Source organism: Cryptomeria japonica, chromosome 2 (genome assembly GCF_030272615.1).
Source record: "Cryptomeria japonica chromosome 2, Sugi_1.0, whole genome shotgun sequence".
NCBI lineage: Eukaryota > Viridiplantae > Streptophyta > Pinopsida > Cupressales > Cupressaceae > Cryptomeria > Cryptomeria japonica.
This window is the reverse complement of record NC_081406.1, coordinates 487742768-487886946: the sequence shown is the minus strand read 5'-3', so window position 1 is coordinate 487886946 and position 144179 is coordinate 487742768. Positions and strand designations below refer to the sequence as shown.

Here is a 144179-nt window from a genome sequence, read left to right as displayed (position 1 = left end):
TTTGGGCATTATCTAGATTTGAGAGAAATTGACCAACAGGATTGATTTGGGAATCTGTCTCATCAACTTGATTAACCATAGTATCATTAAAGACAATCAAGTTAAGCGGATCATAACTTAGAGGAACATTTCCTGACATGAAGGGGTTGATGCTCGAATTGGGATTTGATTGTGAATCAAAAAATCCTACTCCAAATAGAGAAGGTTGTTGTTCCATGGCTTGCTGAGATCAAGATTGAGTGATGATGAGCATCAACCACAAGATGAAATGATGAGGTGATGAAAACACAAATCTGGTCAAGGATTGAATTGATTGTTTGATTTGATCTAGCTAATGAAAAAAAGGAATGGAGATGGAAGCGATGATTTGAAAACCAATTGGTTGGGATAGATTGACACTCAAGTTACAATGGGATGACATCTAAATGAAGCGATGTGACATTGAAGTCACTCAAGCAATGAGGTAAATCAATGTGAATGAAACCTCGGGACCGAGGTGATAAGACCATAGTGAAGTAAACTATTAAACTCCAGACACGATACAGTCGAAGAGTTGGTGATAACTATCGTGTAAAAAAAGTAGACTATATTGCAATTTGAGATAACTGAGACCGAAAGGATCGAAAATATTTGGGTCACTGAATCGAATGATGGAAAGGAGTGAAAGACAGGAAGATCGAACGATTAATGCAATGAAAAGGAATGATGGACTAATGATGCAATTGCCTGGGAAAGAAAGATTGATTTTGATTAGAAAGATTATCCTTAACTTTGGGAAAGAACATGAATTGGTGATGAAATCCAAGCGACACAACACAAATGAGAGCAAAGATGTCGATAATGACATCATAGGATAGGAATGATGATCAAAACAACCACTGGAAAACCCAGGTGAAAAATTGACAAACCAAATGATATCTTGGTATCGAGGACAAAGATGAACTAAACTTATTACAAGGTCAAACTTGCCAAACTAAAGAACAAACTCGATGGAATAAGGTTTGAATCTGCTAGAGATAAATTTTGGCAGCACAATGCGACAAAGAGGAGCAAACCCACTGGAGTATGAGATGAACCCACAAAAGTAAAGGGAAAACTCGCCAGACTTGGGTGCAAATCCGCTAAAATATCCAATGACCAAGATGACTAGAAAAGATAATGGCAAACCCGCTAAAGTTGGGTGCAAACTCACTAGGCTGGGACAACTACAAAGCTTGACAAAAGCACAACCCAAACCCATTGTTTTGGAGAGAAAACCCACAAGAGATGGAATGACAGTGACTATACTAAGTATGTCAATCTAGCTCAAAGTAAAAGGCGTTTCCACTAGACCAGCAAGCAAACTCGCTAAAGAACAAAACTAAACAAAACTCGGTGAAATGAAGTCTTTGATAGTTTGGACTAGTTTTGGCAAAAGATCAAGCACGAAAACAAAACATCTAATACAACTAAGATAAAGAGGGCCTAAATTATCCCAAGATGTTTATGCACATTGGTCAAAACATGAATGCAAATCAGATAAGATAACTCGAGTTTGGAAAGATGGATACTACTTGTTGAATCCCCACTTGGATTTCTTCAAATACTGAAACATAGCGTATAGATAGAGATTTTGGTGGCACGGGCTCCCCCACCATGACACGCACTTCACAAGCACACTAAAATATCATGCCCCAAAGATCTGAAGACCTTATGAACTGAGGGACATCTATCTCAATTATAAACAATACGAATTAGGGCAGCTTCAAAGGTCTAACCTCTTGCACCAACAATCATAAAGGATTTTGGCTACTAAAACATGGTTTGTAGTGAGGGAACTTCAGTGGAACTTGGCGTATATGCATGCGGCGGTGACTCACTTAAGAGCCTATCCCAAAGGAACCGCCAGTGTAGATGCCCATCACCAAGCAGTAATGGTTTTCACTTGACTTTTTAATTTATATAGCGGGTTGAAGAAGTACCGTTTGGTTTGTTCCATCTCACCATCCTTAATGGCTTCTCAGGAGGTAGGCCCTCTAATAAAAAAAAAAAATCAAGTGTCACTAACACTTTTCTCTTGCACCCAGGACCACGAAAGCCAAGGGAGAGGATAGTGTGTGTTAGCAGTAGGTCCACTCTACATGTACAAGCATGCCAAGAACAAAAATCACTTGTTATTTTCCTTTATCAAATTGAAGTGTGCCACTAGATTCAGCAATAAAGCATGATGCAAATTTAAAAATCATTCAAGGAAAAGATGTTTTCAAAAGGCACCCTCTTTGGTGGTCCTACAATAAACCATTAGTGTTTAAAGTGCGAGGTCTTCAATCAAGAAATATAGTTGCACAAATGTTAGTGAAAAGTCATTCAAACAACAAAAGTTAGTGAGTTGGCAATAATTTGATAAAATATAGATTCGAGAAAATGACAGTAAAAACAAAGAGACCATGAACCCCCAAAAGCACAGTGCAAACCTGCTATACTACCTAAACATAGAGCAAACCCAGCTCAGTTGATATCAAACCCGTTGGACTAAGGCTCAAACCTGCTAGACCTGGGTTCAAACCCATTGGACCATGTTACTTTGATTTAAAAACCCGAGAGTAGAAACATAAAACATCACTAATAGGGCAAACCTATTAGAGTTACCCACAAACCCACTATAGAATGCAGCAAAGCCACTAAACTACAAAATGACAAATGTAGTCCTGAGAGTATAACATAGAACAAAATGGACCTAAAACAAACCTGCTATAGCTACCCACGAACCCACTAAACTGCACTAAAATGACAAAACAATAAGTAGATACACCCAAGAGCAAAAAGGCCCAGAGTTAAAAATTACCAATTCAAATCCATGGGAGTTACCCTCAAACCCGCGGGACTACGAAAATCACAAGGAATTTTATACCCCCAGATGAAATGGCGGGAATGCATTCCCATTGGAGTTGGTATTGAACTCACTAGACTTGACCGCGATCCTGCGAGGCTGCAAAAGTTGACCTGGTGATGAAATGACCTCCGCCGAAGTGCAAGTCGACCTTTGAAATCACGTTTTTGCCTCCAAGCACTAACAATCTGCAATTAAAAATCACTAAAACAACAAAAAAACATTAAAATGACTCATGAAGTGGGTCCCACCGGGCATGCCAGAAATGTTTGAGTGAAAATGATGCATGAAATATAATGATTGAAATACTAAGCTAACAATCTAAGTAAATACAAAATTCCATCAAATACTCAAGATGAGAAAGTTGTAGAGGCAAAATTGGAAATAACAAATGAAATAAAACAAATGCAAACCCAAAATTAACTTCGCTTTGATAGTTCTCCGATTTGATGTGTGCTCATGACATTATGGATTGTTGGTGTAATTATTTATTCATCTTGGATATTATTACACCTTACTTAAGTTTACTTAAGATAATGCATTTCATAGTAGTTTGGGTATGAGACACTTGGGTGTTTGTGCCACATTGGGATAGTGTGTTGTAGGAGAATTTCCACCTTTTGTGGTTTTATCTTGTTGTTACATTCCACATTCGGTGGGTGATCCACCTCATGTGGAATATTTTATTGTTTCTCCTACCTACCACACCTATTTCCTACCTACCCTTGTTTCTCATTGAGCCACATGTCATGTTTGTGTGCTCTCTTATCCATATAGCCTTGTCTATATAAGCATGCTCATATTCATTATATGTGATTGATTGATTAATGATTCAGTTGATCATTATTTTCATCTTGATAGAATACAATTTATTCCTATCATCTATATTTTGTCTCTCTATTGTACTTTTCATTGAGCTCTTGATCTTGACAAAATCTCACATGGTATCAGAGCTTAAAGGGCTTCTTTGATTAGCCTTTTGGAGACATTTTGGAGGCTTCTAATTTCAGATTTGGGGAGGTGTTATTTTTGGGTGTGTCTTATAGTGATTTGGACATCACCGTTGAGTCTGGAAGGTCATTTCCATGAAAATTGAGTATAAACGACCTATTTTGGTGAAAATTGCATATTGAGCTTTAGAGGAAATTTTTTAGCCTATACGGCTAGTACGACTTGCAGGCGTTGTACCTACCACCGTCGTAAATGCTCCCACCACTTATTTTGTGCTGCCAACCAGCCCACTGGACCTTCCTCCCATTGGCTGCATACACTTCTGGTTGCCACTACATTTTGCACCACCTACCGCTGCTGACCACCGCCCGTGCCTGCTACTCCCGCCCATGATCGCTACTCCACTGATATTTTCTCCTTGGTCAGCCCCTCTCCACCGGTAGCTACTCTGCAACCTTGGTTGACACCTTACAACCATCGACCATCCAATCCTTCGTCGTTCATCCAGTCTCCCATCGGCTGGTTATTTGCCGCCCCTATGCTCTGGTCCCTCTAGCCCCCGTGCTCCTGGCCAAATCACCACAGCCCTCCACACCAATGCCACCCCTCCAACAGGACCCACATCCACCACTGTCTCATGGGCTAAACACCCTGACATGTCATCTTGCCACCTGCACCGCCACATCAGCGAATTCATACAACACATCATCTTTTTCGTACAGTACGGAACCAACAACAGAGAGCCATGTGGCATTTTTTGTACAACTGGCAAGAAGGGGTGACAACCGTTTTGACATCCAGATGGACTTCAATTTTAAGCTCATTGGTTTCTGACGTTAGCATACATCAGAAATATTTTGAAAATTTATGCACCCCCTCTCATTTGCATTTTTGAAATTGCAGTTTAACTTCAAATGCCTATATCTTGCTCATTTTTGCTCCTTTTTTGGTGCATTTTTTTTTTGAAATGGGCTAGAATTTCACGCTCTTTGCAGTGGTGGAGGAATTTTCTGATTTTGATGGACGGATTTTTTATAATTCTCATATTTTAATGAGTGTACCTATCTAATTCCAGATTTTGCAACTTCAGAGGCTTCGTTTGGGGTCATACATCTTCCTTTTTAGGTGCCATTTTTTTTGAAAGTGCATAATTTTTTGTCTACTTTCATAATCTTCCATTAATTTGCAGTGATTTTGAGTAGAAATTGTACTTTCAGTATTTGGACATTTTTGGCCTATTTGGTACTTGTATTTTGCTTGGATCTCAGTTTAGGTCACTTGTAGTATTTGTTGGAGTCTCTTATAGCCTATTTGAGGCAGTTGTAAAGTTGAAATTAGAAGTCCACCTTGCCTTGTTTTGCAAGTGGCCCATTGTATACACACTAAGTATAAAGTGCCAAAATACCATTTTAGGGGGTTCCTTGATTGAGTAATTTGGGGGGGTGTCTTGTGTGATTGTGCCTCTATCCATCTTCTATTTTTTTTATTTTGGTGCTATGGGTTCTCCTAAATATTCACTTTTAACTCCTCATAATTATGCTTCATGGAAGATTAAGGCTTGGAGTAAACTAATGGAAAAGGGACTCATTCATTATGTAAATGGAACTATAATAGCACCACCTGATCCTAAGGCTGATCCGAATGCTCAAATTGAATGGATCGCTAAGAATGATATGGCACTTGGAACTTTGAGAAAGTATGTATCAGATGACCACATTTTTCACATTGATAAGTGTATTGCAATTAAAAAGGCTAGGGATATTTATGAGAAATTGTATGGCCAAGTTGATGAGATTAAGGGCTAAAAGCTTGATAGTGAACTCACAACATTGGATCCCAAGGATTTTGATACAATCCAAGATTATGTCACAAAAGCCAATAAGCTAAGGGCAAAGCTAAAGGATTGTGGCATTGAAAAAAGGGATGCTCAATTGGTTTACAACTTGTTGGACAAGCTTCCATTAGAGTATGTAGCCTTTGTATCTAGCTTTCACACCCATAGGTTAGCTCAAGGTTCCTCATACACTTCTCCCTCATTTGATGCATTCACGAAGATGTTGATTCTTGAGCAATCTAAGTTGACTAAGATGGGGATTCTCAAATATTCAAAGTCACAAGATTTGGTGGCTAATAAAGGGAATCAAAGAAATCAAGGAAAAGGCAAGAACCAAAAGCAACCTAAGTCTAAACCACAACAAGATGGAGCACAATCCTCCTCTCCACAACAAGGTGATTCTACATCCTCACTTAAGAGGAAATCATATAAGGACAATCTTTTTTGTGCATATTGCAAGAAGTCGGGACATGATGAACATCATTGTTACAAGAAGGATATTGATGAGTTGAAGCATCTTCTTGAGAAGAACAAAATAAACCTACCTTCTAGAATGTCTACTTTGGCTTCCAAAGAAAATTATAAAGGAAAGAAACACTCTTTTGGGACAGATAAAGGAAAGGGACAAGCTCTTTGTGCTACTACAAGTCATGATTCAGGGAGATGGCTTCTAGATTCAGGGGCTTCTCATCATATGGCATCTTTGCAGTCTATGTTCTCTTCATTTGAGCCTTCCCACATGCTGTAGATTTTGATGGGTAATCATACATACATGGATGTGATTGAGAAAGGATCTATTGCCATTAGGGATAACTCCTTCAATGATGTGTTGTGTGTACCCCACTTGACAAACAATCTTCTTTCCATCTATCAAATCACACATGGGGCAACTAGGAAAACTGTGGAGTTCACACCTAATTCAGTTATCATTAGAGACTTTGAGACTAAAGCTATCATTGCGACTAGGGTGGTTGATCATGCATCTCGGTTGTACTCATTTTCACATTTTGGTCCTATTGATGAGGTTGATTCTTCCTATGTTGATGATATAGATTTTGAGGAGAACTTTGGGTACTTGAACTTGGGTGTTCTCACATGTGACCCCATTATTGAGCCTTTCATTTCATCTCCTCCTATTGATATCACATCACCTATTGCACCTGATGATGTAACTAGTGCGACAATTTTTCCTTCTTGTGATTTAGTGCAGCAGGATATTTCATGTCTTCTAGCTTCAGTTGATTGGGATGACTACTTGGCAGGCATTGCAAGTTTGTTTATGGAGTCCTTCATTGCAGATATGGGAGACATTATTGATGACATTCATCTTCTCTTTGATGAATATGATCCTTCTTTGATTGTTGCGAGGGAACACTTTGACCCTCTTGTGCATTCTCTACATGATCATTCTTTCGATGTTGACATGATTGTGGATACTTTTGTACAACAGTTGGAGGAGGTCTCTTTATTCTTTGAGGAGACATGTGAGTCTTTGGATATTGTTCTACATTCTTCTCCACTAGATCTTGGTGTGCCTTTTTCAGTAGTGTGGAGCAATTCACCACCTTTAGAGGGGGTATCTTTAATCATCGACATGGGGACCCTTGAGCAGTTTTTAGAGACTTCATTCATCATGAGTTTTTTTCCTTCATCTTCCCTTCATGATTAGGGAGACTTCATGGATACACCTTTAGTTTTGTTTCTTCCCAAGGGGAGGAACGTTGTTTGATGTTTGTGGAGCAGTTTCTTCATACATCTTCGAGCTTCTACCATTGGTGCAGATTCTATATTGAGGGGGGGCTACCTAGCTTCTCTTCTTCTCTCATATGGGGGGGACTTTTTCCTCACATGGGGTTTTGTCCTTCACATGCTTCTATGAGAGTTCTATGTATATAGTTTTCATCTCTCTTTTGGGGGAGGATTTTTTCCCATTGGGTTTTTCTCTCTTTCCTCGCTTTATGAGAGATTGCATTGGTTTGTGTGCATTTGCATTTTTACATGGGTACCTAGCATGGCCTAGTAGTCAAGACCCATCTTGCATTTCTTAGTTGCATTGTAGACTTAAGTTCATTCCCCTAAGTTGCACTTAAGGGGGGGTGTTGGTGTAATTATTTATTCATCTTGGATATTATTACACCTTACTTAAGTTTACTTAGGATTCATAGTAGTTTGGGTATGAGACACTTGGGTGTTTGTGCCACATTGGGATAGTGTGTTGTAGGAGAATTTCCACCTTTTGTGGTCTTATCTTGTTGTTACATTCCATATTCGATGGGTGATCCACCTCATGTGGAATATTTTATTGTTTCTCCTACCTACCCTTGTTTCTCATTGAGCCACATGTCATGTTTGTGTGCTCTCTTATCCATATAGCCTTGCCTATATAAGCAAGCTCATATTCATTGTATGTGATCTATTGATTGATGATCCATTTGATCATTATTTTCATCTTGATAGAATACAGTTTATTCCTATCATCTATATTTTGTCTCTCTATTGTACTTTTCATTGAGCTCTTGATCTTGGCAAAATCTCACATGGATGTGTGATTTTTCTCCATGATGGTTGATGCAAGGTGTGAATGGTGATATGATTGTGCAAGATGAGTAGTTAATTTGGCATTATGACAGTATGATTGTGAAAAAGTGGATCAAATGCATAGAAAATAAAGGGATTAAATGAGGTTTGGAAGTGAGAGGAAGGGCTTGAGAAATGAGACACTTGTCCTCAAAGAAGAAAAGCGACAATCCTCAAGGTGTCATGTGGAATGGGATTCCAAAAGTGGCTCAACCAAAAATGACAAGTGTCTTTGGAAAAGACAAGTGTCAAAGAGAGGAGTGGCATGTGTCCCTGAGTACACATGTCTATTTGGGAGATAAACACCCAAATAAACAAAATTCTTTTCCAAATATTTAGAATATTAGGAATGTGTACACACATGTGAGGGGGAGGTTAGAAGGGATAAGGTTGGTTAAGTGGATAGAGTTGGTTATAACCCATGGGTTAGGCTAGGACAAGGGTTAGATGGGGGTTTAGGTTAAGAGACATGTGACTCAATTAAATTGTTTGAATTAATTAAATTCAAATAAAAGGAGGAAAAAGGTGACATGAACTAAATAAAATAAATTATTTTATTTAGTAGAAGAAAAGGAAAGAGAGATTAATCAATTAATTGGACATGAAATTATTAATTAGATTAATTTAGCCAAAAGGGATGCCATATTTAATTAAATAATATGAATTATTTAATTAATACAAGCGACCAAGGGACGTCAATTTGATTAAATTAATTAATCAAATTTAAGTGTCTACGCATATGTATAATTCATGCTCTACGTAGCTACTTCATGTCTTACATATATTCATGTGCGTTGCCTTACATGTACACTCCATGCCTCATGTGTATACATGTTTATTACATGTATTTAGGTATATTGCTTCCTGCTTTACAAATGTCTATGATTTTATGGATATGCTTGTATCTCTTATTCTTACTTCATATCCGATGTATTTTCAACATAAATACTCCATGGGTATTTTATGTGTACCTTTCTCATGTGTATGCTTCTTACTTTATGCTTATCTATGTGTTTGACCGATGTCTATCATTTTTTAAGCATGATTATTCCATGTATGTGTCTGTGCCTTCCTTGAATGGCTTAATTTTTCCATGAATATGTTTCATGAGTACTTATAAATGTTTTAAGAGTTATACTCTTACATTCCATCCAAAACGAGGTGCATTATTTTAGATCATCAAGATCCTTATTTCTACAAACATGAGTCCCATACTCATAATAACATGGGAGGGACAACTTGGGATTATTGAACATAATGATACTATGAAAACCTATAGGAAGGAAAAAGGTATGAAAGTACAATTGCTCAAACCACAAAGTGATAGTATAAGATCTTGATGACTATAGTAAGTTTCTTATAAATCATCATAAAAGGAGAAACAAAACATGTCAAGAATGAGGTTAGACAAAGATAACACAAGCCATTTTCAATTTACTCATGAGACATTTAATCTCAACCTACCACCTAAGCTTACCAATTTGTCAATATCCAACCATAACAATTTATATGCATACAAACTAGATGGCAAAAAAAAAGGTGATGTCATATTTCCTTCATTACTCACCTCTATTTGGTAAGTACAATGTCAGTAACATTCATACTACCCACTAAAATTTTTCAGTAACTAATCACTTTTCGATATTGAGGGTTCAAATTGCATACAACCTCTATATGTTTTGAAATTCACATCACTAATTATTTTAACTATTGGCTTATTCATCCAACAACTTATAAAGAAATGAATTTAGACATATCGGTATGTAATGATGGAGTAAATTCATTATTTGAGGTATCCTAAAAATATCTCTTACAATCATAAGTGATACTTCATAACTCTTTGTACCAAAGCTCTTTTATTCTCTAAATAGTACTTATTACTTCAAAAACTGCTTATCACACAGTGTCATATTAAAAATTTGTACAGAGCATGACTAAGAATAGTTGTTTGCACGATATCAAACTTCTTTAAAAATGTTATAGCATTAGGATTCGATGAACTAATTCCTAAAGGTATCCATTATATAAGGCATAGTCAGCATGATCATCTCACAATTAAGGTCATAGATGTGTGACATGCTTCTAATCCTCATCTTGATATACAAGAAGCTCATCCCTTGGTTTTTCTTGAAGGGATATCCATAGGAACAACCAAAGCAATTCCTACGATCACAATTGATGAAAGAAAACTTGTCTTAAATATTCAAGGGCTAACTAGGGACCCTCACATTAAGAATATTTAGTAAAATGATCAATGCTTGAGGACAAGCAATTTGGGGAAGGGTGGAATATCATGTCCCACCTATTAATTACCCTTAATCATCTTGAAACAAGGAGAAAGGAAATAGAAAATCAACTAGAAAAACATCTCATTTATGAGACTTCATGATTTTCTGGTAATTTGAACCTTAGTAATGAGAAGGATCAACTTACTATAAAGGACAACAATGCCCATGGTTGAAGAATATAATACTCTTATGAATCGCTTCACCCTCATTGAATGTCAGCGATGTGATTTAATTCATAATTGGTAATTAGTTAGATTTTGAAGTGATGTGTAGAGATATAATGGTTCAGTAAGGTGAAACAAGGTGTCCCTATGAAGAGGTAGCTGCAAAGAGGTGCCTCTCCTACAATCATCACACTGATGGGGAAAAATCAAGATCTCTCTCCCTCAAAGGAGGAATATAAAAGATCGTTCTAGCATCTGAGAAGAGAAGAATGAGTAAGATCAAATTTGGCAATTATAAGAGATTTAACATACATCAGTTCAAATCTATAGTTTGATTGTGACATGAGTTCTATTAGACTTGTGTGAATAATGTTGTCATTGATGTCAAACCAATCATCTGATTTTGTACCGGACAACGTATGCAAGCCCGGATATGAGTCCAAACATTATGGATATTATGGATGTTATGCAAAGTGTTGTGGCTATGTATGTTGGGTTCAATTGCTGTGATTTTTGGTTAGGAGTTATTATGTAGCATGGACAATTTTGGATGATGACCTTTTGAGGTCCCATTGGGTTCTCATTGAGCCCGATATCCTAGTATTAGTTATGTGTTCTGGTGTTAGCGGTTTGCAACTTTACTATCTATCAAAAGTATATCTTTGAGTTTTGTGATTGTGATATTGTGGAGTCTACATTTTGGAGATGTTGAGCATGATCTTGTGAAGACAGGTCCATTCTCTTGGGTCCGGATGACCCTTTCTCTTTTCTAGTAATCACAGTATATGCCTTGGTAACCAGAAGTATGTAAAGAAATTATGTAGAAGTATTATGGAGGATGACATGAGCTTATTGATAATGTGGTGTGCTTGGCCAACACACTATTTTGTATTTGTTCTCTCTCGTATATATATGTATGTGTGTGTGTTCATGAGTGATGGATGACATAGAGAAGTGAATGAATCAAGATGGAGTGAGTGTGATCTGCGAAAGATAGTTGGTAGCAAAAAAAGTGGTGTATGTGAGAGTTGCAGACAACAAAGGAAATCAATAGTGTAGTAGTCCTTTACTAGACCTGTTGTGGAACAATAGTGCAAAGATCTCTAACTGGATCTTTTGTAAAGTCTGAGATTTTTAATATGAGCTTAACTTGGAACTGATCTGATGCATTTGGAGATACAAACTTTCTCAGTTCAACCCTTTCAATTGTAGTGAGCATTCCGACAGTGAGCCATTTCTTTTGTATCTGCAGTGAGGAATCTGGTAGTGAGCCGTTTTTGTAATCTGGCAGTGAGCCACCCAACAGTGAGCCACTTCTTTGTAAACAAAACTATAACTAGTTACATTTTCCTAAGAGTGAACACTCTCCGTGGTTTTTCCATTTTTGGGTTTTCCACGTACAAATTCCAACGTTCATCTTGTGGTTGTGTTCTTCTTGTTTATTCTGTATTATCTATTTTAATTTTGAGGACAACTTCAATTGGTAAAAATGTTTATTGTTTTAAATAAGTGGGAATACTGATTCACCCCTCCCCCCCCACCTCTCAGTATTCAGGTGCTTTCAATCTGATCCACAATTGGTATTAGAGCCTTAATCCCTTGCTTGAAAAGCCTAACCATTTGAGGGAGATCTGTGTTGGTTGAGACATGACACCTATATACTTGGATGAAGAATTTTAGATGGATAAAGAATTGAAGACAACCCTTGAAGATTTGGAAAGTGTTGAATCAGAGAATGAAGAATTGAAGGAGAATGTGAAGATTTCAAATGAATGTGTACAAAAGTTGAGAGAGTAAATCCATAAATTCAATTTGAGACATAAAGAGGTTAACAATCAGTTGAATCAAGTGAATGAGACCATCAAAGACCTGATGTAGAAGATAGAGGAAAAAGACAAGATAGAGAAGTTCTTGAAAGAGACATTAAAGCTAAAATCTGAGGAGTATGAAAAGCCTGAACAAGAAGTGAGGAATTTGAAGGCAGAGAATAATATCCTTGACAACAGTAGGCTCATGGAAGATTTGATCAGCATGCAAAAAATTAAGTTGGACAAAACCGGACTTGGTTACCAAACCAATGTGTACTTATATCAAAATATTAAAGAAGAAAGTAAGGAAGTCAAAGCAGAGAAGAAGTTAGAAGATGAGAAGGAATCCTGGAATCAGAAATCAAATGCAAGAAGGCCATCACTCTAATAGCTTAGTGCACTGTTATCTAAATTTTGAATCATCAAAATTTGACAGTCCTGTGATCGGCCTTACATGTCAAATGAAAGAAAGGTAGACAAAAAAATTCTTCATACTTCATTATTTATCAGATTTGAATATACAAATGAATAATTCTTTTCAGATGCAATGTATTTCAATAATATACATCCTAAAAGATGCATATGAGAGAAGCTTTTTCATTTGCATAAATGTGTAAGGACCCACACAAGCCATGGGTATGACTAAAAAGTGCAACAAATAGAATGATATGCACATGTATAAATAGAAAAAGAGAGAGAGAAATATTTGTCATTGCCTTTCAATGATGAACCGTTGGTTTGTTGAAGCTGCAGCATTATGTCTTTATGCTCCTAGTGCTCCTAGAGTGCCTGCAAAGGGTGAGGAACATGTGTCTTAGATCTCAAGATATTTGTTCCTTTATAAATCTACTTATACACATACACACCCGACTACAAATGGAGAAAAATCAAATCAGATCAAGCAAGAGAATCAGAGAGATCAAAGTGACAAATCATCAGAAGCTTCGTCAACTTCTTCTTTTTCTAACTTGTTTGTTCACGGTGTAGGTATAAGATAGTTTTCTATTTCATAAATATCAAGTATGTGGGGTAAAATATGCTCTCACAAGGGTTGAGCTCAGCATACTATTCATCACTCATAGGATGATGCTAATCAACTATCAAACATGGAGTACATCAAGTCTATAGTCTTATATAATGTCACTCAATGACAATTTAAGTTGCCATCCAATGGTAGTATATACAACATGTACTTGATTGTACTCAATGATCAAAAAGTGACTATGAGCCATCATGTGAATGAGATCATAAAAAAAATGAACAGGTAAGCATGACTATCACAACAAAGCAAATACATTATCTGTGGAGGTAACAGGTTGCAATTATTATCAAGATTATCCAAAACCAGTTCTATTAAGCAATATCTACAAAGATCCTCAAAAAATCAGATGTGAATGCAATAGTGCTCAACTCAAACATGGTAGTGAAAGTAAAGTAGCCAAATATAGAGATGTTCATTACTCAGAAGTTCTAGTTTTGGATAATCTTGAGAATCCAATGCCCAACTAAAATAAGAAAGAACCTATCAAATAATCAAGGCAATTAATGAATAGAAAGATTTTTGAATGATCAACCTTTAAGGAAGGAGAAATTTTGGTTTTTGCATAAGTAGATATCACAGAGGAATAAATGCCTTCAAAGTCATGACAAGAACAGTGAAATGACAAAGCCTAGATATAGACTACAACAACATCCATGTAATGATCATGACATTATATTTACTATCACAACATGATCAAAATTGCACTGATCAACTACAGGGTCAAACACATAACAATATAAAAGAAAAAGTGTTATCATGACAACGTCATCTCAGGATGAATGAATAATCAATTCATAGAGAAATCATGATCATCACATAAGATATCAAGAGAAGAACAAAGGTATCATGATACAATATTTTGATAGTCTTTCAAAATTACTTCACACTCATATCCAATGACAAATATTGAAGAAGTGCAGTCTTAATGGTATAAGATCCTCATATAAGAGTAACAATGAAGATCAATGGATAGTCATGAGGAATCTCCTTACACAAAGATATAGTCCATGATTTGACAGTAAGTGCAATCAACTTGAAGTTATAGGTGTAACAAAGACAAAGTATGAGACCAATGGATATTAACAGTTTGCAACAATGCCATGCTGCTACAAGATCACAAAGCCTATATTCTTAGAACATCTCATCAATAATGATAGCCATTCACAAAAGATACATCAATAGAAGCATGTTGAGCAAATTCACAGTGGACAGTAATAGCATGCCATCACACACTTTTACCAACAATGTAATAAAGATCTAAGGCTACAGGTCACATACACAATGACCTCTCAAATTCTAAAAGACGGTATAATGTCAAGGACAATGAATATCTATAGTCACAGTCATTAATGGCAATAAAGTACAACCATCAAGCTTAGAAGATAGTGAGTGCAACATATTACCAAGAGCATCACTGTCATTGACAGTTCAATAAATGTGATGAAGGGATCACTATCAAAACATCAATAATTAAATCACAATGTCAATCCTACAAAGAGATTGCTTTTGCCATTTTCCTCAAAAGAAACAATGAAGGTGCCAGAGTTCAGTTAGCATATGCCAGTGTTCAAGTACCATTTGTGCATTCATTTTAATGATAAAGGGTATTCTTTGACTGTGATTAGGTTTTTTACAATAAACAATATTCTTTCAAGTCAGGTTTAGTCATAGTCGATTAGGGTTTCATTATAACCCTAACCTCTTTTCGTTCCTTTTTCGATATGTATGTATTAGAATAGAGAAATGCAAATATAATGGAGGCTGAAACCCTATTCGAGTTTTTGTTTGTCTTTATTGCGGTCGATTGGGTGTGTCCCACTCAAGTAAAAGTTGTAGAGATATCATGAATAAGAGAGGTCGAAACCCATCCCGAGTTCTGTAACCAAAATAAGTCAATGAAATTATATACTTTCAACCCCATATATGTTTCAAAAAAAACAAAACAGAGCAGCAATACAAAATCAAGAAAGGCCGAAAACCATGCTTGGGTTTACAAATAATAATAATTGACTATTTCATACATTTCAGCCTTTATATATCACAAAGAGGAATGGACAGGAAACCAATGAAGTCGAAACCTTGGCTAGGGTTTTATTAATCAAATATCATTGCCTTCATTTCAGCTGACTAGGTAGTCATAGTCAAATTTCAAATGCATAATTTCAACAGGGAAACAAAATAAAACATGAGGTCGAAGCCCTAATTTTTGCAAAATATCTTCATTATTTTCATGCGAATCATTGAAGAAGCAATCCCAGCCAAAGAGAAGAACCAGTCAACTGCGAGATTGTGCCAGAGAGAAGCCTGAGTTTGAGCCACAGGAAGTGACGCAACATGTCCCAGTCAACCCTATAGAGGCGGTCGAAAAAGATCAAAAGAATGTGAATACATTCGCATCTTTTCCTTTTTCTTTGCTTTTCATGCCTTGCCCTAATTCTTAGGGAATTTCGATGGGCATATTTGTTTTAAGTTGTTGTTGAACTAATGTTAATGTGGTTGAGTTGTGGGCTCCCACAGTTAAGTGGTCAAGCCTAGGGCTCCCACTTATATTGTTTTAAGTGCTTTCAAATGTAACGAATACAATCTTTTAAGTTTGTATTAATATTTTAATAAATATTATTATATTTAATATATTAATAATGGTTTAAGAAAAAAGAAATCAAATACCATTATTATTATAGTAAATATAATAATACATGATTAATTATTTATTTATTTAAATAGAAGTAAAATAACAATATAAAGATTTTTAATCTTTATACTTCTATTTAATTAAACAATAATTAACAGTTTTGCACTTATAGATTTTTTGTCATATGCAAGTGGAGGATAGACAGTTTTCAACAATTTGGGTCCTATTTTGGGATTCTTTTGGGTTTTGAATTGACATGAGGACTTATTGGCAGTGATATGGCATCTATTCATACAATTTTGACACCTATTTTTGAGGCTTTTTCTCTGAGCTCATATTTGGCACTTGAGTTCTTTTAGAGAGTGAAGTTTCATTTCTTCTAGGGTTTGCATTCCCTATGATTGTATTTAGAGGGAAGCTTGTTAGTTTTTTCCTTAGTTCTTTCCTTTTTTATTCTCTTGCCTTAAGATAATTTTCAAAGGTTTGTTACTCATTCATTGATATAGAGAGATTTACAGCAGTTTTCATATATTATTGCATAGACTCCTTTTATTTATAGAATTTCATGAGTTTGTCTTTGTGATTGTGTTTGTTCATGATAGATTTGATAGAAGTGATTCTTGTGTTTCATTTTAAGCCTTGAATCTTACATCTCTTTAATGTGCATGCATCATTGCTTTTCATTAAATCACGGCTCTTAGTTTGTGTTGCAGGTGTTCAGTCAATTTGTGTTGTGAAGCTAGTTTTCCTTCCAAGTTTACTGATTTCTTAACCTTTCTAGGAATTACTTATGTGGTTGAAAAGTTAATTACCTTGTGTGAGCAAAGTTCTGATAGATTTTTTGTGAGTTATGGCAAGTTTCATCATCATAGTTTGGTGCATCACCTCCTAGAATAGTTTCAATTTTTAGCTTTTCCAATCATTTCTTACTCTTTTCCACACCCATCATTAGTTTTAGGAGGTATTCAAAGGGAGCCGACTCATAACCCAGAGATTCGTTTCTCATTCTGAGTTCACCCACAACTCAAGAATCATTTGCATGTTGCACAGGATTGCATAAGTACTGGTATTGATTTTCTTAGAAGAAGTGGGTGCATCCTCCGTGACAACATGCATTAAGGTACCCATCTTTTAATGACTATAATTTTTAATGCAATAACTTTGGGCACAAGGCAATGAACTGTAGAAGCATTCAATGTTATAATTGCAAGATATTTGGACATAGGGCAAGTCTTTGTAGGAATCATGTTGTGAGTCAAAGTTATAACCCGGTTGTTGCAAATAAGAAGAGTTATAACTTTCAAGGACATTGTTACAATTACAATATCTATGGAAACAAAGCCAGACAATGCAAATACAGATCTCATCCAGTAAGATTTGAGAAGAAAGTTGTTAGTTGTTTCAAGTGCAATCAACTCGGACATTATGCTAACCTATGCAGGAAAGGAAATGAAGAAAAATCTGTTGAAAAGAGTGCAATGAGGAGTGATGAACCAAAGAAGAAGGAAAAATTGGTCTGGAGAAAGAAGAATGAGAACAAAGGAAGTGATCCTATAGTACCGGAATCCGGTGTAGGCACCTATTCCTCTGGAAACTAAGCTTAGAGCTTCAGGTCAGGGGGAGTTATGATCAGAAAGAAAAATCTTCTAGCCTCCTCGTCTATATGGATCATGTCACTAATTCGACATGATAGTGCTTGTGTGGTGTCCGGTAATCAGAGGAATCATGATGACATCATCAAAAAGATAGTTTTTGGTGGCAAAACCCTAATGAAGCATATTTAGTAAGATAAGTATCAGATCTTGAAGTTCATTTCTTTCATATCAGTTATATTTGCTTGAGATCATTGTGAATAGTAGAGAAATAGTAAAGTGAGCAGTGAAGAGTAATCATGGAAGGAAAAATGATAATCAGAGAATCTAACAATGAAGAATTTTAGATTGTGGACAAAGTGCTCCTGGATGAGTTTAGCCCGGAGAAAATCAGAATTGTTGAAGCGGGTTTGAAGGATGATGAATTGCAGAGGGTCAAAGAGTTAGAAGGCAAAGGCCTAAATCTGTGGACCAAATTCCCTTGGTTTGACAATGCAGATGTAATTAGAATAATCCTTAGTCATGTGTGAGACAACTGCATCGTGTTGGATAAACCCTATCCAATTACGAAGGAAATCATTTCTATGATCACCAACTTGTGTGACAATGGAGAAGTTCCGACAAAGAAAATGGTTCTGAATGGGGAAGTGGAAGCCCTAACTAACGTGAAGGGTGATTAGTGAGATCTTATCATCAACACAATAATCAACCCTGTAATAAGGTATGTTGCCTATGACATCTCTTACAAAGTCTATTTCAGAAATAGGGAAGGAACCACATTGGCAATTGCAGTGTATATGGCATATATGTTTGTGATGAAGAACATATCGTTTGAGTTGTGTGAATTACTGAGAGAATTATTGTTAAAAAAATGTCAAGATGTCAAAAGAGAAGAATTATGCCTTCTGGTATGGATCATTGCTTTTGAGTTTAGTCATGTACTATTTAGAATCCCTTATGGCAAAGGAAAATGTTATTTGGGAATCTGGTGTGTCGATTGCAAGTCAAATCTTTAGATATCTGAACAGTTTGAATAATAGAGAGGATATTTGCAATAATTATTTTAAATCATTTGTGGATATGTGGAGATTTATCCCGATTTCTATTTCTTTCTATTTTGGTTCTAGAGAATATTCTTCGAGAAAGAAGAAAAGGAGACAATATATTCCTGTTGATGTTTCAGAGTCAAAGAAAATCAAGATAGAAGATGTGGTGATAACTGATGATCCAGATACCCCTGCAGCCAAAGGAGTTTCATAAATGAATGAGCAGGAAGCTAGAGACTCAGATGATGAGTCTAATCTGTTAAATCCGATTGATAGTGCAAATGGATTTCAAAAGATTGGTGTGAAATGTTTGACCTCAGTTGAGTCAAACAAAATTGAGAGTATTTTGATGAAATACCTGATCCGGAACAATATTAGTCTAGAAGATGTCAGTAATTTGCTTCCAAAATCATTGACAAAGATCCTGAAAGAGAGAATGTCTGAGCAGTCAACTCAAGAAAAAGTCAGATATGCAAAGTTTGTTGAATGAATGTACTAAAGCCAAAAAGTATTTGTCAAATTGCATAGAGGAATTGAAAGATTCTATTCACAGTGCTACTAGAATCTATAGATATTGTATCTCTTGGCTGACAACAACTGTGAAGCACAAAGGAAGAATTGATGCTATTGAAGCTGAATTGATGAGTCTAGGTAAATCTTTTGATTTTCTGAACAATAAGGATGGTGAGCAGAGGAAAATAATTAATGCTCTTCAGGTTGAGCTTCTTATATTGCAAAGGCAGGATGAAGACTTTTTTAGCATGTTTTGGAAAGTTAAGGAGATTGTGGAAGCTAAGCTAGAAAACTTTACAACATTACTTAAGGATGCAGTAGAGTATGAGCAGAATCTAACTGCTCAAAATAGCTTTTCAAATTCTGATGATTTTCTAGTTGAGTGTAAAAGCCTTTTAGTGAGTATCAAACTGGCTATAAATTCTTGGGAAGTCCTTCTGGAACTAAAGGAAAAGTACAAGCTTATATTTCTGAAGAAGAGCAACTGAAGGTTTCCTTGTGAAAGATTAACATTTTTGGTTGTATATATATGTTCTTTCTCTTCTTTTTCTTTTCTTTTTTCATCAGTGGTATCCATTGTCCTTGATGTCAAAAAGGGGGAGAAAGAAAAGAAGAATATGAGTTCAGGACTTGCTTAAGTAAGGGGGAGTTGGTGCAGTCATGTTTTGAATAGGTTTTGTCATCAATGACAAATGGGGAGATTGTTAGACTTGTGTGAATAATGTTGTCGTTGATGTCAATCCAATCATCTGGTTTTGTACCAGACAGTGTATGCAGACCCATATATCATTCTGAATGTTATGGACATTATGGACGTTATGGATGTTATGCAAAGTGTTGCGGTTATGTGTGTTGGTTCAATTGTTGTGATTTTTGGTCAGGAGTTATTATGCAACAGGGATAGTTTTGGATGATGACCTCTTGAGGTCCCATTGGGTTCTCATTGACCCCAGTATCCCGGTATCAGTTATGTGTCTCGGTGTTAGTAGTTTGCAGCTTTGGTATCTATTAGAAGTATCTCTTCAAGTTTTACGATTGTGGTATGTGTGGAGTCTACATTTTGGAGATGTTGAGCATGATCTTGTGGCTATAGGTCTGTTCTCTTGGGTCTGGATGACCCTTGCTCTTTTTCGGTAATCATGGTATATGCCTTGGTAATCGGAAGTATGTAAAGGAATTATGTAGAAGTATTATGGAGGTTGTCATGAGCTTATTGATAACATGTTGGCTTGTCCGACACACTATTTTGTATTTGTTCTCTCCTGTATGTATATGTGTGTGTGTATGTGTGTTCACGATGGATAGATGACATATCGAAGCAAATGAAGATAGTTGGCAGCAAAAGAAGCAGTGTATGTGAGAGTTGCAGACAACAAAAGAAATTAGTAGTGCAGCAGTCCTTTACCGGACCTGCTGCTGAGATCTCTAACCGGATCTTCTGTAAAGTCTAAGATTTGTAATATGATCTTAACTTGGAATTGATCTCATGCATTTGGAGATGCAAACTTTCTCGGTTCAACCCTTTCAATTGCAGTGAGAATTTTGACAGTTAGTCGTTTCTTTTGTATCTGTAGTGAGCGATCTGACAGAGTCATTTTTGTAATATGGTAGTGAGCCACCTGTTTGTAAACAAAACTATAACTAGTTATATTTTCCTGAGAGTTAACACTCTCTGTGGTTTTTTGCTTTTTGGGTTTTCCACATACAAATTATGGTGTTCATCTTGTTGTTGTGTTCTTCTTGTTTATTCTACATTATCTATTTTACTTTTGTGGACAACTTCAATTGGTAAAAAGGTATATTGTTTTAAATAAGTGGGAATGTTGATGAGAATATATAACATGCATGCATACACATATAGATACATAGATATATATACTTACTTACATGTATGTATGTATGTATGAATGTGTGTGTGTATGTATCTATGTATGTATATATGTATGCATGCATGTATATATTCTCATCTTATGGTGTATTTTCCTTATGTACATGTTATTTTTAATATGTTCATTTTTTTATTCATATTGTTTTATTACTTATGGTTGTTTAATATAGGATATGTGACATAATACAAGACATGGTTTTTTAATATAGGATATGTAACATAAGGAAAATACACCATAAGATGAGAACACACACACACACATGAAAAATATGTACCTACATATGTTCTAAATGTTTACAACCAAGATAATAAGAGAGGGGTTTACAAGTAGAGGAACGGTGTTGGGGTCACCTTCTAGGCATACCACCTCATGGTATAAGATCAAGGAGTCCCATGAGGCCAAAGGGGTACAAAGGGTGTTGCCTTTGGGACTATAAGGATGTAATTCTTGGGCACCTATTTTAAAAAGCCCTCATACTCTCTATCTTGGTAAATAGGTGCATTAATCATTAGGAATAGGATAATGGTGGTAAAGTTGATGAAAACAATGATAAGATACCTCACTAGGTATTCCACCTCATTGGATGGTGCAAAACCTTTTTAAAGTGGTTGGCCTTCTGACCCTTTTGTTTCAAATGGATGGCTCCTTTCCTTATTGTGCAGTGGGCTCCACGAGACATGTTGTGGCTTTGCGTGTCTCTACAAACAAGAACCTTACTTTTTCAGCTTTTCTTCGATAGCCCGCCATGTGTTGGCCTGGAAAAAGAAAGGGGTCATACAATAGGAGGGTCTTCTCAATTTTCCAATAGCATTCTACATGTGGTGGGTGGTCAAGTCCCAACTTTGACATTTCCTAGCAGATGCCTTTAAGTCTTCGGAGGAGGGTTGTGCAGAGGTTGAGGTTGCCAAAATCTGATACAGAAACACGACACGACCTACGTGTCTGGCATGCCAATGATTTTGCGAAGATCAATGGGTCACAAGCTTTCTAGCATGCAAGTGGTCAGATATTATCATTCCAAATCAGATCTTTCTAATGGTGTTAAAAGAAGATCTTATCCTCCCTACAACAGAAGGGGGCTATAAAAGCCAAAAACAGAGGATGAAGCAAAGGGAGATTTTCCTTCAAAAAAGAATGTGATCTAATAGGATCTTATTTTCTTCCAAGATTTTTAGGTTGGATATTGAAAATTTAAATATATTAGCTTCAAAATGAGATGAAACCTCTGTACAAGTGATTGAAATTTTCTGAAATATTCTTTGTGTAAAAAATGATAACTAGATTAGATGATTTGGTTTAGTTTTGTAAAATCACAAAATTGGCAGTTGCGCCTTAAAATTATTTTGAATAGAAAACTATACCATGTTGTCTATTTCAGATGTTCTTAATAATTTTCTTTGTTGATCTTGCTTGTCAGATTCTATTTGCCTTTCTTTGGGATTTTTCTTTATGAATTTGTGAATCACGTGCATTGATCACTCCTTCATTCTCATAAAATAAATTTTAGATTATGCAGTCCTTACAAAACTGAAAAGGGTTGTATCTAGAGTTTTAAGATTGTTTATTGATCTTTTCCTTTATAGCCACCCTCCATTATTGGATTAGAATTGTGTCCTATGTCAGAGTTACTTTGTATGCCCCATTCTTTTCCTGATATTAAAGAGATCGTGATGTATTGTGCCTCCTCCACTCAATAGTCAATCTTAGCATCCATCGTTTGCAAATGTTTTTAAAAATATCCTTGATTTTTTGAGTTTCTTTCTTGTTATCCGATAGGGTTAGGTTTTAGGACACCTTCTTTCCTTTTCCAACCTCTATTTCTAAACAACGAAGAGCCGACTTCTAAAATCCTGGAGATCGTTCCACAAGATGCAACGAGTCCCACCCCTGTGTAAATTCCTGATTGTCCCGCTCTAGGTCTTCAAACTTGATCAAGGATCAACATATGGCATAGGCCACATGAGGCCAAGGGGGACATGGTCTGCCCTTGGGCTTACCCCCTTTGGGCTTAGGGTAGAGGGTCTCTGGGGCACCTCTCTTAGTCATCCTATCCTATGCCCTTCTATGATTGAACTCTCTCAAGCATAATTTAATCTTGTAATTAGGACTATGATTTATAAATGTATGAGTTGTATTATCTAATTAATAGATATATTTAATAAATTATGATTATGTGTATTTCCTAACCTATGTGCAAGGTTTCAATCAAAGTAACAAGTATCTCTAAACCCTACTCTACGTCAATTAGGGCAAAATTTGGGTACTTGTAATTTGGGGAGATTACAACATCCTCCATGTTTTGAAGCGTTAATCCACACATCCCATAGAATGCTTCACATATGCACTCCATGGAAGAAGACTCAATGTGATGCAGAGCCAGGCAACAAACTAGGTGATAACCTTCTCTCACCCACAACTACTATGTCCCAATCAAGTTATTTTGTTTGTTCAGGGTGTCAAACAACATACCTACCAAGTACTCAACTCACATAACAATTTATGTGTCTAGATCCATACCGGATTAGTATCTTTCGGTACCGGTGGGATGAAAATACTCTACCTTTGTGTGAATGGCAGACGATCTTCCGGTACCGGTGGGATGAAAACCTATTGGATATTTTCTATTGGTGGTCCAACCAACACAAAACACCCATAATATCTGACTATCAAATGTGTTAGGGGGTACTCGTCTCACAACTGTCCTATTTGTCTAGTAGCCCTACCGGTAGACTAGTAGCCCTACCGGTTGATTTCTCCACACACAACTTAATAAAATTACAAAGGACAAGACAAACTAAGGGTAGAATCAGATAAAATTTATCAATTTACACAATTACCCAAAGGCTTAGACTCTAACCACAAGTTTGAAAGGTCTATATCCTTACTATCCTTCCAGACCTAATTAAGCCAATTAGGCCTAATTTACAAAGAAAGTACCCCTTGTATTAGTCCCCCGACTAAAAAAACACTTATGAAAGGTGGGGTAAGGTGTCAAACCACTATATCCAAGGTTTTAGGACTCGATCCCATCTCCTTTGTCTACTACAAGTGATTTTCACTTCTACAGTTCAGGCGGTCACATAGAGATGCCCGCCTAGGGTCAATTCAATCTCTTCGGGCTTGGAGCCTCCCTGAAAAACAAAAACAAAATATTATGGTACAATGGCCCCTCTAATATTTTCCCATGGGTTTTTTGGTCCTCTGGTGAAAATGTGAGATTAAGGGCATCTTTACAGTGAAACCCTAGGTGTCGGCAGGGTTTGTGACCAGTCTGATTAGATTTTGATGGATCTCTACAACCCGATTGTTACAATACCTCAAAATTGATTCAAATGAGAGGTAAGAGAATTCCCCAACTCATCCAATTTTTTTTAGGCATCCACCAATCTGTATCGGTCAGAATTGAACATCAAAACATGCAAAATTGCTGGAAACTCCAAATATATTGTATTTCTCCAAATTCCAAAACATTATCAATTTCAACAACTTCAACAACAACACCAATTAAAACCTTGGAACCGATCCAAGTGGGCATAATATATCATCCCTAATAGTTTCCAACCACTTTTCAAGATTTGGAACCGTTGGAGGATTAGTTACCCCTTTTTACAACATTTTTCAATGACAACAAAAGTTGTCAACTTGCACTTTTCAAATTTGGCGACTTCAAGGTGTATTCGGCCTATTCCAAGGATTGGTCTGATGTTTCTAAGATAAATATTTATTTTCATGACTCATGCTTAGACTCATACTGATCCACATGGTCATTTGTCCACGGTGGCTTATAAAATGCAACCATGACAATGCCTTACATCAATTGGGTCTTATTGACTCACAAACCTATCAACCTACTACATATGATCATTTTCACCTCATGGGTGATATTAGACTCTTTTAGGCTTCATTTGTATCTTTGGGTTCTCTTGCACCACAATGTAATGACAACCCACTTACCTTTCCAACCTTAACCACTAAACATTTGCTTGCGTATATAGACCCAAACTCACACAAATACAACCAGGTGGTAAGATAAAACCATATACCTCAAAAAGTTGAGTACACAAAACCATGGACCCTTCTCTTACTTTTTTCACATTATTAATAATTTTTCCCAAATAATAATTAATAAATAAATGTATCTACCAACATAAAATTGATAACTTAATGATGAACGAATAGTACCAAACCGGTACTGAGAGGGGGGGGTGAATTAGTACAGGCAAAAACTTAACCTTAAACCAGTTTGTCAACTAACACTTATGCACTGATAGACAAACAACATCACCGGTCCTTCAACAGAGTTCAACTGGCAAAACCCAGTGTAACTAAGACGAGCAAAGACTGGTTGACACTTATCTTCTCATATAATCTAACTCTTCATTCCCATTTCACTCTAATGCATGAACATGCAATCTACCATCAAAGATGTACATATTACAACAAGATCAACATGCATCACCACTTAATTAGAAAACAATCATAACATCACACATGACACACATATTTTTCACGTGGAAACCCAACTGGGAAAAACCACAGTGGGGATGAATACCCACAAGCTTGTTTTTGAACTCTTTGAAAGTCTGCTCTGTTAGGAGCCTTGTCCGATTAAAGACATATACAATAGGTTCTGTTAGGAACCAATCCTGTTAGGGATCACCCGGTTAAGGGATGGCTACAATACCCGATTAAGGGTTAAACCCTGTTAAGGGTACCTTGTTAGAGGATTTCAAGAACTCAATAGCTAAAGGATATCAATGACTCAGTAGCTTCGAGTTACCCTATTAGAGGATTTTCAACAAGCCGGTTAAGGCTACCCTGTTAGGGGATTTCACAACTGTTAAAGTAGTTAAAGATCAACAGGTATATCAATGACCTGATAATATCACTCAATGCCAATATAGATCCGCTTAAGCTCCTCTTCACCTTCTGCACTTACACTATGTAGATATGACTTCTCTCCTCTGGTATGGCAAGAATCACGTATCTCTTCTCTTAGATACACACACACAACTTTTGCCAACAAACTCTGAAAGAATCACAACATCGACCTTATAGGACAACAGACAGGTCGGTAGTATAAACCCTAAACCCTAGACCTGTTAGGTTAAGGAATTCAAACGGTTCAATCCCGACCGTTGATCATACTGTATTGAATGCAATAGTCTTGATCCAATCTCAAGACATTCTCCATCATTCGTTTTCCACCGATTTCGTGGCGGCTGATAACCCATCACACGTTATCACCGTTTACAGACTTCGCACATTCCTAAGGTAGATGGGAACACTCTTCTTTATGCAAGATCCTTCACACGCACAAGGCTTACGTGGCAACACTATCTATTCTTCATTATCATGCTAACTTTATCACATAAAGACCACCAATTGAGTCACACAGGCTTAAGATACTCCAACCGGAAATCCTGAAGTGGAAACTACCTACCAACCGGTAGTCATATAATGCTTCCATGTGTCGGTTCCCATGACTACATGCTGGTTCACCTTGAACAAATATATCGCTTTACTTTGGCATATATACCGGTTCTCACATATGTCGGTTCTCTCTTTATATCACATATTGACATCAATGACAACATACAATATCATTATGTCCTCGTACTGGTTCACATAATGCCAACAATCTCCCCCTTTGGCATTGATGACAATATACAAAGATATCTTTCTGCAAACTCATCTTCTCCCCAATTTCTGCAGATATCTTCTCCGCTACACTTCTTCTCCCCCTTTGACAACAATGCCAAAGTGGAGGCACAAACATCCGTGTTCCATTATGCTGCTCCCCCTGAGGAGTAGCAACCTTCAACACATCAATCAAAAAAAAAATTGACTATGCAATACCTAACTGATGTGGAACAAATACTTTTAATTTACCTCCTGAAGGGCCAGTACCCCCAATTCACCTCTTAAATACACAAATGTAGTCTTTGGGAGAGGCTTGGTGAATATGTCTGCTAACTGCTCCTTACTGGAAACATGTTCCAGTGCAATCTCTTTATTCTGAACCTTTTCCATCAAGAAATGATACTTAAGCTCAAAATGCTTGGTTCTAGAATGTAAAACTGGATTCTTTGAAATATTGATAGCACTTGTGTTATCACAGAATATACTTACTGGTTCAGATACAGGGATTTTGAAGCCATCTAATACATGCTTCATCCAGATTGTCTGAGTGCATTTCATGAAAGCTGCAACATACTCTGCTTCCGTTGTAGACTGAGAGATACAACTCTGCATCTTACTCATCCATGAGACCAGTCTACCATCGAGAAAGAATGCACCACCAGTCGTTCTTTTCCGATCATCCACATTACCTGCCCAATCAGCATCTGTGAATACTTTCAGGTTGAAATCATTGTTGTATGGGTACCACAATCCATAGTCAACTATTCCCTTCAGATACCTAAGAATCCGCTTGACTGCAACCAAGTGGGATTCTCTTGGATTTTTCTAGAACCTTGCAGTAATGCCAACTGCACGTGCAATATCTGGTCTGCTATGCACTACATAATGCAACTTACCAATCATTGATCGGTATTCCTTCTCATCAACCAATGCAGAATCATCCTCTTTTGATAATTTGCAACCGGTCACCATCGGTGTACCAACCGGTTTGCTATCTTCCATGCCAAAGGTCTTCAACACCTCTTTGACATATTTGGACAGAGTGATAAAGATTCCATCTTTCATCTGCTGGATCTGCAGTCCAATGAAGAACTTAATCTCCCCTATGAGTGACATCTCAAACTCTTCCTTCATCTCATCAGCAAACTCATGACTCATCTTGTCATCTCCACCAAAGATAATGTCATCAACAAAAACTTCATAGATCAGGATCTGATCTCCTTCAGATTTCAAGTAGATATTGCTATCTTCACTTGTTCTCTCAAATCCAATCTTCACAAGATGGGAATGCAGACGTTCATACCATGCTCTAAGTGCCTGCTTTAGACCATATAAGGCTTTATGTAGCCTGCACACCATATCACTATCTTCAGATAGGGAAAACCCATCTGGTTGCTCTATATACACCTCCTCTTCAAGTACACCATTTAGGAATTCAGATTTTACATCCATTTGATATACCTTGAATCCTTTAAAAGCTACATATGCAAGAAGCATACGAACTCCTTCCAATCTGGCTACAGGAGCAAAGGTTTCTCCATAGTCTTCTCCTTCTTCTTGAGCATATCATTTGCACACCAATCTGGCTTTGTTCCTGATCACTGTGCCATCCTCATTCAGCTTGTTTCTGAACACCCATTTGGTGCCAATGACATTTTTATGTTCCGGTCTGGGTACCAAGGACCATGTACCATTTTTCTCTATCTGGTCAAGTTCCTCTTCCATTGCCTTGATCCAGTCTTCATCTTTATGAGCCTCTTTGAATGACTTAGGCTCAAATTCAGAGATCAAACATGAGTTTTCTCTTATCTTTCTTCTTGTAAGGATTCCTGCATCCTTATCTCCTATGATCTGCTTAGGATCATGATTCAGCTTGACATACCGAGGAATAGTCTTGACTGGTTCTTCTTGCTTTTCCTCTTCATCCTCATCTTCAACAGTATCAACATTCATTGGTTCAGGAACACTGTTACTGGTACTTGGTTGACTGACAACCGGTTCCCAGAAGGTTGCAACCAGTTCATTTACATCTTGCTCACTGCCTGTTTCTTCTGGGTTCTCAGAGGTTTCATCAACTCTCACATTGATACTTTCCATAATTCTCTGAGTCCTATTATTGAAACACTTGAGAGCTTTACTCTTGGTGGAATATCCTAGGAATATTCCCTCATCACATTTAGCTTCAAACTTGCCCTGATGTTCACTCCTCTTGATGTAACATTTGCTACCAAATACCGTAAAGTAGCTAACCACAGGTGTTTTACTGGTCCAATACTCATAAGGAGTTTTATCCTTACCTTTCTTGATGAGTACCTGATTCATTGTGTAGACTGCAGTGCTTACCGCTTCTCTCCAAAAGGTGTGAGCCACTTTTCCTTGAATCAACATGGTTCTAGCTGCCTCAACCACAGTCCGGTTATTCCTCTCTGCTAGGCCATTCTGCTGTGGAGTCCGGGGGGTAGACAGTTGCCTCTTAATGCCAAATTCTTCACAATACTTGTTGAATTCAACGGAAGTGAATTCCCCTCCTTGATCAGTTATGAGACACTTGATCCTTTTACCACTTTCCTTCTCCACTAATGCTCTGAAAGCTTTGAACTTCACAAAGGCTTCAGACTTGTCTTTCAAGAATGTGACCCACATCATTCTTGAGCAGTCATCAGTGAGAATCATGAAGTACCTATCACCCTGTACACTTCTAGTTTTCATAGGACCACACAAATCAGTATGCACAAGATCAAGCAAGTTGTCAGCAGTGAAAGATTTACCTTTAAAGGTTGAGGAAGACATTTTCCCCAATTAACACTCTCTGCATGAGGTATTATCTGGTTTGCTTAGCACCGGCAACCCTCTAACTGCCTTGATCTTACTAGCCTTCACAATGTTATCAAAGTTTACATGGCAGAGTCTCCTATGCCATATCCAGCTATCATCAAACTTAGCCATAAGACATGTACTTATATTTGCATTCAGATGAAATAGGTTACCTTTGGTCTGCATGCCGGTGGCCACCAATTCACCATCTTTTCCTTTGATTCTGCAGATTCCATTCTTGAATTCCAGAGTGAGGCCACTGTCATTCAGCTGGGCAACACTCAGAAGGTTGTGTCTGAGACCATCAACCCAATACACATTGTCAGCACTACTCTTTCCATTCAGAGAGATGGACCCTTTTCCTTTAACCATACATGGTGCATCATTGCCAAAACAAACCACACCACCATCATACTCTTCCAAGGATAGAAACTTGCTCCGGTCACCAGTCATATGGTGTGAGCAACCACTGTCAATAATCCACTCATTGGAATTATCAAAGCGGGAGACAAGAGCCTTCTTGTCTGACACATCTTCCTTTACAACAGCAAACACAATGTCTTCATTCTCTTCATCTTCTAACTCCTCATCTGTGACACCTTCATCAACTGCAACAAAACAGTTTCTCTGGTTTCCTCCTTTGAATTTCCTGAATCTTTCCGATTTATCCTTGTTGTCACTATTAGGACAGTTCATAGCAATATGTCCTATCTGGTTACACGAAAAACATTTCAAAGGGATCTTACCTTTGTATTTACCGGTTCCTTTTGGAAATTTCTTGGCAAGAAGAGCTTCAAATTCCATCAGAAACTCCTCATCATCCATTACTCTGCTCTGTCTTGGTTCACCACTAGTGCTTGCCTCTTTTCCTTTCCTGGATGGTACAATAGAAGCTCTAAAAGCTGATTTAGTCTTTTGAACACTGCCATCAAAACTATTTAGCTCATAGGTTGTCAAATTTTCTATGATGGAGTCCAAGGATACCTTAGTCTTGTCTATTAATCTCAGCTCCTGAATAGCAACAACCCTTATTGCATAGACCGGCAATAGGGATCTTAGGACTTTGCTTACCATAGTGGAATCTTCCATTTTACCACCTGCACTCTTGATATCTCCAACAACAGTTTTGATTCTAATACCATACTATTGAATGGTTTCACCTTCAACCATTTGCATGCCTTCAAACTTTCCTCTAAGGCTTTCTTCCTTAGCTTGTTTTACATGCTCATCACCTCCATAGATATTTTCAAGAGCATCCCATACCTCTTTGGGATTTACCTTATCTTGGACATCAATGAACTCAATATCAGATAAACTACTGATTAGGGCTTCCATGACTTGCCCAATCTCCCGTGTCTCTCTCTTTTGATCATCGGTGAGAGTACCGGTAGGGGCAACATAGGGATTCTCAACATAGCTCCAGTGTTGAGCACCCATGCTTCTGATGTATATCTTCATTCTGTCTTTCCATATACTGCAATTTTCTTTGTTAAACTTTGGACCTTCCCTCTTCATCATTACAACATGATCTTTCCCTCAAGCGATTAAGCTTACAGCACAGAGGACCTTGAGGATGCTCTGATACCAATTGATAACTTAATGATGAACGAATAGTACCAAACCGGTACTGAGAGGGGGGGGGGGGTGAATCAGTACAGGCAAAAACTCAACCTTAAACCGGTTTGTCAACTAACACTTATGCACTGACAGACAAACAACAACATCGGTCCTTCAACAGAGTTCAACCAGCAAAACCCACTGTAACTAAGACGAGCAAAGACCAGTTGACACTCATCTTCTCATATAATCTAACTCTTCATTCCCATTTCACTCTAATGCATGAACATGCAATCTACCATCAAAGATGTACATATTACAACAAGATCAACATGCATCACCACTTAATTAGAAAACAATCATAACATCACACATGACACACATATTTTTCACGTGGAAACCCAACTGGGAAAAACCACAGTTGAATACTCACAAGCTTGTTTTTGAACTTTTTGAAAGTCCGCTCTGTTAGGAGCCTTGTCTGGTTAAAGACAAATACAATAGGTTCTGTTAGGAACCGATCTTGTTATGGATCACCCGGTTAAGGGATGGCTACAATACCCAGTTAAGGGTTAAACCCTGTTAAGGGTACCTTGTTAGAGGATTTCAAGAACTCAATAGCTAAAGGATATCAAGGACTCAGTAGCTTCGAGTTACCCTATTAGAGGATTTTCAACAAGCCGGTTAAGGCTACCCTGTTAGGGGATTTCACAACTGTTAAAGTAGTTAAAGATCAACAGGTATATCAATGACCTGATAATAGCACTCAATTCCAATGCAGATCCGCTTAAGCTCCTCTTCGCCTTCTGCACTTACACTCTGTAGATATGACTTCTCTCCTCTGGTCTGGCAAGAATCACGTATCTCTTCTCTTAGGTACACACACACAACTTTTGCCAACAAACTCTGAAAGAATCACAACATCGACCTTATAGGACAACAGACAGGTCGGTAGCATAAACCCTAAACCCTAGACCTGTTAGGTTAAGGAATTCAAATGGTTCAATCCTGACCATTGATCATACTGTATTGAATGCAACAGTCTTGATCCAATCTCAAGACATTCTCCATCGTTCATTTTCCACTGATTTCATGGTGGCTGATAACTCATCACATGTTATCACCATTTACAGACTTCACACATTCCCGAGGTAGATAGGAACACTCTTCTTTATGCAAGATCCTTCATGCGCACAAGGCTTACGTGGCAACACTATCTGTTCTTCGTTATCATGCTAACTTTATCACATAAAGATCACCAATCGAGTCACACAGGCTTAAGATACTCCAACTGGAAATCCTGAAGTGGAAACTGCCTACCAACTGGTAATCATACAATGCTTCCATGTGCCGGTTCCCATGACTACATGTCGGTTCACCTTGACATGCCGATTCACCTTGAACAAATATACCGCTTTACTTTGGCATATATACCGGTTCTCACATATGCCGATTCTCTCTTCATATCACATATTGACATCAATGACAACATACACTATCATTATGTCCTCATACCGCTTCACATAATGCCAACAAAAACAACTCTCTCAATGTTACATGCAACTTTATAAGTGGCCCCAAATAAATATCTAATGTGGCTAACACATATCCTAGATGCACCACAACTAAATATTTATTTAATCTACATAGTTGAGTTATCTAATATTATGCAATTCATACAACACCTAATCCCAACAATTAAATTAAATATAGCATGCATGGCCTTCTTGATGGGGACTAGGTGGAGGCTAAATTTGAATTCTTTGAATGATGCCATATTTGGATGAAGCCACATTGGAGAGGAGTTACAAGTTTGCTCTTAAAAATAAATATTATCCGCCTTAGAATAATGATATCAATTTAGAGGAGGACATGTTTGGGAGATACCTTGTTGATTTAGATTAACTAGAATTTTGTCACTAGGTATTATACTTTAGGATATTGTAAAAAAAGGAGAAGAGAGTTGAGTTTGATTAGATTCCATATGTTTTTTTTTGTCAATCGAAAGTGGGAAATTCTTAAAAGTATTGAAATGTAGGTTGGAAGCTCAAGGGTGAAATATTATTTTTATTTTTAGGAGCTTGTTTTAGTTTAGTGTTGTTAGTGTCCATATAGAGGTTTTTATTCTACCCAATTTATCATGTGGAAATTTTATGTATTCTTATCCTATCATAAAAATAAAAATTGATATATTTCTTTATGTATGATTTTCATAATTTGTCAACAAAATCAACAAGTTGAGGACCTAGAAAATGTTTGGTCATAGTTTAAATCAATACATTAAAGTATTGGTGGTGTTGACTGCAGTGTTAGCACGAACAACAACGAGAATCCAAGTACGGATATCCTCTCTTCAAAAGAAAAGAAAACTCCACTCCAATGTTCTAGAAGGCTAGGTCTTAGTCGTGTAGGATAGATCAGTAGGAACAAATGTGATGATATGCAAGGGGACCTCTGGTTGTGACACTTTAAAGCTAAAAACTATGAAATTCTACCTCCTTAAAGTTGAAATGATCTCAATTTTGAGATTTTTGAATAAATTTGCATAAACAAACCATCTATAACAAATATACTCTAACACTCTACTCTAATTATAAGCATAAAATAAATTGCAAAAGATGAAGGTTAGAGATATAGCTTGAAAATTAAATCTATCAAACAATGTTAAGTAGAAGATCATTCAAAGCATATGATGATTGACACGCATCAATAGAAACCATATTTGCACAAACTAGGTTAACACAATTCATGAAAATATGGTGCAATCATCTAAGGAGAAATAATGAAACAATTTTCAAAATTCATCAAATTGTATAGTCATTACCCATGTGCATATATAGAACGAAATTCCTAATTTTCTCTCCAAATTTTGATATAGCTAAGCTATGTTTTGCAAATGAATTATCCAACAATCAACAATACCATCCAATAAGTTGTTTGAATAATCAATACACACTAAAATATTGATACATGAATCCAATTCATTCACACTTCACAAAATTGACAGAAAACTCACACCAAAGATGCATAAATATTTCATAAGAATGTCTACATTAATAATTCAACCCCCTTTACAATCAAATCAAGGGTTTATATATAGTGTTTACAACTACCAATTTGCAAACTTGAAATTGGGGTTTTTGGGAAAAATATTGGCCCAAAATTTATTAAAAATAGCAAATAAACACCCTAAAACTACTCCAAAACTAAAGATATAACTCTTTAGGACTCATGCAAGAGATAGATGATGGATTTGGGCAACCAAATCTAGAGAAAAATGTTAATTATCCCACTATTTTGACCTCCAGTTAATTATTGTTTTATTCCTTATAGGTTTGACATTTCAAAACATGGGTTTTATTCCTTCTTGTTTGTTGTACTTAAACTGAATATTGTTGGAGTGATTTGGACATGAGAAATAAGATAAAAAGCCCCAAATACCACCCATTCAACCCATGTGAAAAATGAAGCTAACTAGAGTTGCAACTCATAACATTATTTTTAGTCAATTGGTTGTCTTTTACTTATTTATACTTGTGCTTTTATAAAAAATTTGAAGTGCATTTACTTCATAGATCTGCCACTGACACTGGAAAATCTTGATTGAAAACAACCACCATATCATGCAATTTTTCAAAATCTGGTGTCTTTGTATATTTCAAATTGATAAGAATATTCTTCACAAAAGTCCTCGACTTCTTTTTCTTGACCTTGAATTGTGGAAGTTTTGCAAGCCATAATCTTAAGATGTTGGTTGATGGCCATCATTTCTTCAATAAGTTGAGGGAAATGATATTTGTGCATCTTGTCTTTAAATTGTTGTATAATGGCCCGAACATCATTGAGTTTTCAACTTATCATATGGCATTGTGCACACAAACCTTCTATATATTCTTCAACTTAGGACAACAAAGTATTAGTATCATTGATTTTCTCTATGATCCGTTCTTTAGGTTTCTTGTATAGTCTGATCACCATTAATATAACTCTAATCCATTCTACAATTAGTCTCTTATATGCATCTTCACCCAAAATATCCTTTCTACAAGCAGTTGCTCATATGTACTCTCTATTATACGAAGGACAAAGAGGTAGTCATCCCACATCAAAATAGAATCTTCTATACTTGTACCTCCTTTCCTTCACCAGATGGCATCCCATGAAAAATTGTTAATTGATATTGAAGGACTTCATACACATTCAATACTTCTTAGATTACCTCTACTCCAAGTTGTTCAATCTCATGTCTCTAACTAAGTGTTGCTACAATAAAGAGTCTCCACTTGAACTTGTACCTATAAGTCCTTGTGTTAATGTAGCCTACATGCTTGTTGGGAGAGCTCTTGTATCAATCAACTCAAGGATTTGGCTGATGTACTTCTTTAACTTTATATTCCATGCCTTTAACTCCTCTTTGGTTTCATCCAATTTATCCATTCTTCTGAAAGTAGTATCAACAACATGTTGCAAATAATTTATTTCCCCCTCTTTATTTTGTTGGCCTAAATATACTTCCTAAATTTGATAGTCTTCGGGCCTTATTTTATTTCCATGCTTATCAATTAGGGGAACTCCAATTTGAGCTATTTGGTGGCAAAATGTGTTAGTGGTAACAACTAAGAGATTTCGAGCACATTTCTTTGGTTCAAGGGTTTGAAAGGCTTGTTCCAATTTTGAGAAATTCAACTTCATTAACTTCTTTTTACTTCCTTAACCTACATTCAAAGGTCTTTGTTAACCAATTAGGAGTGGAGCCTGTATTCCTTACTTCAATTTGATGTTGTTCTACACCATCCCTTGGCTACTCTTCCTCTTCTTGATTTACTTCGTCATCAACATGCTCTTCATCTTGATCCCCTACAACATGGATTTCTTCATCATGAGGCTGCTCACCTGCATCCTTCCATTTATCTTGTCTAGGTGCTTCTGATTCTTGTTGATGATTTTTCCCTGTAGCTAATTTAGAATGTACTTGTTGTTGTTCTTGATCAATTGGAACTTCTTCTTCACCATGCTATTCATGTGGAACTTCTTTCTCCTTGTCTCGTAGAGGCTCTTCAACTCGTTGTTCTTCCGTATATAGTAGAAGTTCACCCCTCAGTTGTTCTTCATCTTCTTTAAGATCTCTTCCAACCATAAAAATAAATGCATCTTCTGTGGCCTTATCAAATACTCCAGTTTCATTAGTTGTATTGGGAGGTTGTTCTTGTGTTTCTATTGTAGGAAATCTTATGTCACCATGTAGTACTTCTGCAATGGGCACATTCTCTTGAGGGAGACCCTCTTCTACTCTTGGAGTATCTTTTTCAATAGCATGCATTTTTGTTTTTGGATCCACTCCTTTCTCGACTTCCCCATCTATATCAATTTGTATTTTAATTATGTCTTGAGGCAATTTTTGTTCCACTGTATGCTCTTAAGGAACATCTATCGAGGAAGATGGTTGAGGACCTTCTCCTTGAATATCAATAGTTTAGATCCCATAGATGTTCACTAATCACAACTTCCTCAATTTTTTTCGCATAAGTTATACGAGCAAATAGCATAGTCAACCACACTTGTCCCATTGTAAGTGTTGCAAGTGAAACTACATGACTTTGCCTATCTAATCAAACCATTGCAAATGATTAAATCAAAAGTGCCACAAAGAGTAAGCAATTCCTCCCCGAACTGGCTGCATCCTTTGGTGTCTTTTGAAACTCTTTCCCATTGACACTTTCCCTCTTCTATGAGCCAAATAAGATTACAATTTGTTTTACAACTGAGTATGCTAGCTTGTTCACTTGTTGTTCTAGCATTGAAATCCCCCACAAGAAGAGAGAACACATCAATGTCCTTTTTTTAAGGTTGCAAAGGGGTCTTTGTGGTCTAGATCACACTTCTTATAGGTTTTGGAGGCTTGTGGGGTGTAATAACAAGTTGCAATTCTAATAAGATGACTATTTTATGAGATTTTGAACCATATAAATCACTTATTAGACTCTTCTTTTTCAAGTTGAATGAAATGATCTTCTTTATCTTTCACTAACACCATTATACCCTTGCGACCATTGCCATTTCCCACTACCTTGTTTCACATTGCCGTTTTCAAATACCCTTCAAACATGGGAGTCTTACATCCTTCATGTTCACGTGTCTCTTTGAGACAAATAACGTCTCTTCCTTTCGCAATAGGACCTAACCTAGGCCCATGTCTCCAAGGATAACCTCTACAATTCCAATAAGCTAAATTTAAGGAAACCTGGGAAAAATTTGATTGCTATTTGTCTTGGCATTCAAGACTCGAAGTTGAGTCTTTGTCCCTATGTGACTGTATGGACCTTACTGCATTGTTTCCAACTAAATTTGCAGCCACTTCTTTGTTGCTCACTTGCTGCTCTGTCTTAGAATGGGGACCAAAATGAGCAATAACGATTTTGCCTTTGAACAACCATGCTCTTTTACCCTCATCTCTAGTTGCTCTAACCTTTGCCACTTCAACCCTTCTCTCCTCTTTCTGCCTAATAGTTAAATCTTCATCTAAGAAAAAATGAGAACCCCTCAAGAGCTGCTTCTTGCTTAACAAATTTTGTTTGTCATGAACACTTGATAAAATAACTTTTATGGACCTATTTTTCTTGTCACGTAACTTACCAGTCCTCCATGCTTTACAAATTTGATCTTGCCAAAGTAACATGTCCCTTAAGAAGTCTCTTACAAGATCAAGAGTGTGTTCATTTCTCCCATAATCTCTCACTCCTTCGATAATTATATTTACTGCTCTATCTTACCTTTCCTTGAGCTCTCTATTTTGTGTTTTATCAACCCAAATATAAGCTTCCCATGCTCGTAGACCTCTTGCTGATGTTGGCCCAAGTCTTTGTAACTTTTGAGAAACTTCTTTTATAAACTAAATTTTAAGAAATTTTACCCATCCACAAGACCACAACCTATAAATTATTGGGCTGAGGGGAAACGAGGATTACATTTAACTTTTCGCAAAAAGCTATATAGAAGGATTCCGTGTTCGAATTGAAGAAGAAATGAATTTAGCCTGAACACATCTTGATTGTGACTTTTGCAACTATCTGGAAAAGCAAAATGGCTTCGTCCTCTTCCTTGTCTTCAACAGAAGAAACCAAGCGCAAGCTACTTTTAAAGGTTGTTCTTCAATTATATATGCATTCCCGGTAGCAGTGTATCTATTTGTTTTCTTTTTCTTTTTCTTTTTCTGTAAGCCTTTAAATTTTTGGTAAATTCTTTTATGTTGGGTTAGTTTCGGCTAATATTTCAGCATATTTTCACAGTTTATTTTGAACAAGGGTGTTCGTTATGTGTCTCTCAGACGAAGCAGCTGGAAGTAGCGATCGCGGAGCTCAAGAGTCTTCATCCTTCACGGGTATGATTTTTTTCTGAAACGTTTTGGCATAATTAAAACATGTATTGAAATGTTTTTCCAATATCAGAAACATTTTGATGAAAATTAATGGAATTAAAGGAAAACGCTCCAGCAATAAATCCAAATTAAAATTTGAATGTACCATAATTTTCTTGAGAAACTTTATATTAAACCCTAGCAAGAAACCTTTTTTTAATGATTATTGTGGCCACACCATAAATGGAACACGTCGGGTCAAGGGCACTGCGATGAGAAATGGGATTCGCAAACTTCAGACGCAATAAATATGTACCATATGTACAGTTCTAAAAATAATTTGTAGATAGTACACATTGATGGTGGTTTGGACATTATATAATTTATGAGTCCTACTTTGCAAGTTTTCGACCAGCCAAAGGGCTATTAAATAACTTTGTAGACTAAAAACATGTGAAATATTAAAAAATTCATTGGCAATGAGAAGCAACCTGTTTGTAATGGGAAAGCCGTTTTAACCCAATGACTTTGAAACATAAGTCTTAGGTCGAGTTTCTGGCAACTAAGAATTATTTTAAACTAAACTCTGTGTTGGCACGTGGCATCGGGTTGTGCTTCATTAATACAAAATATTCTCTTTGTATGTCACCAACTCATCCTTCACAAGAATCTTTCCATTTTGGGCTCACAAAAGACATTTTGGATGATTTTCTTGCCTTAGAAGAATTGTAACAATCTTTTCCACTTCTAAAGGATTCCAGTATGTTTGGAATTCTAGGAGAAAGAAAATCTTTGTAGAGAGATTTTTTGTCCTGTTGGAATTTTTTTGTGTTCTAGTTCACATCTTGTTTTGAAGGAGATTTTTCCATCAACTGACCATTTCTTCCATGTTTGGGAAATTCTATCCTGTCCGGAGTTCTTGGAGAGAGAAAATCCTCTCTTAGACAATTTTGCTCATTCTGTTTTGTCCTTGGGTGTTGTTTGAAAGTGGTGAAGAATTTCTTTGGAATTGACATTTTCCTTCTTGACCATGTTTCTGCATTTTCTACTTGTCCTGGAGTGCATTTGCTAGGGAGTGGAGGAATTCTGGAAAATTTGACTTTTCTTCCTTGATGTCACTTTGGCGTCCATTCCTTTCCTAGAGCACATTTTCTCCATGGTGAAGGAATTTTTGATGTGGAGGAAAATTCCTCCTTAACCTCATTTTGGCGCCTGTTGACATGTTTTTTAGGACTACGCCGAACACAAAATAAAGTTTACCAATGGTTACTCTATTCTCTCTTGATCAAAGTTATGCTGTGTGCTAAGATTGCAAAGAAAGTTCAAACAGCTAACTCCAAGTTTCCTTTAAGCCTGGACGTAACTCAGTCAGCTGATGGGTTTGTTGTTAACCCAAGGGGCCTTACGTATGCTCACCAAAGATTTTGACAATTTTGCGGGTTCAAGGATTTTTATGCGAATGATTTGCAATGAAAGCTCTATTTTTTAGATTTTTGAATTTAAAATATGCGGAAAGTAAATGAGTGAAGGGTTTAGAGAGCTAAGCTAAGACTAATCTAATCCTAAGAACAAGGAGATGGGATTACTCATGCAAAATCTAACCACGCTTCGTTTCGCCAACATAACACAACTATGTGAAGGCGGTGCAATCTTCAAAGGGTGTGTAAAGGTTTTTTAAATCACCAATGGAGACTATCAAATCAAACAATCTTCATTGATAATCGAAGTTAAGCATACACATATAACATAGGCTTAGGCTAACTTTGCACAGTATGCCACAATCAGTTGCACACCAAAAGTATGAGCACGGACTTTGCAACAAATAATCCTATCAAATTCGGTTCTTCTAACAACATAAAGCAAAATCTATTCTAACTGAAGAGAACAAGACCACGCAGATTGCTAAAATAGAACAAGAATACAACACCAAAATCGAACAATGTATTAAGTTGGCTACTTCAACAATCCTTAGCAACAATCTTTGACAACAATCTCTCCTCTCTTTCAAATGAGGGGGGTCACCCCTTTATATAGGCTTCTCGCCTTGGCTACATGCAAACCCTAATTAGGGTTTTTCCTAAAAGATTCTCCACTCAAGATGCAACAAGGTGGAAATCAGCATTTAGTACCCATTAAGCCCATACACAATTAATTCAAACAAGCCCAAAAATGGCATCCATTTGTGCATTAAATGCACCCCATCACATCAAACTTGCTCAAAATACAACAAATATTCCCATGCAAGAAACAAATGCCCATCATTCCCCATGCGACGGCTACATGCGTAGAGAATCAGTCATAAAACCATTAATAAGACGACTGCATGCAAAAAGATTCCTCATGCATTCAACATGCGTTGATCGGGCCGCCACTAAGTCAAAAAATATTCCAGCAATAAATGCGCCGCCACTACTCAGTCAAAAGATTCTTGTCCAGGAATGGACAACCATTATCCCGTTCATTAATTGCATACGCAATGAATTTACTGATGATGGCTTCCAGCTCCCCGATGGAAACACTTGGCACATTTTCAATATCAAACTCCATCAAGGTAATCTCCTCCTTGCTCTTGGAAAAGAAGCTTTCCCACTCCATCATGATTTCCCGTGTCTTCTTCATCGTACTAAAAAATGAAAAAACATTTGCAAAATGTTCCTTAGTGAATGAACCTACGAAGAAGAACTCGTGCAACTGGGATTTTAGGGAGTTCACGGTTACTCCATCCTCGTTGAGCTTCTTTGTGAATAGTGCTTCAATTGCATTGATGACTTCTTCCTGCACCCTTCTGATCGAGTCTTTCAAAGTTAAAGACTCCATTCTGAATTTGTCAAAGGTATTTTTTCCTGAACAAACAACGTAGAACCACCGGGGAAAGTCATAAGCCTCGTTTTCTTGAGTTACTTTCCCATCAATCAGTGTTTGCTTCAAAATCTTCATTAGAGCCCTGAGCCGTGGAATGGTTAAGTCCTGATATATGTAAACATCTTCCCACAATCTTTCCGCTACCTCCAATCTGTTCAGAAGGGCCACAAACCTAGAATGAAGTTGAGCCAAGTCCTCAATGAATTTTCCTACTGCAGTGTAGACATCCTCTACCCATTCCTTGGAATTTTGTGCCATTGCTCTAATTACCTCTGTGTCATCAACAACTTCCTTAGGGAGGGAAGGAGGAATGAATGAGGGACTTCCTTCCCTGAGCGGCCGTTTAAGACTTCTAATGTATTCACATTAGGCCCTATTTTCTTCCTTCGATCTTCTTCAATTACCTGTCCGGTGGAAGCATGGCCGAGATCAACCTGTCTGATCACATAATCTTCCGGCCTAATCTTATTCTTGTCTTTATCTATTGCAGACTCAGCTATATTCGGGATCCAGATTCATCCCTCACGACCTTGGAAAATTTCGGAGGAGCCTTCTTCTCTATCGGCTGATCCATTCTTTTCAACAATTCTTCTAACTCCTGTGCTTGATCAGTTTCTTTTTCTGGCTCCCTTCTTAATCTATCTATCAGCCAATCAGGAGCAGGAATGGAGTGACTATGGATTTCCATCTGCTCTTGCTCTTGTGATACTTCCTTCATTTCCCCAAGGATGGCTTCCATGAAACTATCCTGGCGAGTTTCTTCCTGATGAGGAGGAATTTCTTGTCTTTGACTTCTTGGCTAATTTGGCCTATGTGAAGCATTGATGCTGAGTATATCGGGTGCTAGAGTATTGCCTGGAGGTGGATCCACTGGATTTTCTTGTGCGAACATCTCTACCTCCCGTACACTGGAAGAACTTGCTGGTGACTGCACCCTTTCTACCCTTGCTCTCTTTTGCAGAGGTTCTTCCTGTTGCATTTCTTGTTGAACATCCTGATGAACTTCTTGATGGACCTCCTGCTGGGCGTCATGATGAACTTCCTGCTGGACATCTTTCTTCCTTGCCGTCCTTGGCCTCTTTGGAGCACTTTTCCCTTGATCAAGCCGGACTTCCCCTTCTACTCGGGCTTGCGAAGATCCTTCAATTGTTTCACTATGGGAATCTAGACTTCCCATCAATTGATAGGTCAAGTGAACATTTCCTTCCTTCAACTTCCTGATTTGCTGGTCGACCTAGTGTTTAGTGAATTTCAACACAGGTCTCGCCAGGATGTTCAAATCATCAATTTAGGGCTCCAACTAGTTTGGCAGCTGAATGGGCTGATTTTTCACTTTCTCAAATTCAGGTTGCGTCAAGTCTGAATCTTCTTTCACTTGATTTGGCACTTGGTAAATTTTACTTATCCTGATGGTGTCAAGGGGCAGTCTAGAATACATTTTCTTCCGGACTTCAAGGTCATCATTGGCACTTGCCCAATAATCCTTTAAGTGAAATTTGTTTATGAATTTCACTCCAGCAACCTTTTTGATTTGGCGATAAGGATCATACTGAGCTCTGGATGTATAATATGCTAGGTGATAGAATGCTAATTCCTCTGCTGCCCTCTCAGCTACTTCCAAACCTGGCCACACCTCCACGAAATCACCTAGGACAACTGGGAATTCAATAGACTGCTTCTTCTTCTTCTTCTTCTTCTTCTTCTTCTTCTTCTTCTGTAGTTGATCATAGGCTGTTAACTGCCTCATGAGTTCAAGCAGTATCAATTTGGCGAATGGATACCTTGGCAATTTGTATGACTGAAATGAGAATCCTTGCGTCTTGATATAGGTGAATTTTGGAAACTATATGAACGTGGCTCCATACTTTTGAACCAGGGCCCTAGCTTGTGGCAACACTCTTGTGTGCAATTCTTTCTGCATAAGTTTTGTCAGGTACATAGTGAAGGTGTCATTTGCCAACTTGTAAGAATTAACATTGTGAAGATGCAACTGAGGATAACACTCATGCACTTTCAGCTGTGTTGGTCCGCAACCCATGATTCCTTTTGTTGGCAGACCATCAAATCCTCTCTTTCTTGCAAGCATATAAATCACGTAGGAGTTCATGAAGAAGGATTGGGACTTCCTTTCCTTCAAATCCCTCAGCTGCTTGTGCAATTAATGACTAATCAATCTGGCCCAATCAATTAGCCCATTTTCATTAATGATCTCGCCGATGTAAAAGAACATCCACGTGCAATTAATGACTAATCAATCTGGCCCAATCAATTAGCCCATTTTCATTAATGATCTCGCCGATGTAAAAGAACATCCACGTTTCAAAATTCATAGTATGTGAGCATCCCATTACTCTGCTCAGCATCTTTATCAGGTCCACATATTCCTGTTTGAATTCGAAGATAGTGAGAATCTTTGGCATTTTGGAGACATGTGACCTAGGCTTTAGCAACCACTGTTTGTTGATTATACCCGCACACCTAGCGGGACTTGCATCATATACCGCTTGGGCTCCGTTGATGGTTTTGTATGTCATGGAATAGTGTGAAGGAATTCCAAAAGCTTCACCAATTGATTCCGGAGTCAATGTTGCCAGCAGCTTGCCATCTAACGTTGAAATTGTCTTCCTCTCCGGATTGTAGTGCTTCGCACATTCCAGAATCAAATCTGGACACTGAATAGCAGGTGGAAAACTAGCTGCCGCAACAATTCCGCTCTTGACAAACTTGACAGTTGTTGGAGATGGATTATATCCTGCTGTTCCGAACATTCTGATCTTGAAGGTAGCTAGGTTGAATGTGCCCAAATTTTTATCGCTGATCTCCTTCCACCTAGAATTTATCTGGGAGACCGGAAGAAAGCCCTTCATCTCCGCTTTAATCTGTGTCTGCCTGGTGATGGTAACTGCCTTGCTTGATTCCGCCATCCTGAAGAGCTTCTTGAAAATGATGAAAAATTCACTAAGTATGACCTTTTACTTCTTCCCCAATTCTTCTTGCTTGAAACTTGCAAATGACGAATGAAATGTGTTTCTACACTTATATAGAATTTCTCAAATCGTGCTGCTAAGCTGGGAGGCATCAATTTTGGCAATTGCATTCATTATGCGTCATACTTTCCAATTTATCTCGGCATGCACATGGAATCTTCCTTGTTGTTGAGTTCAAATTTGGAAATTCCTCTTAATGCACTGAGTCATGTGTCATACTTAGAATGTTCCCTCGCCAACTCATTAAATTTCCATTCTTTCAAATTTTTGGAGGGAAATCAGAATATTCTTCAAGATTCACTTGATTTATCATCTTGATTGGACTTTTCCTGCTCCTGAGGAATTTTCCACGCTTCTCCAACATCTCCTATTTTTTAGCGATTTCCCTAAAATTTAGGATCTGGGTCCAATAGAGAGAGAAATCTCTCATGATTCCAAATTTGTAAAAAAATTCAAATTCTGATAAGATTTGGTGTCTAAAACTGGAAACTTAAAATTTTTTTCTCGAGGGGATTTCTACTTTTCATTCCTCCTCGACCCCTGGATTTTCATGCCTTAGACAAACTTTCAGTTTTCCAACTTAGGCATGGAATTCCTTATGTCTTGGAATTTCATCATTTCCTTGATTCTCCTTGACTTAGCCATTTCAACATTCTTCCCTTGGCCAGGGCGCAATTCTCCTTTTGTGAAGGAATTGTTCATTTTGCAATTTTCCTTGACCCCTTAACTTTTTTTGGCGCCTTCCTTTCCCCTAGGGCACTATTTCTCAAGGAAGGAGGAATTTCTCCTTTTTCAATCTTTCCATGAACAATTCATTTTAGTGCCCTCCTTTGGTCTAGGGCGGATTTTTGCATAGGTGGAGGAATTCATCATTTTTCACGCTTTCCATGAATTCTTCATTTTGGCGCCCTATGTACTCCTTGGGCGGATTTTTGCCTTAGTCTTGGAATTTTGCACTTCTTCCATTTCTCCATGGGGATGTGAGTTTAGCGCCCTTCTTAGGTATAGGGCGCAATTTTGCATTGTGCATGGAACTTTGAAGTTTTTTGGAATTCCAAGGCATCTCAACTTTAGCGTCTTACCTCCATCCTGGGCGCTATTTTGCCCTAGAGAGGGAATTTCATTGCATTTTGGATTCTCCACGGGTGCCTGTTGACGTGTATTTTGTACACAATCATACACAGAATAAAATACCGACAGGCATCTTATCCTCTCTTGAGAAAATAGTCTCTAACTGCTGAAGATTCGCGTAAAGGATCAGTTAGGTAGACTCCAAGGTTCTTTTAGTGGGGTCTCCACGTGTGGACAAGCTTTTTTAGTGGTATGATGTGATTTGCTGTTTCCTCCAAGGCGTCTTACGGATTCAAAGCTCGAAGATTTTACTAAACTAAAGGGAACTTCCAAAAAATAGCAAAAGGATAGGGTTTAAGGAAGTCTAATCTAGCCTAACCCTATGAATGACTTAGCATGAATGAGATTTGGCAAGACTCAACCAACTTCAATTTTGCCATAAGATAACAACTCAATTGAAATTAGTGCGATCTTCTAAGGTAATATAATGGTATTCAATACATCAAAAACCAAGGACACTACTACGAAAGTACATATCCAAGACACGATAATGCTTGAAGATTAAGGACTCAAAGTGTTTTCCAGTTGACCACGCAAGGCGTTCCTACAATCAGCAAGAAGCTAGTGGTTTGGATTGCGAATCCCACCAAATATCAAATCTCACACTTAGTCTTTCAAATTAACAAACTACTTCGATTGAGCACGATTCAAGTGTATCAAACAACCATGAAGATAACTCAAGAAATTTGCAACAAAACACCATAACTTCAATATTTTATTGATTTCCAAATCATCATGTACAACAATTGCTTGAATTTCTCTCTTCAAGACTCAATCTTGCTACAAAATAAAATTGCTTACAACTCTAATCTCTCTTTCACTCTTATCTGACTATTCGACTATTAACTATTTTTAAATGAAATGAAAAATGGGGGTATAAATAGCATCCCCAGTTACAATGAAAGGTCCAGATTGAAAACAAATCAATGGACAAGATCATGACACCTAAACCCTAATTAGGGTTTGTTACAAATGACCTCCTTTTTACTGAACAATATTAAATGCATAGCCAAATATTAAATTCGGCACGAAAACCTAGGAGGTATCAACCAATGAGAAATAAGATGTCATGTCATCTGTAACAACCTTTCATCTAGAATCTTATTCCCTTTCCAATTCTCTTTCTTAGCATATGCAATGAATTTTGTCATGATTCCTTCGATTTCTGTGATTGGAATCTCGGGAAGATTCTTGATACTCTCTTCTAAGTGAATGACCTGATCGAATGCATCTAGAAGAGCTGTGTCCCAAGTAGGTTCAAGTTCCTTCGTTCTATCAATCAGGAGCCTGGTGGCATACATCTGATCATACTGCTCATCTGTAACATCTGCGTCCTTGCGAAAGATGATCTTGATTCTATCCTCAAATTCCTGGATATCCACATCTGTCTCGACCTCGATCCTCCCGCCAAGAATGGTACGAAGTACCTCAAATACTCTGTCCTGGATCGGATTGATCACCTCCTCAACTTGACCACATCTAACACTGATGTCCTCGAAGAGAACACTCTTTATATGGAGTAAGGTTGACCACTGGAACAAACTGTGAGAATCACCCTCCAAGATCCTCTCCTGCGCTAAAATTCTTCTGGATGTATGTCTTATTACTTTCAAGACAGGGATGACAACGTCCTTGGTATGGGCAAATGCAGCTACTGTTGCCATCAATCTGTGGATTATCTCCAGAACTTGGATAGCCTGATGAATAGTCTTCACCATCCTTGTAACAAACTCTATGGCCACTGTATGAGATCTATCCATCCAACTACATGTACGCTGGACCAGGTTCCTGAATCTTTCTGCTTCATTGATCGATTGAAGGGGCAATGCCTGCACTGGTGATCTAACTGGATCCTGACGTCCCAAAGGTTCATTGATGTGACTGAAATATGTCCTCCATGCACCTCTCTCTCTCTCAAGCTTTCTATTCTTTTCCACTTCTTCTCTAAACTTGTCCTTCAATGCCTCAAATGTGTCGGTGGCATCATCTAAAGTCTGCTCTGCTGTGGATGGTCCTAACTCAATAGTCTGTACATCATAATCCTCTGCTAGGGTCTCACCCTCATATTTATCTGCTGCCGGTGTAGCTATCTGCAGTTTTCTAGATCCAGTCTCATCTCGAATCATCTTGGACATCTTTGTAGCCTTCTTCTTCTCTGTTATCACATGTGAACGCCCAACAAGGCTCTCTAAATCAATTGCACTGTCCTCGTCCTCAATTACGATCACCTTAGTCAATCTTTCCTTCAACCAATCTGGGATATTCGATCTTGTCTCTTGAACTTGAATTTCTTTATGTACTATTTCTTCTTGTCTGGGAGGAGATGTTACTTCATTATCTTCTTCTAACTCATAGTCTTGGAGAGATCCATCTGACGAAACATGCTGTGCCTGTCCTTCCTCCTGTCTGTCATTCTGTACCATAGACTCCATGGACTCTTCCACTCGAACTGTTCTATTCTCTGGTCTAGAAGAAGTACCTGGTGTTTGATCTTTGTTGGCACCCTGCTTTTTCTTGGAAGACTCTTTCTTTTCTGATCTTTCCTTTCTCTTCGAACCTCTCGAATGGAGATTGCCCTCACTGGCACATCGAAGGTTACCTTCACCTGAATTCCTAGGATTAGGATTGCCTTCACTAACACTGGCTCCACCTTCGGCTGGTTTCTCTTCCAAAGTAAAAGACATAGCTATGCCTTGTTCTCTCAACTTCTGATGCTGAACGTCTACCCATCTGCGAGTACAAGACAAGACTGGTGCCATCAAATCATCTAAATCCACGACCTCGGGCTCATTCCAATTCAAACTTATTGTTTTGCTTTCTCTATCATATGAAGACTGGATGTGCCTGCCATTGTCCTGAGCTTGGTCGGCCACTCTGTAAATCCTGCATTTCCTGATGAAATCCAAAGGCAATCTAGAATGTATCTTTCGTTTCACTTCGAGATCATCTAGGAGGTTCATCATAAAATCTTCAACCTGGTGCTCATGTCTAAATCTTCTACCGACTGTCTCCTCTAAATGTCCATGTGGATCAAAGCTATTTCTCCAAGCAAAAGATGAAAAAGAATACAAGGCTAACTCCTTCTCTGCGTCATCCATGGCTAAGACATTAGGACATACCTCAACTGAATTACCCAAAATAATAGGTACCTGAACTCCATTCTGATGTCTGTGTCTGAACGCCTTCACATATGCTGCCAACTGCCTTGTTACTTCAAGTAACACAATTCTGTCTGTCGGATACCTCGGCAACATGTATGGAGGTAAAGGACATCCATGCACTCTAATGTAAGTGAATTTGGGAAACTGAATGAACCAAGCACCGTACCTCTTGATGAATTCCTGGGCATCCTGAGATAATCTGTTGTGAATCCCTCCCTGCAACGTCCTTGTGATGTTCATCGTGAAAGTATCATTAACTAACTTGTAGTTTTTCCCTGGCGGATGATGCAAGTAGGCATAGGATTCACAAGCTCTGACCTCGCCGGGTCCTCTTCCAATCATCCCTCTGTGAGGTAGTCCTGCGTACTCAACACTCCTGATCAACGCATAGATGACGTATGAACTCATGTGGAAGGACTTAGTAGCCCTGAGTCTTCTCAACTGTACGTCTAAGCAATGGCTAATTATCCTAGCCCAATGTATCGTACCCTTTCCTTGAACAATCACCTGGATGAAGAAAAACATCCACTTCTCAAAATAGAAGGCGTGAGGTGCTCCTGTAACTCTGTTGAGCATAGTAATCAAATCTCTGTACTCCTCCTGGAAATCAATCCGATGCGGTGTGTTCGGTACCTTGCTTAGACGGGGACGACTCTTAAGTAGCCAGTTCTTGTTGATTATGCTTAGGCAAGCATCTGGATCATCATCGTACACTGATCTGGCTCCTTCAATGCTTTTGTATATCATGTCCCTGTGCTCTGGAAGATGGAAAGCCTCACTTATGGCTTCCTCTGAAAGGTACGCCAAAGTGTTTCCCTCATTGGACACAATTGTCCTGGACTGTGGATTGTAGTGACGGGCACACTCGATCATCAACTCGTGGCACTGAATAGCTGGAGGAAAACCGGCCGCCTTGATGATGCCACTCTCTATTATTCTCCGGGCGACAGGTGATGGCTTGCCGATGTAAGGGACCTCTCGGAACTTCTTCGTGCTAAAGTTCCCCAAGTTTGTATCTCCAATGTTACTCCACTTCGACACGATCTTGGTCTCCACTTCTTCGGTCTTCTGATCTTCTTTCATGAGAGCCGAGCGGCTGGTGGATGCTCCCGCCTTTGGGGTCGCCATACCTACACAACATTTCATTATAAGAACTACATTTTGCAATAAATAACGTAAATAAGAGAAAGAAGTTTTTAGGAAACGTCATGATAAGTCTCTAGAGTTATCATTTCCTAAAAATAGCAACGATTAAGCTGAGAAATTCAAAATCCAAAACTTCAAAATTTGAAATATGACGATGAATGAATAAAACAATAAAAATTAAATCGCCATACCTCAAGAGAGAGCTAACTCTAAAATGCAAAAAGGAAAAGATCGCCTAGGCAAAATTGGAGGAATAAAATAGTCTTCAATGTGGTCTCCTCAAAATCGACTTCGCCACCTTTGGATTTCAATGTGATCTTCAAGTATCGCCTTTGGCGTGGTCTTAAATGGATCTCCAAGTTCGCCTTTGACAAGAGTCTTCAACCCTTGGTAAATTCGCCCAAACGAAGGTCTTCAAGTTCGCACCACCCTTGATGTATAAAGCGCCACCTTTGGATGAATGAAATTCGCACCACCTTTGGATGAATGAAATTCGCACCACCTTTGGTCTTCAACGTAATTCGCACTCCACACTTGATGATATACTTCGCATCACCTTCGCTTCTCCTCAAGATCGTATGAAGGATAAAAAAATAATGATGTGAAAATGAAAATTTCACTCCCCTTATATATAGCGCTCACACCTTTTCATCCCCTAGGCCGACTTGATAAATAAAACCATTTTTTTTTTTAATGATTTGCAATAAAATAACAAGGCCGACTTGCTTAATTGAGCGCTCTAAATTCGATTTTATATTAATTAATTAATTAATTATTAATGCCTTGCGTTTTTAAATTTCGATTTTTTAATAAAGGCAAAAATAATTAATAAAAGATAACGCCATATTAAATGCTAAATAAAAATGGATTTTCAATTTTTTAATCGATTTAGCATTTAAGGAAATTTAAATTTGTTTATTTGGCGCCAAAATTGGAAGACAAAGGGACGTACCTCATCGCTCTGGTCCCTTGGAGAGGGACAGGAGCGATTCAACATTTTTGTCTTGATTTTGCATTTTTTCACGTTCAACTCCTTCATCTCCACGTTGAAAATCGATCATCTTGATAGGTTCTTCGCATTTGATTGCCTTGTGTGCGTACTTAAATGCCTTTTGAGTGTACATCGCCCTGGTCCTTGTCCAAAGGACAGGAGCGATCTTCTTGTTTCCACGTTCATCTTGCATCTTTTAACTTCGATCTTTATTGGGATGTCTTCCAAACGTCGTCCTTCACCTTACCTAACCTCGCCTTGCTTTGACCTTGAAGGAATATGAGGGCTTTTGATAAGATCGCCCTGGTCCTTGTCCAAAGGACAGGAGCGATGGGAGCTTTTCACCTTGATTGGCAATGTTTGGACGTTGAAAACTCTTGCATTTATCTTCAAACGATGCCTTGGACCATGCATTACCTCATGAAATCTTGTTCTTACGTAAATCTCGCACAAAATGACCAATGCATCTAACATCGCCCTGGTCCCTTGGAGAGGGACAGGAGCGATCTATGTCCTAGGATGCGAATTTCATCATTGTGACGACCTTTTAATGTTTGTGCTTGCTAAAGACGCCTTGAAATGCCCCTCGCCACCTTGTCTTGACTTGGATCGACCTTGAACCTGCATAAGAAGCATCATCACCACTATGTCGCCCTGGTCCCTTGGAGAGGGACAGGAGCGATCCTCCTTTTGTAGCCTTTATCTCACCTTGCCAGGTTCCAAGTCTATATTCAACGGATTCGTCTTTCTTCACTCCATTCGTTCATGCCTTGACATTGTCTGTAATTTTGCAAGAAAAGCAATTATGGCAAAAATCGCTCTGGTCCCTTCCCGAGGGACAGGAGCGAACTAGGCATTTAGAACCTTTGTGGGCGTCCAAAAAATCTTCAATTTGTATTCAATGCGTCCATCTCATGTTTTCCCTTGTTTTTGAACGTAAACTTGCCTTGACATTTGCCTGGATTCTGTCTAATGAAGGAAATCGCTCTGGTCCCTGGGAGAGGGACGAGAGCTACAAGGTACCTCGCCCTGGTCCCTTGGAGAGGGACAGGAGCGATTTTAGCATTCTGGGTCGTTCTCCTTCATTTTTGCATCTTAAATTATATTCATTTGGCAAAGCATCCTCCTTTGGACTCTTTCAAATCATCACGTCATCAAAATCTTGCAAGGACAAGGCGAAATTTGATTTGTAGCTCCGGTCCTTCACTGAGGGACAGGAGCGATTTTCCTCCTGGAGGCATTTCTGTGCTCATGAAAATCCTCAATTTATATTCAATGGAAAGATATCGCTGTTCTCCATCACTTCCAACTTGAAATTTGTCTGGACTCTGCAGGGATGATGAGATATTTGAAAATGAGCTCCCGTCCTTCACTGAGGGACAGGAGCGATTTTGCTCCTACAGGCCAAAATAACATGATTTTTCACATTTTAACACTTCACGAGGCGAAAACAAATCAATTCCAATGGCTAGGATCAAAATCAAAAAAGGTCAAAATTTTGGTCAAAATATTCAATCAGACAAAATTCACGTTTTACTTTCAATACTTAGACAAATTAAAGCTCTGCATCAACATTCCAATTGAAAATTAGACCATTTTGGCGAATTCATTGCATTCAAAATTTGCATCCTAGAAAAGGAAGCTCAAAAGCTCTCAAAAAACGACTGGATTTTGGCTTGAAAAGACAAAATTTAAAACCCTAAGGCTTGATCCTAAATCCAGACGACTAACTGACTAACAAAACCCTAAAAACGAAAGCGAAAACGAACGAAAAACAAGCAAAAAGAGGGGGTCCCCATTTGCGATGGGGCGATGTGTGAAATGGTCACAACAGTGCCTCACTTTAGCGCCCTCCATCTTTGCTAGGCGCAATTCCTCATTGAAGGAGGAATTTAGGAATTCCTTCATATTCATTGCTTTCCAGACTTGGATGACTCTTAAAGCTTTCCATTTCAGGACTTGATGCCAAGACTTAGCCAAATTTTGCTTATTCTGTCTGCTTTTCAAACCTTCCGGATTTAGAAATAGTCGTGAATGTTCAATCTTCGTTGCCTGCCTGAATGGTCTTGTGAAAACAAACTTTCCAAAAATAGAAACTTTTCAAAATGTCAGCGTTAGATCCCAAAACAGGACACAGGAATGACTTACTAAAAATAGGAACTTACTAAAAATAGAAATTACTAAAAATAGTAAGTTTGATTTTTTGGCAAAATGAAGCATTGCGAGACTCAGTAAAATCCCTAAAAAGAGGAACTTTCTAAAAATAGAAAGTTGCTCCGTTTTCGCTCAAATTTTACTGGGAGATTCCTAGAAGGGTCCCGATTCTAGTTCCATACTCAGTTTTTCCAAAACCCTAGCAGAAACCCCTAAAATCTAGGACTAAAGGCAAAAACCCTAAAATTGATGAAACAGGTCCTAGACTTATTAGCCAAAATCACTCAAACGAAAAGCAGACTTAATCAATTTGACCCTCGAACACTCGCAAGTGGAGAGATTGACGAGACTGCCACCAAAAGACCCCAAAAACCCAAAACAAAAGACCAAGAGGGCCTAAAAAGTAGTGGGTCTCCATCTAAGATGGGGTGATGTGTGATTAGGTCACAACAACGCCCAACCTTGACCTTGATTCTACTTTGCCCCGGAAGAAGGACATTCTTCATACCTTAGCCAATTTTTCATGTTTTCCAAGAATTCTGTCCTGAAGGAAGGAATTTCCAACACTTAGTCAATTTTTTTTACTTTCTTGGAATTCTGCATACTTGGTGCATTTCTTCCTTGAGGAAGGAATTTTTCAAAAATTTGAAATTTTCCTCTTTATCCTTGAATTCCACTTCAATTTTGGCGCTATAACTTCTTCTTGGGTGCCAATTCATCTTAGTGAAGGACTCTGGGAAAAAACTTGGAATTCCTCCTCTTCTTCATTCTAGCTCCATCACCTGTTTGGGTGCTGATTCCACATGCAGGAGGAATTTGCTTGGAGGAGAAAATTTCTCCATGATCATTTAGTGCCCTTGAACAACCTTGGGCGGGATTTTGGCTTAATGGAGGAAATTATACCTTGGAGAAGAATTCCTCCATGACCCCTATTTGGCACCCAACTTCTTGCTAGGGTGGAATTTCACCTTGGTGGATGATTTCTACACTTGGAGGTAAATTCCTCCTTCACCATGTTTTGGCGCTCTATCCTCAGCTTGGGTGTTAATTTCACCATGCACAAGAATTTCTTGTTTGGAGGAAAATTCCTCCCTCATGCCAATCTAGCGCTCTAACCTCTGCTTGGGCGGAATTTTACCATGCAGGAGGAATTTGTCCTTGGGAGGAAATTCCTCCATGACTCTTGTTTGGCGCCCTGATCTGACTTTGGGTGGAATTTTGGAAAATTTTGGAATTCCTCCATGACTTGTCCATTTTTGCTCATCATCTAGATTTCTTGGCCACTTTCAGAATGAAGTGGATTTTTCGTGCCTTAGAAGATTTTTCATGCCATTTCCACTTTCGAAAAGAACTTCATACTTAGCCATTTTTCCGATCACTTGTTTGCTTTCTCAACTTTCCGGATTTAGACATGGATTTCTCGGAATGCTCTACCTTAAGTGTCCTGACCACTACCTGAGATGGACCTACCAAAAATAGACTTACTAAAAATAGCAAGTCCTTCCAATCATCAAATTAGGGCAAACCGGGACAGGGTCACTTACTAAAAATAGGCTTACTAAAAATAGAAATTGCTAAAAATAGTAAGTTTGATTTGGGACATAGTGAAACTTAGTAAAAATAGAAACTACTAAAAATAGTAAGTGCTCAGAATTTGCTCAAATTTCACTGGTAGCTTCCTTGAAGGGTCTTGACTTCAGTGCAACATTTAGATTAATCAAAAACCTAAGGAAAAGGCCTCGAACCTAAGTCTGAAGGGCAAAACCCTAAAATAGGCAGAACAAGTTCCATTCTTAGCCGAATTCGCTCAAACGACTTGCAGACGATTAGAATTCATTAGAAACACTTGCAAACCGGGGAGACCAAAGGGATCGCTGTGAAAAGACCCAAAGAACCAAAACCAAAAGACCTAGAGGACCTAAAAAGTAGGGGGTCCCCATTTACAATGGGGTGATGTGTGAAAATGTCAGAACACTACTATAGTGCATCACCAACTTCAAACATTGTCTGCTTTAGAGCACCTTGTTTATGTGCAAATTGAGGAATTTGAGTCCTAAAGTTTTGGACTCTTTGTCAAAATATAATTAATTTGAGGAATACCCTTCTTAGCTATACACAAAATCACTGAACATATAGAGATACACTTTTTTTGTTGTTGGTTAATTAGTGGGGGATTTACAAGCCTGCGTCCAACAAAATCAAACAATTAAGGTAGGAATTATAGAGTCTTATGGGGATTGAGAGAGTTGGTGCGAAGTGCTTTGGTGGAAGTCAAAGGGTCATCTTCCATTTCCATCTTCATCTAACTCTCTTCCCCTTTGTTCTATTGATCTCTTTGATCATGTTTTTGTGTTAATTCTTTTTATGATTTTTTGTTTTGTTTAGTTTTGTTTAGTGGTTGTGCTTCTTTGTTTTGGTTTTGTGGTTTTTATTTTTTATTTTTTTATATTGGTTATGGTTTGAAACTTGATCTCTTCTCTTTAATTCTTCTGTACCTGGCATTTACTCTGGTGTGTGAAGGGATTTCTCTTGGGTTGGTGGTGTCCAAATGCAGTGTCTTGGTATGGAGGGTGAGAATGTCGATATTTCTGCTAGTAATGGGCTTAAATCTTCCAAAGATGCTCTTGTTGCGGATGAACAACGAATTATGGGTGAAGGTCTGGAATTTGAGATGCAAAATAGAGTGGCTGTTCAAACATAGGGCTAAAATGTAGGCTTGAAAGGCGAGCATATGGTTACTTTGTCCCTTTTTCCTAATGTTGAAATGGTTGATGTTTTGGAGGAGGAGGAATCCAGGCTTTTAATCTGATGGTAATTTTTTTGTATTCCTTACTCCTGATTCTTTACTTGGCAAAAGATTTTTGATGACGGGATCTGTAGTATAGGGAAAGAAATTAGTTTTTTATGTCACATTTTGGCCTAGGTTGCAGAAGGGGTTATTCTCTATCCGTCTTAAGAATAATGACATGCAGAAAAGAATTCTAACAAAGTTTTTTCTAAATGTAGGTAAACTATCTTTAGGGGATTCACATAGGATCCTGTTGTTAACCCAGAATATGTAGTGTTGAATTCATCTCCTAAGTGGGTGCAAATATGATCTTGATACGTTATTGTCGATGATGCCATGCTTGCTTTGCACTAGTCTAATTCCGAACTTGCCCATAGTTGCTGCTCCTACTATGTTTTTGATTAAGAGTAAATCAGGTTTTGAAGGGAAATGAAACCTTCAAACATCCATTAAAACTTCAGCTAAACATCAGCTAAATGACAATAAAACAGTAGCAAAGCATAAACGGCAAATCATAATGCACAACAGATTAATAGTGCAAAGCTTTAAGTTTCAAAACAACAAATAGGAAACTAAAGTCTTTTCAAAGTTTCTGCAGCCATTAGTTCTTTATGGAAGCTTTTGTGTAGGTGTACAAACTCCAGTAGTTCCTTTTTCTCCTCTGCCCAGGCTTTCTTTTTACTGCTTTTTGTTTTTGATTTTGGATTAGCTTAAATTGTTGTTTACTGTTTACTTGGGTTTGAGTAGTATGGATACCTAAGTACTTGATCAAATTTTTCAATTTATCACTGAGAATCTTGAGGCGCATAGCACTGTTATTAATTTTTAATTTGCTGACCTTAATGACCTTAATAATTGCACTGTCTTTGATAGTTTTCATGTCATTCAAGGCTGCAATTCTAGTTGTCTGATTTTCCTTAACTTGCTGGAGCTCTTCCTCAAGACTTGCATTCCACATTTAGAAGATTTATTCATCATCCTTAGAAGGTACCTGTGTTTCCCCATATAGTTTCTTGTCCGTAATAGCCAATTTAATGTTGTATATTAGTTTCAACAAAAAAACCATTTGGTAAGGTTATGCTATCTGCGATCTGGGGCATCATGAAGAGTTCCCAACTTCCGAATAATATCATTAACTACATCTGCCATTCAGGATCGTGGAGGGGCATGTAAGAGAGTGAAAGATCCCCAGCCTAATCTGATCCGAATTTCTGATTTATGTGGTATGCTGGTTGTGTTTGAGTGAGTTTGTTTGAAAGGTTTTTGCTTGAGTTTTGATGCCAAATATGAATGCAAGGGTTTTATATAATTTTGGTGCAATAAATTGACATTTACTATGCTTTTTAACACCATATATATGATTGATATAAAAATAAGAATACTGATTTGTAAGGACAGCAACATGCAAATTCAGATTTAGCAATTAGAACGCGAAACCATAAGAGTCATCATACCCAGAAATACCATCGCTGCCTTATTGGAATTTTATTGAGAAAAATGCAAATGCAAGGTACAAGAAAATGCCACTAGACTGCTACAGGAGGTCGATTTGTGATATAAATCCTAAATTGTTTGTATGAATGTCGAGGAGGCCCTTATTGCTGAAGTTCGATTGCTGCTCCAGACTTGTATAATTCTGATTTGCAAAATCGGACTTAATTATTTCTGATCTGAGGTCTGATTTTTGCTCCAAACCCTAACGTCCAGCTGTAGCTTGTTATATTCCTCTGTATAGAAGGTACGGCAGGCTTGGTTTGCTGCTGAATGACAAATATATAGGTCCAAATGACCCAGATCTGCAATCTGATACCAAAATCTGCTCTTCAATATGTCTGATTGGCTGTTAATACCAAACAATGATTCCAATCTGCTCAATGATGACTTCTGAATGAATTCACCCTCCAAGAAATGTTGGGGTTTCGTCCAACCTTCCAATCTCCAGGGAGTTTTCATTTCCAGAGAAGTCTGTCTGCTGTTGAGATTCTTCCTCAGAGCTCAATTCCAAAGTTTGCTGCTGTAAAAATGAATGAATGAATGAGCAAATGGCTGCCCCCAATGTTCTCTTATTGCCTCAAACCCTAATTTGATTGTAGGGTTGCATTCTCTTATTTTAATAATGTTTATTTTATCAAAAATATCTCTCCTAAGAGGTTTGAACTTCTCCAAGGGTCTGATCCTTCATTAACAAATGACCACCTTTTAAAACAACTTTACCCACCTACGAGTGCGTGCTGGGAGGGGGCGGGGGGGGCACTTTATTATTTTATAGTCTTTTTATATTAAAATCACTTTATTTTATTTAAAATGAAACATTAAAGTAATAACTTTAATATTTTAAATTTATTCCTGGATCTATCACTTGAACTCCAAATTGAAAACTGAGTGTTGCCGCCAGCCCACGGGTGATGTCTAAATATAGCAGAGCAACTGGCAATTCCTCCTAAAAAATATGGATTCTCCTAAACAATAGGAGACTGTCTCGAGTCGATGATAAACACTCCTAATCCACTCTGCTATGCTCCTCGGCCCTCCGGGTGGTCAAACAGTCAACTGGCAGTCTCCTAAAAAATAGGGACCCTCTTAAAAAATAGGAGACTGCCTCCGAACTCCCAAAACGCCTCCAATACTCCTCAGAAGGTCACCAAACCCCTAAATGGGCTCCCTATCCACCATGTTAGCCCATGGGAACCTTGATTATAGGCTAACCCTTGCTGACAACTGGACTGTCTAAGGAAGGGACATTACAGTCCTCCCTTCCCGGAGATTGCTTGTTGTCAAGCAATCTGCACCTGCACGCTGAAACCAAATGCCTCAATGCCCTGTCAACCTCAGGAATACTGCTCCACCAATCCGAAGCGCTACTTTGATATTAACAACATTATACCCAAAGTAGTGAAGCAACTGACCGAGTCCATCAACCTTGACAATACTAGGATCCCAAACCAATCCATCAATCCTACCGTATGAGATGAAGAAGAAATATCTCCTCAAGACACCATGAATCACCCATCCATGAAGGTAGACCAACAAGAAAAGGTGAGAATGAACTCTCTCATGCCAAAAAACCAAAACGGCCAGCCTACATTGGTGTTATAACTCAGACCAGCAGCATGAATGATGTCATAGGAGTCAATATACCAATGCAAACCAAAGAAATCGACCTCATACTCACTGTTCAACAAGTAGATATGTCCCCAAACACTCCTATGCCACTGAATAGCTAATGTTGACCATGCCAATACGGAAAGTGTAATGGGAATCCAAATAGAAGAGCCACTGACCACTGAGGGATTAATGAAGATTAAGTCACCAATCAATAAGTCGATAGCTGCTATATCATAAGAGATAGGTGACAAATCTAAAGATGTAGTGTAGATGCCCTCATTGCTAATCAAAGATAACTCATTAGTGGCTGGTCCACTATTGGTGTCATCAACAATTTCATTACAGGATACTCTAAAAAGGGACACTCATAAACCTCATTATACAAATTAGATACTCATACTGAATTTTCTGGATCATATCTCTTCTTCTGTTCACGCACAACAACATGGTCTTCTTGTTCGGTTACCTCAAGAGGTTATTTGTTTGCCTGCTCAACTTGTATACATTCTTCCCTTGGAAGAAATAAGGATCTAAAGTAGGTTTCCCTCTGCTGTCTTGTTTGCTCCATGCAATTGTAGCAATCTTTGACTTCTTGCAAGTGCTATTTTGCTTGGGCAGCAAGTGCCTTAGCCTTCATTGCTCTTTGTTTCCACTTATTGCACATGTCCTGTGTCTTTTCCATGTCACCCATGTTAAGGTACAGAAAATCAGATCTTATGTGGCTTATATCCACATCAATGGAAGATTTAATGCTGCTGTCACCATTATGGGTGAAGGAAGACTCCATCCTATATGCTGAAGCTGTTAAGTTTTAGTGATCAGATAGATAGATAGAAAATTCACACAAAATGCATAGAGTATACCCTGGGAAAACCTTCCCCTTGAAGGTGAAAAACCCAGCAATAATGTTCCTTATTGTATTATCAATATACAAGATGTTTTTACAATGAATTTGCTTCACTCCTTGAAGCTAGCATCAAACAATTTATTGAACACTTCAATTCACAAAATGTACAATCTGCTGTGTATGAGAAGTGCAGTCCACTTGTTGTCTATGATGCAACTGCTGTGTGAAGATATACTAAGATTCGATCTGCTGAAGATGAATATATTGCTGCTTAAGGATGAATACGATCTGCTTGCTGATGTGGGAGATTCGAACTGCTGAAGAATATCACAATGCTGTCGAAGAAGAATACGATCTGCTTGATGATTAATTTGATTGCTTGGAAGTGAAAGGGAAACCGAACTATATACCCATGCATTGGTGATGCCAAACAACACGTCTCCTTCAAGGGTCGACTTCTTATTAACAATCATGTCTCTTCATTAGTGATCGGTTATATTTTAACCAACACGTCTTTTTGTTATCCAAGGGTGGCGGGATACATGCAAATACAAAGTCGATAAGTATTAATATTAAATTGGACTTTGTAAATGTGTAAGGCCGATATGCCATTCACACATTTTCCATTTGCTATGTCGGCCTGAAGGATCCAACCATAGCTATCGCATTAACAGAAGCTACCACAGGCCGACCATCTAAAAGCGCCTTCAACGCAACCTTCTTACCATCGGCCATAAACTCCAACTCCATTATCCTAAAATCCTGCATATACCTGCTAAGGGACTGTAACCAATGGATGCCCAACATTGCATCAATCTCACCAAGACCTACAACATAGAAATCATTAGTCAAGGTGTAATCTCCCATTTGTATGCTAAGCTGTGGAACTCTCTTGGTGCACCTCATAGAAAATCCATCTGCTACTGTCACGCTAAAACCAAGAAAATCCTCTTCATAGCAACCAATCCCTCATCAACAAAATTGTGCGTAGCACCATTGTCAACAAGGCAAGTCACACACTGTCCCTTAATCACTCCCTTCAGGCGAAAGGGATGATATCTAGGGACTCCTGAGAGAGGCAATGATTACATTGGACGTGGACAATGCATCTTTCGCTCCAAGCTCCACTCGTGGAGTCTCCTGCTCAACCTCACCATTGTTGCCCTCAAAATCTGTATCCTGAATATGCTCATCATCCACATCTGAATGAACCTCAATGAGATGCATCTTGCCTTTCCAAGGCATTGATGTCCAAGTTCCCTAGGCTCCTTACACGAGAAGCATAGCTTCTTCCTCCTCAACTCATTACGTGTCTCCTGATCCATCCTGGGAGGGGGTGGTGCACTCAGGTGCTATGTAGAAGACCTCTGAAGAGGCTTGGAGCCTTCGGAAAACTTCTTATTTGCTGATAAGAAGTAGGTGGTGGTGAAGTATCGAGGTCTAAGGTAGTCTGAATAGCCTCATGTAAAGTCCTAGGCTTAAGAGCCTTGACCAAACCTCGTAACCTATCATGTAAACCCTCTATAAACAACATCACCACGCGTCTATCAGGCATCTCTGGAACCATAACAGTAATGCGTTGAAACTCATTAATATAAGCTTCAACATGTCTAGTCTGTCACAATTGTGCTAAATCTCTGTAATATAACTCAACATCCTTGCGATAAAATTTGGCAATCAACCACTCAGTGAACTCCCTATAAGAATGAATGAGTTCATGGTTTTGGGTAACCAAACCATGATGCCACCAATCATAAGCCACACTTTTCCAAATGTAACACTACAAACTGAATAGCCTCGTCCTTAGGCATCGGCTTAAGTGAAAGGTAGATGTCAAGTTTGCGCACCTTGGCTCGTGCACTGATCTTCTTGCTACCATCAAAGGAAGATAAAGTGAGCTTACTGGTAGCTCACTGGAGGTCACTATTCTGCTGCTGTCTAGGCCATCTATCACTATGGTTCCTCATGCTGTTCTGTGTTGCAAACAATACTAATGTAGAGGGAAAGCATCCCTAACATGCTGTGGTAGGCGTGCCCACTCATCACTAGCCGCCAAAACTACATCCTGAAACTCCACACCCTCAAGTGGGTTAACTGGTGGTGGCTTCTCTCTAGGCGGAAAACGTGGCTGCATAGTTCTATCAACTGTTTGTGTACATGTCCTATCATGTGGAGGAGAGCTAGATGCACTGTCCAACAAAGATGGTTCTCTACTACCCCCACGGCTCCCTGCAACTGATACATACCTGTCAACCTTGTCATGACCATCATGCCTGTCATGTCTACCATGCCTATCCCTAGGCCAGTCCATATCCAATCTATCTAGAGTTCCACTTATCGACTCTAATGCTCGTGCAATCTGTGGCCGTGTATTAACGAGAGTTTTAAATAACTCCCGATCAGAGTCTTCCTATTGATTCTGTCTCTCCCTCTACTGAGGACTCCTATTACCATCCTGCATATTACCCATATCTACATCAGCTGGAGTACTCGTATCAAAATTTAATCCCACTTGTGCTATCCTACAAGTATAATATCTGTATGGTCCAATCCTTCCAGGATACATAGAAATGATCAAAATCCCCTCAAGCTGGCGGGATCATGGCTCTGATACCACTGAAAGATCCCCAGCCAAATCTGATCCGAATTTTTGAAATATGTGGTTTGCTGGTTGTGTTTGAATGAGTTTGTTTGGAAGGTTTTTGCTTGAGTTTTGATGCCAAATATGAATGCAAGGGTTTTATATAATTTTGGTGCAATAAATTGACATTTACTATGCTTTTTCACACAATATATGACTGATATAAAATCAGAATACTGATTTGTAAGGATAGCAACATGCGAATTCAGATTTGGCAGTTAGAACACGGAACCATAAGAGTCATTATACCTGGAAATACCATCGGTGCCTTGGAATTTTATTGAGAAAAATGCAAATGCAAGGTACAAGAAAATGCCACCAGACTGCTACAGGAGGTCGATTTGTGATATAAACCCTAAATTGTTTGTATGAATGTCGAGGAGGCCCTTATTATAGAAGTTCGATTGCTGGTCCAGACTTGTATAATTCTGATTTGCAAAATCAGACATAATTATTTCTGATCTGAGGTCTGATTTTTGCTCCAAACCCTAACGTCCAGCTGTAGCTTGTTATATTCCTCTGTATAGAAGGCATGATAGGCTTGGTGTGCTGCTGAATGACGAATATATAGGCCCAAATGACCCAGATCTGCAATCTGATACCAAAATCTGCTCTTCAATATGTCTGATCCGCTGTTAATACCAAACAATGATGCCAATCTGCTCAATGATGAATTCTGAACGAATTCACCCTCCAAGAAATGTTGGGGTTTCGTCCAACCTTCCAATCTCCAGGGAGTTTTCATTCCCAAAAGTCTGTCTGCTGTTGAAATTCATCCTTAGAGCTCAATTCCAAAGTTTACTGCTGTAAAAATGAATAAATGAATGAGCAAATGGCTGCCTCCAATGTTCTTTTATTGTCTCAAACCCTAATTTGATTTTAGGGTTGCATTCTCTTATTTTAATAATGTTTATTTTATCAAAAATATCCCTCCTAAGAGGTTTGAACTTCTCCAAGGGTCTAATCCTTCATGAACCAATGACCACCTTTTAAAACAACTTTACCCACCTAGGAGTGCATGCCATGGGGGGGGGGCACTTTATTATTTTATAAAGTCTTTTTTATATTAAAATCACTTTATTTTATTTAAAATGAAACATTAAAGTATTAACTTAATATTTTGAATTTATTCTTGTATCCATCACCTCAACTCCAAATTGACAATTGAGTGTCGCCACCAGCCCACGGGTGATGTCTAAATATAGTAGAGCAACTGGCAGTCTCCTTCTAAAAAATAGGGATTCTCCTAAAAAATAGGAGACTGTCTCGAGTCAATGATAAACGCTTCTAAGCCACTCTGCTATGCTCCTTGGCCCTCTGGGTGGTCATACAGTCAACCGACAGTCTCTTAAAAAATAGGGACCCTTCTAAAAATTAGGAGACTGCCTCCGAACTCCCAAAACGCCTCCAATACTCCTTAAAAGGTACCAGACCCCCAAATGGGCTCCCTATCCACCACGTTAGCCAACGGGAACCCTGATTATAGGCTAACCCTTGCTAACAACTAGACTGTCTAAGGGACGTTACATAGAGCTGCTACTACAATGTCATGCATGACCATTTTTGTTACCAATTTGATTCTAGATTATGTCCATAAGCATTTGTCTTTTGATGCCAAGCATATCTATAATGTTTTCTTATTTCCTTTCATGTGTAGTATAAACCAGAGTTACTAGACTCAGACTCGGCTCAGACTCGGCTTCCCAGACTCAACAAATACTCGGCCAAGACTTGGCAAATTGAAAAACCCAAGAAATTCAATTTTTTTTGAGGATTTAAAACCTGTTTCATGCATCCTATAATAAATAAACATTAAAGACACAATAATCTCATCAAATAGAAGCACATACACAAGTTTACATTGATCACATAAGTATAAATGCAAATTTTAGGTTTGAGCTGAAGGAAATAAGCTAAACTAAATAACACATTAGAAATATAGATAGTGTCAGATGTCTACAAAATTCATGGAATATGAAATCCATGTCATGAAAAGTTCAAAACATATATTAAGTTCAACATAAAAGCTAGAGCCTAGAAGTCTAAGGCTCAGAGGAGCCAATATCAGTGATCACTCGACCCCGCAACTATCCTAGGTGTGCGCCTAAGATAGGTCCTGGAACGTTCTGTAGCCATGATCTTTGCTTGTGTCTCAGGCTCAGGATCAGCCTCAATGACATCCACATCATCCTCGGTCTCAAGGCCCTCCAATGGGTCTCCTCGTGCTCTAGCCTCCTTTGCCATCACTATTGCCTCTGCCTCTCAATCCACCTGATCAACCCATTCTAAGTCTTCATCACTGAAGACAGGATCATCAACCTCAATGTTCCACTTTGCTTGTGGATCAACCTCCTCTAAAGTGATAGGAGATGTGTCAGTGCCCAAGATCTGTCTGTGAAGGAGGCGAAGGTTGTAATGAACAAACACAAGATCATTCAACCTTTGCACCAGCAACCTATTGCGCTTTTTGGAGTGAATATGCTCGAACATGCTCCAATTGCGCTCACAATTTGAAGCACTACATGGCTGGCTCAAGATACGAACTACAATCTTTTGTAGATTTGGCACCTTATTACTAAACATCTCCTACCATGCATTTAAAACAAAAAATAGTAAAAATCATTTCTATTCTATAACTTTGAGTTTATGATAATTGTAATAGAATCATAGATATAAAAGTTTAAGATTTAAATTTTAAACTATACCTTGATTAGATTTTTACCTGGCATCATTTGTGTTCGGTTTTGCTTGCATATGTCTCGTGAAAGGAAGTCTCGTTGTGCATTCCTAAACATCTCCATCTCACGGACTATGTGTGCTCCAATTGATGAATCAGGCAACATTCACTCTACAACTTTGTAGAGCCCACTCCACACCTTATCATCGGCCTTGAAATCTGGGCAAAATTGGAACGTCAAATTAAGGTAGTAGGCAGCTGCATGTATAGGCCTGTGAAGCAAATTGTGCCATCGTCGATCAACGACCTCCCATATGGGACCATACTTAAGCCGATTCCCTGAATAAATGGCTCTAATGGCCTCCTTCACCCTGTCCATGCCCTCATAAATGTAGCCCATTGCGGGCTTCTCTCCATCAACAACTCGTAGGAGAACAACAAGAGGCTCTATGAACTGTGATCACAAGTTGAAAGTTGCACCATTAAGCTTTAAGTTTTAAGTTATACATAAACAAGTGTGAATAAAAATAAGGAAATGAAATAGAAATGAGAACAAAAATGAAAAATATAATAGATAATTACCCGTAGAATCTCCTTGGCCGGTTGCCAAAAGCTATGCTCATCAAAAACCTGATCAACCGTCTCAATCCCTGCAGTAGTCTTTGCATATGATGATGCGGTCCACTCCTCACTTACAAACATGTGTTTCAATCCGACCTTGGACTGAAGCAAGGATTGCAACGTGATAAAATTTGTTGCAAATCAGGTAATTCCTGGACGATATAGCTCTTTCTTATTTGTGAAATTTCTCATAAGGTTGAGGACCTAGGCATGATTGTATATGTATTTACAAATATTCCTTCTAGTCTCTACATATGTTTTAATCCATGGAAGTTTACAAAGATCCTCCAATATGAGGTCAATGCAATGAGCAACACAAGGGGTCCAAAACAAGGTGGGGTACCTCTCCATAAAAAGTTTACCTGCAACAACATAATTTGCTGCATTATCTGTCACTATTTGCACCACATTCTCCTCACCCATGTCCTCCAACACTTCCTCCAACACCCCATAGAGATACTCAACAATTTTTACATTCCTTGAAGCATCAATTGACTTCAAGAACACTATGCTACCTAAGAAAGAAAAAAAAAGGGATTCAGTAAAATAAAAATTAAAAAACTTAATCACTAAATCAATAATATATGTACTTTACAAAATACAAAGTACGATTACTTGATGAGGAGACAAGAAAATTCAGTAGTGTTCTATTTCTTCTGTCGGTCCAACCATCAGTCATGATGGTGCAACCCTTCCTCCTCCATATTGTAATGTCCCCTACCTGATCTATTTAAATATACTAAAATTGATAGATTTTCTTCAATAAGTTATTAACAAGTGCTTGTCTATTTCCCTCATTAGCTGATTAATTTCATTATTCATAGTTCTTAATATAGATATCAAACCTTGCTATTACTTCAGTTTTAAGGGAGAAGGGTTTACATATGTTACCAAAGCGCTTAGAGACCAACTACAATAGGTTCCCTCAAAGTTTACAGATCCAAGCCCTTACCTATCTTGGGTCTATACCCTCAAGGCTTATGGGTCGCTGATCCCCACCCTATCTTGGGACTTAACCTATTGCTTGGATTTAGACTGCCCCTCTTTGGAACATCTCAATCCCATCTTCTTAAATACGGAAAGTAATAACATGATTTAGACTATAAGTATATATATTTCTTATGTATTATGAATAGATATATGAAATTAAGTATGACCGTCATACATATTGCAGTTCATATTAGCATTACTATTAATTCTGCATAAGAACATTATTGGGCTTCATATATTAAGCATACTTATTAAGCACATCCCCATGCATACTACCAAGAACACAAATGTTACTGCCTGTAACTTGATAACAATTCTGATTTGATTTTATCAATGGTGATCTTACTAGATGCTTTTGATTCCTTTCCTTTATATCTCTCATTTCCTTTATATCTCTCAATGTGAGGGAGAGGTCACACCTCTTCATCATGTATACCCTTTGGCAAGAGATACACCCTTTCACCATTAGCACCCTTTGAAAGAGTGCAACTCTTCATTATTTCTGCCCTTTGAAAGGGACACAACCTCTCATAATCAGATCTGCACTTATTATTTAAATCAGATCTGCACTTCTCATTTCCAAATTATTCCCCCTCTCAAATGAGGTTCTCTTCTCCCTTTTATATCTCATTGTTGAGGGAGTCACAACCTTTCCTTTCATTTCTTTTGACTTTTCATTAACTTAATTAATTTTTAATTAATCATATTTAATTATATATAATTATTTTATTTTATATTTTAATTTAATTTTATTATTATCATCTATTATTAAATTTTATTTCAAAGTGGGGACATTACACATATGTCATGCTGCTCGGCAATTTTGGCTTTACCTTTTGACTCAAAATAGGGCCTTTTATCTCCTCATCATTAGGGGCTTTGAACTCCGACCACAAACAGTAATGGCATCTATCATAATTTGCCAGTATGGAGACCTAAAACAAATTAAATAAATGGAATAAGTATTTACTATTAACTATTAAGTTTTACTTGTAACTTTAAAAATTAAAATAATGAATGTGGTATACTCTTAATTTCTTAAATTCTCAATTTCTTAAAAGAAAAAAAATTAAGACATAGAAAACAAAATACTAATGAATACCTCGCTGCGTGAAATGGAACATTGTTGTAGAACCAAAAGTTTCCAATTGCCATTTTCACAGCATCATGCTTCTCTTTATTCCAACCCATGCTCTCAAGTGATGGTTGGGCACCTGTTGTCGTGCATGGAACAAAAAATGAGTCTAATGTGGATTTATTTTTACGAATATGAGGCCCAATGCTCACATTCGCACTACCACTACTTCCAAATGTAGGAAATGGAGGCCGAGGATTTCGAACTTGTGGAATCTCTTAGGCAAATACCAGTACTAGAATATTTTCTTTAGGAAAACCTGGATCAACATCTAGATGATATAGTTCAAGGCAGCCCAAGTCATGATACCACATTGATTTAGATGAAGGTGTTTCTACAATGAGACCTAAGTGGTGGGAAAAACACATTGGTGATGTTCGGGATGATGAACTGGTTGAGGGTTGATCATCCAAAGGAAAGAGCAAGCAAAATATAGTAAACTTTGCTCTTATGGCTAACATTCAAAATGTTTATGAACCCCAGGATTATTCAGAAGCAAAAGGTAAACCTAAATGGGAAAAGGCTATGGAATCCAAACATTAAAGTCTTTTAAAAAATAAGATTTGAGTCGTTTCAAATCTTCCACCAAGGAAGAAACCCATTGGCTGCAAATGGATGTACAAAGTCAAGTACAAATTTGATGTTACACTTGACAAATACAAAGCACAGTTGGTGGCTAAAGGTTTCTCCCACAAAGGCATAGACTATGAGGAGACCTTTGCTCCTACAACAAAGATGAGCACCATCCGTCTAGTTCTAGCTATGGTAGCACAATTTGGCTAGAAAGTCCATCAAATGGACGTGAATAGTGTCTTCTTCAATGGAGATTTAGAGGAAGAAGTGTGCATGATACAACCTTAGGGTTTTCAAGTTGCAGTAAAAGAGCATTAGGTATGCATACTGACGAAAGCTCTTTATGGCCTAAAATAGGTACCCGGGGCATGGTACATAAAGGTTGACAAGTATTTGGATGATCGAGGGTTTCAAAGAAGTCCTTCAGATCCCAATTTATATGTCAAAAGCATAGGTAATGATATCATTCTTCTTGTCATTTATATGATTGATATTATTATTACAGGTAGTGGGGCGCATTTGCTTGAGCAAATCAAATGGAATTTGTGTTAGGCTTCTGATATGACAGACTTAGGACTTCTCCATTATTGCCTTGGTGTAGAAGCTTGGTAGACAGGTGGTGCTATTTTTATTTCTCAATCTAAATATTCTGGAAGTTCGCTAGACAAGTTTAGAATGACAAATTGCAAAATCTTGTCTACACCTATGGAGAAAGGGCTGAAGCTCTTTGCCAAAACAGACTCAAATGTGATCAACGAGTTAGAGTTTTGACAAGTAGTTTGCAATCTTATCTACCTTACTGCCACTAAACCTGATTTGAGTTATGCTGTGAGTTACATTCTTATTTCATGACAACCCCCAAGGCAAAACATTGGATTGCAGTGAAGCGGGTACTAAGATATGTGAAAGGGACACTTGACTTTGGCATTCTGTATAGTAAAAGAAAAGATCCTAGGCTAGTTGGGTTCATAGATGCAGATTGGGCAGGTTCTGTTGATGATAGGAAGTCTACCTTTGGATATGTTTTTAGTCTTGGTACAGGTGCAGTCACATGGACTTGTAAGAAGTAGTAGACAGTAGCTTTTTCCTTGACAGAATCAAAGTATGAGGGAACTGTCAAAGCAACATGTGAGGCAGTCTGGCTTAGGAGGATGCTTTTTGACATGCAAATGTCTTGAGGGGCCTTCACCCTTGTTTTGTGACAATCAAGGGGTGCTAAAGCTTGCCAAAAATCCAATCTTCCACAAGCGTACAAAACATGTGGAGCTTCATTGTCATTTCATACGACAACTTGTAGATGATGGATCAGTGATGTTGCAGTATGTTCCAATTGAGGATCAGACTACAAACACTCTAACCAAGTCCTCGAGTCCAAAGAAATTTGTAAAATTTTGGGAGAAACTTGATGTAGTTAGTAGATTGACTATTAAGGGAGGGTATTAAAATAATATTGTTTTATTTAGTTTATAATGGTCAATCATGTTATTAGGATAGTATTTTAGAGTATTCTTTTATTCTTTCACTAAGTTCTTATCCTTGGCTTTTCTTAGTTGTTGATCTTATCCTTTACGGATAGATCTTTGTAATCTCTTATTTAAGGAGACTTCGGCTCCTCATTTTATGTTTTGAATATCTTTGAAATTATTGTCTATGTTTTCAAATATTTTAGAAACACAATTTTAACTCCCTATAAACACAATACATCACCTTTCTCAAATCTTTGGCTGTTTGCCCAAACCATGTATACCTCATGCATTCCAATTTCCATGAATAATATTCATGGTAACTTTTTAGCAAAACCCTTTTCTTGTTTGGGACTTAGAAAACCATTAAATGGAAAAGAACGAGGTGTTTCCTACAATTATCCACCACTTGTCTACTTTAGGAGAATGATTGAATGGACCACATGTCCCTTTAGAGTGGGGGGATGTCCCCTAGCCAAGAGGTTGATATCATCACCTCAAAACAAGTTTATAAGTTAGCAACAATCTGATATGAGCTTGTGATCAAATTATTGGTTTATGAAACACTGTAGATCAGTGAAGGATGTTGTTTGAATGTGTAGAAGAGTTTTTTAGCAAGTGGAGCTGAGGTTTTAGAGTTTAGAATCCCTATCATTCCTATACTGAACTTGCTAGGTCTTGCGGGTTGGCATTTTTGTTGTGGACATTTATCCTTTTGCCATCATTGTTCCCATTAAACTTCTACTCGTTTGTGAATTTGGTGACTGTTTAATTCCCCTGCAATAGCCACCAAAAAGTAATATTTTCTGCTTTTGAGCATTGGCATACAAAGCAAATATTGGGAAAATTAACATACAAAATATGCCATGCAACTTGTAATTGGTTATTTGTATATCAATGGAATCCTTAAAATTCGTGGACATCACTCCACACTTACTTTTTTGAGGTTGGGCCTAATCGAGCTTGTTTTTCTCATGGCTTGGGTTAAATAGATAGCCAATAAAGGGCCAAAGAGGAAGCGATAATCTTTGGACATTTTATCCAGACCAGGAATTTAAGGTTAACTCTATCAAAGACAACAAAATCACTTGTCCATGCCGAGAAAACAAACAATAGCTCTGGACAACCAAGGGCCATGCTTAATAATGGTTGAAGAAAGATCAGCATTTGAGAAATGAAATATATTAAAGCCTTTGGATGTATTTTGGGCAACTTGACACTTAATACCTAGGGCAAGCAGTCTGATTCCACTTCCACTGTAGTGTGCTGGCTAAAGGAATTTTATTAGTAAAATAGCCCATTGTAGTATACCACTAAAGCCATTTGCAAGCATTATTAAATTTAGGCAATTGGAGAGCAATACCAGATGAAATTTCTGTAGGAGATTGAACATTACCATATGGAATACCTTAAGGAAAATCTTGCAGTCCTTGTTGGTTGCCTTTGTTTTCTCCTTTGACAATGACCACAACATCAATTGATGCTAGAGATTATGGAGGGGCCATAAAATATCAACTTTAACAGTCCTATTGGTAGATAGGTCAACTATATGCAATAGTGGGTTTTAAATAGGAAGAGCAATATGATTTAGAAAGGATGCGCCAGAAAAGTGTACCATGCGTAATCATTTCTTTGGGATTGTAGTGACTAAGCTTCCTCTTTTTTAGTTAGCCTTCCATTTTAAACACTTATTCCATATTTCAGATCCTCTTGTTACCTACTGAGATATCTTTAATGTTCCGCATGCTTCGGATCCCTCTAGGTCACCTTTGAGTGTGTTCTTACCATTGAGAGGTCAGCCTTTAGAGTGATCTTACCAGCTGGGAGTTCTGTGGGCTTTAGAACCCTGTAGGTCAGTTATTAGTATGTTCTTATCAGTTGAGGTTTAAGGCTGAAAATCATAGATTTACAATTTGAACCATTCAGCATATGTCTCAGGCTAAAGACAAGCACTAACAGGGGGGTTGGAGATGCTTATTATTGGGCTCACCGTGAGGTCACATGTTAGAGGCATAAGCTCGATATTTGCATTCAGATCAGGGGTTCTGTGTCAAAACTTTTGAAGTGCTTCCTTTTTAACTCCTTTAGTCACTATTAGTTGGAAGATAGTTGGAAAGCTTGGAATCTGTATAGACTTGACAGCCCAAAATCTTGACTTGGTGTAATGTCCCCTTTTTAAATAGGATTTATTAATAAATAATAATAATAAATTAAAACATAAAATAATAAAAATATAATATAACATAGTTAAAATGTAATAAGTTAATGAAAGGTCAAAAGGCATGGAATGAAGAGTTATGACTCTCTCAAACAATGAGATATAAAAAGGAGAAAAGATCATTTGAAAAGAAAAAACGTAGGGAAGAAATGAATGGAAGCATGTGAACAAAGGAAGGATTAATGGAAGAAGAAAGGAACGGGAAGTAGAAAGGTTCTGTCTCTTTCAAAGGGCAAAAATTGTGAAGGGTTGTACTATCTCAAAGGGTGGAAATTGTGAAAGGTTGTGCCTCTTGCCAAAGGCCAGGCATGATGAAGAGATGTGACCTCTCCCTCACATGGGAAGATATAAAGGGAAGAAGTTTCATTTGAGGAAGAGATGGAAGGGACATCAATTTGGAGAATAATTTATTATTCTCAAAGGTAGCAATGAAGGGTGGTGACCCTTTCACCAATGAACTGTAAAAGAGATCATTCCAATCATTCAAGGATCGCTTATCAATCATCATTCCTATCATTCAAATCAAGCAAACAATCAATCAGCAAATCATTCTATCAAATCAACAATCACTTAATCATCACTCACCAATACCTCAAATCAACAAATCAAAGGAATTCATTCATTCGATCAATCAATTACCGAATGAATCAGATTTGGCTTTACATAAGATATTGAAATACACAGCAGTTCGACCCAATACTGTAGTGTGGTATGAGTATGCTATCATTAATGATGCATTGCTGTTTAGACCGCTTAACATAGCATAGTAAATATAAATTTTATCTGCTCACTACTGTTTCATGATATCCTGTGGTTTGTCTGTTTATTATATGTAGAATACATGCATAATACTGGAATTCTTTATATGTTCTGAATGATTATTAAAGTCGGCCATGGTAGAGGAAATGATGTATTACAAGAGGGGTACGGTGATGGGGTACTCTTCTAGGTATGCCACCTCATGGTGGGGACCAAATGGTCCCATGAGGCCAAGGGGGTACAAAGGGTACCACCTTGGGCTTAGAAGGCTTAGAAGAGATGGGCTTCTGGGGCACCTTGTTATGAATACACCTCATCCCTCTATCATGGTGAATTAACACACCAAGGAGTTCAATCATAGGAAGTGGGAAATGAATGGCAAAATGAGGGGGAACGATTGTGAGACACCTCACTGGGTGCACCACCTCGTATGGATGGCATAGGTCACATGAGGCCAAGAGGGATGGTATATCTGCTTTTGTGCCTAGGGTAGAGGATATAGGACACCCTATCGAAGTCACCTTATCCTAGCTCTCCTATGGTTGAGCTTCCCCAAACATACTTAAGACATCTTATGATTAAATTGATACTTCTGCTATATGCTTAATGATTTCTAATCAAGAAGAACTGTTTTATGAATTATTGTTGTAAATGGTTCCTGACCTGTTTTGCAGGGTTTCAATCTGGTGAAAGGTATCCCTAACCCTGCTCTTGCTCATTTAGGAATTGTGATTTAGGGCTAAATTAGGGCATTCACAAATAGGGACATTACACTTGGACTCTGAAAAATCTCAGCAAAAATTGGCAAAGAAAAAGCCATAATTATACCAAAAAAACAGAAATTAATTCATTTAGAGAACACATAAATCTATTCTGATCATTAATTTGTCATAATTCAAAGATTACATATTCATATGATCCTTAAACATTCAAAATTTGACAATTGAAAATTTCAATTTCTTGACAGCTTTAACAATTGGGTTTTCAGCATTTGACATTTGAAATTTGAAAAACAAAAAGAAGGAAAAATTTATAAAAAAACAATACACAGCTTTCTCAAATGCACTCCAAACTCAATCCAATCTAAAAAACTGCTTTCCAATCACTCCTCGTAGCTCTCTTTGCACCTTGGATAGACCAAATGAACACAAAAAATTGAAATGTTTTACTGTGTTAATGCCTGTTTTTTTTGTTCTTCTGGCCACAGCAAGTCCTTGCCTGAAATGCGCTAGTCTGTATCTGAAACTCAGTGAGGTTTTTGGTGGACTTGGCCAAGGCTTGATGATTATTTGGCAGAGACTCGGTGCGTGAGTCTGGTCAGAGTGGTGCATTACAGATTTTGACTATGGGTTGGAACACTTCAGTGTTACAAAAGTCTACTCCCAAGGCTCTAATTGTGCACTTTAGTTTATGAAGTACTGTTTTATACAGGAAATTGGTGTTGACTTATGTTTCTTACCTTTAGAGATAAAAACAAGTAGTTTTTCTTTGGATATAGCTATATGTCTCCACTCTTCTAAAAGGTTACCTGTCCTACCAGTGGTTGGACATTCATTAAATTTCTTGATTTACTTTTAATTTTCTGTTTATTTATTTATTTCTTTTTATTGCTTGTGGTCGACCCTCTTGTTATGTACTTGTGTCACTTGGCCTACATTCATCATATATAATGATTGATGAAATTTGAATTGTTAGAACAAGGCTTATTGAATTCCGTGTTTATGAGATTTTTCATCACCTCAATGCTGTTTGAAATATTGTATTTCAAAATTTGATGTAAATGTTGTTTCAATTTTAGGACCATTATTGAAAGGGTTTCTCTAATGTTTGTACCTTTTTGCAGCCTGTTTATGAGAAAAAATGCGGACTGTTCTTTCGTACAGATGTAAAATCAGCCACAACTTCACAAGAAAGTGAGTCATTTGACAACCCAATTCTCTTTTTATAGCTCTCCCTCTCTCTTTCTCTCAATTCAATGTTAAATGAGGAAGTGCTCTTGAAGGTCCAAGAGACAATACACATCCCTACAAATCAAGGGTGATGGGTGAATTTGAAACTCCCTAATAGCCCTTGAAACATGGTGGACTTACTCTATTGTAGTTGATGTCTCACAATTACCTTATCCTCGAAGGGTACCCAATCCCTTCCAAATATCCCTAAAATGGAACTTTTGGAGGATTCACTCCATGGGATTGCAAAAAGTGTGTGGAGTGACAACTATTGAATGTTCATAAGATATCAGTAGTTGTCTAGCCTATCTAACCTAGCTTGTGATTTTATTGATATTGTCTTAACTATAAAACAGTAAGCCATAGCATTTAGATATTGTTAGATGTTTTAGCCATGTATGATGTATCGTGTCTCATTTTAATCCTATGTGCCATTGGGATGTGTCCTTGGCATTTCTTAGCTGCCTAGGATGTGGGAATTAGGGTGAAATGACTCCAACCCATCCCACATTTAAAAAACATTGGGATGTCTTTGGATCTTCCCAGCATCTTGGATGATGTTTCCTTATTTTTATTGAATTTTTGGGGACATTTAGACGTCCCTAGAATCCTTGGGAGCATCCCTAATGTGTATTGTACGCCCCTTGATCATATGGGGGACTGCTTTAAACTTTAAAAATGGTTAAAGTTAAATATAAAATGACCCACTAGAGTCCGCAATTCTTTTGTTGGGAGAAAATACATTTATAGTATTGATCTTTAAAGGATCTTGTTAATTTTAGATGATGGCAAGACACTCATAGTATTCAGGTATTGAACACATATTGTTTAAAATAAGCGCTCTAAATTATCTTTATCTTTTTTGTACATATATCTTGTTAATTATCTCCTTTTTGTTTAATTTTTTTATAATGGTTAGGAAATCATGGTACTGAGTGCATATTTATTGGCCTTATCATGGTTTTGTTTCTAAGTTCCTCGGTGTTATGAGACAAGGACAATAGGGAACACAGAGGCATTTTTCAAGTACAGGTTGGGAAGTGTTGTGACCTTTTCACACATCGCTCCATTGCTAACGGGGACCCCCTCTTTTCGGGCTTTCTGCGTTGTTAGGTTAGGGTTTTGGCTGCTTAGTGGGCAATTTTGCATTTCCCGTGCCCGAGTCTTGGAATTTTGATCATGCCTAGTGCCGTCTAGGGTTTTGAAGCTATAGGATCAAGTTGCAAACGTTGATATTTTAATGATCCCAAGTTTTGTCTAAGTGTTTGACCATTTGAGCGTTAACGTGTTTTTAAACACGCGCAGCAGTGATTTTAAAGTGCCAAGGTATTCCAAGACCTTTTGGAGTTGTTTTCTCGCCCCTAAGGTATTATTTAAGTTGATTTCACACTTTATCCCAATATTTTCCTAGCGTTTCGCTCAATATTTTGGAAAATTTGCCTAAGTCCAGTCTAATTTTGAAGTTTCTAAGTGATTTCGAGTGGTTAAAATGATAAATTCCTAAGGGAAATCCATATTCCAAGAGTTAGAAGGTCAAATTCCATGCTAGAGGTGCTTTTCCTCTCATATTCCAGACTACCCAACCCATTCCCCCACTCAAAATCCATACTACAAATGGGTTTCCCCTGAAATCCATACTGGCTATTATTTTCCACCACTGTTTATCCATACCCAAGTCGATTTTCCCCTGGGAGTGCTAAAATTTGGCTAAGTGTCAGGATTTATCCAGACTGCCATCGATTTTCCACCAGGAGTGCGGACTATAGTGCGGACAATGTTGAGGATAATTCCATGCCTGGGTCGATTTTCCACCGGGATGTTTTGTGACAAGTGATTGCGGATTTTTGTCCGGATTTTCATCCAGACAGAGGTTGATTTTCCACTGAGAGCATTTTAATGAATTTTGAGTCCGGATTTTCATCCAGATAGAGGTCGATTTTCCACCAGGGAGTGATTTTTGCAAGTAAAGTGAGTTTGGAGTGTGAATTTTCAATCCAGACTGCCATCGATTTTCCCTTGGGGAGTTTTGTGTGCGTTTTTGATGAAGTTATGCATGGATTTTTATCCAAGCTAGGATCGATTTTCCCTTGTGGGGAAAATTTTGACACTTTAATGATTTTTAAAGGGATTTTTCAATCCTAACCCAAGTCGATTTTCCTCTGGAGGCTTAATTTGGATTTAAATTGCAATATTTTAATAAGTAAGCCCCATTTTTAATTGCTTTTAAATAATTATTAATGATTATTTAAAATTTTAAAAGCAAAATTTAATAACTTGCAATAATCATTTAATATTTTGAACCTTTTACAAGCAAGTTAGTTTTTACCAAGCAAGTATATATACAAGTGTTTTATCCCAAATTGCTTGTGTGGTGAAAGTGAGAGTTAAAAGCAAGTATAAGAGAGGAGCCTTAGCATTATTTTATTATTAAATCTGCCAGGTGTCTCCATGAAAGGCGATTTTTCTCCAAGTTGGGCAAATTTTAGCAAGTGATTGAAGTGAAGTGTTGGGTTGAGGATTCTTTCCTCCTCCATTTTTTCCAGCTTGCTTATCCATTCCCCTTGCTGCCATTGAAGACCATTTCCAGAATTTTCGATTTTCTAAGTTTGGCGATTTTTTGCAAATGTGGTGATTTTTGGTGAAAAGTGGCGATTTTGTGTTTGGAGACTTGGGCGATATTTTCCTCCATTTTTTGCTTGCTGTTCCAAACCTCCATTGTTGTAGATTGGGGTTGCCATTGATGATATTTTCAGAATTTTAGTTGGCGCCATAGCTGGGAAAATTTCGATTTTAGTTTGAGAGTGGTTTGTGCCACATTTTGGTGAATTTCCATGCATGCTTGGTGGCTGCCATCATTTCCAGCTTGTTGATTCGCTTCAGATCTAAGGTTTACTTCAGATTTGACCTCCATTAATGGCTGCCCATTAATTTTTCAGACTTAAGTTTTTATTGCCCAGCCAATTCCAACTTAGGCGATTTGCATTTGGAGGTATTTTGTGGAGTTTTCTGTGCATTTTCAGAATCATCTTATCGCTATTGCAGGTCTGAAAACTCCATTGTTAGGCGGTTGCCTTCATAAATTTTCATTTCCAGCCACCTAACCATTTTGACGATTTTGCTTGGAGCTGATTCCTTAGCCATTTTTCATCATTTTCAAGGATTTTTATCTACTTTGCAAGGTGCTGGTAAGTCTGAAGTAACCAATTTTCAGACTTGTCCTCAGAAATAAATTTTTACCAGCCACACTTACATTCCTGAATATGATTGTTTTCATCATTAAAACTGATTTTTATCAAGTTTACGCACATTTTTGAAGATTACAACATGTTTTAAAAGTCTGATTTTTTCAGGTTGTCTTCAGAATTGTTGACCTCCATTGTTGACTGCGGAAGGTGTCTTCAGACATACATTGTGTGAAAACACAACCTTTCACACCTTTCCTTAGTCATCATTAATCTGGTATACTCCTTTGCATTTTAAGCTTGCATATTTTCTAAGTATAAGGAGGTATTAGTGGATTTTATAGAGGGTTTCCATGCCTTAGTGTTGTCACACTTTGAACTTAATTGCTAAAATTTACCAAGTGTATGGATTATTTTCCTGACTCCATGCTCTGATTAGCTAAGATCTTTAGAAAGTTAGGAATTTTATTCAAAGCATTATTTATTTCCCTAAGTCTAACTTCGAGCTTCGTATAGGTGCGATGTCAAAGTCTGGATATAAGGAAAGGAAAGAACTATTGAAGATGCTGGAGACTGGATTTTATCCAGAACTTAAGATTTCATCGAGATGGAAGGAGATCACTGATACAAACATGCATTTCCTAGACTTCGACCACATGCAACGTTGGATGTTCGGAGTCGGAGATCAAGTTCCTTCCCCAACATATGCGAACATTATGAAGAGTGGTATTTTCCATGCCGCTGGATTTCCACAGTCCATACAGTGCAGTGAGCTTATCCTGGAGTGTGCACGATGTTACGATCCGCTCACAAGAATGATCAAGACTCCTAAGGGCATTGTCATCGCCTACCTTGTTGAGGATGCTATTGCAAAGGTGTTCGGAATTCCACGTGGAACAAACATGAAGGATGTGACCAAGGATGAATATGCGGAAAGATACACGAAGAAGATGGGTGTATGCAAGAATTTGATTAAAAAAGAGTGGATGATTGAGCCTAGATCTCATCATTCCAAGGCTCCCAAGACACTCATGTGCATAGATTTCAAGGAGGAGTATAGTGATTTGATATTCCTACTCAACAGAGTGATGGGGATGCCGCAGGGAGCAATATTTGATGGATGGATGTTCTGCTTCATCCAGGATTGTCTTAGAGGAACATTAATAAATTGGTCCAAGATTATAAGTCACAACCTGGATTTTCAGCTGAGGAATGTAGAGCGGTCCAAGTCATTTGCCATGACTTCTTACCTGGTATACCTGCTTGCATAGTTTGTTTCATACAGAGGATTAATATGCAAAGGTGAAATTGGGAATGGGCAAGGACAATTCTGGAGTCATGAGTGCTACCCCCAGCTGAGTATGTATAAAATTGAAGACTATAAGAGAGTGAATGATGCATTCACTATGTACATCACACGGATGTAACTCACTGAATGGGACCCTAACCAAGCCCTCCTCACTTCCTCATTAATTTGTCTAGCATCTTTTGTATCAATCCCAACTTGTGAATGGTGTTTGTATATCTTAAAGCTGCAAGGTACTATGTAAAACAACTAACTCATCCACTCTTCTAGAGGTAAAGCCTCCTTGTCTTGACAATGTAATGAGGTTGTATGTGGACCAATTCCTTTCTGCAGTAGAGTATCTAGTAACTTGCAAAAGGAGGTGAGCGGCAATCATTCTCAGTATTCTTCTCATGCAATGTTCACCATCCAATTAGATCTTTTTGAGCAAGGCTAGATATATCTGCCCTAGCCATTGGTTTCATGAGTGTTGGATATTGAAGATTTGCAAATATAAGTTATCCCTCATGAAGTCTAGATGCATCCTTAATGCTGAAATATGTTTGTAAACCTTTTCTTCAACTCATCATTGTCATAATGGCGAGGCATTCATCCAGCCCTTGATGCATGCTGCTTGGTATATAAAGCATATGTTACAATATGATGTAGGTATTTATTGTCTTCTACCTCCATGTAACAATAGGCCATATGTGTTCCTCACAATAACCCAAATCAAAGTCCCTACTATGAATTGCTTACTTCATCTGGTCCCATCATTAGGATCCTTACTATTTACTAAAAAAAAAAAAAAAAATTTGTAAAATGTATGTTTGATTTCAATTTTGTTAGGTTGGCATTGTATCATTTGTTGCAATCAAGTGGCAAATACAAAACAAGCCTTCTTGAAGTCTCCCACCAAAGATGCGTATTTTGTTACATTACCTACTTACCTTGTTCACATCTTTGGATTACCTGCTTATTTATCTATATTCTTAGCTCCCCTTGGTCCTTGGAGGTCAAAGCCAAAGTTCTTATGTTTTCTCTTCTAATACCATAGTCACTTTCCTTTAAACTGTTATTCCTTTTATTCCTAGTCCTACTTATGCTTGATCGATTCTCTTTCTTGTTCATTATGCTTTCTTATTTACCCATTTGGCTGCTTTGCTCATACTTTGTGAGTTGCTTGTTATTTGGCTCGTTGTGGTCCATTCCAGGCCATTATGTGATGTTGCATGCTTTGATCTCTGCATGTTTGTCTTCTTGAATTTATAGTCATGTGTGGGATAAAGTCCACACAATATTTAGTTTAGTTTATGCAAGCTGCAATAAGTTTATTTACATCTTGCCAAACTTAAACTGCCATTGGATCCTTGAACACTACTCATTCTATATGCTGAGCTAAACGATGACTATCAGATTGATCACACATTTTCTCACCATGGCATAATCTTTTTTTTAGTCTATCACCTTTAATCATGCTTCTGTTTGCAAACATAACATTTATCATTCTGGAGACAATTTTCCATACCTTTAACTTCTGTTACATTTATATATGGGTATGTGCATGTTCATTCACTACCATGCAATTTACAAATTTAGGTTTGACCCAAAATTAGGTTCATATTGCATGTTTGTAACTAACAATTCAATTTGTCCTCTATTTTTCAATCTCATCTGTCAAAGCTGTGTGGATCACCTATGTGGATGTCGTTATTGTCACACAAATATTCTCCAAAGCTCATTTCACTTAATGCCCATCACCTGTTCCGTTATTTTCCAGCTCCTAATAGGCTTATAGCTATTATTATTTTGACAGTTTTAAAGTTAACAAATTAAATGCTAATTGTAGGTGTATATCCATCGTGCACACTGATTTCTCTTCTGAAGGGCAATGTACGGTTCCCTTGCAAAACTACAGGTTATGCTTTCATAACAGTTGTACCTTTGACAGATAATTTTCTTCTTTGACTGCTTTCATACTTTTCACCTTGCAGGATTTTTATAAAGATGATGGTTTAACTACTCCCTAATGTTACAAAGCTTTACAAGCTTGCTATATGGAGATACAATGTCAATAAAAATGGCCTTCATACCTGTAGCCTCTTCCAAATATTGATTTAACTTGAACAAAAATGCAATATGATCCTGTAATTCCCTTTTTAGAGACTTCTTTTTATAAAGCTAAGATGTACTCAAAAACCTTTTCACAGGAGAATAAGTCATTAGAAGGGTGGTTTTTTTTGAGTGGCACTTTGATCTAATTTTATTTTGCCATTCCACTTTGTGACTTCATTGGTGCATATTCTCCCAAGCTTTTGACCTTCCTCTCTAAAACATTACTTATAATAGAATGAGCAGATCACTACAAAAATGCAAGACCTTCTAAACCAGCTAAGCATGAACTGGTATAAAAACTGTGGTAGTGAGAGTAAAACAGATGCAGAAATACATTATCCAGAGAAGGCATGGTTATATATTTACAAACAGTACAAACTTTATTGGGCGACAACCTAGTCTCAAATTCACGATGGAGACAAATGCCTACTTGCCCAATTATATTGCATTGTATGAGAACCACTCCTGGCCAACCTCCCAGCCATCATGCAAGTTGCTTAATCACACGTTTGTTACAGCACAGCTGATATGGATGCACAAATTGCTTTACAGTTTCTTAAAAGAATTGTCGCATGTCTTACTTTGGTTCTGAATAGATGTAGAAAATTTATTTTTCATTTAATATCATCATTTATTTGAAGTTATCTCTTGTCTGTGCTATTTACTCTTCGATTTTGTGTGTTTGCCTTAAATAATTGTAAATGCATGACTATTTGATGTTATAAGGTTAATTTTTTGGGGCAACATGACTCTTTAGCTTGTAGAAAGAGTAGCTTTTTAGGACAACTGATTGAGGATGGTTTATGATGATTAGGAGAGCTAGACAAAAGTAGGGCACAGCTTCAGAAGATGTAAGTCATTTGAATATTGTATCCAGGTAGCCAAGTCAGGTAACCAATATACATCACTCATGCAATTATTGGTGTTTTCAATTTTTTATTGTAAAAATTCATTTTAAGGGATGAACTATATTCATATTTTTAAGAAAATGTTTGCTATGTTGCTGACATCTTTTGCAGGATCATTTTGTTTAATATAGTCTTTAGTAAGAGCACAGAGCTCGGCTTCATCTTTTAAACATATGTTTACAGGTTGGAAAAATCATTATAAGAATGCACGCAGAAAGACTTCTGGTTGGGTTATCTTCCATAAAATTTTCAGAAGTAAGAAATTATCTTTCTGTTTTACTGTTTATCTCTACCTCTTTCTCACTTTCTGACTAGTTTAGAATTACAGGTAAACTATCCAGTTTGAACACAGAAGTAATATACTTTTTCCTTGTTGGTTTATTGCATGAATTTGGTTTTATAGAAAATTATTTGGTTGGATATATAGTGGCCCATACACAATTTGTGAGGAAGGGAAAGGGAACTCAAGGACTGGAAAGAGTATGTACAAGTCAATCTGATTACTCAAAATTTTGTAATATTGATGTTTATCTTGGACAATTTTCATATTATTGGGACAGTTATTTTTTGTTTCGTAAAGGCTACTTTCTGCCTTTCTCTGTTAGCATAGGTTGATTAGCTCATTGGCAGGGGTTTTAATCCTTTGTTAGAGTCATGTTGTTCAGTTCCTACTTGGATTTTCTCAGTTAGTTTGGTACACATGCCCTTCTTTTCCAATACATCCCTATAACTAATTATAAAAACCCAAGAATGCATTGGTAATTTATTAGAAAGACAACTTGAAGGTCTAGTGCAGAGCAATCCTATGGTGTAATGAAATCCGAAGATAGGTCTCACTTAAATAGTAGAGTCTATGAAGGCATCACTAAGTTGAAGTACCATCTGACACATCTCTTGGAAAAGTCTTAAATATTAAAGGATAATCATTTCATCAAGCAAACAATGATGCATAATGTAGGGTTCAATAAGTCTCAGATGAGGTGGTCTGTGTTGGATAGATGTTGAATTAGGGATCATTTTCTTAGAATACAGTCCAGCAAAGACCAGTTTGGCTGTCACAAAAAGATAAAACGGAATTTCCTTGTTGAATCAATTCAAGTTTTACATTCGTGTCAAGGCTGAAGTCTGAAGAGGGGACTAAAAGGGTGACATGGATTTTAGTATGCCTTTTATTCATATAACAAATGCCAGTGATCCAAACCGTTTTACTACCTATCTACTACTCCCTTTAATTAATTGCAATGCCTTCTGAGCTATCAGCTTTTGTGAAGTTTATGATTATGATTCCCTATTCATGTGGCCAAGACCTGATGATTCCGTAACTAATTTTTGATGTAATGATATTGGTGGTACAGTCATTATATTTGTTTGAGGTTTTTGTGACGGTTCATATGCTTTGTATCAAATTTGATCATTGTTATCCTCCGCTTTTGATTAGATGATTTTAGCATCCTTTAGGCCAAAATGGTGTGTAGAATGTTTTTGTAGTTATGTTTTAAATTTAAGATATATTTTTTTATCCTTTTTATCAGTTGCCTTGATTTAAGATTTCATTTACTAGATTATGATTGCAAATATGTCTCATTTGGCAAATATCATTTCATTGTTACATATAAAACTTATTACTCCAATCACATTTAAGATATCTATCTCAACGTTGCATGTTTTAAAGATGTCTCCAAGCAGGTCCATATCCTAGTTTCATTGCGTGGTTTGTGTAAGTTGCTTTTTAGTTTTGCATTCACAAACGTTTTTGTGGTTCGATAAAGAGACCATTTTTATGCTACTCTTATTGCCACTTATTTATGCATCTACAATAATTGGAACAATTAATGATTTGTATCCATAGCGGCCTCTTTTTCCAATATATAACATTTTCAATGCTTGCATGCTTAGACAATAGCATAAATCTCTTAGTCATATGTGGGTACTTTCTCATTGGAATATTATAATGTAGAAACTACTAAGTGGCCAAAAATATTACAAATGGATATTTATATACATTAGTATCAGTATGAAAATGGCTTTTGAAGATTGGGTGTGAAATACAGTTAGCATTTGAATTTCTCAAATCATTTTTATTATGCGATTTACCAATGAAAGTTTGCTTTGCATCATCTTTAGCAACTTAATTCAATGGTGAAGTCATACAAGGACGACTAAGAATAAAGCACATAATTTTTTTCCAAACAGAGAAAAATTATGAACTTTTGTGAGGGTATAAGAGGTGTTTGAGTAGAGGTAGCCAACACCAAAAGGTTTGAGGATGAAGTGAAGGATGTAGAGAAAAGGAAATGCCCATGGAATTGATGGATCATGAAGAAACTATGGAGAAACCCTAAGAAGAGGCAAGAAATTGTATATTAAACATACAAATTTGTTATATATAAGTAGAATGAGAAATAGAGGTGAGTTTAAATAAAGGGAAAATGAGTAATGGTGTTAATTAGGAATAGAAGAGAATAAATAAATCTTAAATAATACGATCCCCCCATTTAGAGGCATGATAAAGAGGTGATCACCTAACCAAATGTCATCTCTTGTGCCGCTTCCATTGAAGAAGATACAAGAGGATATTGATAATTTGCTAGGAAAACAAAAAAGAGGAAAATAAAATATGACAATAAATATTAGTAGTTGTATTGAAACCAGTGATCAAATATAGTGGAAAAGACTTATGATAAGAATCAAAATATCTGAATGGCATAACTATAAGAATTATCTCAAATATTTTGGAATTGGGAATGTTGAGAAGTATTTGGAGAAGATGAAGATGTAATAATCTTAAGAGAAAAAACAAGATAGTCGAAATCCTATGAGCAAAACATCCTCGCATGGAGAAATCTACAGATTGCAATTAAATGTAGTTTTGCAAAGAAGGAATGGCTAATTCACAAGATGCCTATTTGTAAAGCAACTTCTAATCCAAGGAAACATATTAAATATTTTGAGTAGCTTGTCACTAAAATGGGAGTAACAAACAAATCAGTATAGGTCCACTTCTTTTATTGGACTTTAGAGTGACTACCTCATTCTTGGTATATACATCAAACAAAATGAAAAGGACTAGGATAATCTAAAAGCAGATTTTGTTAAGTTATTTAACTTTTGTGATCAAGATGAGAAGACATGTCAAGTATATAGAAGGATTCAACCTCTTGTTGCATTCCCAATTGAAAAGACATAAAGGTAAATTAAGAGGAATATATTCAAGATGACACTGCATGAGGTTATGAATAATTGGGAATCCATCAGCTGCATGCTACAAGGAATAGTAGTGATGCCTCTTGAAGTCAAGTTAACTTCCACACACAAATAATTGGTCTTGAAGGGATGGAAAAAGAACTTAGGAGTATAGAAGTAGAAGTGGAAGAAAAAGACATGATGTTGATAACTAGAGATATAAAATCTTGAAAGAAAATGCTACAAACACAGATTAACCTAGGAATATAGACATAGAAGTGGAAGAAAAAATTATGTTGATCAGTAGAGATATAACACCTCGAAGGAAAATGCTACAAACTTAGATTTATTGATAAAATCAAAGTAAAAATGAATATACTAAGTTAATTTGTAAGTAGGATATGTAGTAAAAAGGGTTTCATAGAACATTACCCCAAAAGTAAAGAAAAGGGGAAATACACATAAAATGGAAACATGTCACAACTATTATTGAAGGTTACACATGGTTTCACCGAGTTGTCTTGAGGAGAAGATAATGTTTTGGGCATGGGGATAATGTTGGCAACATATAGGAGGTTTTACAACATATGTAATCTGGGTAATTTCTTGACAATTATATCCTTTGTATCCCACTTAAATAGTTTTTAACGCCTCAAATATGCCTAAATAGGCTAGAAAAGAGTAGAATATCGTAATAAAGAGGTAAATTTGTGGGGAAAAGGTAATTAAAGTGTTATTATGAAAATATATGATGGAAAGGCATTGTGAAGAGGCATTAAGAGTCTATATAAAGAAGGGAAAATTGGGAGATAAGAGCATGAATCATATGAATTATAATTTGTGAGAATAAGAATGATGATAACTAAGAGTAAAGTAAAAGAGGAATTACTTTATAATTATTTTATCTGGGCAAACCTTTGAAACATATCATTGTTGGTTTTATTAAGATCAGAAACGTAAGCAATCAGAAAACACACAAGACAATGAACACATCAAATTATCTTGGGAAAACCCTCTTGCTCGAGGGAAAAAAACAAACCCAACAAATATATCTCATATATATTTAATGAAGGAGCAAAAATCTGCGTTACAATCAAACCCTTCACAAGGGTGAACTTGATACAAAGAACATGACTCTTCTTCATATAGATCTGCTGCCATGAAATGATGCTTTGTTGCTCCTAGGCCAGATAGGAATAAGAATTATTATTATTTATATATAATCTAATGAATGAACTCCTTGTATATATACCATGCAAGGTGACCCTTCACATAGGCCAGCCTTCTTTAATTTAAATAACAAACATAAAACAACATTAATTAACAAGGCCGACCTGCCTTGATTATCTTAATAATAACTTAAGAGAAAATATCTCCCTAAGCTATAAACACTAACACTCCCTCTTAGCTAGACAGGTATTTTTTCAGAAATCTTCGTCATGGAGTCTCTCAACATGACACCCACAATGACTACACCCATTTGTGGAAAGCTCAAAGGGTCATCACAAAGTCTCTCAACGTGATGTCGTCATCTCAACATGACGTCCACTATGGCTACTCAACATGACATACACCATGGCTACTCCCAAATGGTGGAACAAGGGCTTTCACCTCAAATTTCTCCATCACAAAGAAAGATGCATTAACACGGGCTTGCACCTCAAACTTCCCTCTCTTAGAGAAAAATGTATTAACAAGGGCTTACACCTCAAACTTCCCTCTCTTAGAGAAGAATGCATTAACACCAGACCTTTATGATAATGTGGCTCCCTTTGAAGCTCCAAGTACATGCATCAACCTCTCGACCTCCTCGTCCAAGGCTACCTTCGATGGATTTGTCAGACTCCCTCTGAATGTTATTTCCTCCTCTTCGAAAAAACTGATCGCAAAGACAATCTGTATGGGTTCTTCCTCTTTGAGAAATGTTTTCAGTCATCAACTCAGTCCCATGACTGCAAGCATCAAGTTCTTTCTCCCTTGAATACAATCTCTTATGCTTCTTGGTCCATCCTGAAAGCATTTAGAGAATTTAATAATAGTTCATAGAACTAAACTGTATCGAAGAGAAATATCAATGCTAGAAGCATACATGATTCACTATCTCGATGTTATTGCATGAATTAATAACTACAAAATAAAAATAATAAATTCATGAACATTAATCAACATGAAATACTTATCTCTTTATTGATTAATCTTAGAACTTTAGTCCACTTCCACTACGAGAGGGACACGATAGGAGTGATCAAGTCGAGCTTTCAGCTCTGGCCGACAATCGCATCACTATCAATAAAAAAAAACTACAAAGTATTAGAATCTTGATCCCATTCCCATACTGCAAAAACAACATCCAAAATTTATGTAATAATCTCCTTCGTCAAATGCCAAACATAGAAATGACGAACAAAGTGACATGAACATCTCAATATTCGGAAGTATGCAGAACCTAACACGATTCGCTAGACTTGAAAGTCTTGGAAAGCAACACCAATTAAGTCGCACACCTGTAATAGGGGAATCCAAATAGATTAATACACACAGATGCACTAGGAATTATTATTATATTTAAAACCTCAAGTCACAACTGGGAAGAGAATCGCTTAACACAAGGAATCGCTACAAAGCACATGAGCGGATATCGTGTATGTCTCTGTGGTCCTCCACTCAAATGAATGATCGCTTCTCAATCTATGTGAATAGACTCTTGCCTGTAGAGATGTCAACGGTGTATTTCTAGCACCAATAGTCCTTGCATATATTCCATCCATGCACGGGCGAAGTATCCACGTGAACTCAACGCGGCTAGCAAACACGGGAGTATTGTGTGCTCACCAGGCATCCATAACATTAATCGACCATGAATGATATCGTGATTCTTCAAGAATGATGGTGTCTGTGAAACCTCTAGCAATGGATAGACCCGTTAAGTCCAGAAAAGACTCTCTTCAGAGACACCGATGTGAAGCAATGAAACCGTTCAACTCCTGATCGTCACTTATGATTTCACAAGTTAAGGCCAGTGTTCTGTAGATTCCCCATGCTTGATTATTTGCTATTGAATATCAACTCCCTCAAATATAGAGGGCCTTTTTGTTCAAATTGTGACTCCAGCGAGATGCTGCTCTGGAATGAATGAACTTGTATCAAATACCGATATAGACAATAATTGACTCTTTCAGATTCACAAACAAATCGTTCTTTCACCATCGATTGTCTCTTCCCTTCAGCGATTGGAACCACACTAGAGTGCTTAAGCAAATTTGATCATGTCTTTTCTTAACCTGGCTCTGATACCATGTTGGGTTTATTAAGATCAAAATTGTAAGCAATCAGAAAACACATAAGACAATGAACACATTAGATTATCTTGGGAAAACCCTCCCGCTCGAGGGGGGAAAAAAAACCCCCCAGCAAATATACCTCATATATATTTAATGAAGGAGCATAAATCTACTTTACAATCAAACGCTTCACAACGGTGAACTTGATACAAAGAACATGACACTTCTTCATATAGATCTGCTGCCATGAAATGATGCTCTACTGCTGCTAGGCCACATAGGAATAAGAATTACTTATATATATATATAATCTAATTGAATGAACTCCTTGTATATATACCAGAGAAGGTGACCCTTCACATAGGCCGACCTTCTTTAGTTTAAATAACAAACATAAAACAACATTAATTAACAAGGCTGACCTGCCTTGATTATCTTAATAATAACTTAGGAGAAAATATTTCCCTAAGCTATGAACACTAACAATCATTAGGAGGATTACTACAATATTCTTTCAAATTGCAATTAAAAACATTGCTTTTGCAGTTTATGAGTAACTGATTTTTTTAATTCTACAAATGTGCATTAAGGTACTGTGCAATGTTTTTTTTGGAGATTATATAGTCTTTAGCTCATTGTCCCAATTTACAAAGAAGAGAATTCAGAGAAAACCTTTTTGTTGCTTCGTCTTTTTGCAATCTTGCACAAAGAGATATTTCTTAAAAACTAAATTATGCTTATGAATCAAACCTAGATTTAAATTGTATAATATTTGATGTTTAAGTTCAACTGAGATAATATCTTCTTTCCCCATGTCAACATCTTTGACTATTGCATTAGTATAGTCTTCTAGGGTTCTTGACCATGATCTGGAAGCCCTTCCCACCAATCTCTTAGCTTCCAAAAAATATTCTTATTGCATAATTGTTTTTTTACCTTCATTCCATAATGTTGTAGTATCATCGAGACTTTTCAAACTATCATACAAAACACAAATATCATCATATGGCTCCACTAACTCATCTGTGTTTAATATATAACCGTTAGTAGCATTATGGCAAAGTTTTTTTGGATGTGCATTCTGGGAAATAGGTTCTACTTGAATTTCTTCTTAATCTGATTTAGCAAACTATTTCCATTCTTCTTCATTATTGATGGGAATATTTATTATTTCATCCATTGATTCATCAATTGACCTCAAAGATTCTAAATCTGATTCTAGATTTATATCTTGGATTGGTTTAGAACCTATTTCATTTTCTTCTTTTGCGTATAATAGTGTAGATATTTCTTCTCTTATTCCAATCTCATTTAGCCAATCCTCTTCTATTACAACATTTCAATGTCCTTTTTCCTTAGCTTTTGAGCTTGTTGGCTTAGCCAGGGCTTAATCATCAAACAAGCCTTTTCTTCTTTACATGGAACAACTAATACTTTTTCTCTTTCATCTCCAAAACTATCATATTCTACCTAAGCAACTCGTCTTTTTTGCATTTATCATAATTTTATCTAGTAGTTGTAAAATATCGTTTACTATAGCTTCATTTCTTGCTAGTTTTTTCCTAAATTTTTTCAATGGAAATCTCCTTTGTTTGAGAAATCTATTTTATAGAGGCTTCAAATCTTTGTTGACCATTGTGAAGAATTTGTAGTCATCTTAGTAGTTTTGTATTTATGAGATAGAGAATTGATTTATGAACTTTGAACTATTTGGCCTTTTCTTATCTTGCTAACATGCATATGCACAAAATCACAAATTGACAAGGCATTTAAAACATCTTTAGCTAAATCATCAATATTTTGCTAAGTTGATACATTCCATTATGCTAGCCAATTTCTTTGAGCCTCCAAATTCTTTTTTTTTTATAAAACCAATAGGTGTATGTAGTCTTGATTTGTATCTTCCCCAAAGACTAGAATGCTCATTTAGTACTGTGAAAGACTTAGGGGTTGGCCATCTTCCTGGTTCATAATTGTTATTGTTTCTTTCCTTCCTCTAATTCTAGCTAGAATTTTGTTCTCTTCTCACCCTTTGCTTGAGGGAGAGATTCTCTTATCATAGTAGCTCTTTTGGGCATTTTACAAAGATAAATTCCTTTTCCTTTATTATCCATCCGATCTTCAACTTATTGTGTAAGAGCAAGCTTAAGAATGACTTGTCTAGCTAATGCATCCATTAAATGGGGATTATTACTAAGATCAGATAAAGTAGCCATTGATGCTCTAAAAGGATAAGGATTAATTGAAAGTCATTTTCTAAGAGGTAAATTTGTACAAGATGTTGAAGTTTCTTCAGGGTTGTAATCCATATAAGGTTTCTGGATTGTACTAGGAATATGTACAATGGATGTAGACATTGAGTGACTTCTATTAAGTTTGTAGAAAGATCTTTTAGCTGGCTCAACATTTGTTGACTGATGAAGAATATTATTTCTAGGATCAATGATCATATCTAATATAGATATTCTCCTTCTCTGGACATGAGGATGTTGGATAATATAGAATGGATAGGCATATCTAGATCACAAAACCTTTTTCTTTTCGACAAAAGGCATTCAGCCTATATTATATTTAGATATATAATATAATTTAATATTTTCATACGGAAACCAAAAAACGAGTCTGGTGTAAGGTATCTGAGAGAGTGAAGACTATTAAATGTTTGCATGACTAGAAAAATGGAAACCCTAAAGGAGCTCTATGGTCTATGTAGCAAGCATTGTTATCATATGCTAATAATAAGCAAAGTTCCAAAAAATAGAGCTAGGGAGACTTTACATCGCAAACTTATATGCAAAATTTAAAAACACTTGCAAAAATATGTCGATATTACATGTACAAATATAGAAAAACTCAAATAGGTACAAAGACTTCAAAAGAGAAATGTAGAGCATTGGCCAACAAGGATATCATCTTTGAGATAAGCAGAGCACCGACGAAGAAAAGTATCCTTGGACAAAAAAACTAGTGCAGTGAAGAGCATTATTCCATCATGGGGATAACATCATCAAAATTATCTCTATGCCCTTTAACTAAATTTTCTCCATGCCCTCCTTAATGATGGGGAATCCTACATCCAATCCAGTATGATCAATATGCCTTTCATAATCTATCAATTTTGAATTTCCTTCTGGATAAGAGAATCTTCAAGCAAATTTGGAAGGAGGGAAAACTATGTTTAACACTCTATAAATACGTTATGCAAAGGAATAAATTAATTAAATATTAATTTAAATAATTTTAGGTGTCTACATTTAGATTTCACTTCTAGATCTCTAAGATCATAATTTTTTCCTAGATCTACATTTTTTGCAATTCTTGTGACAATGAAAAGGTATCGAGGAGCTCTCTCATTGTATCAATGCACTTTTTCCAAATTCAATCTACAACACATTTTATTCATTTTTTTTAAATAGCATAATATGACTAATTACTTTGACATCCTAACTCCTATAGAGGTTTTATCTTTTTGGGAAGGCTTCATTATTTAGTATTCATCATATTTGGTGATTTTTATTTGTGTTGAGAGTTTTCGTCCATGTAATTGTGGAGAACAATCTTTGGTCATTATGGGGTATTTTGATTTCATCCTTATGTGAAACTATAAAAAATGGAGAGATGACATCATTAAAAATGTTTGATTTCTTCATTTGGTGCCACATTTGTATGGTCTTGTTCCCGTCCAAATACACCTAATAAGAAATTTGTTTGGAATTGCAAAAGAGATCATTTTGATTTTGACATCTTTAAGTCTATTCTTTAGTTTGAGTGTCCTCATATTCTTTGGACTAAAATTTGAGAGAGATATAGATCATGATACTCAACCATTCCCGAATGATCTTGTTTCAAATTATCTTGTGCCTCTTCATTTATTAATTCTAAAGAATACTATGTATGACTATGATACTATTCAAGATTTTGATTCTTTGGAGTTCTTTGAATCTTCAAAAGATGAGGATGAGGTTTCTTTATATTCTCCCTCTTCTCCTTTAGAGATAATTTTTTTTCTTTCACCTTCATTGATTTGTTTTGCAAACATTGATTGAGGCTCCCATCATTCTCATTTAGTAAGACCATTCAATATATGTGGCTTCACTAGATTTCAAAGTCTTTTTAAAAATTTCTACTAATTCTTGGTAGTGGATACATCATTATCGTTTAGATACATTTTTTGGGGATGATTACTTGACAAGTATTTCAGAGTTGTTTGTGAAGTCCCACATTTTAGATTTTGGAAGAAAGATTTGAGAAGTTATCTCTCCTCTTTGATGATAGTTATTAAACTACTATTCTCATATCATCTTTTTATTTGGAGATAGTTCAAAATCAATTATTAGAGACATCATCATACTTTTACATGCTTCTTCCTATCAATTCCTATTTAGAATGGAAATCATTCCTACATCTATACTTGGCTATGTTTCTTCTAGGGAGATAAATTGTTTTTAGACATTGGATCATGTTTTGTCTTCAAGTACTTACCATTTTTGCAGGTGATTACACATTGTGCAGGGTTACATAGTCTCTCTCATTCCATCTTATGGGGGTTATCTATTGTATCTTTATGATGGATATAGTCCTTGTGGTTCACGATGAGTCCTCCATTCATCACTTGTACATGATTGTTTTCTAGCATTTCTCTTTTAGAGAGGGGTTTTTTCCATGCATTTTTTCTCCTTTACTCTATTAGTGAGATTATTTGTAAATGTATACCTAATATGGCCTCAAAGTTGACTCATCCTTAAATCTTTGCATCATTTTTATTGGTTTGTTCCTCCCTCAGTTGCACTAAGTGTGGGTGTTGGTGTGAATTAGTTGTTTTACCTAACTAGCTCACCTAGTAGACACTACTCACATGTTAAGTTTACTTAGGTCCTAAGAATCTTTGTAGAAGTCTTAGTTATTAATGTGGTCATATTTCATTTACTTCTTGTGTCCTAGGTCATTTAATATTTACAATGTTAGTTTTTTCATGTTATATGAAAGACACATGCCATTGATCTTGTCTAATTTTACCTCTCATCCTTTCCTATACAAGCAAGAATCTTGTAGAGTTTCTATCATAAGATCAAAAGATCAATATCACAGATCTTAATATCAAGCAAGCTCTTTTCTTGACATACTCTTTTGTGGAAGGTAATCTTTTATTTGGAAGGTGATCCTAAGATGAGTGAGTGGTATAAGAGCATTCCATGCCAACTTTGACAACAACAACAAGCACTAGTCACTAAATGATAGTTGGTTATAAATAGTTCTTTTTTTTTTTTTAATTTGGAAATAATTGTCAAAGCAGACATATTTCAACTTTCAATATAAATTTAGCAGTTTCTAGCAAAATTTAATTATTTTCCTCAATAGACTCATTTATTAGGATTTACAAGGGCTTGTTAATTCACTTATTCTTTACAATTAAATTTATTTATGGCTATATATGCATTGAAATTACATAATTTTATAATTATAAAACTCATCTTTATTATTTGTAATTATAATGATTTATGCAATCTAATTGTTTATCAATTTTTATTTGAATCTCTTATACACAAGCATAGATTTGTTGATTCACACATCACCAAATCTTTCTTATTTATTTATTTATTTATTTATTTTAGGTAGATGCATTTAAGATGTCGATACTATTCATATGTTACACATACATACACATATTAGGAATGACAATATGATTACTATTATTGTATTGCTCAAAAGAAAAATATATGGAGGAATACAACAATGTATTAGACTTAAATACACCAATCCTTTGAGAATTCAAGCTTTAATGGATGAAATAAAAAAACTAATTTAAAAGATGATGTTATTCCATATAAGAGGGTATATTTGTTTATTTAGTATTAGACCAACAATAGCGTCATACACATTTTTAAAATAATTTGGTAATTACCTTTGTCTTCAACATTATTTTAATTGATCTTAATATAGGTGTTTTATTAGATTGTCATTTTATTTACTGTTCAAACCTATGAAATGGTAACTCATGAAGTTTTGACATATGCTCTCTATGGTGACTACGTTTATGAATTATAGTGATCAAGCAATATAGGCAATGAGTTACATTTGTCAAGGTTTTATGATACCTTATACCACATGAATCATTTTCGTATTACATTGATCCCATCAGAATAATTCCATGCATGGATCCACTTTAAATTTGATAAATCTATTACTTGCGAAGTAAGCATCTGTGTATGCCGAACTAATCTATTTGCGTAGCATGATGATTAATAAAACAACTTTCTATAATGATAAAAAATAGAAAAATAGTTTTATAGTAGGGTTAGATTAATTTACAAAATAACAACAAAATAGCTTTGGATAATAATAAACAGTGACAAAATGATTTATAGTCAGGTTAGATTAATTTACAAAAAAGCGGCAACATTATTAGGGAATAACAAATAATTGTTATTAATAGTTGATTAAGCGAGGGGAACACAGTCAGAAAATTGATCACAAATCTGTTGATTGAATAAATATCCCAACCTCACCTTACTCACCCTTAATATAATAAAGAAAGGGCCCTCTCTCTCTCTCCTCAAGTATAGGGATGGCCCCTACTATTCTATGGTGGAGAAGATAGATTGAGCAATAGTTGTATAAGTTCCATCCCTACTAGCATCTCTTCTGTTAGGATCCGGGAAGGACAACTGAGAGGGGGGGGGGGGGGGGGGGTGCGGAGTGAATCAGTTGTCAATAAATTATAAATTAAAACCTAATTAATCCAACTTGAAACTTAGTGCCGGTAAACCAAACTGTTATGTCGGTAAAATAGTTTAACATTTATAGCAGTACCGGTTAATCTTAATGCATGAAACAGAAGGAGAAACAACATCCATAACACATGACACAAATTTTGACGTGGAAACTCGGTAAGGGAAAAACCACGGTGGGAAACCTTACCCACTATCAGATGATACTACTGCAGATAGTAAGTGTATACAAATGGGGTCTGCACATGCAGAAAGGCCAACCGCTTAGAGCTCACTACTCAATCACAAAATAAGAGTCACACTGACTACAATTGGATGGTTAAGATCGAATAACAATGTACTGCTTCGGAATAGCATCTGCAATGCTGGATTCAATACTGGTTTAAGCTCTGAACATGAGTGTCAAACACCTTCATAACCTTTCCTTCAACCTTCAGATAATGTCTGCGTGATTCGTATAAGGATATGCTTATTTTCGCTCTTCAATATTCGCACACACTCATCATTATCGATCTTCAATAAGATCTTACAATTATATATACAAAACCTAAGACCAAATGTTAAGGTCGGCTCACTAAAGATACTACAATTAAATCAATTTACAAATAAGTCTTGATGCGATACAATATGTTGGCTCAATGCATTTACTACATTATCCAATCAATAAACCATTTCCAAGACGTGTCGTGCTGATGTGGAATAGATATCATGTATCGGTCCATAACCTAGACCTATCTGTCGGTAAAGGCAAAACTGTCAACCCGATTAGAGCAATAAGAAAAACACCAGATCCAAACATCCAATCCATGTCTTCGACATAACCAAATGATCTCCAGATGATAACAAGTTATCATCACCGCCGATGAACAATATAACCTGCGGGTGAACATATATCAGTGATTGTGCATAAGCCACTAACCATGCCAGTGAACACAATATGTCGGTTCAACAATAAATCAATATAACCATAGTGCCAAATCAACAATGTAGACCTCCAAGAAGATAAGTGTTGTCATCAATGACAAAACCAATGCAACACATGACAAAGTCATCCATAATACCAACATCTTCATCTAGTTTCATAATTGAAAAGTTTATATATCTATATGTATGTATATAAGATATCTATATTAGTCATATATTAGAGATAGGAGTTATTTTAAATTTTATCTAAGATTTTTTTATGCAATAGTTTTCACAAAGTTATATTTGAATTGCTATTTTATCAAATTTTAGTAGCTATTTTAATTTCTATATACACATTGACACGTAACTAAGTATGACATAAAACTATTTAATTTTCTTAAAGAGCTATTTTTTTAATTTAAAACATGGGCAATAAATAAGTTAGGCATATAGTTATTTTATTTAAATTCAGAACTATTTTTTAATATGGACATGAAAACATAAATTTTACAATGTTGTTTGTATGATTATTCTACTTTAGATATTATTTATTTTATATTTTATTTAAATAATATTTTTAATAATAAAAAATGTCTTTAATTTTTCAAGATCCTAGAAATGTATCTTTTTTTTTTTTGCCAATTTAATAACTATCAATCTAGGTTGTAAACATTTATAAAAATTCAAATGTAAAAGGTTGTTATTAATATAGATGTTTTATTAGATTGTCATTTTATTTATTGCTCAAATCTATGAAATGATAATTCATGAAGATTTGACATATGCTCTCTATGGTGACTAGGTTTATGAATTATAGTGATCAAGCAATATAGGCAATGAGACACATTTGTCAAGGTTTTATGATACCTTATACCGCATGAATCATTTTCCTATTACATTGATCCAATCAAAATAATTTCATGCATGGATCCACTTTAAATTTGATAAAGCAATTACTTTTGAAGTAAGCATTTGGGTATGCCCAACTAATCTATCTCCGTAGCACGATGATTAATAAAAACAACTTTCTATACTGATCAACAACAACAAAATAGTTTATAGTAGGGTTTGATTAATTTACAAAATAACAACAAAATAACTTTGGATAATGATAAACAATGACAAAATAATTTATAGTTAGGTTAGATTAATTTACAAAAATGTGGCAACATTATTAGGGAATAACAAATAATTGATATTAATAGTTGATTAAGCAAGGGGAACACAATTAAAAAATTGATCACAAATCTGTTGATTGAATAAATATCCCAACCTCACCTTACTCACCCTTAATATAATAAAGAAAGGGCCCTCTCTCTCTCCTCAAGTATAGGGATGCCCCCTACTATTCTATGGTGGAGGAGATAGATTGAGCAATAGTTGTATAAGTTCCATCACTACTAGCATCTCTTCATCTAGTTTCAGAATTGAAAAGTTTATATATCTATATGTATGTATATAAGATATCTATATTAGTCATATAGTAGAGAGAGGGGTTATTTTAAATTTTATCTAAGAATTTTTTATGCAATAGTTTTCACAAAGTTATTATCAAAATTTAGTAGCTATTTGAATTTCTATATACACATTTACACGTAACTAAGTATGACATAAAATTATTTAATTTTCTTCAAGAGCTATTTTATTTATTTAAAACATGGGCAATAAATAAGTTAGGCATATAGTTATTTTATTTAAATTCAGATCTATTTTTTAATATGGACATGAAAACATAAATTTTACAATGTTGTTTGTATGACTATTCTACTTTAGGCATTATTTATTTTATATTTTATTTAAATAATATTTTTAATAATAAAAATTGTCTTTAATTTTTCAAGATCCTAGAAATGTATTTTATTTTTTTTGCCAATTTTAAAACTATCAATCTAGTTTGTATACATATAAAAATTCAAATGTAAAAGATTGTTATTAATAATAAATATTTCAAATGTTAAGTGATCCTTTTCTATTAATAAAGTTGAATAATTCACAAAGTGTCTATAAAGGATGCAGTCTTGTTGATTGAAAGCTCTTGTGACATTTTAATGGGATGAGGTTGAGATTATATATCAAATAACTTTGGTGAAATGAATATACCTTTGTTTCTTAGTGAAATGGCAATTATTTGTTTATTGGAATTAGTAGAATGGATGCCCTTCAACTCTTAGCTAAAAGAGGTTGATCATTCATGTAAATTTGTGTAACAACTCCTTAGTTATTTTTACTTTTAAAAAAAAATTCATGACTAGAACTAAGTTAATTGATCAAGAATATTCCATCTAATTTAGACGTGTCAACTTCATAACCGTACCAACCATAATCACGAAGATGAATCTTACCCTACCACACAAGTACTTACAAAAGAATGTGGTAAGCTCCCAAGGTCGGAGCCATCCCTTTATTATTAATATAGAATACATCTTCCATGTTATAGGTATCTAGGTACCTCATCTCAATGTTCTTTCTTTATTAGGTTTTTGCTTTGCTTTATATGTTAGAATCTTATAATGGATTATCCCATTTTGACATATGACTACATCAAAAATTATCATGGTGACATCAAACATTCTCTAAATGAGTGTCCCATCAATTCTAAACCTTTGAAACATATCAAAACCTAAAACTATACATCCTTGAGTTCTATGTATTTTAAGTTCATGGTAGTTCATGCTTATACCATGATTTAAGAACTATTGATACTTTTAATTATGCAATGGAATTTATTACATGACAAGGTGTAAAATTAATCCGATGATTATATGGGAATTAGTAATTATAAGATACCACAAATCTTTGTTCTAGACTCTACTAATTTCTTTATAATTCATATAATTGAATTCCTCGATGCACCTATTCTGTACTTTGAGCATGTTTTAGAAGGCTTGTGAGCCGGTTTCTGTAACCCGGTTGTTATTGGTTGGTTGTAATCAATTTTCATGAAATAAATAAATCTGTTCTGCATTGCCTCCATCATATCTTTGTGTTTCCATTGTGTTTACTCTTACTGACCGGTCTGGATTGATCTCTTTGAGGTCCCTCATAACCGGTGATTGCTTTAAGTAATATCAGAGCGAGTTTCCATTTTGGAGGTTGTGTGTCCTGAGATTTTTGTTGTAGGGTGGCAAACTGTGGATCCGACCTGTAGCTGCAGAGGATTGGCGTAAACGATGGCGCGAAGAGGAACTAGGAATGGTGGAGCGCATGGGAAATGCAGACCCTGCTATGATGGAAATGTTGCAAGGGATAGCAGCCCGATTGGAAGTCGTGGAGACAACCCAAAGAAGAGGTTGTCACATTGAAGATGTAAGTGAAGATGAAGGAGAAGAAGCCCCGACGTAACAAGTAAACCCACCAATGGTTGACTCAGATGAGGAAAGGTTTTTGAGGGTTTTGAGTAGGGCGACTACTAAACCTCATTTTACCCCACCGGAATATGATGGGAAGTTGGATTCAGATGAATTGATGGATTGGATCTCGGAGATGGAGAAATATTTTGATTTTGAAAACACTGCAAAAGAAAGGAAGGTGAAATATTCATGTACCTGGTTGAAAGGTCATGCATCTCTTTGGTGGGAGCATTTGCAAGTTGATAGACAAAGAAGAGGTAAAGAGAAGATCAAGACATGGGATCAGATGATTGTAAAGTTGAAATCAAAATCTATGCCAGCTGATTATCAAGTGAATCTATTCCGGAAGTTACATAATTTGAGACAAAAGGAATCTAGTGTGAAGGAATACATCGAAGCATTTTACAAGTTGAACATCAGATCCGGACATCATGATGAAATTGAACAAGTTGCAAGATATTTGAATGGATTGCAGGTGTCTATACACGATGAACTTAGTTTGATCAAATTAGAGAGTGTTGAAGAGGCTTACCAGTATGCCCTAAATGTAGAAGAGAAGCTAAACAAAAGACATGAGTAGAAGCAGAGAGGCAGAGGTGGAAGGTTTACCGGAGGAAGATTTCAAGGAGGAAGAGGATATACCAGAGGTAGAGGAATATATACAGATCAGAACAAGGAAAAGGAAGTGAACAAAGAAGGTAATTCATACCAGAAAGATGATAGAAATTTCTGCTGGAAGAGAGAATCATATGGTTATCGAAATGAGAATTTTGGAAGACTAGACAAGAGAACATTTAGAGGAACTTGCTATAAGTGTGGAGGAGAAGGACATCATGCTTTAGAGTCTAAGAAGAAAGAGAATACCAGAAGAGTAACAGTAGGGGAAGAAAACCCCACCAGATCAAACAATAAACCGGAAGATGGAGAACTGTTGATGATGAGGAAAGCTTTGTGTCATACCGGTAGAGATGAAGAGCCCTTGCAGAGGAAGAATTTTTTCAAGACCAGATGTAAGGTATCCGATAAGTGTTGTAAAGTTGTTATTGATAGTGGTAATTCAGATAATCTTGTTTTAGAAGAGATGGTGAATAAGTTGGATTTGGAGAGATTGAAACACCCTAAACCTTATCAGATAGCATATATTCATGATGAACATAAGTTATTAGTAAGTGAGCAATGTTTGGTGAAATTGAAAATTGAGAATTATCATGATGAAGTCTTGTGTGATAATATGCCTATGGATATTTGTAATCTTTTCTTGGGTAGACTTTAGCATTTTGATAGAAAGGCAGTACATGATGGGAGGAAGAATACATACACTATTATGGCCAATGGGATGAAGCAAACCTTGTTGCCCTTGGAGGAACCTTTGAAGAATGAAGTCTATATGAATGCTACAATCTGTTTGGTAGATGGAAGGGAATTCCTGGATGGATTGAGACATGAGAATGTGTGTTTTGTCTTGATTCCTAAGAAGACTGAGTATCCAGAGCATGAAGAGGAACTACCAGAAGAGATAAAAGATTTTTTGACAGAATATGAAGACATCATTCCAAATAATGTACCTGATGGATTGCCACCTGTGAGAATATTAGTCATTGCATGGACCTGGCTTCCAGAGCTAGTTTGCCTAACAAAGCTGCACATCAGATGACACCGTCAGAGAATGCAGAGCTGAATAGACAAGTGCATGAGTTGTTGAAGAAAGGTTTGTTCAAGGAAAGTATGAGCCCTTGTGCAGTACCAACAGTATTAGCACCTAATAAGAATGGAGAGTGGAGAATGTGTACTGATTCCAGAGCAATAAACAAGATCATAGTGAAATACCGGTTTCCTTTGCCTAGGATGGATGACATAATTGATTGTTTGAGTGGAGCCAAATACTTTACAAAGATAGATTTGAAGAGTGGAAATCATTAGATCAAGATCAGAGAAGGAGATGAGTGGAAGACAACATTTAAGACAAATGAAGGACTGTATGAATGGTTGGTGATGCCTTTTGGGTTAACTAATGCACTGAGTACTTTCATGAGGCTGATGAATGAGGTATTGAAGAAATTCTTGGGTAAGTTTGTTATTGTATATTTGGATGACATTCTGATTTTCAATAAGAAAACAGAGGAGCATTTGTTGCAGTTGAGACAAGTTTTGCAGAGGTTGAGAGAAGAAAAGTTGCTGATCAATATTAAGAAGTGTACTTTCATGAAGGATGAGTTAGTCTATTTGGGATTTGTGATATCTGAGGATGGTTTGAAGATAGACCTTGAGAAAGTAAAAGCAATTGTTGAGTGGCCTACACCGGAAAGCATTGGAGAGGTAAGATCATTTCATGGATTGACTAGTTTCTACCAGAAGTTCATAAAAAATTTCAATTCAGTTTGTAACCCTATGACTGAGACCATGAGGGGAGATTAGAAGGAATTCAAGTGGACCAGTGGAGAAAACAAAAGTTTTGAATTGTTGAAGCAGAAAGTGATTGAGCAACGCATGTTAGCTTTACCGGATTTCAATAAAGTATTTCAAGTGGATTGTGATGCAAGTGGAATAACAATAGGAGCAGTCTTGAGTCGGGAAGGGAGAGTAGTAGCTTATTTCAGTGAGAAATTGAATGATGCCTAGAGGAGATATTCAATGTATGATCAGGAGTTTTATGCCACAGTTCAAGTCTTGATGAAGTGGAGACATTACCTGTTGCCTAAGGAGTTTGTGTTGTATACAGATCATCAAGCTTTGCAATATTTGAATAGTTAGAGTAAGTTGAATCAGAGACATATGAGATGGGTAGAATTTTTGCAGAGTTACACCTTTCTGTTGAAGCATAGAAGTGTGAAATCTAACAAAGTTGTTGATGCATTGAGTAGGAGAAGGAATTTGTTGACAGAGATGAAAGTGACAATATTAGGATATGAGGAGTTGAAGACTTTGTATGATGATGACCCGGATTTTGCAGAACCTTGGAAAGCATGTAGAGAACCGGTTATGGTAGATAAAAGCAAGTGATTGGATTACTTCATTCGGGATGGGATGTTATTTAGAGGAGTTTAGTTGTGCACACCTAAGAGTTCTATGAGGGAGAATTTGATAAAGGAGAAACACAGTGGAAGATTAGTCAGACATTTTGGTATTAAAAAAATAATAGCATTGGTGAGTGAGCAGTACTTTTGGCCCCAGATTCATAAGGATGTTAAGAAATATGTGCAAAGTTGTAGAGTTTGTCAAATTGCAAAGGGTAGTAGTCAGAATGTGGGATTGTATAAACCTTTGATAGTACTGGTAAGACCTTGGGAGGATATAAGCATGGATTTCATACTTGGATTGCCAAAAACATGGAGAGGGAATGATTCTATATTTGTGGTAGTGGATAGATTCTCAAAGATGGCTCATTTCATACCTTGTAAGAAGACATCAGATGCATTACATGTAGCAGATCTATTTTTCAAGGAAGTAGTGAGATTGCATGGATTACCTAAGAGCATAGTTTTAGATAGAGACACTAAGTTTGTTGGCTATTTTTGGAGAACACTTTGGAAGAAGATGAAGACAGATTTGAAGTTCAGTTCTACTTTTCACCTGCGGACTGATGGACAAACGTAAGTAGTTAAGCAGAGCTCGGGAAATTTGTTGAGATGTTTAGTTGGAGATAAAACCAGAAGTTAGGATTTGATTCTTGCACAAGCAGAGTTTTCCTACAACAATTCAGTAAACAAGAGTACCGGATACCAAAGTGCATCCTAGAGGTATATCAAAATTGAGAGATATTAGTAATGAAGACCAGAGAAGTTCAGAAGCAGAAGATTTTGTAGATCGCGTGGAAGCCTTGCATATTCAGGTTAAGCATCATTTGGAGGAAATGAAGAACAAGTATAAGGAGAAGGCAAATGGTATATCTGAGAAAAGAGAGATTCCCAGTTGGAACTTATAATTGTTGGTCATTTGGAGGAATTGATTATGTGTTGCATTGATGTTTTGTCATTGATGTCAACACTAGCTATTTTCGTTGCTTTATCGATATCCTTCTGGTCCCGATAGGTTGTTTGGTTTTTGGTTGGATTGGATCTGGCATGATCTGGTATGCTCCGGTATGTTTGGGTTATGTAATTGGCTTATTCATGTTCACATTCAGTCAGCTGGTTTTGTTCTGGTGACAAGATGATATCATGTTTCCTTGGAAGCTTGGTTTGTTGTTTCGACGAGGGTTTCATCGGCAAAGCTTTGATGAAGATCTTTGATGATATGCATAAGTGGTGTTGGTGCAGCTTCTGGTGGAGATTCATGATGCTGATGGTGATCATGTTCGAGACTTGGTTGATTGGGATCATTAATTTGGCATGTATGGACCTATATTGGGTCCCGATATTGTCTAGGTTATGGACCGACTTAATGTAACATGTGGATTGGACCTCTCAATGCGTTTTTGGGATGTCTTATGGGTTAGATATTATTGGTTTAGTCTCTGGCCGACATGTATTGTAATTATGTAATTGTTTTATTGTCTGGTGGCCGACCTTATTGTTTATGGTCGAGGGTTTGCATATATATGATGTAAGATCTCATTGTAGATCATCATGGAATGGGATATGGATATGTAAGGAGTGAATAATGTAATGATCATTCAGGCAGAGGATTTGGTTGATCATTGGTGATCGAGTTGGGTTTATGTAAGAGGATTTAGTCCTCCGGTATTGAGCTTAACCAGAACTATACTCAGGCATAGGAGATGCTATCTTTGCAGTTCATTCATTTCTCCAGATTGTAGTCTAGATTTCTATGTAGTTAGTGAGACTCCTTTTGTGATGAGTAGTGCACTTTAGGTTGTTGGCCTTCTTGCAAGTGTGTAGGCCCCTCAATTGTAATTCGCATACTTACTGCAAAATTATTATCTGACTGTGGGTAGGCTTTCCATCGTGGTTTTTCCCTTTACCGAGTTTTTTCACGTATAAATCTTGGTGTCATGTCGATGGTATTTATTCTCTGATTATTATTTATGCTTAATTGGTTTATCTGCAAAATTTTGGTATTTGGTTTATGCATTCCGGTATTGATCTTTTCGGTTCCGGTATTAAAATTTTAATTGCTTAAGGTTCCGATAATATATTGACAAATGATTCACCCCCTCTCTCTCAGTTGTTTTCTGGTTATTTGAACTATCTAACAATTGGTATCAGAGCTCTAGTCCTCTCTACAGAAGCTTAACCACTTGAGGAAGATCCTATGGCGACTAACAATTCAAGTTCATCCAGTTCATCTGGAGCTATCTTTCAGAGAGATATTCCTAGGCTTGATGGAACAAATTACAGAGTCTGGAAGATTCAAATGGAGACTCATCTGAGATGTCTTGGTAAGGAGATTTGGAAGATCACAGAGAATGGTGTTACACCTCATAATCCGGCATCTGGCAACCCTCCTCTGGCAAACTTGGATAAGGAGCTTGAGAATGATTGTAGAGCAAGAGAATGTGTGCACTTTTTGATCAACAAATAATGTTATTAACTGACAAATCATCTACAAAGGCTATATGGGACAAGTTGGAGACACTTAATGAAGGTGACCCTACTATGAAGATTGCTAAACTTGATGGTTACCGGGTGAGATATGAAAACTTGAAGATGGAAGAAGATGAAAGGATTACTGCATTCATGGAAAGGATAAATGAGATTGTTATGGGAATTCAATGTTGTGGTGGAACTTTGAGTGTGTTGACAATTGACACTCATTGGATTCATATGTTGTTAGATACTGACATTGGAGTCTTCAGGGTCACAACCGACACCAACACCAGCACCGACATCCAACACTTCTGTGAAGCTGACATCAGTTTGGGATTTGAAAAGTTTTATTCAATCATTTTGTAATTATTATATAGGGTCGATAGTGAATATCTTTTGTAATGTATTGTAAGTTGACATAAGGCATATTGTTTGTAAAGGGTATATAAGTCAGTTTATTAGGTCATTGTCATATATGAAATAGAAGAGTGTATATGACAAGGTAGTAGAACTGTGTGATGCAAAGGATATGTATGTAGGTCATTTGTATGCGAATATTATATCATGCAATGATCTGTAGATGGTTTGTAAAGCATTCTTGGAGGAAAGGAGATATCAGTACAAGGGTTCAGGGTTTATGAATCGGTACAGAATAGAGCTATAACCAGAACTCTTTTTGGCATTGCAGATGCATTTTGTGAGTTCACCATTACTGTTTTATCTTAGCAAAAGCTTGTAGTCAGTGAGACTCTTTTGTGTTGAGCAGTGTACTCTAGGAAGTGTGCCTTCCTACATGTGCAGGCCCCCATACTATGTAATATCTTTCATATGGCCACTGAATTGATATTGTGGGTCACAAATCCCACCGTGGTTTTTCCTCTTTGAGGTTTTCCACGTATAAAATTCAGTGTGTTATGGTGTTCATTCATGTGGTTGGTTTATTTACTTCATGTTAGATGTTTCTTCATTTACCGGTTTATATGTGTGTGTTATAATAAGGTAAAATCTTATAGTACTGACAAAACACTGATTCACCCCCCCCCCCTCTCGATGTTCTTGGATTCCAACAATTGGTATCAGAGCCTGGTACCTTCGAGGAAGTTTAACAGCTTGAGGAAAATCTCGAAACCGGAATCATTGAATATGGCTATGGAGAAGCAACTTGAGATGACACTTGAGGATTATGATGCTGAAAGGATGAAGAACTTAAAACTGCAAGATGAATTCAATTCGGCTAATGAATTCATTCTTGTTCTGCAAGAAATGTTGTCATCAGCTCGAGCTAGGAGGAAGGAACTTTTGCAAAACCAAGATGATGAAGAGAAAAATGCACTCAAGGAACAATGTCAGAAACTGAGTCAAGCAAACATGCTCATGAAGAATGAAATGCAAGACCTAACTATGAGGATGTCAAAAGATATTGAGGACAGAAAGAAGGAAGAAAATCTTGTTGTATCTTTGAAGAACAAATCTGAAGAATGTGGCAGATTGGCTTGTGAGAATGATATGTTGAAAACTAATTTGGTACAATCCCAGAATAATGAACAAGAGCTTGAAAAACAAATAATAACTCTGAGAGATGATCTAACTATTGCGAGTATAAAGAAAAATTTAGGATTAGTGCTGCACAGTTGGATGATTTATTGAAAAGACAAAGCTAGAGTGAAGATTCTAGAGGACTTGGATTTGTACAAGGTGAAAGCTCTGGTACTGCAAATGAAGATCAGACAACCAGTATGCAGAACTCATCAGACCAGAGGAAACCAATAAGGCAATCTAATGCTTATAAATTCAATGGTAGATTCTTTTTTTGTAATAAATTTGGGCATATGGCTAAACAATGTAGAAATAGAGAAAATCAAAACTATAATTCAATTCCTGGTCAATGTACAAAATGCAAAAAATATGGTCATAAGTCAGAAGATTTCCGAATGAATGTTAAATGTCATGCATGTGGAAAGTTTGGACATTTGGCTAATCAATGTAGGTCAAGGAATGACAACGGATATGTTAAAGCAATTCAAAAGAACAATGTTACATGTTATGCATGCAACAAAATAGGTCATATTGCTAAGTACTGCAGAAGCAAGACTAAAACGGTTAGCAATGATAAAGCAAATGAGAAAGGAAAGCAGAAGGTAGATGAAACACAACAAGATCACACCAAGAGATGGGTTAGAAAGTCTAAAGAACCAAGTGGAGATGCAACTACACTGGTAACTACACCAGTAACTCCACCAATAGAACAGAGCAATCCTGCACCGACAGGAAATTCAACCGGTAACTGAGGCATACGCCTTAGGTGTTGGCAAATTCATTGCAAATCTTGCATATTCCTCGGAAGAGATATGGAAGAGATCTGGAGAGTTGTATTGATCGTTGATGAAGGTTTACTCGACATAAAACTGTGAAAACGACATCTGGTAGGTATGCAGATCAAAGATGCAATCACTGGTCTTGGTAGCGGCAAGGATGCGAAGCTTTGGGGCTACTTTAAAACTTTTCAAGAGAACATGAGACTGAGAAAGAGGATCTTCAAGCACATCGTGGAGAAATACTCCACTGATATCTGCTTCATGGTAAAAACTGATGAAACTCTCATGGAAGTAGTGGAACCAAGAACCATATGGGTCACTAAACTAGGATATGAAGTTGACGACAACATCTTGGAACTTTATGCAAAAATGCTGCTTGATGCTCCATTAGATGACAAGACTGAACATTTTGGCACTGCGGAGGAGAAGACTCTTGAAGTTAAAATTGGCTTCAATAAGAAAATAAGAGAAAAGAAAATAGAAAAAATGTCTGCATTTGTTCAAAATGTAATTCACAGGATAGATAGAGAACTAGGTTCTAGATCTAAACCGGTAGATCAACCGACAGTGGCTAATGCTCCTGAGGTAAAGAGGCCTGAGACTTTCATATATTCTATCACTTCTGACTCTGATCCATAGGATAATCAACCTCTTGCATTCAGAAGGGTACAAAGGAAGAAAACTGACATGCCTCCAGTAGAGGAGAAGAAGGTGGAGAGAAGGAGGAAGCTAGTAAGAAAAGTGACAAAGCCTACTACACCCACACGTCTGGCAAGGGAACCTATTCAGAAGAGGAAACCAGTTTCATCCGCCCTTGCAACCCCCAACAAGAAGAAGAAAAAGGATGATGAAGAAACTGAATTTGGTAATATGACTTGTGCAGAGTTAATTGATGAGGTAACAAAAGATGGTATTTTGAGGAATGTGTCAAACTTATATGAACATCTAGATGAAAACGAGCAAAATGAAATTGAAGAAGCAATTTTGTTACATATAGACATATATAAGAAGGCTTCAGTAGAGATTTTGTAGGAAATTCCTTTATCATTGTATAATAAGTTCGATGCAGTCAAGAGGGATAGGGAAATTAAGGAAGTTGAACTTTTGAATATGTGTGGCTCTATAAATAATGAGGAAATGAAACGATGTATAGATGTTTCCAACAAAACAATTTTTAGCAGCAAACCCCGACAAATAAGCCTAATGATGGGTAGAGTAAATGAGCTAATAAATGAGACCAGAGATGGTTGGTCTAAATTCTTCCAAAAGAATCATGATTTTCTTACTTCTCAAGAAGAATTTGCTAAGGCAACAACTTCCACCATTCCAGACAAAACTAAAGGGAAGGGAATTTTGGGAAGTTCAAATCAAATTTTGAATGAACTGGCAATAAATAAGAGTGTACAGACACCACCGACAGGTAGACCCAAAATTGATGAGAGTGTACAGTCTATACTGATAGAGACAACATTTGTACAATTCAAGCAAGGCAATGGAGATAATGTACAGGGTACTGATAATATTGTGGATAATATTCCACCGGAAGTAACAGATACTGCACCAAGTGGCGAAGCCATTGGTGCAAAAGAGGATGAGAAAAGGGACACACCGGGAGAGGATAAGGAAAAGGAGACTGATAAGACCCCCAGTACCATATTGACAGTTGATTCCCCAACACAAATTTTGGCAATTGACACTTCTCAAAGTTGAGAAGAAATCAATCGCAGAGATGAGTCCCACAGAGCTAATGATGATGGCTACTCAAAAGCTAATAAAGGAGGGATCTGGAGACAAAGGAATAATAGATCAGTCAATAACAGTTTTGCACAGATTGATTCCTGATTGTATGATTGAAAATGAAGCAAGCCCTTCTGACAAGCTTAAGATATTAACAGAGCACATATCTAAAAACTTTCAATCATTGCAGCAAATTTCCGACCGGCAAGCACTTGAAAGATTTACTCTGGCTAAGAAAGCCGCTTTTGATTAGATTATTGAAACAGAAAAGAGGAAGGTTGAAGAGAAACTTATACTTATTGAAAATTCTTTGAAACAGTGTACTAACATCTATAGGGTCTATTGTAATATAGAAATTCTTACAACAAATGTAGATAAGAGGTTAAAGGAGTTACATGAAAAGATTGCTACTATTGTTAATTCTTTTGATGGACTAACTTCACTTACAACATCTATTGATGGACAAATTTTGTCTTTGGAGAACCAAATTTTTGCTTTTGAAAAAAAAAGAGACAAGATCATTCAGAGAGAAAGGAGTCTCAGAGGTTTGGTGAGTCCAAGATTGGATTCACTTGGTGTACATAAAAGGGAATGTATGGATATGCTTGCGAAGCCCACACCGACAAAACTCAGTGAGAAAGAAACACTTGCACATTTACCGAGTGCACTTGTATCCATATCTGAAACATTCAAAACCAGTTGGGATACCTATATATAGTTGCTAGAGAAAGCTTATCCGGAAATATTGAGATTGGTCAAGCTCCGGTAAAGTAATTTGTAATTATTTATTCTTTTGCACAGATTCTTAACCAGATTCTTTCAATTCTTTCACCGGTCTTTGGCATTGATGCCAAAGGGGGAGTATATATATGTGAAAAATATGGGGAGGATATCAGATAGAGTATATTGCAAACATAGTCAATCAGCTCAGGGGGAGCATGTTTCATGTTTCAGTTGAACCGACAGGGAATCCATTTTTCACATGAGTGTTGCCATCAATTCCAAAGGGGGAGATTGTTGGCAATTAACACTCATTAGATTCATATGTTCTCATTGATGGCAACAATATTCTATAGAAGGCATATACTGACATTAGGAGGCATACACCAGCAGATACCGACATTGGAGTATTCAGGGTCACAATCGACACTGGCACCAGCACCAACATCCAACACTTCTGTGAAGCCGACATCAGTCTGGGATCTGAAAAGTTTTATTCAATCATTTTGTAATTATTGTATAGGGCCAACAGTGAATATCTTTTGTAATGTATTGTAAGCCGACATAAGGCATATTGTTTGTAAAGGGTATATAAGTCACTTTATTAGGTCATTGTGATATATGGAATAGAAGAGTGTATATGACAAGGTAGTAGAACTGTGTGATGCAAAGGATATGTATGTAGGTCATTTGTATGTGAATGTTATATCATGCTATGATCTGTAGATGGTTTGTAAAGCATTCTTGGAGGAAAGGAGATACCGATAGAAGGGTTCAGGGTTTATGAACTGGTATAGAACATAGCTATAACCGGAACTCTTTGGCATTGCAGATATATTTTGTGAGTTCACCATTATTGTTTTATCTCAGCAGAAGCTTGTAGTTAGTGAGACTCTTTTGTGTTGAGCAGTGTGCTCTAGGCAGCGTGCCTTCCTGCATGTGCAAGCCCACATACTATGTAATATCTTTCATATGGCCACTGAATTGATATTGTGGGTCACAAATCCCACTGTGGTTTTTCCTCTTTGAGGTTTTCCACGTATAAAATTCAGTGTGTTATGGTGTTCATTCATGTGGCTAGTTTATTTACTTCATGTTATATGTTTCTTCATTTACCGGTTTATATGTGTGTTTTACAATAAGGTAAAATCTTATAGTACCGACAGAACACTGATTCACCCCCCCTCTGAGTGTTCTTGGATTCCAACAGAGTGAAGATAAAAAAGTTCTGACAGCTTTGCCACCGACTTATAAGATGAAGGCTACTACAATTAATGAGTTGAGAACAATGGCTAATACTTCTATCAATAGAGATACCTTGGTTGGGAAATTATCTGCTTTTGAGGTTGAAGAATTTGGACCTTCTGGAGTTGTGAAATTTGAACCTGTTTTCATGCATCTGCATCATCAACCGACAAGCAAGATTGGAAAGCTTTATATGCAAAGGAGTTGGCTGATATGAAGAGAGAAGATGAAGAATGTGAGTAACTTAAAGCCCTATTTTCTAGAAGAGACCTAAAGGGCTGGTAGGAAGTAAGTATGAAGGAAAAACACCTCTTAAATGTTTTGCATGTAATAAGACTGGTCATTTTGCATATAGTCCTAAAAGGAATTCAAGATTTGAAGAAAGAGCTAGAAGATCTTTTAAGACTAACCCTGGATATCAGAGTATAAGTACAGAGAAAACAAAGATAAATCATGCTACATAGCGGATGAGGAAGGTGTGACTGATTCTAATGATGAATCGACAGAAGACTCTACTAGTGGTTCTGGCAATGGAAAGGAATGGGTGTTCCTGGCTATCAAGGAAGATGTTTTGGCACTAGAAGAGAATGTACCTGAAGAGAAGGCACTTGCTGCTAAAATTGAAGATAAGGATGAATGGGTAATTGATAGTGGATGTTCACATCATATGATTAGAGATAAAGAGAAGTTTCTATCTTTGCAAGAATTTGATGGCAGTCTGGTTAGATTTGAAGATGACAAAGCATGTATGATCAAGGGAAAATGAACTATATCATTGGATGGTAAGCACAATACTGATAATTTTTATTATGTTGAAGGTTTGAGGCATAATCTTTTGAGTGTAGGACAATTGGTGGATAAGGGATTTCAATTATAGTTCAAGGATGGAAAATGCTTTTCATTAATAGATCTAGTTTGGAGATTGCAACCAGTACATAGACAAAAGGTAATATATTTCATTTGAATTCTAGTGAGAAGACATGTTTGACTGTACAAATTGATGAGAGTTGGCTATGGCATAAAAGGCCATGTCATGTGAATTTTGATTGCATTGTAAAGATCAGTTCAACTAAGGCAGTTAGAGATATTTGGTAGTAAATGTTATATCAGGAGAGATGATATCATTGGCAAATTTGATCCTAGATGTGATGAAGGAATTTTTTTTTGTTATTCTAATGAAAACAAAGCATATAGATGTTATAAAAAAAGATTGCAGAGAATTGTGGAGAGTGCTAATGTCAAGGTGGATGAGTTGAATAGAAGTCAAATCAGAGTTTATGAGAAAGAACCGGCAGTGGAAATGATCATAACTGAACTAGTAACACCTTTACCAAAACAAAATGTTGAATGAGTTACTCCGGCAGTATCCGAAAATTCAACAGTAACTGAAGTACCAAGAAGAGGAATAGAGAGTCAGAAGACTCCTAGGTATGTGAGATTGAATCATTCAGAAGATCAGATCATTGGGGATGAGCACAATGGAGTGATGACAAGAAGGAGACTAGCAAGTAATGAGGTATGTTTAATTTCTCAAGTTGAACCGGTATTAGTAATTGAAGCATGTAGAGATGAATGTTGGATGAAAGCTATGGAAGAAGAATTAGATCAGATAGAGAAGAATAACATATGGACTTTAGTTCCCTGGCCTAAAAATAAAAATGTTATTGGAACTAAATGGGTTTTTAGGAATAAGTTAAATGAAGATGGACAAGTTGTAAGGAATAAAGCTAGATTGGTTTGTAAAGGATATTCTCAGAAGGAAGGAATTGATTATGGTGAGACTTTTGCACTTGTAGGTAGGATTGAAGCTGTAAGATTATTTCTTGCCTATGTTGCACATAAAAACTACAAGGTTTATCAGATGGATGTTAAGTGTGCATTTTTTAATGGGGATCTTGATGAGGAAGTTTATATTGAGCAACCTGATGGGTTTTCACTTTCAGATGATAAAAACATGGTTTGCAGATTAAGGAAAGATTTATATGGATTGAAACAGACACCTAGAGCTTGGTATGCAAAGTTAGATAAATATCTTTTGAAGCTTGGATTCACTAAAGGTAATGTTGACACTAATCTATATTATAAAGTCATTGATGATAATATATTGATTATTAAAGTTTTTGTTGATGACATCAGTTTTGGAGGTGAAGATAAGTTGTACATGGAGTTTTCTAAGAATATGGAGAAAGAATTTGAAATGTCTATGATTGGGGAAATGAAATTTTTCTTAGGTTTACAGATTACTCAAACTGATAAAGGTATTTTCATCTATCAAACTAAATATGCTAGGGAATTGCTAAAGAAATTTGGTATGGTAGATTCTAAACCGGTAAGTACTCCTAAGGTTACAAGTGATAAATTGACAAGGAAAGATGAATCTGCACCGATAAATCCTACAAGATACAAATCTATGATTGGAGGTCTGCTTTATTTGACTCATACTAGGCCTGACATATTGAATGTTGTTTGTATTGCATCTAGATATCAAAGTGATCCTAGAGAAAATCATGAGTGCGGTGAAAATAATTTTTAGATACTTACAAGGTACATCTGAATATGGTTTGTGGTACCCTAGGGATGATGACTTTACTTTATGTGCATATACAGATGCAAATTGGGCTGGTAATGTTGATGACCGGAAAAGTACTTTCGGTGGAGCTTTTTTTCTTGGAAAGAAGTTGGTTTCATGGATCAGCAAGAAACAATCATGTACTTCTTTATCTACTGCTGAAGCTGAGCATGTTGTTGTTGCTGCTAAATGTACACAAGTCTTATGGATGAAGCAAATGTTCAAGGATATTAAAGTGCATTGCATCAGACCGGTAGTTATTCACAGTGATAACTCTGCTGCTATAGACATATCAAAGAATCTGGTATTTCACTCTAAGATAAAGCACATATCTATCAAGTATAACTTTCTGAAGGAGGTGGAAGAAAATGAGGTTAGATTGGTTTATGTGAACACTAAAGAGCAGATTGCAGATATTTTCAATAAACATTTGCCTAAAGAATCATTTGAGTACCTGAGAGACATATTAGGGGTTTCTGCCCCTCCTATAGAGAACTAATTGATGTTATTTGGCATCAGTCTGGTATGCATTATCAGAGATATTATTCATTTCGGCATTAATGTGGGGATGCTACTGCTCAGGGGGAGTAGTTAGCCTTGTGTTTCAGTGGTTTATGTTTTTGCTTTGATATTTTTGTCAGATTTCTGGAATTGATGTCAAAGGGGGAGAGATATATGTGAAAAACAAAGTTTTATGAAAAATAGAGTTTTATAGAGAGATCATTCATAGGGGGAGTCTGGACTTTGTTTCATAACTTCATTGCTATATCTTGGTATGGGAGATTGTTGGTTGTCTTCCATTGGGGGAGACTTGTCTGGCAGGCCTTGGCACTTAGATGTTATTCACATCTAGTGTTGTCATCAATGCCAAAGGGGGAGATTGTTGGCCATTTGGAGGAATTGATTATGTGTTGCATTGATGTTTTGTCATTGATATCAACACTAGTTGTTTTGGTTGCTTTACCGGTATCCTTCTGGTCCCAGTAGGTTGTTTGGTTTTTGGTTGGATTAGATCCGGCATGATTTGGTATGCTCTGGTATGTTTGGGTTATGGAATTGACTTATTCATGTTCATATTCAGTCAGATGGTTTTGTTCTGGTGATCGGATTCTATCATGTTTGCTTGGAAGTTTGGTTTGTTGTTCCGGCGAGGGTTTCACCGGTAGAGCTTTGATGAAGATCTTTGATAATATGCATAAGTGATGTTGGTGTGGTTTCTAGTGGAGATTCAGGATGCTGATGGTGATCATGTTTGAGACTTGGTTGATTGGGATCATTTCTTTGGCATGTATGGACCTATATTGGGTCCCGATATTGTTTAGGTTATGGACCGACTTAATTTAACGTGTGGATTGGACCTCTTGATGCGTTTTTAGGATGTCTTATGGGTTGGATATTATTTGTTTGGTCTATGGACGACATGTATTGTAGTTATGTATTTGTTTTATTGTTTGGTGGCCGACCTTATTGTTTATGGTCGAGGGTTTGTATATATATAATGTAAGATCTCATTGTAGATCATCATGGAATGAGATATGGATATGTACGGAGTGAATAATGTAATAATCATTCGGGCAAAGGATTTGGTCAATTATTGGTGATCGAGTTGGGTTTATGTAAGAGGATTTAGTCCTCCGGTATTGAGCTTAACCATAATTGTACTCAGGCATAGGAGATGTTATCTTTGCAATTCATTCATTTCTCTGAATTATAGTCTAGATTTCTATGTAGTTAGTGAGACTCTTTTTGTGATGAGTAGTGCACTCTAGGTTGTTGGCCTTCCTGCAAGTGCAGGCCCCTCAATTGTAATTCACATACTTACTGCATAAGTATTATCTAACTGTGGGTAGGCTTCCCACCGTGGTTTTTCCCTTTATCGGGTTTTCCACGTATAAATCTTAGTGTCATGTGGATGGTATTTATTCTCTGATTATTGTTTATGCTTAATTGGTTTATGCATTTCGGTATTGATCTTTTGGGTTCCGATATTAATGTTTTAATTGCTTAAGGTTCTGGTAATCTGGTGACAACTGATTCACCCCCCCCCCCCCCCCCCCTCTCAGTTGTCTTCCGGTTATTTGAATTTTCTAACAATAACAAGTTACAGATGAAAATGTTTGGACCTTGCAGGATTTTGAGGAAGTTCAGTTATGAGAATGCATACAAAGTGGAGTTACCGGATAGTCTGAGTATTTCACCCGTGTTTGACATTGCAGATCTTCATGAGTATCATGAACTAGAATTTAGTGAGAACAGTATTGTAGACTTGGAGAAACAGTCGCCCTAGAAGGAACTTGATCAAATTGAAGAAATTTTGGACAGTAGGATTGGGTGTAGTACCTGAAGCAGTCAGTATAAGGAGTATCTTGTGAAGTGGAAGGACAAACCAATTGAAGATTCATCTTGAATTTCTCAGGCAGAGGTAGACCGCCTTGGTTTTTCTCTAACCCTAGCAAAGTGAGAGGCTTACTTTTTCAATAACCCCAGATGTATGATGCAGGAGCATCCCCGGTTCATAGCAATCTTGCATCAGCCAAAAATATTTTCCTTTTTGTTTGCAGTTTCAACATTTCTTTTTGTGTGTCTTGGTTTTGGCTCACCGGATCCTGTGGAGTTGGATTCTACTTGAAGACTTGATCATATTTCTCATTTCCAGGCCGCATCGCATTTGGATCATTTTCCACCAAGTTATTGCTATCGGTTTCCTTGACAGTTTCCTGTTACCGGTTGATAGTTTCTTGTTACCGGTTGCCTGGACCTATTTTGGTGATCTACTAGAACCCCCTTCCGAAGCTTGCAGATCCTTGGGTGTTGATTCCGATGTTTCTTGGCGTGTGGCCAACCTTTTCCCATGATCTACACTTCATCCTGTGGATTTTCAGAGGAATCTCTTGGCGGAGGCCGACCTTGTTGATTTTACACGTTAGGTCTTGTTCTTCGGGTTTTGATCCCTTTTTGGGCCAACCTATTTTGTACTTTGAGCATGTTTTAGCAGGCCTGTGAGCTGGTTTCTGTAACCTGGTTGTTATCGGTTGGTTGTAATGAATTTTCATGAAATAAATCAATCTGTTCTGCATTGCCTCCATCATATCTTTGTGTTTCCGTTGTGTTTACTCTTGCTGACCGGTCCAGATTGATCTCTTTGAGGTCCCTCTGAATCGGTGACTGCTTGAAAAATAGAGTCGAGTGATGAATAATGAAATTCTATCCCAATTCTTCCAAGAGAATGAGGAGCCTATAAAATTTCATGAAGGATTTTCTAGAGCCGACTTATCGAACTCATGAAACCAGGTTGGTCTTATGATAATGAAATTTTTTACTTTAGAGGAATGTTCAAAGTTTATTACTATTATCACCTATCCTTTCTTAACCAATTTTGAAATCATGATTTGATTTGTGTTCCGTTATTTCTATTAAACTCTCTAGAAAACTTTGTTCATGATGCTATTAAATTGTCAAAACTCAAGGTTGGAAGCCCATCCCTCTCCTCCAACACCTTATCTTCCACCTATACAATTTCCACTTGGCTCTTTGCCCTCCTAAACAACTGGTAATTACAAAATCCCCTTGCTCTGATTCACCCCTAGCTACTACTATCCTTGATTTTTTGGGCTCTAGTAAAAAGAAACACTTACAAATCCCAATTTCTACCAAAACCCTATTTTGTATCGGCTCCCCTTCTACCCCAACCCATGACCTGGTGGTTGATGGTCTCTGTGTTCTCAAATAGTCATCTACCACCTCCACTACAGATAAGAAAAGGAAACTCTTGAGACCTTCCCCTTTGGCAAAAAAATCCAAGATAACCATCCTGTAGGTTGTCAGTGATGTGAAGGTGGAGGTGTGTGAAGATGATAGTAAAAGTGGGAGTGGTAATTGTAGACGCTCTAACAGGTTAGTTGGGCGTACAGATGACAAATTTGAAGGAAATAAAACTAGTTAACTATGATGAGGAATCGAAGGAGGAGGACGTTGTTGTTGTTGATGATGATGCTAAAGATGAGGAAGATGACACAAAGAAGGTTGAGAGTTCCACCAAGTTCACTAGTGACAATTCAATGCACAATGATAGTGTTAAAAATGATTGTGTGGACCTGACTCAAGAGGCTATGCCAGAGGAAGAAGACACTCACTAAGGGGAAGTGCACACAATTGTGTTGATTGCAATACTACCATAGAGGACTTGGAGGCCTTGAAGAAGAAAGTGTTGGAGATGAACTCGAAGATGGTTAGTGTCTCCAATTTCAACCTACATGTGATACATAACATGACCACCTCCCTATGCCTGATGTAGAAAAAAGTGCTTGGTAAACATGTTGACAAAGAGGGAAACTATAAGGAACTCTTTAAGTTCCTCACCAAAGATTAGAGTAATGTGCTCAAGTAGCCACTAGTTGGCTAGTTTTAGTTTTTAGGTCTTTTAATATATTTTGTATGAAATAAAATTTCATATATGTTCCATCTATACATTATTCAAATGTATATAGCATCATTGTCATATTATTATTATAATCACATAAATATCTCAATTAAACATCCAATAGACATAATTATTCATCATGAACATCATTGGCATGAATAGAAAATCATTATAAACATGTAATCATAGAAGTACTAAGCATTCATCACAATCACGTAGGTCAATCATAGTGCATATGAACATCATTATATAAGCAACACAATCATCATCATAAGTATCATGAATAGGACATTATCATAGATATGCATATAAGAATCATGTCATCATAACATCATGACATCATAGATCAACATATCAGTGTACATAACCATCATAGAATAAATTGCCATCATCATATATCATATAACCTCATAAACATCATCATCATAGGATTCATAGGTATAACATGCATATAAATTCAAATCAACTGATAACACATATATAGAGTCCATCAATGTCCATCTGTATATCATAAAGGAATAAAATGTCTGAGTATACAATGATATCAACATCATTATCTCTAGTAAAAAATGGTATTTCAAAATAAACGAAATCAAGTCTCATAGCTAAGTGATGCCCCTCCAAAAGTTGTTGGTCTCTGTTGACTTGAATCACTTACCCCTCCTGCACTAGAAGGACATGCCCCTAGATTTCCTTGTGAGGTACGTGTAGGCCCAATCATACTTGCACTATCAGTTTGTGCATGCCTCGACACTCACTAAGAAGTAGAAACACATTTATCAGCTCTATGATTTCTTGGTACAACTACCTCATATAGCCAACACCAATATGCAATCTCTTGCCAGCATGAAACATAGCCATTATACTATCACCATGTGGGCCTTAGGTTCCAATATACTCAAGATGCTCAAGGAGGCTCTTAGCTCTACCATCACTTGATAGTTGTGTCGCACTCTAAGGTCAGTTCCTAGACCTGCTCATGAAGTTGGGATACCTATGCTCTCAAAGATGTAGTGTCATCTTGTTGTACCTCTACTAGTTGTTGTGCCTTTGCTTGTGGCTATTGTGGTTGATCCAACACCTATACTAGAGATTCCATTTGTCCTTGTGCCTATAAGGGATCTCTTGACACTCTCCTCCTAACCAATTGAGGCCCCTCCTCTTCTCCCTCCTCATTATCTCCACCATCACCGCAACTCCTCCAACATCCTCAATCACTCTAACAAACCCTCTAACTAAACCTCCACCCTTACCTCCACCTCTACCTCCATCTCCACCTCCAACCTTGCCTCCTCTAACTAACACCCCATTTGCTCCTCTCACAAAAACCTTGCTCGCAACCCTCTTAATCCTCTTCTCTCTCCATCTCTTCCTCTACCTCCTCTACTCCCATCATCTCCTCCATCCTCATCACCCCCTCCCTTGTCACCTCTTGGATGTGCTATCCTTTGTCTCCTCCTCCTCTATGGTCAACCCTGGTCATCCTCATCATCAAAACTGGGTGGAGGATCACTAGGATCTATAAGTCTCAAAAATCAATGCTCCACAAAATAATGTACAAAATCAGGAGTCATCCGAAGATCCCATGTGGTTGCAGATCCTAAGTCTGATTTAGTAAAGCCAAAAACTTTGCCTATGCAAGCTCAAATGAAACTGAAGGAATCCAATCCGATCTGTCCTTGTATGTCCAAGCATACAAGACTATGCCTTGAGGCATCCACTGAGTCCGTACAAACTACCTGTACACCCAAAAAATCAATTTTTTGTGTATGGCGTAAGGTGTTCATCCTATCAACCATTGGGACTGATATATAAATGAAGCTCTGCAACATCATTGGTCCATGGCTCACAATCAATATATGGTCTCCAAGTCATTGTATTAATGGTGTCATGTACATATCTCCAATACTCTAGATTTCCTAATCTAGGTTGGGAAACTACTCCATGATATGCATAAAGATAAGGTCGTCCTACACCTCTAGCTCGCTGACAAACTGTTCGTGTCATGGATATATGCTCCCATGCCCAAATCTGAAGCAATGTCACTCCGACTAACAAACTGGTGTACCATCTTAGACAACCTGATGTAAGTCATGGTATAAATGGACCAACATACATACTCCCCATGCATAACGGGACCCCTCAATCACAATCCTCTCCAATATGCAACCCCATCCAACTGATAACCCACGTGATCTCCTATGTGGACATATAAAACCACCAATCAAACCTACTACTATTGAAGGTAAGGTATCATAATACTATATTGTATCATCCCATCTGACCTCTGCGTCATCTATATCATCATCCTTAAAAATCCTATGTGAGGCCTCTATCCCACCCCTTCAATGGTGATCATACTGAACAAGCTCACCCTTAATCGGTATCCTCAATATCCTATATACATCCTCCAAGGTAACACTCATCCCAACGATGGGAAAATAGAAGGTGTTATGATCACTATGCCATCTCTCTACAGGTGTTGTCAGTAATCCCCTGTTCATCCTAATCTCAGGCATATACAAAAGATATCTAAGTCCGCATGGACCCAATGCACTTTCTACCTGCATGATCTAGCTATGGACGCAAGTGCATAGTCTTCAAGAATCACTCCCGAGACATCAAAATATCTAAATCCTCCTGAAGACAAATCAACGCTACAAGCGTCAATCATCAATCTAAGTTGCATCTATCTTAATCATTTTATTTCATATAGAGTTACCTATCCTATCAACATTTTGGGGATTATATCGTCTCATTGAGCATCTATCAGTTCATCACCATCGATCATGACGTCAACTTATCAATCTATACTATCAAAATCATGCAACTATCCTAAATGCGCTATTTTACCAAGCAAAAGCATTAAAAAATCAACACATGAGCCAAACAAGCAAAAGCGCTAAACAAAATGACAAATGCGCTAACCGACATCGCATATGTGCAAAGAACCAAATGTGCTACAAGACATGACAAAGGCGTTAAAAAATTCTCGAAAAGCGCTAAATCTACATAAGCACTACATGCGTAACAAAATGCGTAAAAACATCTAACGTGTGTGCTAGATTAACAAAAGCACTACAAGACTTACCAAATGCATGAAAAGAAAATATAAAAGCACTAAAAGATCAAATGCAATACATGAATATGCAAATGCATAAAAGGAAATAATGAAAGCGCTAAAAGAAATGCGTAAATCTAAAAAAACAATTCTAGCGCCTACGAAAATTCAAATTTTGAACTAAAAATGCATTAAATAGTCAAAGTACAAGGAAGGTACAGATGTACATATCGGGGGTCCATAATCATCTGGTCTCTGAAATCTGCGAATGCGCTCGAACTGGTGTCTATGGTATGGGATCACCATGTCTGGTGATAGCACTCTGCTCCAATCACTTCTCTCCACAATTCACTTCCAAAGCTCCATGTGTGCAAATGAGTTGGATTTGGATCCAACCCTTACTATAAATAGCTTATTTAAACCTAATTGGAGGTGTTATGAAAATTTCATGCTAGGGTAACCTTTCACAACATTGGAAGCCTATTCTCGTTAATTTCTTCAATATAATTCTTCTATTTTCTCATTCGTGAGATCACTTGACAATTTTCGTGCTTTAATCCAAAAAAATTTCAAAATTTTTCACCAATCAATCTCCCGAGGGGACATACCATCCACATCATATTGACGTCAGGGGCAAAATGTGTACTCCTAAAAATGCCTAGAGATAATTAAATAAGTATTAATTATTTATTTAATCATTTTATTCTTCTATCAAAAAATAAACTTGATAATTTATTTATTTGATTCACATATCTTATTCCTCTAAACCAAATTATTAATTAAATATTTAATTATAATTCATCACAATTCTTCTAAAGTCTATCTTGATTAAATAATCCTATTTTATTGAATTAATCATCTAACCTCAATCTTCAATTCTAAATTCCAAATCATTCCTCCATCTCACCTTCCTCATCATCATACCACTTCATCGCCATGTAGCTAAACAAAAAATATTTTTAATATTTAATTCCTCAATTATCTTCAACATCATCCCTAGTCCATAGGATGAGGAGACCTAGGTGTCCTCCTATTTCCTATATTCTCTCTTACATCCCTACATCCTAGAGGGTTATTTTGTCCATATCAACCTGGTCAAAGTGACTCACTGTCCACTTGTCCTAGGAAGCCTAATTCTTCTCCAACCTCCCTAGATTGTTGACTCCTTCATGTATTGGGAAACCTATATTCTCTCCAACTATCCTATATCTTTGGAGTCTTCACCCTTGGTCAAGGCGATCATGTTGCCATGTGTAATCTCTTTCCACCTTGTCATCGTAGGAGGAACATCTTCCCCCTTTATCTCCCACATCTCAACCAAATTATTCGTAGGCATCCATTGTCTCAAGATTCACTCTCAACTGTTGATCTTTGCCACCTTGGATTTTAGCCATGGAAAATCTATAAAAGGAAACCTTTATCCAACATTTGAAATTGGTCACCATTAGAGCATTCAAGCATTCTAGCAAACAAAGAAATCTAAAAGTGTCTTTGGCTTAGCATAGCAACATTTAGCATATTATCTAGTAGCTTTTGTTCATCTCATTTGCATTATCATCATTATCTCCATTCTAATTGCATTGTAGTTGCACTACATTGCAATTTCAATACCACATAGTCCATTCAACTCTTTGTTATCTTGAAGGAAATTTAGTGCATTTTGAGCGTAATCTTAACAACAAAATCAAGGTTGATAGGATACACATGAAGGTTTACTCTTAAGTTTATTTGTTTAACTTGATTCATTGGCGATTTGGTTACTTTGTAGGATTTTATAAGTCTTGTGGTAGCTTAGTTATTAGTCTTACAGTAGTTAGATTTCCACCTCACATTTTTGGTGCCCACCGTGGGGCCTAGCCTTGTTTTTAACATTTTATTTTGACTTTAAGTTCATGCATGCGTAAACAGTCATTTTGGCACTTTTGTTTTTCAGTCTAGCGCATTCATAACGGAAACAAAATTTTCTCAGAATAGCGACAGAAATTGACTTTTTAGAAAAATCCACAGTTTACTGCTTTTGTCTATGCTTCTAGCGCATTTAACAAATTTTCTAGCTCATTTAGAATATTTTGTAGTGCATTTAAATTATAGTTTAGCTCATTCACTGCATTGTGTAGCGCCATTGTAGCATTTTGTAGCGCATTTGCAACACAATTTAGTGCATTCATCATTTTTTGTATCTCATTCATTACATAATTCAACGTATTTAAGGCATCTTGTAGCACATTTAACCTCTGATTTAGCTCATTTGTCAAAGGGTTCATGATTTTTCATCTAACTTTTCTTGCAGATATTTACGAATGCCCAAGACAAAATTATCAGACTACTGACAATGTTTTTGCAAGATTTTAAATTGCATTTAGTCATCTAGTTTAATTAGGAGGGTTTGTAGTTTAATCTTTTTTGTTTAACATAGTTTAATTAGGGGTTTAATTAACAAAATGCAAACTTGCATACAATCTTGTGTTTTCATAAAGTAGTTGCACAAAGCTTAATCTAGTTGGGAAAATAATAATTGTCTTTTGTGCTTGCAAAACGTGATAGGTATATGCTATCCCCTTAATTGGGTGATCAAAAAAATAAGACTCACTTTCATTTTATTTTTCTTACTACCCATTTAGAAGGCTTGCCTTCCAAGAAGCCATTAAGGTCAAGTGTGAGGGAATGAACCAAGCGATATTTCTTCAGCTCGATATATAAATTAAAAAGTCAGGTGAAAACCACGTTTGCTTGGTGATGTGTATCTACACCGACGGTTCCCTTGGGATAGGATCTTAAGTGAGTCACTCTTGCATGGGTAGACACCAAGTTATGTTGAATTCCCCTTACTAAGAGTCAATTTTTTAATAACCCACCTTCTACTTGTTGACTCAGGAATTGTGACACATGCATTCCGAAGACACCCCTCATGTACTCTTCAATTTGAGAGAAAATTTCTCGAGATCTTTGGGTCTTTAGAAATTCGAAGCTTGGCATGCCCGAGAAGTGAGTGTCGTGCAAGGGGGAGCCAATGCTATGAAGCTTCTATCTAGCTGATTGAAAGTGGTATTCTGAGCAAGGGGATTCAACGAGTATTGTCTAAGTGGCCAAAACATTTGTTTAGGTTGTACATGCATTTTATTTCATTTTTCAAACAAATATTTTGTCTTCTTTTGTCTGCTGCGTCTTCTTGTTAAAATAGAGAAAAATCATCCAAAAATAAAAACATTAGAAAAACAAAAAATTTAACCAAAAAAACACTAGAAAAATCAGAGAAAAAGTTCAACAAAAATAGAAGTTTTCAGAAAAACACACTGAGTAGCGCATTTGAGAGTTCATTTGGCGCATTTCATAGTTATTATAGCACTTTTGACACATATGTTAGCACATTTGAAAGATTATCTAGCTTAATTGACACTTTCTATAACGCTTTTGATAGTTTAGCATATTTGTTGGAAACAGTAGCGCTTTTGAAACAAATAGTAGTCCATTTGAGAAATCTTATAACCCATTTAAAAACTATTTTAGTGCATTTGTTCTAGCGCAATTGAGATATAGAGCATTAGGACAGGTCTAGGGGGAAAACAAAAACCAGATTCAAATACCCTTTTTGTAAGGATTCCTTTTCAGAAACCATACATTTTGTTCAGGTTCATATCAGACGGATTTTCTAACATACCATACATTTCAAACTTAGGCAAAAATCAAGATTTTCTTAGTGCTTTCAAGATCTTCATCACAACCTGATTAGTTTCCATATCAAGAGTTATCATATTCAACCCAAAAGCTAAACTAGTATCAAAATATTGGCAACGTTAGTCACCATCATAGAGAGATCCATCATCTCCACATTGACTTACCTTATATTACTATTCCTTAATAGTCCAAGATTATCTTTTCAAACAGAAGATCAAAACAACACTATAAATACCTTGGTTTAGTCTTGATTCAGTCTAAATACTCAAGCATCATTTCAAATATCTCGTATGGTTGAGACAAGAGCACAAAAGAGAAACAAATAAATGATGGATTTCTTTGGAAAGGGTTCTGCATACGATCTAGGAAATATTTTTGAAGAAACTTCAAAACAAATACATGATCCCAATAGTGATTATGAGACTTTTAGTAATATATCTGAGGGTCATGTGTTTGATGCATCACAAGACTCAAAATTTCACAAACTTATGGAAAAGGTCATGAAAAGGGATAGAGAGAAATATTTCTTTATGCTAGCACAATAAGGTGTAAAACTCCCACATGATTTTGATGTCTCAAAATTGAAAGGAACAACTAACAATGAAACAAATTCTAACACAAATGAGACACAAGTGACAATACAAATGAAAATAATGCAAATACAAGAAAGAATAATAAGAATCATAAGAATACCCTAGTTAATCCTCTTGGTACACGTGTACAACAAATTCAAAATCTTCAACAACAACTTGCAAAGATACAAGAAGGATCTTCACCAAGGCAATACTCACTAGAGGATATATCTACATACCCTTTTGATAGAAGTTTGGTCATGATATCTTTCCCCCCACATTTAAAAATTCTAAAATTTGACAAATACAAAGGGAAAGGTGATCCACATGACCACATTAGAGAATGTTTTGCCACTTGCTTGGAAGTCACTCATATTGAGACATATCTAATGCAACTTTTTTCCAAGAGTTTTGGTGGTCAAGTTATAGAATGGTTTTACCATTTACCACTTGGAATTAAATCATTCAATGAACTAGTGGACGAATTCATCACTCATTTCTCTTACAATAGTGAGCATGAGGTTTCAATGCTATATCTTTGCAATAGTAAACAAAGGAATGGATAATCTTTCGTCAGCTTCTTGTAAAGATGGAGACAACTTGTAGGCAAGTGTACCTATGGCATACCAAAGCAACAAAAGATAGAGATATTTGTCCACAACTTAATGCTGAATTGAGTTATCAACTACAAATTCAATTTCCACCTTCTTTTAAGAAGGTTATTGACAAAGGACTTCTTATAGAAAAAGTGTTGATAGCTAAAGGGAAAATTAAAATCTTCAAGGAAACTACTAGTTCAAATAACAACAACAATAATGCTTAGGACAAATCAAGATTTTGGACTAAGAATAAAAAACATTGTGAATGATGGTGTTGTAGATGCTCAAAATCTCAAACCAAAACAACCCATCTTTAATCTATCTGGACCACAAGGAAATACCATCAATTAAAACAACAAACCAAGAGCTCCATATTCTCCTCACAAAAAAATTACACCATTGGGGGAATCAGTTGAATCAGCTTAGAGGAAGATTCTTTCGAACAATCTTATCACTGTTGCCAAAGCAAGGGATTATGATGGTGGAATGATTTTGGTTTTTGTGAGTTCCATAGGAGAAAAATACATAAAACAAATGATTGCCAAAGGTTAAAGAACACTATTCAAGACTTGATAGACATGGGTGCTATATCAATTGATGGTCAAAATTCTAAAGGTGACATGTGGCATTCAAGGACCCACTTCCGAACTATGAAAAAGGAACCCCCTCAAAAAAGGGAAAGGATAAATTCAATTACACAAATGAATCATATGACTATGTCATCAATCACATATTTGAATGTGATTCATATGCAAATGTGATTACCATAAAAAAAAACTTGAGTGTAATGTGACCAATCGTTGAGGAAAGGTTACCATCCAAGGAGCACCTCCCAAACCATCTCCCATATCCATTTAGTATAATGTCTTGGATCAGATAAAAAAGACACTAACTCATATATCTATCTTAGAGATTTTACATCTCTCACCAACTAATAAAGATGTCCTAGAGAAATCTCTACAAGAAACAATTGTACCCCTAGACCTTGACCATGCACAGTTTCAAACCATGGTGGGACATCTTACCGCATCACATTTCCTATCTTTCACCAAATATGATGACCTAGCTATAAATCAACCTCACAATGCACCCCTTCATATTGAAGTCCTCATCCATAACAAGAGAATCAAACATGTCCTTATAGATGGAGGGGTTGGTTCAAATATTTGCACTTTCAAATTAGTCCTTGCATTGGGGTTTTTTGAAAATGCCATGGATCCCAAGAAAAAGATCACTATTAAGGCTTATGATGAAGAATAAAGAGCATCCAAAAGATCAGTTGTTTTACTCGAAGATGTAAATATCTTAATCGGCAATAAATCTTTTGACTGGAATTTTAAAAAAAATCGAGAATCGGGAAAATTATCGAACATTTGAAAATATATAATTTCTTAAAATATTCTAAAAAAACACATGTATATACTGAACACATCCATCCTTCTTAGAAGATAAGTGTTATAAAAATATCAAAAGCAATGGTTTCAAGTTTCAACTAATCCAACATTCACAAGTGTGCACATTGATACAAGTTTTACAGGTGTTGAAGGGAAGAAATATAATAATATTTATTATTTGCAAGAAAATATCATCAATTTTAAGGTATACACTGAACAAACAAATAGTTTTATTAACTCAAAATAATATAATGACTTAAATTAAAAAATGCACAAAATTTGTGCTTTATAACCATCTGTTATTACAAGTAATAACCCTTTGTTTGTTCAGTATATACCTTGAGTTACAAAATGCAAAACTATCTGTGCTTTATAACCAAAATATTATACTTGTAATATTATGCTTGGAATAATATACTTGTAATAACAGATGATTATAAAGCACAAGTAAACTATCTATGCTTTATAACCATTTGTTATAATGCACAAGTAATAATATCATTTGAAGTAATAACCCTCTGTTACAAAATGCAAAACTATATGTGCTTTATAACCATCTGTTATAAAATTTTACCCTGTTATAAAACTGCGTTGACTTAAATTTCATCGTCAGAATACTACCTGCAACATATTAGTTTTACAAAATATAAAGGAAATTCTACAAGAAATCCAAACTCAACTAATGAAACTACATGAAATGAATATTAAAATAAAAACACTATTTTTACCTTCATGATTTAAGTCTCATTATGTCCTAACTCCAATGTTCCTAGTTGCAGATGATTTGCTCTCAGACAAGTACTAGTAGCTTCCAAGATGGCATATGAAGAATAGAATGATAACTGATACTATGATATGCAATGCAAATTATTTAAAGCTAAATGATTATGCTAAATGAGAAATGTTAAATTGCTTCAAGATTAAACCCACAGATGCATATGTTTATTCAAATTGTTAACTTGAAAACTCACTTGAAGATTAACTCTTTCTCAACTCAAACTCCTGATTTTATAGACTTTGAGAGGATTAGATAATGTGGCTTGGATCAACGGTCATGATCAGATCTGCAGATTTGGATGGCTTTGAGCAAAGGTGAAGGTTGAGAGAAAGGAGGAAGGAGAAGACAAGTGTCACCCATCTCACTTTGATTGAGTTGCTGACTGACGGAATCTAGGGACGGTTGGAGAAAATTTAGGCATGAGAGGACAAGTGGACTCAAGTCCTTCTTAAGATATAGGGAAGTAGGAGAGAATATAGAAGAAGGTTAGGAAATATGTGTACGTACGCCATATTTCATTTATTTTGGAAGTTAGAGATAAGTGGCTAACAAATATTTTATTTATTTAATTTTGTTGAATTAATTTAGCCACATGATGGATGAGTTGGCAAAGGAAAGATGAAGTGGAGATGGAAGGTGAGTTGGAAAAAAGGGGTTTCAATCATTTTAAGAAATCATTTAATATTTGAGACTATAGGATAGAGGAATAACCATTAAATATTGATATTTAATTGATTGAAGAAATAATTAAATATTAGATATTTAATTAATTAGAGGAATAGGATAAATGAATTAATTAATAAAATATTTCAATTAAATTAATTAATAGAAAGACATGAAAATGAACTAAATAAATTAATCTTTTTAAATTAATTATTTAATAGAAGAATAATTATTAAATAAATATAAAATATTTATTTAATTGGTCATAGCCATTTTTATGTGTATGCATTTTGCCCCTCTTTGAAATGATGTCGAGATAACATTGTTTCAAAGATTAAATCAAGTCTCGATAATGTGCTTGATGGAGAATCCTGATTGTGTGCCCCCTCGGGAGATTGATCTTGAAATTATTGAAAAATTTGGATAAGCGGTTGATCTCATGATAATTGAAAAGGTCCTTCAATTAAATTCATTTATGAAAAATAAATAAAATTGCTCCATTTAAAAACATTAATTACCCTTCCAAATAGTAAATATAAAATTAACCAAAGTTAATTTTAATCTCATTTGCATCCTTGTCAGCTTGTGAATAGAATTATCTTTGGTGAGGTGGCGAAATGGTGATCCTATTGTACAACCATCGATTTGAGCGCGTTCAATGATATTAGCGACCTCCTGACTATGGTTATCTGGTATGTACCTTATCTCGAGCTTGAGTGTTAACTTTCCGTATGATTTTGCTTGTTTTTCGGTGCGTGTGAGTCTATTTTGAATTATTTAATTTTCGGCATCCCGTTTAATGCTTTTGTTTTGTTTGTTAGCACATTTACATTTAATGTTTACGCCTTTGATAGTTTTAGTGCATATGTTTGTTTTGTTAGCATCTTTATGATGTATGTTAGCGCATTTGTTGTGTCAGTGTTTTTGCTTTGAGTGTTTGTGCATATGATGAATAGAGTAGCGCTTATGATTGTTTCATGCTTTGTTCCAAGGTTTAGTATTTTTGTGAAAAAGGTTCACACATTTGTGTGGTTTAGCACTTGCATTCAATAGAATAGCGCTTTTGTAAAAAAGATTAGCGCTTATGCTCCAGATGAATTTGTTTGATGTTGTTCATCTTAAAATTCATTGAGATGATGATTGAATTGAGGAATTTTGGATGCGCAATTGTGATTGATGGGTATGTTAGGAACCAGAAGGCAACTGAGAGCGGCGAGGTGAATCAGTTATCAATGAATTTCAACCCAAATACAACTTAATCAAACTTGATACTTAATACCAGTAAACCAAACTTAATGTCGGTTAACAGATTAATAGTTAATATCAATACTGGTGAAACTTAATAGAAAGAGAAACAACATCCACAACACATAACACAAAGATTTTAATGTGGAAACCCGGTAAGGGGAAAAACCATGGTGGGAAACCTTACCCACAATGAGATGATACTACTACAGATAGTATGTGTATACAAATGGGGTCTGCACATGCAGAAAGGCCAACCGCCTAGAGCACATTGCTCAAATGAGAGTCGTAATGACTACAGTGGGATGGTTAAATCCTAGAATAATGTATTGCTCAAAATAGCATCTCGAATGTTGGATTCAATACCGTTTAAGCTCTGATAATCACCTTCAAACCTTCCTTGAACCTTCTTTATGGTCTTCTCATATGATCTACAATATTTGCATATACTATGTTACAATACCATAACCTTACATACCATATCCCATATCCTATATCTCATCAATTGAGATGATACATATATACAAAACCTAAGACTAAACGTGTAGGTCGACTTACTAAGAATATTACAATAAAATCAATTAAAAATAATTCAAGATGCAATGCATCATGTCGGCTCAATATATTAACAACAAATTCCAATTAATAAATCATCTCCATAACTTATTGTGCTGATCTAGAATAGATAATGCATACCAGTCCATAACCTAGACCAGTCTATTGAAAACAACAAATATGTCAACCCAATTAGACCAATAAATAGAATTCCAAAACCAAGTATCCAAACCATGTCTTCGACATAATCAAGTGATCTCCAGATGATAACAAGTCATCCTCAGTGCCGGTGAACAATATAACCTACCGGTAGACAATATACCGGTGACTGTGCATAAGTCACTGAACTTGCTGGTGAACACAATGTGCTGGTTCAACATAACCATAGATCTCCAGAAGGATAAGTGTTGACATCAATGACAAAACTAATGCAACACATCCATAATACCAACAATCTCTCCCTTTGGCATTGATGGCAACACTAGATGGAAAAACATCTAAGTGCCAAAACAGAATGCCAAAAACCAAAAACCAACAATCTCCAGAATAGATCAATACCAGAAATCAAAATCAAAATGCAGAGAGTATATATCTCTCCCTCAATGAATAATCTCTCCCCCTAGGATAATGTATCCTAAATACAAAGTTTTTCCATAGATTTCTCTCCCCCTTTGACATCAAATGCCAAAGCAATAAAAATACCAAAACACAACCAACTAATATGACCAATATAACCAACTACTCCTCCTGAAAAGGAGCTCTCCTCCATCAAAGCCGGAAAAAGATTTCTCTGTTAGTTTCTGTCGGTTTGATGTCAATCTTCAACTGTCTAAGTCTCTACTGGTGGGAGTATTACCCCAAGCTGCTCTCTGAAATATTCAAAATTTTCCTTAGGTAAAGACTTAGTAAATATATTTGCAATTTGCTCTTTAGTAATCACATAAACCAATCTTACTTCTTTTGCTTCAACATTCTTTTTCAGAAAGTTATATTTGATAGAAACATCTTTAGTCTTAGAGTGAAATACTGGATTCTTTGATATATCAATTGCTGCTAAATTATCACAATAAATGATTATAGGTTTTTTGCATTTTACCTTTATGTCCTTCAACATTTTCTTAATCCATAATACCTGAGTACAATTAGTTGTTGCTACAACATATTCAGATTCTGCTATTGATAATGATGTACAACTCTGCTTCTTGCTCAACCATGAAATCAATTTGCTACCAAGAAAGAATGCTCCGCCAGTGGTGCTCTTTCTGTCATCTACATCTCTTGCCCAATTTGCATCCGTGTATGTACATAAATCAAAATTTTCATCTTTAGGATACCATAAACCAAGATTTGTTGTGCCTTGTAGATACCGAAAAATCCTTTTTACTGTTGATTCATGATTTTCTTTAGGATTACTTTTAAATTTTCAAACAATACATATTTCATTCATTATATCAGGTCTTGTTTGTGTCAAATACAATAAACCTCCAATAATAGATTTGTATCTTGTCAGATTAACACGAGCTGAATCATCCTTCAATGTCAATTTATCAGTTGTAGTCATAGGAGTACTTACCTTTTTGGGGTTTTCCATACCAAATTTCTTCAATAGTTCCTTCAAGTATTTTGTTTGAAATATGAATATACCTTTATTAGTTTGTGAAATATGTAATCCTAAAAAGAATTTTATCTCCCCAATCATAGACATTTGAAATTCTTCCTACATTTTGTTAGCAAAGTCTTTACACAATCCATCTTCTCCTCCAAAAATGATATCATCAACAAAAACTTCAATAATCAAGATGTCATCATTAGTCACTTTAAAATATAAGTTGTTGTTAGCATAGATTCAAAAGATATTTGTCCAATCTAGCATACCAAACTCTAGGAGCTTGCTTCAATTCATACAAAGCTTTCCTTAATCTACAAACCATATCTTTATCATTTGTCAATGAGAATCCATCAGGTTGTTCAATGTAAACTTCCTCTTCAAGATCACCATTCAGAAATGCACATTTTACATCCATCTGATATACTTTATAGTTCTTATGAGCTGCAAATGTAAGAAATAATCTGACTGCCTCAATTCTAGCTACCGGTGCAAAGGTTTCATTATAATCAATTCCCTCCTTTTGTGAATATCCTTTACACACTAATCTTGCTTTGTTCCGGATTACCTTACCATCTTCATTAAGTTTATTTCTGAACACCCATTTAGTTCCAATTACATTTTTGTCTTTAGGTTGGGGAACTAATGTCCATGTATTGTTCTTTTCAATTTGATCTAGTTCATCTTCCATTGCTTTAATCAAATGTTCATCTTGACAAACTTCAATAACAGATGCCGGTTCAATTTGAGAAATTAAGCATACCTCTTCATTTGTCAGTCTTCCTCTTGTCATAACACCTTGATACTTATTCCCAATTTTCTGAGTGATTCAGTCTTACATACATGGGTTTATTCACATGTTGTTGTTCTTCAGTCACTGCGGAATTCTCTAATGATGCCGGTGTGACTGGATCCACATTCTATATCGGTGCACTCTGTATAGGTTCATTTATGATCATCTCAACTACCGGTTCAGAATCTACAGACCTTGAATTTCCTCTAAATTGTTCATCTATCTTCACATTAGCACTCTCAATGATTTTCTGCAATCTTTTATTAAAACATCTATATGCCTTGCTCTTAGATGAATAACCAAGAAATATTCCATCATCACTTCTAGGATCAAATTTACCAATATACTCATCTCTGTTAATTAATATAGCATTTGCTTCCAAAAATTCTGAAGTATTTAAGAGTAGGAGTATTACCAAACCATAGTTCATAAGGGGTTTAACCGGTTTCACCTTTGATGTGAACTTTGTTAAAAGTGTAAATCGTTGTATTCACGGCTTCTCTCCAATACATAGGAGGTAGATTTTCTTCCAATATCATGCTTCTAGCTGCTTCCAGAATAGTTTTGTTCTTCCTTTGCACAATTCCATTTTGCTGAGGTGTCCGAGGTGCTGATAGTTATCTTCTGATTCCATTCACTTCACAAAATGTATTAAATTCCTTAGATGTAAATTCTCCTCCTTGATTAGATCTTAAACATTTGATTTTCTTACCGGTTTCATTCTCTACCATTGCCTTGAATAGTTTGAATTTTCCAAAAGCTTCTGATTTCTCCCTGAGAAAAGTAACCCAACACATTCTAGAATAATCATCAATAATTAGCATAAAGTATCTATCTCCCTGTAGACTTCATGTTCTTGTCGGACCACACAAGTCAGTATGAATTAAGTCAAGAACATTATTGGATTTCTCAAAAATACTCTTAAAAGTTGTTCTAACTTGCTTTTTCATTTGACATTCCTTACATAGCGGATTATGAGGTTTCACAATCTTAGGTAAATCCCTTACTGCCTTAGTTGAATTGATCTTTACAATGCAATCAAAATTTACATGACAAAGTCTCTTATGCCATAACCAACTTTCATTAATATGTGCAATCAAGTATGTCTTATCACTGTTGTTCAAATGAAAAATATTACCTTTAGTCTGATTACCGGTTGCAATCTCCAATCCAGTTTTGTTCATGATTTTGCATTTACCATTCTTGAATTGTAACTGAAATCCCTTTTCAACTAATTGACCAACACTCAAAAGATTATACTTCAAACCTTCAACATGATAAATATTGTCAGTATTGTGCTTACCATCCAAAGATATAGTGTCTTTTCTTTTGATCAAACAAGCTTTATCATCCCCAAATCTTACTAGACCTCCACTATATTCTTGAAAAGATAAGAATTTAATTTTATCACCAGTCATATGATGTAAACATACGGAATCTATGATTCTTCAATTTTAGCTGCTAGGGCCTACTCTACTAGTGGAACAATAGGTGTCGGTTGATCTTCTTTTATTGCAACAAAAGTCCATCCATTGTATGTCGGTTCTTCATCAGAATCATCAGTAACTCCTTCATCAACATAGTAACAAGATTTATCTCTATTCTTCTTAAATATGTATCTCTGATATTCAGGGTTAGGTTTATATGTTCTTTTTGCTTCCTCTCTCAATCTTGCATGTCTGTCAGGACATCTAGATGCCATATGACCAACTTTATTGCAATTAAAATATTTGAATGGTGTTTTACCTTCATACTTACTTCCAAATGGACCTTTAGGCATTTTCCTTGCAAATAGCGCTTCAAGTTCTTCCAGTTCTTCATTTTCCCTTCTGATATCTTCAAGTTCTCTTGCATAAAGTGTTTTCCAATCAGATTTGTTAGATGATGATGATGATGTAGATGATGATGCTCTGAAGGCCAAATCAATCTTAATTGTAGCAACGAGACCAAATTCCTCAAGCTCAAATGTTGAAAGCTTTCCAACCAAGGTATCTCTAGATATTGATGTATTAGGCATTGTTCTCAACTCATTAATAGCAGTTACTTTCATTTTGTATGTCGGTGGCAATGCTCTTAAAACTTTAGAAATAATTTCATCTTCACTTAAGGATCCTCCACAACATTGTATTCCTAAAACAATTTCATTAACTCTTTCCATAAAAGCAGAAATTCTTTCATCTTCTTCCATTTTCAAATTTTCATACCTGACCCAGAAACATTCCAGTTTTGCAATTTTGATAGGTGTATCTCCTTCATTCAATGTCTCCAATTTATCTCAGATAGCTTTAGTAGTAGATCATTCTGATAATCCCATGATTTGCTGATCTGATAATGCGCTCAAAAGTGATTCTCTTGCTTTGCAATCATTTTCTTGATCTTTACCCAATGTTGGTGGATTAGGTTGATTCGGTGTAGGACCAACATAGCCATTCTTTGTAACTTCCCATATGTCTCTTCCAATACAATTCAGATGTGTCTCCATTCTAATCTTCCATATACCATAGTTAGTTCCATCAAGTTTCAGACTATCCTTCCAGAAAATGTTTGTTGCCATAGGATCTCCTCAAGCTGTTAGGCTTCTGCAAAAAGAGGACTTGCTCTGATACCAATTGTTAGGAACCGGAAGGCAACTGAGAGGGGGGGCGGGTGAATCAGTTGTCAATGAATTTCAACTCAAATACAACTTAATCAAACTTGATACTTAATACTGGTAAACCAAACTTAATGTCGGTTAACAGATTAACAGTTAATATCAATACCGGTGAAACTTAACAGAAAGAGAAACAACATCCACAACACATAACACATAGATTTTAACATGGAAACCCTGTAAGGGGAAAAACCATTGTGGGAAACCTTACCCACAATCAGATGATACTACTATAGATAGTATGTGTATACAGATAAGGTCTGCACATGCAGAAAGGCCAACCGCTTAGAGCATACTGCTCAAATGGGATTCGCAATGACTACAGTAGGATGGTTAAATCCTAGAATAATGTATTGCTCAAAACAACATCTCCAATGCTAGATTCAATACCGGTTAAGCTCTAATAATCACCTTCAAACCTTCCTTGAACCTTCTCTCTGCTCATATGATCTTTAATATTCGCATATACCATGTTACAATACCATAACCTTGCATACCATATCCCATATCCCATATCTCATCAATTGAGATCTTACATATATACAAAACCTAAGACCAAATGTGTAGGTCGGCTTACTAAGAATATTACAATAAAATCAATTACAAACAAGTCAAGATGCGATGCATCATGTCGGCTCAATATATTAACAACAATATCCAATCAATAAATCATCTCCATAACTTGTCGTGCTGATCTGGAATAGATAATGCATACCGATCCATAACCTAGACCAATCTGCCGGTAACAACAAATATGTCAACCCGATTAGACCAATAACCAGAATTCCAAAACTAAGTATCCAAACCATGTCTTCAAAATAATCAAGTGATCTCTAGATGATAACAAGTCATCATCAGTGTCGGTGAACAATATAACCTGCTAATGGACAATATACCGGTGACTGTGCATAAGTCACTCAACTTGCCGATGAACACAATGTGTCGGTTCAACATAACCATAGATCTCCAGAAGGATAAGTGTTGACATCAATGACAAAACTAATGCAACACATCCATAATACCAATAGGGTATTCGATTGATTAGTTTGATTGATAGGATAAATGATTGATTAATTGATTGGATAAATTGATATATTAGCTCTAAGAAACCGATTCAGTTTTTGATTAAGAGTGTAGTAGAGTTTGATTGATAGAAAACCATGATTGGTAGGTTTGGATTGATTAGATAGCCTGATTTGCTTCATTTTTGAAAAGATGTATCAATTGCTGATTTTAGAGATAAGCGATCTCTTTGATTTGATAGATAGATGATTCATGTTTGATAGAGATCAAATTATTTTTTTAAATAGGAGAAACTCGATGTTCTTCAGTGTCAGGAGAAATTTTCGGCTATGTGCCACTTAGTGCCAGAGCTTACACAGGTTGAGGTTAGACATATAGATGCCTAAAGATTAAGCCACTTGTTATACATGCCTGATATTACCCATAATAGGGGATTGTTGACTTCTTTAGCAGAGAGATGGCATAGCGAGTATAACACTTTCCACCTGCCCACTAGTGAGATTAGTGTGACACTTGAGGATGTCTATAGGATTCTCTACATCCCGGTGACTGGTGAGTTAGTCTAGTATGATTTTCAGGATTGTGGAGAGATAGAGGCTTGCAGAGCCGTACTTGGTGATGAGAGAATTTCCAGAGGAGAGATCCGATGGGAGGATATTATTATGTATTATGAGACTCTCCTTGTGATTCTTGTAGGTTTAATTGGGGGATTTATTTGTCCAGACAGGAGATCGCGAGGTTTTGTTGTTGGTTGGGGTGAGATTCTTCAGAGCATGATGCAACATCAGACTTGATATGCTTGGGGTGTTTGTATGCTCTCTCATTTATATCATGATCTTCATCAGGTTGTTCTCGATGAGAGTTCTAGTATGTCGACAGGATGCACACTTTTACAGATCTGGTGCTGGGAGCACATTGTGATTACTCAGCCTATCCATCATTGAGTTTGTGGTGAGAGATGGCCATATGTTTATTTATATGCAGGTATCCTTACTTAGCATAAGCTGGGTAAGATGGAGTATTGGGGTTAGGTTCTTGATTCATTGGATAGTGTTATTTGGAGACCTTATATTGATTGTGAGCCATGGATGGATGATGTACATACATTACCATTTATTATGCAGAGTAGATATCTCATTGGTTGCACTCCATACATTATTGAGTGACAATTGATTAGTCGCATTCTGAAATAGTTTGGTATCATTTAGCACATGCCTACTAGTGTTATGATATATGCACGGTGGTACAAGGATAGGCGAGATTGGGGACCGTATTTGTCTTTTGAGGTAGCATGTACAGTTTTTGGCTACTCCTAGGGTGGCTTATGATTTGAGATTGCACGTTCTAGATCCTGGGGTGATTACAGATTATGCTCAGTACATGCTTGCACACCTGTTTCCTCGCATTACCGATCCAGTAGACCCTCCTCCCAGCTCAGGAGATGAGGATGATGACTTAGATGATCCTATCATTAGGAGACGACAATGGAGATGAGATATTAGAGTGGCACAGAAGGGCAGAGGTGATGGAGATGAGGGAGGAGATGGAGGTGGAGGCAGTAGGATACCCGAATGGAAAGGAGGTTGGTTGAGAGTCTCTGGAGGACCTTTTAGACTAGTTGGTAGGATTGGGAGACCACTTCCTATGGGTGGGAGAGAGGGAGGATGGATTGGGAGGGATACTGGCAGGGCATGGATGAGATCAATGAGAGGGTTACCCTCTATAGGAGGAGGCAGGACTACTGGACTGGATGGGGGTTGCGGGAGAGGCATTGATTTTGGTCAGATTCAGCTAGACCCTAGGGTTATTGTAGCTCATGGTGGAGAGGAGTAGGATCCAGAGGATCATGTTCCCATTATTAGATGATGGGTTCTGAGAAATACTCGGGGTAAGATTCCAGCAGGTGGACAAGGAGGTGGAGAGATTCAGGTACATGGTCCTCAACAAGATGTGCCAAAGCAAGAGACCTTGGAGATTCTCAGATCACAGGTAGATCAACTTAGAGCATAGATACAAACACTCATGTCAGAGAGGGACAATGTTGTTAGGAGACAACATGACACTCAGGGTCTCCTTGATCATATTCAACAGGTTGGATCGGGCACTCTCTCAGCTGATACTGTCAGAGCATTAGTCCGGAACAGGAAGGAGCCATCACATTAGTGACATTTATATGAGGATTTAGTCGCAAAGAGCCAGAGGGCAAGTAGCGATCAAACCACTATGAGGATGGATACTAGCAGCGGTGGAGTGATGGGGCCTGCTTAGAGGAGTGGTGATCATGTGAGATAGGCATCTAGAGGATCGTCTCATCCACAACCACAAAGACGGACAAAGTCAGGTGGTAGTGGTATAGGGCAGCCGTGACTTGATTTATATGGATGAGGTATTTGTATTTTTGATCCAATATCATTGTATACTTGGACTTTTTATTGTTTATGATGATTTATTATGCAGACATGGACTTTATATGATGATGTTTTATTATGCATGTTACTCTATATGATGATGATCTATATGCATTGATTACATCGATGCATAATTTGATGATCTTTTCTTTCCTTATCATGATGATGATGTTCTATATGATGCGATAATGATGATATGAAAAATGCTTTTGATTTTTGATTTTGATGATCTTGAATGCACTTTAATGGTTACTAACGTAAATGATGCAAATGCAATGATCTATATGGGAATGCAAATGAATGATTATTTTTATTTTTAATGTGTATGCATATAATGATGTGAAAATGCAAAAGATTTGTTTTTTATTGCAATTTTTTATGATTTAAATGCAAATGATGATTATGAATGCTTATAATGATAAATGAATCTAAGTGCAAAGATGCAACTAAATGACTTTAATGGATAAAAAGAACTACAATGATAATGATCCTAATGTAAATAATAATGAAGATATACTACATGATTTAAATGAAATGCACTTAATTGAATGCAAACTAATGCAACGATTGAAATGCAACTAAATGAAATGGATGATGGTTGAAATGATTCTAAAGATGAATGCACCTACAATGATCAAATGCAAATTGTTTTTATTTGTCCAAGTATACTCAATATTTATTTATAACCATTGATCTCGAAATGAAATGATATGCTTATAATGAAACTGACAATGAATGTTTATAATGCAGATGAATAACAAGCTAATCTAAAAATGATCTAACTAAAATGATACTTCCATTCTTCATATGTTGTCTTGTAGCAGTGCTTGATTTCATCATTGAGCTTTTAAAATGTTGTAAGAGAATACAAGCAACTTGACATAATGATTCAGGCTGACCCGAGTATTTCTTACATGGATTTTGATATAGCAAGTTTATACAAACAACTTAATATAATGAATCAAGCCGACATGAGTATTTCTTGTAGAACAGACAAGGATTATCGCTTTTCATGCATGAATCGAAACGTCCTCCTTGATCTTTTGTTGATCATATCCTTTGTTGATCATATCCTTAGACAAGTACATACCTTAATAAGAGATAAACCACAGACAACAAACAAAGAAAATAATCATGTCCCATCATGGCTTCTCTAGTCATGAACATCCTTGAGTCGCATAGAGTACATGATTAGCAATAAAATCAAGATAAATACTGAATCTCGTATGGCATTCACATGTTCTCATGGTCATTAACTGATATAATCATCTTGATGAATGATCTTTGATAATAAATTATTACTTGTTGGTTGATTGTTCATTTCCTGAGTTTCACGATTCAGTTGTTATAAAATGCCTTGATCTTTGTTGTTTTGTTGCTCGTTATTTGTTTCAAAATCCGAGATGTTATTGGTTTTTCTAAGTTTTCTGAATGTTTTGGATTTTCAAAGATTCAAAAGATCACCTTAGCAAAAGAAATTAGGATTTTGCCCCCAGCGGAAACAAACTTTATTATGGAAATGAATTGATCAAGATCCAAACCATGGCGGGATACAAATGCAAATATGATTGATTCTAAGAAAATCTAAGATAGTGACCATGACAAGTATGTCAAAGATTGATAATTGTTGGTAAGCTGCACATTTCTTGCTAAATGGTTCAAAGCAATGGATGCGAAAGATGAAGTGGATGAGCTAGGATAAATGAAAGTGATAGAGTGGATAAGTGTGCAAAGCGATCTCATCGATGGAAGAACTCACTTTTTTTCTTTTTTTTCGTTGTTTTATGTTTTTTAAGGATTTTTTGCTTTTCTGATTTTTATTGATTTCTTCAGGGCTATATATTTTTTATTGATTTTTTCCAGGACTTCTCATCTCAAGCATAGAATTTTTTGAAATGGATAGAATTGATAGGTTCATCAAACCAATCACCTTCAAGAGTAGATAACTTGTATGCTCTTGAGCCATATGTTGCTACTATGACAAAAGGACCTAGCCAATTTGGTTCAAATTCACCCTTCTTTTCTCGGTCTTGCTGATTTCTTGGATTATCCCTTAGAACTATATCTCCAATTTGAAAAATGTGTGGCTTGACTCTGTGATTATAACTTCTTTCCATTCTCTATTGATATACCTTCAAATGATCTGTTGCATTTTGGCAACGTTCCTGGATCAGCTCAAGTTCTTGAAGTCTAGAGACTCGTTATTCTTCTTCTGGTATAAGTCCTTTCAAGGAAACTCGTAGAGAAGGTATCTCTCCTTCTATTAGTAATATGGATTCTGATCCATAGACTAAGCAATATGGAGTTTCCCCTGTTGGTGTGCGGATGCTGATTCGGTATGCCCAAAGAGTAGGATTTAGATGAATGTGTCAATCTTTCCCAGCTTCATTGACTATTTTCTTCAAGATTTTCAAGATAGTTTTGTTTGATGCCTCAGCTTGACCATTTCCTTGTGGATAATATGGAGTATAAAACCTATGTTGGATATGAAATTGCTCACATAATTCCTTCACATCTTGATTCTTAAATGGTCATCTATTATCAATGATAATGGTCATAGGAACTCCATGGCGACATATTATATAATTCAAGATGAATGATGATATTTGTTTTCCTGTCAATTTTGTCAAAGGTACTGCTTCAATCCATTTAGTGAAATATTTAGTAGCAATCAAAATGAACTTATGTCCATTAGAAGATGAAGGGTTTATCTTACCCACCAAATCAAGACCCCATGGAGAAAATGGCCATGATCTTGCCATAGGATACAATTCTTGTGCTGGTGCATGAATAAGATTCCCATGGATCTGACATTGTTTGCATTTCTTGGCATATGTAAATGCATATCTCTCCATAGTAGGCCAATAGTAACCCATACGAAGAATTTTCTTAGTCGGTGTTAATCCACTTGAGTGTGTGCCACAAATACCTGCGTGAACTTCATTAAGAACTTTCTTAGATTCTTCTTGTTCGAGACATCTCAATAAAGTGCCATCTAGACCTCGCCTATATAAGGTATCAACAATAATACTGTAGTGGGATAACTGATGGATAAAATTTCTTCTCTAATTGTAGGATGGGTCAGGAGGAAGGATATTCTCTTTTAAGTATTGATAGGTTTGGTTGTATAAGGATTGATCAGTTCCTGATATATGGAAAATCATGTAGGTATGTTAGGATTGAATGGTAGGGGCTACGATATCTTCCACCAAGAATTTATAATGTTGTCGATTCTCCCAATTCTGCAAGAGAGATGCTATTGTAGCCATTGCATCTGCTGCTTTGTTCTCATTTCTTGGGATCTGAGTGAATGATACTTCTTCAAAGTGTTCTTTAAAATCTTCTACCAGTTGTTTGTAGGGCATGATCTTGTCATCCTTAGTTTGATAATCATCATTTATTTGGTTGATGATAAGCTATGAATCGCCATAGACATGTAATTCCTTGATATTCCATTCAATAGCCATTTTGAGACCAATAGTCAATGCTTCATATTCTGTAGTATTATTTGTGCATGGAAACCGCAACTTATATGATTTTGGAATTGTTTGTCCCTAAGGTGAGATGAACAAAATTTCTGCACCTAATCCATATTGTGTATAAGAACCATCAAAGTACAATTCCCAAAATTTTGTACCTATTGTCAGAATGTCTGCATCAGGAAATTCAATGTGTAATGGTATGTCATCTTGTAAAGGTGCTTTAGCTAATTGATCAGCAAAGACCTATCCTTTGATATATTTTTGATCAACATACTCTGTATCAAACTCACTTAGTATCATAACCCACTTGGCCAGTTTTCCTGTCAAAGTTGACTTGTTCAACAAATACTTTAGTGGATCTATCTTTTCTATAGTTTCACAGAATGAGTCAGCATATAATGTCGCGGCTTCTGAGTTGCAAATACAACTACTAGGTGTGTATTCTCTATTGATGTATAATTCAATTCATAACCAACAATTGTTCTACTGATGTAATACACTGCTCTTTCTTTTCCTTGTTCATCATGTTGTGCTAGGAGAGCTCCTAACAATACATTTGTTGCTAAGATATAAAGTAACAATGGTTTCCCTTTGATTGATGATACAAGTACTGGACGATTCATGAGATATTCTTTTATTTGCATAAAAGCCTCTTCACATTTCTGATCCCATTTGAATGGAATGTTCTTATGTAAAAGGTGAGTGAATGGATGGCATCATTCTACTAATTGAGAGACAAATATTCTGATTGATTGCAATCTTCCTTGTAAAGAACACAATTCACTTATGTTCCTAGGTGACTCCATTTCCATGATATCTTTGACCTTTTCTGGATTTACTTCAATTCCATGAGCTAATATAATGTACCCAAGAAGTTTTCCAGAGGTTACTCCAAATGCGCATTTCTTTGGGTTTAACCTTAACTGATATCTTTCAAGTCTATCAAAGATCTTGCCCAAGATGTTCAAATGTTCTTTTCTTGTATGAGATTTTGCAAGTATATCATCTACATAAGCTTCCATAAATGTATGCATCATATCATGAAAAATTATTGTCATAGCTCTTTGATAAGTTTCTCCTGCATTCTTAAGCCCAAATGTCATAACATTCCAGCAATAAGTACCCCATGCATAGGTGAATGTTGTCTTTTCTTACTCTTCAGGGGCGATTCTTATTTGATTGTATCCTGAGAATATATCCATTAATGAAAACATCTCATGTCCTGCTGATAAGTCCACAATTATATCAATGTTGGGTAGTGGGAAATCATTTTTGGGACATGCCTTGTTCAAATCTCTGAAATTGGTGCAGACTCTTATGATTTTATTTGGCTTTGACACTGGCACAATGCTTGAAACTCATTCTGGATAGGCAACAGGTCTTATGAAATCCACTTCTAATAGTTTCTTTAACTGGTCTTGCTTTTAGATTCACATTGAGATGATGCATGATAAAATTTGGATTAAATCCTGGC

At 36.6% G+C, this 144179-nt stretch overlaps 1 protein-coding gene across 11 annotated transcripts; it reads left to right on the top strand.

Moving 5' to 3' along the window:
• The first annotated feature begins 38105 nt into the window (after positions 1-38105).
• LOC131047515 (uncharacterized) lies at positions 38106-83051 on the top strand. 11 transcript variants are annotated; one of them, XR_009106331.2, is made up of 6 exons: positions 38106-38359; positions 38544-38597; positions 74666-74735; positions 82168-82230; positions 82445-82516; positions 82590-83051. XR_009106331.2 is itself a non-coding variant. In XM_057981620.2 (5 exons), the coding sequence occupies exons 1-5, from the start codon at positions 38300-38302 to the stop codon at positions 82591-82593; spliced, it is 225 nt and encodes a 74-aa protein (XP_057837603.1). In that variant the 5' UTR covers positions 38133-38299; the 3' UTR covers positions 82594-82834. The 11 variants fall into 11 exon arrangements, 4 of the variants coding, with proteins under 4 accessions (XP_057837603.1, XP_057837380.1, XP_057837548.1 ...); XR_009371546.1 differs by having other exon boundaries at positions 38109-38359; positions 82665-83051; XR_009106299.2 differs by having other exon boundaries at positions 38129-38359; positions 82168-82243.
• The last annotated feature ends 61128 nt before the right edge of the window (positions 83052-144179 follow it).

What these genes read in the sequence shown, in the direction of transcription:
- LOC131047515 (XM_057981397.2), top strand. Translation starts at nt 38,300, where the DNA reads ATGGCTTCGTCCTCTTCCTTGTCTTCAACAGAAGAAACCAAGCGCAAG. An exon ending in AGAGTCTTCATCCTTCACGG is followed by an intron (nt 38,598 to 74,665) that starts GTATGATTTTTT and finishes ACCTTTTTGCAG; the next exon opens with CCTGTTTATGAGAAAAAATG. An exon ending in AGCCACAACTTCACAAGAAA is followed by an intron (nt 74,736 to 82,167) that starts GTGAGTCATTTG and finishes TATGATGATTAG; the next exon opens with GAGAGCTAGACAAAAGTAGG.